The 142538-nt window shown below is 35.4% G+C and overlaps 13 protein-coding genes, 10 long non-coding RNA genes and 1 pseudogene across 32 annotated transcripts in view; 8 read left to right on the top strand and 16 right to left on the bottom strand.

Moving 5' to 3' along the window:
- The window catches only part of LOC124453940, a 14612-nt gene extending 8462 nt beyond the window's left edge, over positions 1 to 6150 (bottom strand). Inside the window, exons 1-14 of the mRNA XM_047004765.1 lie at positions 5622 to 6150; positions 5401 to 5532; positions 4867 to 4995; positions 4258 to 4276; positions 3509 to 3556; positions 3251 to 3298; positions 2823 to 2870; positions 2449 to 2496; positions 2045 to 2092; positions 1700 to 1747; positions 1356 to 1403; positions 955 to 1002; positions 610 to 657; positions 266 to 319 (exon numbers count right to left, since the gene is read on the bottom strand). Of these exons, the coding sequence (XP_046860721.1) occupies positions 266 to 319; positions 610 to 657; positions 955 to 1002; positions 1356 to 1403; positions 1700 to 1747; positions 2045 to 2092; positions 2449 to 2496; positions 2823 to 2870; positions 3251 to 3298; positions 3509 to 3556; positions 4258 to 4276; positions 4867 to 4995; positions 5401 to 5532; positions 5622 to 6150 (1295 nt within the window). The remainder of the gene's footprint in view (positions 1 to 265; positions 320 to 609; positions 658 to 954; positions 1003 to 1355; positions 1404 to 1699; positions 1748 to 2044; positions 2093 to 2448; positions 2497 to 2822; positions 2871 to 3250; positions 3299 to 3508; positions 3557 to 4257; positions 4277 to 4866; positions 4996 to 5400; positions 5533 to 5621) is intronic.
- Positions 6151 to 6701: 551 nt separating this feature from the next.
- Positions 6702 to 8263, bottom strand: LOC124453807. The gene is made up of 2 exons (XR_006951199.1): positions 7689 to 8263; positions 6702 to 7077 (listed from the first exon to the last, which is right to left on the bottom strand). It is a non-coding gene; the product is annotated as an uncharacterized LOC124453807 (long non-coding RNA).
- A 4342-nt stretch (positions 8264 to 12605) lies between these two features.
- On the bottom strand, positions 12606 to 14155 carry LOC124453808. 2 transcript variants are annotated; one of them, XR_006951201.1, is made up of 3 exons: positions 13769 to 14155; positions 13180 to 13242; positions 12606 to 12745 (listed from the first exon to the last, which is right to left on the bottom strand). It is a non-coding gene; the product is annotated as an uncharacterized LOC124453808 (long non-coding RNA). The 2 variants fall into 2 exon arrangements; XR_006951200.1 differs by lacking the exon at positions 12606 to 12745 and having other exon boundaries at positions 13179 to 13242.
- A 1913-nt stretch (positions 14156 to 16068) lies between these two features.
- Positions 16069 to 16857, bottom strand: LOC124453809. The gene is made up of 2 exons (XR_006951202.1): positions 16563 to 16857; positions 16069 to 16492 (listed from the first exon to the last, which is right to left on the bottom strand). It is a non-coding gene; the product is annotated as an uncharacterized LOC124453809 (long non-coding RNA).
- Positions 16858 to 20993: 4136 nt separating this feature from the next.
- On the top strand, positions 20994 to 22713 carry LOC124453871. Of its 2 annotated transcripts, XR_006951242.1 has the most exons (5): positions 20996 to 21168; positions 21295 to 21512; positions 21911 to 21998; positions 22377 to 22458; positions 22655 to 22713. It is a non-coding gene; the product is annotated as an uncharacterized LOC124453871 (long non-coding RNA). The 2 variants fall into 2 exon arrangements; XR_006951241.1 differs by lacking the exon at positions 22655 to 22713 and having other exon boundaries at positions 20994 to 21168; positions 22377 to 22591.
- On the bottom strand, positions 22485 to 28255 carry LOC124453872. Its single transcript, XR_006951243.1, has 3 exons — positions 28245 to 28255; positions 23113 to 23223; positions 22485 to 22996 (listed from the first exon to the last, which is right to left on the bottom strand). It is a non-coding gene; the product is annotated as an uncharacterized LOC124453872 (long non-coding RNA).
- Positions 26100 to 27967, top strand: LOC124453870 (WD repeat-containing protein 3-like). Its single transcript, XM_047004710.1, has 4 exons — positions 26100 to 26364; positions 26456 to 26532; positions 27085 to 27147; positions 27909 to 27967. The coding sequence occupies exons 1-4, from the start codon at positions 26188 to 26190 to the stop codon at positions 27925 to 27927; spliced, it is 336 nt and encodes a 111-aa protein (XP_046860666.1). The 5' UTR covers positions 26100 to 26187; the 3' UTR covers positions 27928 to 27967.
- Positions 28256 to 28875: 620 nt separating the features above from the next.
- LOC124453938 (probable C-mannosyltransferase DPY19L3) lies at positions 28876 to 33510 on the bottom strand. Its single transcript, XM_047004764.1, has 7 exons — positions 33374 to 33510; positions 32744 to 33097; positions 32511 to 32642; positions 31523 to 31689; positions 30454 to 30682; positions 29614 to 29670; positions 28876 to 28962 (listed from the first exon to the last, which is right to left on the bottom strand). Exons 4-7 carry the CDS (start codon positions 31666 to 31668, stop codon positions 28876 to 28878), a joined length of 519 nt encoding a protein of 172 aa, XP_046860720.1. The 5' UTR covers positions 31669 to 31689; positions 32511 to 32642; positions 32744 to 33097; positions 33374 to 33510.
- A 4573-nt stretch (positions 33511 to 38083) lies between these two features.
- Positions 38084 to 38500, bottom strand: LOC124453937. The gene has a single exon (XM_047004763.1). The coding sequence runs from the start codon at positions 38498 to 38500 to the stop codon at positions 38084 to 38086; it is 417 nt and encodes a 138-aa protein (XP_046860719.1).
- A 403-nt stretch (positions 38501 to 38903) lies between these two features.
- On the top strand, positions 38904 to 41470 carry LOC124453884 (zinc finger protein 665-like). Its single transcript, XM_047004721.1, is given in 3 exon segments — positions 38904 to 40219; positions 40221 to 40288; positions 41015 to 41470. Coding segments are annotated over 3 exon segments (1383 nt in total). The 5' UTR covers positions 38904 to 38909; the 3' UTR covers positions 41020 to 41470.
- A 154-nt stretch (positions 41471 to 41624) lies between these two features.
- LOC124453868 lies at positions 41625 to 43549 on the top strand. Its single transcript, XR_006951239.1, has 3 exons — positions 41625 to 41723; positions 42526 to 42614; positions 42960 to 43549. It is a non-coding gene; the product is annotated as an uncharacterized LOC124453868 (long non-coding RNA).
- Positions 43550 to 47577: 4028 nt separating this feature from the next.
- Positions 47578 to 49781, top strand: LOC124453936. The gene is given in 9 exon segments (XM_047004762.1): positions 47578 to 47613; positions 47695 to 47733; positions 47735 to 48059; positions 48119 to 48218; positions 48287 to 48484; positions 48714 to 48958; positions 49064 to 49071; positions 49133 to 49308; positions 49418 to 49781. Coding segments are annotated over 9 exon segments (1491 nt in total).
- A 3002-nt stretch (positions 49782 to 52783) lies between these two features.
- On the bottom strand, positions 52784 to 54391 carry LOC124453854 (sorting nexin-29-like). 5 transcript variants are annotated; one of them, XM_047004699.1, is made up of 4 exons: positions 54102 to 54391; positions 53948 to 53987; positions 53581 to 53644; positions 52784 to 53490 (listed from the first exon to the last, which is right to left on the bottom strand). In XM_047004699.1, the coding sequence occupies exons 1-4, from the start codon at positions 54120 to 54122 to the stop codon at positions 53256 to 53258; spliced, it is 360 nt and encodes a 119-aa protein (XP_046860655.1). In that variant the 5' UTR covers positions 54123 to 54391; the 3' UTR covers positions 52784 to 53255. The 5 variants fall into 5 exon arrangements, with proteins under 5 accessions (XP_046860655.1, XP_046860656.1, XP_046860654.1 ...); XM_047004700.1 differs by having other exon boundaries at positions 53581 to 53641; XM_047004698.1 differs by having other exon boundaries at positions 54119 to 54391.
- Positions 54392 to 54815: 424 nt separating this feature from the next.
- LOC124453856 lies at positions 54816 to 61341 on the bottom strand. Of its 3 annotated transcripts, none has more exons than XR_006951228.1 (3): positions 60962 to 61341; positions 60374 to 60436; positions 54816 to 54979 (listed from the first exon to the last, which is right to left on the bottom strand). It is a non-coding gene; the product is annotated as an uncharacterized LOC124453856 (long non-coding RNA). The 3 variants fall into 3 exon arrangements; XR_006951230.1 differs by lacking the exon at positions 54816 to 54979 and adding an exon at positions 59905 to 59942; XR_006951229.1 differs by lacking the exon at positions 54816 to 54979 and having other exon boundaries at positions 60373 to 60436.
- On the top strand, positions 57501 to 58620 carry LOC124453855 (THAP domain-containing protein 2-like). The gene is made up of 3 exons (XM_047004701.1): positions 57501 to 57782; positions 58027 to 58222; positions 58462 to 58620. Exons 1-3 carry the CDS (start codon positions 57625 to 57627, stop codon positions 58507 to 58509), a joined length of 402 nt encoding a protein of 133 aa, XP_046860657.1. The 5' UTR covers positions 57501 to 57624; the 3' UTR covers positions 58510 to 58620.
- Positions 61342 to 79416: 18075 nt separating the features above from the next.
- Positions 79417 to 83072, bottom strand: LOC124453857. The gene is made up of 2 exons (XR_006951231.1): positions 82603 to 83072; positions 79417 to 79524 (listed from the first exon to the last, which is right to left on the bottom strand). It is a non-coding gene; the product is annotated as an uncharacterized LOC124453857 (long non-coding RNA).
- Positions 83073 to 85410: 2338 nt separating this feature from the next.
- Positions 85411 to 85734, bottom strand: LOC124453867. The gene is made up of 2 exons (XR_006951238.1): positions 85705 to 85734; positions 85411 to 85481 (listed from the first exon to the last, which is right to left on the bottom strand). It is a non-coding gene; the product is annotated as an uncharacterized LOC124453867 (long non-coding RNA).
- A 5475-nt stretch (positions 85735 to 91209) lies between these two features.
- Positions 91210 to 94643, top strand: LOC124453858 (aldo-keto reductase family 1 member C18-like). 2 transcript variants are annotated; one of them, XM_047004703.1, is made up of 4 exons: positions 91210 to 91376; positions 92483 to 92590; positions 93692 to 93799; positions 94243 to 94643. In XM_047004703.1, exons 1-4 carry the CDS (start codon positions 91214 to 91216, stop codon positions 94314 to 94316), a joined length of 453 nt encoding a protein of 150 aa, XP_046860659.1. In that variant the 5' UTR covers positions 91210 to 91213; the 3' UTR covers positions 94317 to 94643. The 2 variants fall into 2 exon arrangements, with proteins under 2 accessions (XP_046860659.1, XP_046860660.1); XM_047004704.1 differs by having other exon boundaries at positions 94307 to 94641.
- A 973-nt stretch (positions 94644 to 95616) lies between these two features.
- Positions 95617 to 104990, bottom strand: LOC124453861 (zinc finger ZZ-type and EF-hand domain-containing protein 1-like). The gene is made up of 12 exons (XM_047004708.1): positions 104854 to 104990; positions 102304 to 102365; positions 100195 to 100266; positions 99978 to 100059; positions 99771 to 99842; positions 99641 to 99700; positions 99482 to 99569; positions 98207 to 98271; positions 97983 to 98106; positions 97710 to 97818; positions 96934 to 96998; positions 95617 to 96206 (listed from the first exon to the last, which is right to left on the bottom strand). The coding sequence occupies exons 5-12, from the start codon at positions 99810 to 99812 to the stop codon at positions 96196 to 96198; spliced, it is 564 nt and encodes a 187-aa protein (XP_046860664.1). The 5' UTR covers positions 99813 to 99842; positions 99978 to 100059; positions 100195 to 100266; positions 102304 to 102365; positions 104854 to 104990; the 3' UTR covers positions 95617 to 96195.
- Positions 98938 to 108942, top strand: LOC124453862. Its single transcript, XR_006951233.1, has 4 exons — positions 98938 to 98948; positions 102655 to 102660; positions 107350 to 107355; positions 108872 to 108942. It is a non-coding gene; the product is annotated as an uncharacterized LOC124453862 (long non-coding RNA).
- A 9976-nt stretch (positions 108943 to 118918) lies between these two features.
- On the bottom strand, positions 118919 to 119566 carry LOC124453935. The gene has a single exon (XM_047004761.1). The coding sequence runs from the start codon at positions 119564 to 119566 to the stop codon at positions 118919 to 118921; it is 648 nt and encodes a 215-aa protein (XP_046860717.1).
- A 9125-nt stretch (positions 119567 to 128691) lies between these two features.
- On the bottom strand, positions 128692 to 129575 carry LOC124453934. The gene is made up of 2 exons (XM_047004759.1): positions 129358 to 129575; positions 128692 to 129235 (listed from the first exon to the last, which is right to left on the bottom strand). Exons 1-2 carry the CDS (start codon positions 129363 to 129365, stop codon positions 128692 to 128694), a joined length of 552 nt encoding a protein of 183 aa, XP_046860715.1. The 5' UTR covers positions 129366 to 129575.
- Positions 129576 to 134768: 5193 nt separating this feature from the next.
- LOC124453933 lies at positions 134769 to 138992 on the bottom strand (annotated as a pseudogene).
- A 1912-nt stretch (positions 138993 to 140904) lies between these two features.
- On the bottom strand, positions 140905 to 142219 carry LOC124453889. The gene is made up of 3 exons (XM_047004722.1): positions 142126 to 142219; positions 141482 to 141847; positions 140905 to 141165 (listed from the first exon to the last, which is right to left on the bottom strand). The coding sequence occupies exons 1-3, from the start codon at positions 142160 to 142162 to the stop codon at positions 140966 to 140968; spliced, it is 603 nt and encodes a 200-aa protein (XP_046860678.1). The 5' UTR covers positions 142163 to 142219; the 3' UTR covers positions 140905 to 140965.
- Between the last annotated feature and the right edge of the window lie 319 nt (positions 142220 to 142538).

Genomic DNA, 142538 nt, shown 5'->3' with positions numbered 1-142538 from the left:
CAGGCAAAAGACAATAGATCACGAATTTTCATACAAAAGACTATAGTTCACGAATTTTCATGCAAAGACTATAGATCACGAATTTTCATGCAAAAGACTGTAGATCATGAACTTTCATGCAAAAGACTATAGTACACGAATTTTGTATCGAAAGGTTTGTATCTTATTGAGACGAAACTGGGATGCTTTATTGGGAAGTCTGACTCTTATTGAGACAAAACTGTTCTAATTTAAAGCCAATAAATATTTGAGGAAAAATACTAACAAAATCCTGCCTTGTTTTTCTTCCTCTTTAATCCATCCTCTTTCATTCCTAAAACTAAAACAAAAGTACACGAATTTTCTTTCAAGGGACTATACATCACGAATTTTCATGCAAAAGACTATAGTACACGAATTTTCATGCAAAAGACTATAGTACACGAATTTTCATGCAAAAGACTGTAGATTATGAACTTTCATGCAAAAGACTATAGTACACGAATTTTGAATCGAAAGGTTTGTATCTTATTGAGACGAAACTGGGATGCTTTATTGGGAAGTCTGACTCTTATTGAGACAAAACTGTTCTAATTTAAAGCCAATAAATATTTGAGGAAAAATACTAACAAAATCCTGCCTTGTTTTTCTTCCTCTTTAATCCATCCTCTTTCATTCCTAAAAAGTAAAACAAAAGTACACGAATTTTCTTTCAAGGGACTATACATCACGAATTTTCATGCAAAAGACTATAGTACACGAATTTTCATGCAAAAGACTATAGATCACGAATTTTCATGCAAAACACTGTAGATCATGAACTTTCATGCAAAAGACTATAGTACACGAATTTTGTATCGAAAGGTTTGTATCTTATTGAGACGAAACTGGGATGCTTTATTGGGAAGTCTGACTCTTATTGAGACAAAACTGTTCTAATTTATGGGTAATAAATATTTGAGGAATAATACTAACAAAATCCTGCCTTGTTTTTCTTCCTCTTTAATCCATCCTCTTTCATTCCTAAAAGTAAAACAAAAGTACACGAATTTTCTTTCAAGGGACTATACATCACGAATTTTCATGCAAAAGACTATAGTACACCAATTTTCATGCAAAGACTATAGATCACGAATTTTCATGCAAAGACTGTAGATCACGAATTTTCATGCAAAAGACTATAGTTCACGATTTTTTCATGCAAAAGACTGTAGATTACGAATTTTCATGCAAAAGACTATAATTCACGAATTTTGAATCAAGAGGTTTGAATCTTATTGAGACGAAACTGGGATGCTTTATTGGGAAGTCTGACTCTTATTGAGACAAAACTGTTCTAATTTATGGGTAATAAATATTTGAGGAAAAATACTAACAAAATCCTGCCTTGTTTTTCTTCCTCTTTAATCCTTCCTCTTTCATTCCTAAAAGTAAAACAAAAGTACACGAATTTTCTTTCAAGGGACTATACATCACGAATTTTCATGCAAAAGACTATAGTACACGAATTTTCATGCAAAAGACTATAGATCACGAATTTTCATGCAAAACACTGTAGATCATGAACTTTCATGCAAAAGACTATAGTACACGAATTTTGTATCGAAAGGTTTGTATCTTATTGAGACGAAACTGGGATGCTTTATTGGGAAGTCTGACTCTTATTGAGACAAAACTGTTCTAATTTAAAGCCAATAAATATTTGAGGAAAAATACTAACAAAATCCTGCCTTGTTTTTCTTCCTCTTTAATCCATCCTCTTTCATTCCTAAAAACTAAAACAAAAGTACACGAATTTTCTTTCAAGGGACTATACATCACGAATTTTCATGCAAAAGACTATAGTACACGAATTTTCATGCAAAAGACTATAGATCACGAATTTTCATGCAAAACACTGTAGATCATGAACTTTCATGCAAAAGACTATAGTACACGAATTTTGTATCGAAAGGTTTGTATCTTATTGAGACGAAACTGGGATGCTTTATTGGGAAGTCTGACTCTTATTGAGAGAAAACTGTTCTAATTTATGGGTAATAAATATTTGAGGAATAATACTAACAAAATCCTGCCTTGTTTTTCTTCCTCTTTAATCCATCCTCTTTCATTCCTAAAAAGTAAAACAAAAGTACACGAATTTTCTTTCAAGGGACTATACATCACGAATTTTCATGCAAAAGACTATAGTACACCAATTTTCATGCAAAAGACTATAGATCACGAATTTTCATGCAAAAGACTGTAGATCACGAATTTTCATGCAAAAGACTATAGTTCACGATTTTTTCATGCAAAAGACTGTAGATTACGAATTTTCATGCAAAAGACTATAATTCACGAATTTTGAATCAAGAGGTTTGAATCTTATTGAGACGAAACTGGGATGCTTTATTGGGAAGTCTGACTCTTATTGAGACAAAACTGTTCTAATTTATGCGTAATAAATATTTGAGGAAAAATACTAACAAAATCCTGCCTTGTTTTTCTTCCTCTTTAATCCTTCCTCTTTCATTCCTAAAAAGTAAAACAAAAGTACACGAATTTTCTTTCAAGGGACTATACATCACGAATTTTCATGCAAAAGACTATAGTACACGAATTTTCATGCAAAAGACTATAGTACACGAATTTTCATGCAAAAGACTATAGATCACGAATTTTCATGCAAAACACTGTAGATCATGAACTTTCATGCAAAAGACTATAGTACACGAATTTTGTATCGAAAGGTTTGTATCTTATTGAGACGAAACTGGGATGCTTTATTGGGAAGTCTGACTCTTATTGAGACAAAACTGTTCTAATTTATGCGTAATAAATATTTGAGGAAAAATACTAACAAAATCCTGCCTTGTTTTTCTTCCTCTTTAATCCTTCCTCTTTCATTCCTAAAAAGTAAAACAAAAGTACACGAATTTTCTTTCAAGGGACTATACATCACGAATTTTCATGCAAAGACTATAGTACACCAATTTTCATGCAAAAGACTATAGATCACGAATTTTCATGTAAAAGACTGTAGATCACGAATTTTCATGCAAAAGACTATAGACACGAATTTTCATGCAAAAGACTGTAGATCGCGAATTTCATGCAAAATACTATAGTATACGAATTTTCATGCAAAAGACTATAGTACACGAATTTTGAATCGAAAGGTTTGTATCTTATTGAGACGAACTGGGGTGCTTTATTGGGAAGTCTGACTCTTATTGAGACAAAACTGTTCTAATTTATGGGTAATAAATCTTTGAGGAAAAATACTAACAAAATCCTGCCTTGTTTTTCTCCTTCTTTAATCCATCCTCTTTCATTCCTAAAAAGTAAAACAAAAGTACACGAATTTTCTTTCAAGGGACTATACATCACGAATTTTCATGCAAAAGACTATAGTACACCAATTTTGAATCGAAAGGTTTGTATCTTATTGAGACGAAACTGGGATGCTTTATTGGGAAGTCCGACTCTTATTGAGACAAAACTGTTCTAAGTTAAAGCCAATAAATATTTGAGGAAAAATACTAACAAAATCCTGCCTTGTTTTTCTTCCTCTTTAATCCATCCTCTTTCATTCCTAAACAGTAAACAAAAGTACACGAATTTTCTTTCAAGGGAGTATACATCACGAATTTTCATGCAAAAGACTATAGTACACCAATTTTCATGCAAAAGACTATAGATGACGAATTTTCATGCAAAACACTGTAGATCGCGAATTTCTTGCAAAATACTATAGTACACGAATTTTCATGCAAAGACTATAGTACACGAATTTTCATGCAAAAGACTATAGATGACGAATTTTCATGCAAAAGACTGTAGATCGCGAATTTCATGCAAAATACTATAGTATACGAATTTTCATGCAAAAGACTATAGTACACGAATTTTCATGCAAAAGACTATAGTACACGAATTTTCATGCAAAAGACTATAGTACACGAATTTTCATGCAAAGACTATAGATCACGAATTTTCATGGAAAACACAATAGTACACGAATGTTCATTCAAGGGACTATTATACATCACGAATTTTCATGCAAAAGACTATAGTACACGAATTTTCATGGAAAAGACTATAGTACACGAATTTTCATTCAAAAGACTATAGATCACGAATTTTCATGCAAAAGACTATAGTATACGAATTTTGAATCGAGAGGTTTGTATCTTATTGAGACGAAACTGGGATGCTTTATTGGGAAGTCTGACTCTTATTGAGACAAAACTGTTCTAATTTATGCGTAATAAATATTTGAGGAAAAATACTAACAAAATCCTGCCTTGTTTTTCTTACTCTTTAATCCATCCTCTTTCATTCCTAAAAAGTAAAACAAAAGTACAAGAATTTTCTTTCAAGGGACTTGTTACTATCAAGTCGTCATACAACAAGAATAAGCCAATCACAAATTTATTAATTTCAAATTACTGTTTTCGAATTACTGTTCTCAAATTACTGGTTTAAATTACGTTAAGGACCGTTTGGTCCCACGTACAACATTCAACAACAACAATCTGTCTTTTACTCTTATTAAAACAACACCCTTTCAAACGTCACTTCCTGTTTTCCATTCCGTCCGTAGCGACAATCCATACGGTAGCCACACCAGCCCCTAAATGGAAATTGCAACGTAGGAATCCATTTAAACCATATCAAGCTACCGTTAAATCTGGTACATATCACAACAAGAACATAACTCTTAAATTCTAAATTATTTGGATATGTAAACTTCAATTGTCCATCTCAAGTAGACATAATTTAGTCACGGGACGGATCAAGGTTACCGTGTTCATCTTGTAATCTCCCTTTCGTTGATTTCGTTGATGTTTGGCTCTAGTCGATACTGTTGAACTAGGTTTACCTTCACTGTCCGAACATTACCGTCATTACTTGCTATTGCTTCTACAACGAGACCTAACGGCCATTGTCCCCTTGGGTAGTTTTCGTCAGCTACAAGTACTAGATCTCCCTTTTTAAGATTCCGTCTCGGTGTGTACCATTTCTTTCTCTCTATTTATGTTGGTAAGTATTCTTTGAGCCATCTACGCCAAAAAACATTTGCTAAGTATTGAGCCTGCTTCCAATTCTTCTTACAGCACAAATCCTTTTTGTCAAATAATCCTGGGGGTAAACTAGTACTTGCTCGTAAATGCAATAAGTGGTTTGGAGTTAGAGGATCGTCATCGTCAGGACTGTCACTGTTGCGCGTGAGAGGTCTTGAATTAAGGATTAGAACCACCTCTGCAATCACGGTTTGCAGGACTTCGTCTGAAACTACTTGTTCTTTGAGAATTGCTTTGAGGATTTGTCTAACAGATCGTATCATTCTCTCCCATACGCCTCCCATATGGCTCGCTGAAGGCGGGTTAAAGTGCCACTTAATTCTTCTTTGCGTACAAAATTTGTCCACTTTACCTTGATCCCATTCTTCAATTCCTTTGTTCAATTCCTTGTTAGCACTCACAAAATTTGTTCCTCTATCACTCCTGATTTGCTCGGGACATCCTCGCATGCTAATAAATCTCCTGAGAGCGTTGATCATCGAGTCTGTATCCAAGGAATGAGCTATTTCTATATGGATTGCTCGGTCCGTGAAACATGTGAAAAGGCAACCATATCTTTTCATAACGATCTACCTCTTTTCACCAGCATGGGTCCAAAATAATCGATTCCTACTATAGTAAAGGGAGGTTTTTGGGGTGTCACTCGGCTTTCTGGTAGATCTGACATTAGCTGCTCACCCAAACGAGCCTTTCTTCTTTGACAAGCTAGGCAACTTCGTACTACGCGTCGAACTGCTGTTCTTCCTTTAATTATCCAGAATTCCTTTCTTAGTGATGATAAGACGGATTCTTGACCCATATGACCTACTTCAGCATGATGTTGACGAATTATCATATCCGTGACGGGATGCTTGAAGGGTAGAATAATAGGATGTTTTGATTTCCCGTTGATTGGCGCATTACCAAGCCTGCCTCCAACCTTTAGTAAGCCGTTCACCATCATTGGATTTAATTGTCGGATGGAGATTCCTGATTTTCTGAGTAGTGCTTTGTCAAGCTCGTTACTATTTCCTAGAACTGCAAACAGTTTTAGTTCTTGAGAGAATGTGGTGTTCTGTACATGTGCGAAGATCTCCCTATCGGCGGCATCCAATTCTTCCATTGTTAGTCGTCCAACTTTAAATTCCGATTCCAAATGAGGACCAGAAATAACGGATGTCTGTCAAATAGGATGTCTGTCAAAAAACGATTCCAAATGAGGACCAGAAATTCCGATTCCAAATGAGGACCAGAAATAACGGATGTCTGTCAAATAGGATGTCTGTACAACAAGCATAACGATGAGCGGTATGAAATCTTTTTCAATATATTATTCTGTTTGATTATACCGTCAAAATTACATTATACTTTGCGTTAAATATGTAGCTATTAGATGTATTGAGTATTTCTTTAAACCAGTTAAATACATCTAATTATGTATATACACAATAACATATGTATATACACAATATCTGTTGAAACTAAGTAAAGATTGTTTCAGCAAGAAATCTCTTTACACATAGCGCGGGAAAGATCGCCAAAAAGTCATACGACGTATTGATCAAAATAGGTCACGTGTCAAGTGGTATAAACATTCACCAGCAAGAGCTGGGTGACGCGGTATGTGTAAATTGATCAAATCGTGCAGAGATAGCACAAAATTTAATAGCATAGTAGGTTTCGTGTGATGTATTTAAAATACGATTGCTTTCATTTCAAGTTAAATATTATGTTTTAACTTGTTAAAACCCAGTATGATGTACTATTATATAGTAGCAAATACTGGCAAATTATATCTGTATATAACACATACAATAAAGAGTCCTTGAAGTTGATGCATCAGTAAATTCTTCTACTTTGTAGACATATTATATTTACATATACTGAACTATACGTATGTTATATATATACAATAAAAGTTATACAATTTCCATGCTCTGTTTTTTTTGACAGACATCCTACAAGTTTTACCTTTTAACCATTATGTGTAGAAGGAACAGTTTGTTTTGTTGTTGTCGTCGTTGAAACAGATGATACCGTTGAAGTTTGCCTGTAAAATATTTGCTGAAAGTTTAGGGAAAAATTGATAAACTATTCATGAAATAATAGGTAGTAGCATTTTCTTTCTAAAACAAGCCTAAGTTTGAGTTCTTTGTGTTGTATTATTACGAAATAAAAGATTTTTACTGTGTTTGCACAGGCTTATGCAAACCGAGGAGACCTTTGGGAGAACACGAGAGCAGATCAGTGCAAGCCCGAAACCGAAGGTAGAGTGTTGCACATGCTCAAGATTTCTCACAAACATCTCCGAGGTTTGCATAAGGCAGTAAACAGAAAAATATCTTTTTAAAAAAATATCAATAATGCGAAATAGACAAATTTAAAACAAACGATTTAATTTTTCCTCTAAAATGTATTCATGATTGATTTGCGAATTCTCTTTGATTGATTTGATTTGTTGGGCTCAGATCGGTTTGCAGAAGCTAATGAAAACACAGTTATAGACCAATCAGGGCATGCGCTAGATTGCTTTATGTTCTTGTTTTGACTTTCAATTTTTCTGTCTATTCTTGCCTTACAAACATTAACACTAAAATATCGTTTAATATTCTGTATATTGAACAATAAATTACACTCAAACATGATCACGTGTTTACTCACATGAAAAATGGAAAGTATTTGAACAAAGAACTCTTGCAAGGATTTTCACCTAACTCTGGAACAGCACCCAGACTATAATTGATCAATTTTCTCAAGTAATTTTCCAATTGTTTCCGACGTTTTTCCACAAAATTTACGTCACGATTTCCAAGAATTTTTTTTGGGGAAACGTGAATTGTGCAACAGGTTTAAACTGCTTGCTTGTCTGTGCATAAAAAGGAAAAGGAAGGGATTGTACATTACGGCAAAACAATATGATTAAAAATATCGCCCTGATTGCAAAGATGTTGTCAAAGAATGATTTTTTTTCAAATCATTCGCAGTTTTAAACTCGTCTTTAAGATGCAGAACTTCCTGGCTTTTCTTTGTTAATCGAGCCACTTGTTCATCTGTTTCATTCTCCTTGTTCTCAACGTTGGATTTCGCCATTGTGGAAGAAGACTTGAATTCTCAGAATTTGAACAATAAGCCAACTGAGAGTTCTTTGGCACTTCAAGAAAATCGTCAGGCCTTTTAGTAAAAGCATGGTTACCACGAGCATGTACCTGAGAATCAGTATTACGTTGTAATATATCGTATGCCGCTCGGGTAAAACTCGTGGAACTATCGTGAGCAGTCGTATTCGTGGAAGAACTACCATGAGAACTGACAGTACAAGTTCCTTCTTCCGTCTCTGTGAATTCAACATTTTCAATTTGCGCAATGTTTGCTTTCTTTTTTTTACGTTTTGTCTTTTCTTTTCCTGAAACACAAAAGAAAGATAACAGTTACAACTTAATAAAGACGCGTGGGGATAAATGACTACGCATTGTTGAAGTATGATAAAGAATAAATGAGGATGCGCGGTTAAGGGATGATAAGGGATGAATAAAAAACAGGTATAGTTAAGGGATAAATGAAGACATGTAATAATGGGATAATAAAGGTTAAGGAGAGCACATGAATGGGGGATTACAAGGAATAAATGACATGTGTGGTTAAGGAATGATAAGATTAGCGATATATGAGATGAATGGTAGGGATAGTTAGGGATAAAAGCGATTATAGATTCATTTTGACTCTGAAGATGACTTCATATAGCACGTTTTAAGGGCATTATTTATACGTTGTATATTCAATCGGTTTCATAAATATGTATTTCCTAGGTGAAAGTGTGTCAAAAAGCGCTCAAATACTGGCATTTTGTCAATTCTATTATCTGAATCAGTAATAATCTCAAGGATGTCTGTTCCATCTTGCTTTTTGCAGTTTCCATATCTACCTTCAATGCTGCTTCGTAAAAGTAATCTTTTATAGGCAGCTGTGAACTGTTGGGCTGTTGGGTTATTGTTAAATCCTCCTGCTGATCGAATTGCCCCAAAAAATAGCTCTAAGTGATCTTGGCTGAACTTGTATGTTAGTATGTATTTCATTGGTGCATTTTTTCTTTCAACCAGGTCAGAGAAAATTTGCTTGATGTTTGTTATTGCCACCAAGAGTCCCACAAATCCTGTCTTTCGGCGAGTGTTGTACAGCAGATTACCAGATACATCTCGCAGATTTATAATGTAGTTATAAGCTTCTGCTAAAATGCCTCCCAAGTTTCTTTGTTGCTTTTTCGAAGAGCAGCCTTATAACCTTTGGCACATGGGTTTCGAGAGTTAAGAATGTCGAACAGATGATCTATGATGCGAATAAAGTAGACAGTGGCTTCCGATCCTTGAAATTGTGGAAGTTTAAGAGTGTTTGTGCAGTATTCTATTGCATCAGAAACACTGGAACTTAGTGTTTGGGCAGCCAAATTTACTTTCATTTTCTGCTGCCACCATTTTATATGTGCCTCCTTCAACTTGTTTCCAAGTCTCAAGCCTTCGTTATCTTGGAGCTTTTGTAATTCTGTAATATACTCCCAACATATTTTTTGACCATCACCATCAACTAATATTTTGCCATCTCCCAGCGTGTTCCTAACGAGCTTGATCATGTGGCAAATATTGAGGAACACATAAACTCTCCTGTTTTTATCTGAAGGATGGATGAAATATGGATGTAGTTGAGGTGGTGTCATACTTGCTCCAAGAGCTCGTAACATAGCGAAATGGCAGGATGGCCCATCACATACAAAAGAAATCACATCAACACCGATATCGTGAAGTTTCTTGATGCACAGCTCAACCAAATTTGCGCGCTCTTCACCGCTCTGTCCATCGATAAAGAAGTAGGCTACTGGAACTTTCCACGTTTGTTTCAAGCAAACTACCATATAAACTAGAGCGTCCTTTGCAACGGGAGAAGAATCATCAGCTTCATCGTCGTTTCCGAGATCAACATAGCCACGAAATTTCTTGCCATCCCATGATACATGTTTTTTAATAGCCATTTCATCGATCATTAAGGAACACTCTAACTTCTCTTGATTTCTTACTTTCAAGGCAAGTGCTTCAAATGATGGCTGTGTAAATCCTGCTTCAGCAGGGACCTTCGTATACCATTTACGAATTTGTGTTGGATGAGGTAAAGCTAAATTGAATGTTTTGCGCACAAAATCGTAAGCTTTCGACGAATAAAACTGAAGAGTTAACCCAAATGACTTAAGTTCTGGTGAGTACTTGCATCCTTGGTGTGTCTTTGACATCATTTTTTTGTACAGCTCTGTTGGAAGACCAGCTATATTTCTTTCGAGCATTTCTTCGCAAGACGAGGAAATCAGATTCTTTTCTTTTAGCTGCTTTATAACGGACGTCAGTGAGGTAACTTTTTTGTTAAGGCGTCTTGCTTTCTGTTGGGTAGACTTAAGTTTCTTTTTAAGTTTTGAAACCTTTTGCTGATGAATATTCTTCATTTCTTCTATTTCATGGTCGTCAAGCATTGTCTTCTTCTCAGGAGGATCGTCGTCATCGTCACTCTCGACAGTGGTAATTAGCGCTCGCTTTCTTGTCGTGGTGGTCTAACAGATTTAAATGTTTTCTGAATACGTTGGTGAAATTTTTGATCTTGCAGACAGTCAAACTGATCTTAATTGGTTTTATCATGTTGATGTACGATGCATGCATATCGTGTAGCAGGCAGAACTAATTTTAGCTACAGTGTGCAACTCAGTGTGAACAATTACATGTATATAGTTATGCAACTTTTATATAATCATTTTTTTCCAATCTTTGTTCCTATAAACTATTATACTAAATATTTCTTTAATTGTTGTTCACCTTTTTCATATGTTGTGGAAAGAGTTTAAAACGAGTTGGAACAGCATCTTTTTGTAACTTAACAACTTTTCCAGATCTGTCAAAACAGCTTTCCAGAAAGTGATCTGAACACAGCCTGCTCGTCGAGCTAGGTGTTCAACGTTCTCTGTGTATATTTTTAATCCATACCTTTCTTCTTTCAAGATCAGCAGGGAATCTTGTCAAAAGTAAAAAAATCGTGGCTATTTTTACCGTTTATCAAGTACAAATGTAGAAAAAAGTGCACTACATGCATAAACACCGTTGTAGGGAGGTGTGGGGACACCTCCCTCCCTCATTACAATTATTCTATATAAATTTGTGTGCATATAAGGTAATTAAGATCAGAAAGATAATTAAGTAATTGCCCTCCCAAAAATTACCTTTGTCAGTGCCTATTCTTGTGAACGTTAACGAGCTTACCGATGAAACGTCCGTGGAAACTGTCTTTTAATGGAGGTTTCGTCGTCAGATGGCCCTTCGCTACTGCTCCGATTGAGCTCATCGTCTTCCTCATTCACTTTTTTCTTGCGTTTTGTACAGCCGTATGCGCAGCATTGAGTGCCACGATTGTCTGGCATTTTTTAGATCATCCTTTAAGATCGATAATCCTTTTTTGAACTATATGCTATTAGCTTTGATATTTCTATTAGCTTTGATATTTCGCCCTGACGAGCAGGCTGTGTTCAGATCACTTTCTGGAAAGCTGTTTTGACAGATCTGGAAAAGTTGTTAAGTTACAAAAAGATGCTGTTCCAACTCGTTTTAAACTCTTTCCACAACATATGAAAACGGTGAACAACAATCAAAGAAATATTTAGTATAATAGTTTATAGGAACAAAGATTGGAAAAAAATGATTATATAAAAGTTGCATAAAGCTTGAAAGTAAGAAATCAAGAGAAGTTAGAGTGTTCCTTAATGATCGATGAAATGGCTATTAAAAAACATGTATCATGGGATGGCAAGAAATTTCGTGGCTATGTTGATCTCGGAAACGACGATGAAGCTGATGATTCTTCTCCCGTTGCAAAGGACGCTCTAGTTTTTATGGTAGTTTGCTTGAAACAAACGTGGAAAGTTCCAGTAGCCTACTTCTTTATCGATGGACAGAGCGGTGAAGAGCGCGCAAATTTGGTTGAGCTGTGCATCAAGAAACTTCACGATATCGGTGTTGATGTGATTTCTTTTGTATGTGATGGGCCATCCTGCCATTTCGCTATGTTACGAGCTCTTGGAGCAAGTATGACACCACCTCAACTACATCCATATTTCATCCATCCTTCAGATAAAAACAGGAGAGTTTATGTGTTCCTCGATATTTGCCACATGATCAAGCTCGTTAGGAACACCCTGGGAGATGGCAAAATATTAGTTGATGGTGATGGTCAAAAAATATGTTGGGAGTATTACAGAATTACAAAAGCTCCAAGATAACGAAGGCTTGAGACTTGGAAACAAGTTGAAGGAGGCACATATAAAATGGTGGCAGCAGAAAATGAAAGTAAATTTGGCTGCCCAAACACTAAGTTCCAGTGTTTCTGATGCAATAGAATACTGCACAAACACTCTTAAACTTCCACAATTTCAAGGATCGGAAGCCACTATCTACTTTATTCGCATCATAGATCATCTGTTCGACATTCTTAACTCTCGAAACCCAAGTGCCAAAGGTTATAAGGCTGCTCTTCGAAAAAGCAACAAAGAAACTTAAGAGGCATTTTTAGCAGAAGCTTATAACTACAATATAAATCTGCGAGATGTATCTGGTAATCTGCTGTACAACACTCGCCGAAAGACAGGATTTGTGGGACTCTTGGTGGCAATAACAAACATCAAGCAAATTTTCTCTGACCTGGTTGAAAGAAAAAATGCACCAATGAAATACATACTAACATGCAAGTTCAGCCAAGATCACTTAGAGCTATTTTTTGGGGCAATTCGATCAGCAGGAGGATTTAACAATAACCCAACAGCCCAACAGTTCACAGCTGCCTATAAAAGATTACTTTTACGAAGCAGCATTGAAGGTAGAAATGGAAACTGCAAAAAGCAAGATGGAACAGACATCCTTGAGATTATTACTGATTCAGATAATAGAATTGACAAAATGATAAATATAAATGATGTTGCACTCATTAGGAAATATGATCTGGAAAAAGTGTTTCTGAGTCAACAAGAAGAAAATTTCTCTAATGTGCCCAACATTCCTGTTGTCTCAGATTTTAAGACAGCTGCTATATCATATATAGCAGGCTTTGTTGTGAAGATGATTACAAGAAAAATTACCTGTTCTATTTGCTGTGGTGCACTTGGTTCAAGTCAACAATCTGCAGAATCTGATTTCCTGTCCTTGAAAGACAAAGGTGGTTTGATAAAACCAACAAAAAGTGTCATTGACATATGTATTGAAACTGAAAAATATTTTCAGCGAATGCTGTCTTCAACAGATGGGCATCTACCACAAAGCAGAGGCCTACCTAATGCTATCGCTACTTCGGTCTTAAGTAGCACAAATATGGCAACTTCTTTTGAGGAACTAAATGAACACATGTTTGATACAACTGTCACTGACAACCATACTCACAAACTCATTAAAGCCATCTCAACATGTTATAGCAAGATCCGATTTTACCACTTAGGGAAGTGTTATACAGAGAAGTTGTACAATAACAAAGTCAGGAAGAAACTAAGTAAGTTGGTATTATTTAAACATCAATGACATTTAAACTATCAATTGTGTATATACATAATTAGATGTATTTAACTGGTTTAAAGAAATACTCAATACATCTAATAGCTACATATTTAACGCAAAGTATAATGTAATTTTGACGGTATAATCAAACAGAATAATATATTGAAAAAGATTTCATACCGCTCATCGTTATGCTTGTTGTACATCAATCAGCACAATACATCCATAGATCGAGTATGATATCGCTGTATTTGCCACACGAACTAAGCCACACTATCGCAGATTGTGCTGTGATATGATATTTAGATGTGGAAATTCCAGTACCTTAAGCCTTCGTCGCTGCTGATGCTTTCAAATCGAGCTACACTTGAAATGAATTTTACGGCGATGTATTGGCGTATTCTGTTATCTTTTTCTTCAAAAACTATGGTCACATTGATTTTTTTCATTAATAGTGCAAAAAAGTTGATGCAACCTTCGCGATTTGCTAATAATTGCGAGATATTCACTTGGACCACATATTTTCTAATACAACGCCATATTGATTCTCACTACTTTGGGGCTCCGGAAGTAAATTTGCCCGGCTTCAACTTTTATGTCAGTTGCACTATCTAGTGTATTATTAGATCTGTGATGGTAACTCTTAGAATTTCAAATCAAAGATGATCGCGTGCTCGCATTGTTCGAAAAGTTGCTCTTCAAAAAACATTATAATTTTGTATCTCTAAGGAGAAAAGTTATTTTGTTAGTAATTCGGACCTTTCCTTTTGTTATTCCGATAATAATCAGAGTGAAAAATAATGGGGAATAGTCGAAATAGAAAGAGAAAAGCTGTTAGAACTCCGCCATCAAAAATGGCAAAGAAGTTAAAACATGGCGGAAACGATGACGCAAACCCTGGACCTTCTGGAAAGAAAATAAATCATCAAACAAGGAGCATTGGCGAAATTTTTAATAATATACACACTGCAAAAGAAGGCACCGTGTTTATGGACTTGTCTTTGCTGTTTGGTGTTTTTCATGAAATTTTAAAAGCCCTGATTGCGAAAGCAGTGTGGAATCCCATGTTGACTTGAGGAAAAGGAAAGGCTATGCACATTATATTGTTCTTCAATGTAAGAATAAAGAATGTGAGTGGAAGTATAGTTTCAACACATTTAACAGTTGTTGAACAACTGGCCAATGACAACATGCTCAGCAATGCTATGCATGTTAAAGAGGAGAATGGAGCACCAGAATGTGGAATATCTTTGGATGGTACATGGCAAAAGAGAGGGCATGATATAGGAAAGATGCCGAAGACCACATATGTTGAACAAGACACTGTTGCTCTTGCTACATACTTGGCTATACTTAAATTTAATGATAAAACAACTCCTAGAATGTTTCCAAGTAAAGGGACTCAAGATTGTGATCATCATCGGATAAAGTTGTCGGCAAAGAAGAGCTCAGAGAAGGTGAAGAAGCAAAGAAAAACATTAAGAAACATTAGAAAGAATTATATTAACAATGCTAAACATAAGGAAGGAGTTACTTATGAAGCTGGCAATTTTTAGGGCTTCCAGAGGTATAATATAGGTTATGTAAACTTTAAATGCTGTTTTCTCATTTTAGGTGATTTTAGCACTTAGGAAAACTTTGTGACATCATATTATCTTTGTTATTTGTCAGAGATGCCTGAAATTTTGTATATTGAAGGCTAGTAATATTATCTAGTGCTTGACATTTTTCAAATTTTGAAATTTTGCATTGTTGATGAAATATTTACTCGTTATGTCATAAAATATGTACCAAAAATGCAAAATTACTGAAGAAAATCAAATTTTGGAATATATTTTTGTTTATAAAGAATTAATAAAAAATTGAAAAGTGTCAAGCACTAGATTATGTTCTAAGCTTTTAAAAAAAACTTTACTCATTGAATTTGGATCATTGGTTCCCAAGGTATCATGTTCACAGCGAAGTTAATTTATTTGCTAATTAGTGGCCGCCATGTTGGATAATTAGTGTAATTAGTGATTTTCTAATTTTTTTTTCCCATTAGTTAATTCTCTTCATTAAAGTCTTTCAAATACTGATATTTTCTTATAACTATCTTTAAAAATGAAAAAAATTCAATTTTTTGTATATGACCACCGTACGTCCACACAACATCTGCGCTATGACAAATCTCATGCCAATTGGAAAGATGAAACGATCGGATGTTGAGCAAGGACAGCCACAAAAAAGCCCAAAATAATTTTTTGAAAAATTCAGAACGTTGATGGTGAAACCATAGTATCTAATTTTCAGGCTACCTGACAAACATCACCGCTTTTATGTCGACGACGGCAAGCACAGAAACAAGATTGGCCATTTCTTGCAACTGTGCATGTCGTCTACGGCATTAAATCGGAAATATCGACAGCCAGTCGGAAAATTAGGATTTTTAGGTTTTTTATTTTCATGTTAAAGAAATTCCATGTTTTTTATTACAAAAATTTTCAATTAAATAATGTTGAAATTTGGGCATTTGATAGCGGCGTGGTTTTCTCCATCATTGCGATTGATTGCCAGTCGTGATGTTAGCAGGAAAACTCCCAGGAAAATGTTTTAGAAAAGGTCATAATATTGACTTTTCCATGGAAACAGGCGTTAGGCTGATGGATGCATTGCTCCAGAAGAGTGTTTAGCGTTTGCATTCTTTGTAGAGATGGTCTTTAGGGCATTAGAAGTCACGTATTTTTCAATTTCATCAAAGTATATTGTTCATTCTTGATCATTATTCAGAAGATTCTCATTAAAGTATATTGTTCATCTTGATCATTCTTCAGAGGACTCGTTAAAGTACGCTGTTCATTCTTGATCATTGTTCAGAGGATTTCATTAAAGTATGCATATTGTCCATTCTTGATCAGAAGGTTTCTACAAAGGATAATTAAAGCCAATGTCAGTTCACACTATACTTCCATAAATGAAAACATTGATAACATACTTATATTGAACATTTTATTTACTCGTAACGTAGTTCAAGGGAAGAAGGAACTGGTCGACAACAGCCACAATTCTCTTCAACCGCTGTGAACAACAACCAGTTTCTGTAATTGTAGAGTCCACGATCATGGTAAATACACCAACATTTGTTTGTTGTTTCTCAATCTCATTTGATGACTAATTGTCGCTTAAGAGAAGAATGTCCATGTCTAAAATCAAGCATAGAGGAAACAAAAGTTACTAAGACGAAAACTTTATGGAAAGGCCACACTGCACTTTGCATTAATGAACATCACATGTAGTGTCCCAATTCAATGTTTACTCAATGCAAAAGAACATGAAACAAGACATTTACCTGAACATTTTTCAAAGCACTCCAAGAGATATTTCACCTTGGAATAATTTCGACTTCGGCTAACTGTTCTGCTGTTCTTCGTGCAACTACAGACTTTCACGCACAAATGGCACGTTCTTAGTCTTAGACTATGGCCCAAGTTTCACGAACGTGTTGTATTCTGATTGGTCAGTGACTAGGCGTGTTGAAAACGTGTTGTGTTCTGATTGGTCATTTACCAGGTGTGACGTCAATTGTACATTGTGAAATTTAGAATTTGCATGATTCATCACTTAGAAGTAATTAATCCCCATAGAGCGGTAAATGCAATTTAATACAATATAAATAAAACGTATACTTCAGCTACAGCAAATAGCAAATTCCAAACATTTAAGTCTCCTTGGGGAACAACTTCAGCTGAATCATGCAAATTCTAAAGGTCCACTGATGTCAAAAATGATTTGATAAACCATCTAGATTGTATCTTCATCTCATTTTCTTATTGTATTTGTTAGCATTAACATTTGATCTCTTTTATTTAGCATTCTACAGGGTGTACATAAAAACGACGTTTGGCAATTAAACTACTGTAAAATTTCGAAACCCAATCACTGTGCTAACCTCACTAGTGCATTACATTTTCAATGGAGGAAAATCTTTTGTGCTTGCATAAACGTAGCTAACAATGTTCCATGCACCTGTGGGCTTGGCGTAGTGACAGACATTGAAATTATATAAAGGTCTTCAATGGTAAATGAAGGCTGACCAACTAGTTTTGCACACATCAAAGGAATGAACAGGATAGAAAAATATTATTGCAATGTATTTTTTTAATTTTTTCATTCTACTTTCAGCCGGTATTATTTGTTGTCCCTTTTAAAGAATTTTCAATCTCCATGCGACAATGTGAAAGTGTGTAAAATGAAAGACTATAGTCTTTGGTGTGAAAGTGTGTGAAAATGCAAAGACTATAGTTTTTGATGTGAAAGTGTATAAAAATGCAAAGAGTATAGTCTGGCATGAAAGTTTGTAAAAGTATAGTCTTTGACATGAAAGTTTGTAAAACTATAGTCTTTGGCATGAAATTGTGTAAAACTGCCTGAAATATAGTCTTTGGCATGAAAATGTGTGAAAATGCAAAGACTGTAGTAGACGGCAATGTATGCAGTTGATTACTTTCATGAACTTACCTTTAGTTTTAGGGACTATTTATATGAGCCCGATAGCCGTGATTCCGCGAACGAACATGTAACATGTAACATGTTCTTACACAAACTTTCGGCAGTTATTTCAGTAAACAGTAAAGATACAAACGATGGACATAAAAGCAGCTAATATTGGAGGCAACAATTCGCCAAGAGAAACCCGACCTTGTGCAACGAAAATTTCCGCAATGCCATTCTGTAACGGTCGTCATTTCGTTAACGTCTTTTCTGACTTCTTGAACGACTTTTTCAAAGAGCTTAGCAAAAAATAATCATGTATTTAACGTAAAGATCTTTGATAAACCAGCAATTGTCAAACCTCTGGTAAAAAAAACCCACCATGTACAACAAAAACTTCGGCAATGCCATGTTTCTTCGTCAAATTCTTTTCTGACTTCTTGAAAGACTTTTCCCGACAGCTTTGAAAAATGAATGAGGAATGAAGTATAAAGTTTGACTGAGGAAGAAGCAGCTGATATTTTAGGGTAAAACTGATATAAGTTTTGTAAAAACGTAACTCTTCAACGGCCATCTTCGTTTTTTCGAGTTTGGAAACGACTTTTTGCAACAGCTTCAAAGAAAGAATCATGTATTCAACAGGTTTAACTTGTTGTGATGTTATAAAATATTGTGAAAATGGTTTGCAAGGCGGAAAGCGAATTCTTAGTTTAAATATAATTGCCCATCATAAAACTTTTAATATGGCCATGGGTATATAATTTTATCAACAATAACGTTTCGTCTTTAGCTGAAGACATCTTCATATTACAATAGATACATGTAGGAAGTAGTAAATCCTATTCTTAGAAATTTTGTACAATACTTACAATAACGACTCTATGCGTTACCCTTCTTTGAAATAAAAAGGTTATATTACTCAATGTAATACTTTGAAACTTATAAATGAAATATTTTACGTAATACTTACGATAAAGATTGTTTCAGCAAGAAATCTCTTTACACATAGCGCGGAAAGATCGCCAAAAGTCATACGACGTATTGATCAAAATAGGTCACGTGTCAAGTGGTATAAACATTCACCAGCAAGAGCTGGGTGACGCGGTATGTGTAAATTGATCAAATCGTGCAGAGATAGCACAAAATTTAATAGCATAGTAGGTTTCGTGTGATGTATTTAAAATACGATTGCTTTCATTTCAAGTTAAATATTATGTTTTAACTTGTTAAAACCCTGTATGATGTACTATTATATAGTAGCAAATACTGACAAATTATATCTGTATATAACACATACAATAAAGAGTCCTTGAAGTTGATGCATCAGTAAATTCTTCTACTTTGTAGACATATTATATTTACATATACTGAACTATACGTATGTTATATATATACAATAAAAGTTATACAATTTCCATGCTCTGTTTTTTTTGACAGACATCCTACAAGTTTTACCTTTTAACCATTATGTGTAGAAGGAACAGTTTGTTTTGTTGTTGTCGTCGTTGAAACAGATGATACCGTTGAAGTTTGCCTGTAAAATATTTGCTGAAAGTTTAGGGAAAAATTGATAAACTATTCATGAAATAATAGGTAGTAGCATTTTCTTTCTAAAACAAGCCTAAGTTTGAGTTCTTTGTGTTGTATTATTACGAAATAAAAGATTTTTACTGTGTTTGCACAGGCTTATGCAAACCGAGGAGACCTTTGGGAGAACACGAGAGCAGATCAGTGCAAGCCCGAAACCGAAGGTAGAGTGTTGCACATGCTCAAGATTTCTCACAAACATCTCCGAGGTTTGCATAAGGCAGTGCAAACAGGAAAAATATCTTTTTAAAGAAATATCAATAATGCAAATAGACAAATTTAAAACAAACGATTTAATTTTTCCTCTAAAATGTATTCATGATTGATTTGCGAATTCTCTTTGATTGATTTGATTTGTTGGGCTCAGATCGGTTTGCAGAAGCTAATGAAAACACAGTTATAGACCAATCAGGGCATGCGCTAGATTGCTTTATGTTCTTGTTTTGACTTTCAATTTTTTCTGTCTATTCTTGCCTTACAAACATTAACACTAAAATATCGTTTAATATTCTGTATATTGAACAATAAATTACACTCAAACATGATGTAATTTATTCTTATCAATTGGTCAATCAGACCATAGGCGTCTCAAAAAATCATTTAGCTAGCTAAATAGATTAAACAAAGACATTAAACTCTCCTCATTTCATCGTAACAGACCGTGCACCGCAAACTTCTGTTTCAATGTTACGGTCTGTTGCAATGAAATGGGAGAGAGTTATCGTTGATTTATACAATTTAGCTAGCTATGTGATTTTTTTGGGCCACCTATGATCAGACCATACCGATAAACAACTATTTTCTCTTTGCATTTTTCTCTGCTCTAGGAAGTATATGTATAGGGAGGGTAGCGAGTGGAAAAACAATGGAATTTTTGCCTTGTTGGATGAGAATTTCCTTTGTAAATAAGGAAAATCCTTATTTTCAAAATCGTTCAACATTCGTGTAACGTCCAAGCGGCCATTTTGTTAGGTTACTTTAAAAAACCGATGCTCAACAGAACCTTGAAATCAACATAACTTTTTTAATACGTTATTAATATCAACTGGTACGTATAAATTGTTATTCCTTTATAGTAAATTGTCATCCATTATATAAATTATTCTGAAGGTCGTATACTGATAGAATGTTTCAACAGGATTGATGGAAATGGGGAAAGACTTATCGAACAGTTTTCTGGTTATTTTACAATTTAATTGTGTTTAAGTCATTGAACTAAATAGAACTATTTAATTCAATGTTTAAAAAATGGTTAAATGGTTATTTATTTTATGGTATAAATTTATTAAATTATTTTAGCACGTCACGTGACCTAACTTTGGTGTTTTTCAAAATGGCGGTAAATTTTGAAGCTCTTTGTAGTCGAAGACATACAAACCTTATTTATGTGAAAATGTGAGCCTTTTCATTTAGCTTTCGAAATATCAGTGATAAATATTCGCGGTGTGGAAATTGCTTTTCCGTTTAAGCCTTACGATTGTCAAATAAAGTACATGGAGAAGGTCATTCAGTGTTTGCAAGAGGTAAAAGTTTGACAATGTCGTAATTACGTAATGAATGCTGATTTATTGGAAAAAACGATTTCTGAGAAAACATTGAGTCAACAACGACCAGACTTGCATGTATTCATTCAAATTCAATGATTTCAGGGTAAGAATGGCATTCTCGAATCTCCAACTGGTACTGGTAAAACACTGTGCTTGCTCTGTGCAACATTGACTTGGCGTGACACATACAAATCACATTTGCAACTCAGCAACTGAATACCAAAGTACAACAGAAAAAAGCAAATGGCAGGTTTTATGAAAACTTAAAGGAAAACTTAGGTCAAGCCGCTATTGGTCAGATGATGATGATGGAAACCCAGGTTGGTTTTTTAGTTTGTGTTATTTTTCTTACTCTCCCAGTTTGACATATTCGTATTAAGATCTTCATGTTAAATGACCATCTAGACTGGAAGGTTTGTATTGGCACATAGAATGTGCAACTTTGAGAAAATAGTTTTACGTGTGCAGATTTTCAATCTCAGGTGTGCGGTTTACAAACTTTCTGTCTGTATGACTTTGTAAAGTTTCCACTTTGACAAATGGCTGATTGCTGAAGTTCCTGTTGTCATATTACATTGATATGTAAATATGTGTGTGTGGTAAATTACAGCCTATACAAATGGGAATTTTTGGGATAAGGTGCCTAAATAACCTCAAAGTGACCATGTATTGTGTGTAATTTGACAATGTTTACAAATAACAATTCACCTGTTTTCAGACTACGAAGTGCCAAAAATCATATATACCTCAAGAACACATTCTCAGCTTACACAGGCAGTTAAAGAACTCAAAAACAACATTTATAAGTGAGTATCAATTTTCCTGCATGCATTCTTGTCAGGCATCATATCTGAACTTCCAAATCTTGGTGCTGTTTGTTTTATTTTTAAACTATAGAATGATTCAGTCTAACTGTTGAGTTTATAAAGTAAATGGTTCGAACCCGGGAGTATTGTTACATGTTTGTAGATGTAGATCGTCCATGTTGGTAAGAAGCAGATAACAAATACGGCTAACCTGGCGTTTACTCTACATTTCACTCTGAAGATGACTACCGCAAAGGTTGTCGAAACGTCAGTCAACACCAACAAAAATAGTCTTTGTAAGGATTATACTAACCTGGATGATCTACATTTACAAACATGTTTAGTTTATGAAATGTTCATTAGTTGTTGCTTTTCTAGACCTAAAGTTTGTGTCTTGGGATCTAGATAACAACTTTGCATTCATCCACAAGTTGTACAACAAGAAACCCATTCTGCTAAGGTTAGTTAAAAGTCATTAGTCCAAGGTTGGTTATTAATTTCAGTTTACTCTCAATACTGCCATGGACATTTAATTAGCATTTATGTCTCAATTAAGATACTGTGGCCATCTGACCATTTTTTTATCAAGACACTCTGCCTGTATCCAAGAATTATGCTTAAATGTGCAACTCTCTGTATCTCTTCAAACTTTTCAGATGCAGTTGTGTCGTGCTAAAGTTGAAATCAAGAAATGCCACTACTATAATAATTTAGAAAAAGGTAAAAAGATTAAAAGAAACTATGAAAGAGTTTTTGGCTAAAAGAAACTATGTTGAACTGTGTTTTAAAATATCATCATAGTCCACAGTTGATCTTCTAGTTCAGTTGGTAGAACCATGAAGACAATGATTATCTTGTTATTATACCTGAGTACATCACAACAACGTTATGTTATTAACTATGATATTAAGGTATGAAAGAAACTAGAACTGTACTGTCTTCTTAAGTCCAGTGTGCGAATTAACGGTGTGCAATGTGCAATTTGCACATCGTTTTAGCTAAAATGAAAACAATTGCACATCACTTTTTCAAACGATTTGCAAAAAACGTCTTTATTTATTACTACCATATAAATTGAAAAAAATTTTCAAGCTTAATCTTTACTGATCTTTACTTTATGAGTGTGCTGCACGACATTAAAATCCATGTTGGCACAATGTCATCAAATTCAAAGACGTTGTCACTTTGAGACTTGGAGGTCTGTCAACAGTCAACATACATGGTGCTTATTGAGCTAAATACAACTGGAACGCTACCTTTTTATGAAGCCAAAAACTGCGGGAAATCACCTCTGCGGTGTAATGTAAGAGTAAATAAGATAACGTTCCAGTGAGGGATTTTAAACTCATTTGTCATTCCTTTAATGAAGCTCCCTACAGTTCAACTGAGATTCGGGTGTTTCGGGTAGCCTTCACTTACAACATTATTTTGATCAAACACACTCAAATTTGGAAATATGAACTTTGCAGGATAAGAATGACAGTAAAGTCTAAAGATGCTTGAATAGGATAACTGTTTGCGTTGTTGTGGCAACCATGTCTCATTTTCTTTTACACTTTTATCGTCTTGGTTTTTGGAATTCACGGTATCGCTTTTTCGGTTCAGTCAATATTTCTGATTTTTTGCTTGACGATTGTTATTATTCAAGAAGCATTTTGTTTAACAACAAAGTAATTCTTTCTATTTGAATCTATTTGAATTTCGTTTGCTCACGTGGTATGTAGGAGTGGGAACTGTTCATGATGTTGTTGAAGATATGTAAAAATAACTACATGAATCTTTCCTTTACAACGACGGAATCTGATTTCGAAAGTGAAGAGGAAGCAATCACCACAAGAGATTTGCAAGAAAATTCAAAGTGCACTCTGCCAAATTTGTATATATAGATGGAGTATTGTGAGAAGAGTACTCTAAGGATAGCTATTGACGAGGAATAGTACAAGGACCAACAGAGAATGTGGTTGATTCATCGTGAGATTGTGGAAAAGTGTGCTGTCTAATTGCAAAATTACCCGAGAAGAGAAGTTATTTTCTAGATTGGATCATAAAAATATTGTAAGGCAAGAAGAAGTTTATCTTCCAAAATTAATCAAAATTATATGACATAATGGTTCAAAGCGAGGTTCAATTTAGACGATACAAATTTCTTGGCTTATTAAATGTTATCTGTGTAGAAACTTGTAAGAAAGTAGATAATCCCTTTCTTTCATGAAGCCCATGGATACTTTTCTTCATTATGGGAGAGTCATATTGTATAAAGAGGCTCTCGTTCATCACGAGAGAGTTTGAGGAAGTTACATTGTAAAAGGTAACAAGTAAAAAATGTATAAACATGCTTAGAGTCGGTTTACGTTATGAATCAAAAAGGCAGAAATTGTTTGAAAATTTGCAATATCTTTGGATGTTCTAGTTTCCTTTTTGAGAAGAATTATGTTAAAGAAAAAAGATAAATTTTGAAAAAATGAAAATCCCGTTTTTGTTCTGTGCCTCCCGTTGCCCCGAGATATTTGAGCACTGGAATGTCTCATGTTAATTAAGGGAACCAGATAATCCTGTCAGTCTTGTAGCCCATGGATGGTTTGCACGTGATACGCGAGAAACAGTAAATGAGAGAGTTAAATCAGAAAGATATAAACCAATAAAAATTGTATAAAACATGTTTAAGGTTGTCTTAAATTATAAGTGCAAGAAAAAGGCACAGTGTCAGAAGAAGTTATTGAAACATTACTTGGTTTATTTTATGAACATTGGTTTATTTTGTAAACAAAAACATAAATTGAAAAGCAAAAAGACCTGTTTTCGGTCCATGCTTCCCGATACCCTCTTAAGCGTAAGGCACTAGAACGCCGCATGTTAACGTTTTGGTAGGAGATTTCGGCCCCTCCACGCTGTCCTACTTGGGAGATGCAATAGCAAGCTTCCGCCCATCAAACCACGAGATCACCTGCGATAGGCTTTGCTTGGGGTACGCAGGGAGAGTGCGGTCGTGACCGAAGTCTGGGCCCTAAGCCACTGCATACTATATCGCACCCAGCTTCCACTGCTAGTTAACATCTAGCGCATGCCCAGATGATTTCTCTATTATATTGTTACTAAGCGTGCAATTTACTTCAAAAGTGGTGCTAGTAGATGTAGTTGGTCGTTGCCATGACCATGAACTTTGGTGAATGGTAAAGTTGACTGCGCATGCTCATTGAGATCACGCATGCGCTGATGATTTATCTAAAAATTTATGTTAGATGGAGCTAATTACTCCATAATCGGTACTAGTACATACAGTTGGTCGTTGCCATCACCATGAACATGAAGTGTTGGTGCAGTAGACTACGCATGCTAAGATTAATTCTCAATTAATTTGGACCGAGCAAGCTCTGAAATTGTTGCTTATGAATTTGCTTAGCAATTTTCAATAAAAATTTTTTGGCACGCTGTTTGTCTTCTTAAGATTGTTTTAACAATTGCATATCAAACACATAAACACTTTGTTACGCCACTCGTAATATCTGTGACAATGTTAGAGATTTTTTTTTCTCCAAAACTTTGTATCTCCATATTTTGTGGATAAAAATCCTCTAACATTTATGACAGATTTTATAATTCAAAGATTGAAGTAGAAGAAATACTTGAAAATGAAACTTCCAACAGTGAAACAAAATCAAGAGTGACAGAGACGAAACGACGGCGCCAGCTTAAAGATAGCTTGATGAAATTGAACGTATTGAAGCACATAGTCTACGCTCGAGAGTTTTGGATGAGAACACGTTCACCTATGAAAACACCAATGATTCCAAGCATGTTGACGACGATAAAAACTCTAACGAGGAACATGCTCCAATACAAAAACAATCCGTTAATAACACAAAGTCTACTGAAGATTTGTTCAAAAGAAATATCGATGAATCACATATACAGTTTGGAAGCTCGTTGGCTCACGTGTTATATAGTAGTAAGAATTGTTCATGATGTTGTTGAAAATGTGTAAAAATAACTACCATGCTAGCGTCTGTGGGACAATACATGCACCATCGCCCCCACTGTGGGACGATACCATTGGACAACTCCCCCCCTTTCTCCTCCTGGTCTGTATTGGCGGAAATCTGACGCCATAAATCCCAACGTGGAAATCGTGACAATTTGTAGTATCTCAAGATGAATTTCCACTATTTAGGACTCTTCTTTTTCCTTTAAAATGGTCTTAACAAAATCTTATCTGCGTTACGTCGAAGCTGGAATCTTTGGCGTAGTGGGAAGTGCTAGAGCTAATGTGTGTCTTGTTCAAAGTGGCGAGAAAAGACGTGAAATTTGCCGCGCGATTGTTCCCGCACTAGAAAATGTATATATTTGGGACGCTAGACTTGGCGAAAAAGTATTAGAAGAGAATTGTTGAAACCTTAAAACAATGTTAGATTTTCCACTATTAAAATGTGTTTTTATGATATGCTTATCTAAATGTCTAGGTGAATGTCTTACAAGGTAACAAGAGCGAAGTTACATGTCTCTGCCTCAGTCCTAACTCTGAACATCTTGCTGTTGGGTGAGTAAAACAACTTATCTAATTAAATAATATAACATTTCATTATGTCTGGTAAATGATGCCGAATATTTACTTCATTGTGGCTAATCAACACTTTTAACAGTAAAAGGTATGGTTGTAAGAAACACAAGGTCAGGCAGGGGAAGGGGCTCAACCCCCCTGCTTATAAAAGCCAAATCCTGGACCTCCTAACTTATAAAAGCCAGATCTTACCCTTCACCCCTGTATTCTGAAAGATCTTGATATCCAGGAAAAAAATGTCAGTCAACCAGTACAGTATGTAATGTTAACAAAAATGAAAATCATTGGTGTACATTCCCCACAAGTCCCAAACTATTTTAATTTCTACATTTTTGTTAGACTAGATAAATTACATCCCTTTGACAACAGGTAATAAAATTTGCCAATATAAAATAATTTTCTTTGCTTTTGAAAACTGAACAGCTTTTGATCTTAATGTATGTAATAAATTTGCAGCTGCTTACAGGGGAAGAATGTAAAGCTTAACCTGCATCTATGCACCTCCACCTGCAGTTTATTTTTAAATTTTAGGTATGGCGATGGTGTCATCAGAATTTGGAATATAAATAATGGTACATCCTCAGTGACATTTAGGTACATTTCCTGTCATGGAATATATTTTTCAATTTGGTCTATGCTCAACCATTTGTTTACCATCTGTACTTCTGATTTCCAATTACTAAACGGTCCAGAACTCATTTCAAAAATTTTTCAGTAAACAAACAGTTAATATAACTCATATGACAAAAAAAAATATTTAAAATTTATTTTCTTGTAAGGTTTATCGTACAGTTGCTGCAATTGTTCAGCACGTTTTTGACTGGTAGGTTTGCTTCCCTACACTGCTTGGCAACATGGCCCAATCTTTTGCATATGTAGCAACGTCTTCCTGTTAAATATTCATAAGGAAGTTGTAGTTCATAACACTTTTTATTTGTTTGTGTCATTAGCTTATTTCTGTTAACAATAATGCATGCAACTTGAAGTTTTCAACCATCTAATCACGCTGATGTTTTATCACTAGGTCAATCAAACTTCTTCTCATACCATTAAACTCTATACAAAAAAAAAGTATATAATTGTCAATTACAATGGTCATGAAAGAAATGTTATTTCATTTTTTGTCATTACTTTTCTCGCATTCATTCATTTTGTGGCCTTTGTGGCCACAATTATAGCATCTTCCTTCATTGAAAAAAACAATGGCAATTATCAGCCTGGCATCAAAGGCAATTAGTACATGTATATACTATACCATGCCTTTAAATGAATTTTTTGCTTTGACATTGCTTTCTACATAAACAAATCGTTTGTTAGGTGCTGTTTGATTTGTTATGTGTATGATTAAATTTCAGGTTAAAAGACTCATGGTGAAAAGACTCATGGTGAAAAGATTCAGGTGAAAAGATTCAGGTGAAAAGGCTCAGGTGAAAAGACAAAAGTATCATGAGAAAGCTGATGGGCATATATCATATATGAATGAGAACAGTATTGTATACAAAGCACTGTTTACCTTCTTTATTTTTTTGGTTTTCAGAATTGGAGCCACCTCAAATAGTAGCAGATTTTTAGCACATTTTGATGCATTGATGTATTGTGTAATAATGCAAAAAACAATCATTAAACAGTATAACCATTTTTGGCTAAATATACACTTGCATTTTCGTTATCTTTCTCTTCAGTTTCCTGACCTGTTTTGAATGCAATTGAACTATTTGAGTGATTTTCAGTTTTCAAAACAAAAACAAATTTTATACACATTTGATACCAGTGTCCATTGCTTTTTCCTCATCTGTGTAATCTAGCATCTGGTGTTTTTGTATGCAAAAAACGATAAAGTGTAAATAGATATTTTGCAAGAAGGGATTTAAACCATGTAAATGAAATAATTTCATGAATAGAACTTTCATTTCAGGCAAAAAGATCGAAGACTTCTGGGGACCTTCCAAGACGATTCTTGGTGACATGAGCTTCCTAAAAAGTCTACACACTTACGATAAGGTGATCTCACTTTTTTCTAATGATGTTATCTTTGCTTACTCTTTCTGAGAGATTTCAAACCCGAAAATATCCCATAGGATAACATTGCACCAAGCATTGTGAAAACCATCCGTCAGAAGTACACCTCGAATCCGGAATTCGATCCCGATAAGATCAAGACTGCGTCCACTGCTGCCGAAGGCTTGTGTCAATGGTCATTGCGATGGATCAATATGATAAGTAAATGAAGTATTTACTTGTTATTCAATGTTCATTATAAAATAAAATCAATGCAACGCATGCGCTGATTGCATAAGCGTGTGAGCTCCGTTCGATCTGAGCTCAATCAATCAAATCAATCAAAGAGAATTTTGCAAATGGACCATGAATTTTCAAATCTTTTAATTCGTTCAACACTCCTTCCATTCTCTATATAGTAATCACATACATCACATTATTTAACTCAAGGCCGGATTTAAGGTGCGTGGAGGTCTGGTTGTTAGCCTTCTCAGGATATGTACGTCAATTGGAGGTGGGGCAATATATTAATATATTCAGCTATACTTGGCTATTATCTTTTGAAAACAATTTCAGTTTCAAAAGAAACCAGCCTGGCATAGCTGAATATATAAATATGGTCCTCTCTATTAACGTTCGATAACCCTGTGAACATAATTACTTAACATGTGATTTAAGACTTTTAACGAGTATACTAATAAATATCAACAAATACTGCATACACTAGAGTCTATTATAAAATAGCCCATTAAAAACCTGTGCTCCGATTGGTTGAATTCTCCTCAAATTCATGGTTTGTCGGATTTCATTTGACAGATAACGGAAATGTCTCATTTTCTACAGTTCTACTTAAGAATTTATATTTCGATTTCGAGTTTGTGGCGTGTGTTTGGCAGTGAATGGGAAAAATTCTACGTTTCAAGGGAAGGTGGGAAACATGTCAGGGGAAAAGCGATCCTAGGAGACGTGCCCACCTCCCCGCGCCTCCCCTTAAAATCTCGCCTTGATTAAAATATAAAATAACTTCAGCAGAAACTGTTAATATTTAAGATCACATCGTACCTGATACAACACCAAAACAATCAAAATTATCGGAACCAAGGAACTTCCAATTTTAGCCTGTGAAAAAGAGCAAATTTACGATGATTCCATGATAAAGATACTTGGTCACATATAACTTTAAATGAGTATCTTCTGAGACAGTCTCATCTCATCGTAAAACAATGACGAAAAATCACTATTAGTTCAAAAATAAAACGAACATCTAGCAGTAAAAAATTATGTCTCTTACAATGTATCTCCATGGATCTTTTTAATGTATCTTTAATTTCAAAATGTATCCTAATGTATGTTAAAGTTCTTACACAATGTATGCTGATGTATGTTAATGTATCTTACATAATGCATGTTAATGTCTCAATGTATCTAAATGAATTTTATAAATTATCATAGCGTATTTCAAAATTGCTTTTAGTTGTATCTTTATGGATCGTTAAACGATCTAGTGTTTAACATGTACCTTGATGTATTTACCTTAAAGTTGCTCATAAAATGCACAACCGAGTTGTGATTTGAGTTTCTGTAATTCATTTCATATTAAAGTAAATGGTTTGAACCCGGGAGTATCGTTACATGTTTGTAAATGTAGATCGTCCAGGTTGGTATAGTCCTGAGAAGGACTGTTTTTGTTGTTGTAGACTGACGTTTCGACAACCTTAGCGGTAGTCATCTTCGGAGTCAAAAGTCAGAGTCAAATTCATTTTGACTCTGAAGATGACTACCGCTAAGGTTGTCGAAACTTCAGTCAACAACAACGAAAACAGTCCTTCTCAGGACTTTACCAACCTGGACGATCTACATTTACAAACAAGCCATTTCATATTAAATAATATAATCTCATACCTTTGCACATGTCAGGTAAATTTTCGACAAGAGAAAGCTCCACAAATCCTGCAAACAAATTATTCCTGCGGCGACAATGCAAATATGTGGCATCCATAAAAACTTAAATCTCAACGTAGTTACGGCCATAAAGGTAAAGAAGAATGTTTGTACATGATGATAAACGACTTCAGGACGTCTTTTCAACGAAGTATGAACATTTTTCCACCATGAAATAAAATCATTACCACTAAAAAAGAAATGTAGTATGTTGTTTTTTTTTTTCAAGTGAGAAAAATTATCGGTATTTAACCCTCACTATAGCCCTTTCTATCCCTACAAGTACAGTCTATATGTTTTGTATAGTACCAGCATTAAAGGCAGTCGATATGAACAAGGTGATAACTAGTGATATACTGACATCGATATCTGCGTACCGTCTCCAAAACAGAATAACGCCATTGGTATTTTTCGTTCTCATTGCTCATAATACCGACATTTAAACATTGCATCGAAATAGAAATACAATTGAAATTAATCATAGTTTAACAATACTAAATATATATTACCTTAACAATTTTTGTTAAATTAATACTACTTTAAACTTTTTAGTTCCACATGATATCAATTTCCATTGACAATTGGGTTGTGTTGTGAAATATGGCTGCAGTGTAAATAACCGCTTTGAATTTTATATTTTTTTATGAAATGAACAGTCAATGGTGAGCATAAATTGGCATACTTTATGATGCTTAAGTTTTGTAAAATGGCATAAAATATCGGTATTGGCACAATATCGGCATTTAAATATCTGCTAATTGTTATAACGCTAAATATGTATATTGGTGCATCACTAGTGATAACACTTTAACATTTCTCTGAACCCAAGAATACCAGCCATGGACAATACCAACAAGTCATTATGTACTTGTAATCAAAGCTCCAGGTACTGAAACATAAATTCCCTCTTTGTTTTACAAATCAATGTTCAAAATTGCAAATGATCAACGATAAATTTCAAATGTTAAAATCATGATCATGTTTTAATCGAGTAAGAACTAGTCAGAATGTAACAAAAATACAGGTATACCTCCATTCTTCAAGAACACAAACAGCCAGTAATGTAAAACCAAAGACCACAGCAAATACATAACAAGGAAAGACCACATCCTCAGTCAAATGCCAGTATGTGTCCACAGGTAGCATACGAAATGACATCTTACATAAGTACAGCATAGCATCAAAATCTCTTTACAACTGACAAAAAACACAGTTGGTTAAGATGGTTGTATATGATACAAACAAGGTTTGCTGGACACATTTTTTTAGCAATCAAGCCAACTTTGTCTCTCATTATCTAAACACAAGTAGAGATGGATTTACTATCAAAGTTGCAGTAGGGTCATACCCATCTTATCAATAGCAACACACTCAAAGTTGCTTTCAAAATCAAATCTAAACCAAAGCATGCCCTATACAAATTCCTCTTGGATCAACCTCTGGCTTATACATCCAGGAGTCAATATCATTTAGTCATATTTTAAAACCCTCCTTAAGGTTTCTCAAAACAATGATAAAGTCATAAAAACCAATGAAATGAAACATTTGCAAGTTGTAAATATACAATAATGTAACAGAATGCAATAACAGTGCCTGCCATAACTCAATGTAAATTTTAAGTAGATTTTTCTTTGTCTTTGGTGACCCAATTTACAATTCAGCATTTGCATGACATTGCCAAAATTATGAACACTTTCAAAAGTACCATGTTTTTGGCTATGTGCATGTGTGCAACCAGGCAATGATTCAACAAAAAAAATATCTAACAAATTGAAAAATATAAGTCAATTGATTTCATCAACTTTTGGTTCAAAATGTATTTGTGCTGAAGCTAACAATCAACAAAATTGAGGAAATTTTTTAAGCATATTAATAATAAGTAATTGCATCGTTTTGAAAACATGGACTTCTAAGTTCTTCTCATCCTTCAGACTCATGCTGTTTTGATTTGATAGTTAAAAACACAAGAAACCATGCTATTACCTACGTGCAAATTTATTCATCATTTTAACTCATACCTTGCTAACTTTTGAAATAACCAATTATGATGCAACTGTTAACACCAATCATTTAATGATCATGTCATTCATGAACTGGAGAACAAAGACAAACAACAGGGAACCAATGATTACAAAGGACATATTTCATAACTAAAATGAAAGTATTCACATCATTTTGTTGATAAGATAAATGCTGATAATCATGATATATGTTTATGTTTCAAAACACATTTATGAATGGCGAGTAATACCTTCTTCAACTTATGAAGTAACCATCCTTGCTCTAAATTGCTTTTGTTAAAGCATTCACCCCCTCCTGACTCTGTCATAAAATAACCACCCCTCCTACCAGGTGCTTCTGTAAAAGTTTTCTTTCCATGAAATCTTTTCAATTTTTTGCCACTTCAGCAATGCATTTTTGTAACGTTTGTTTCTTCTGCAATTTGTCAGCTGCATGTTTCACAATGAAAACTAGATGCGAACTTTTACTGTCAAGCAGATGAATTTTTATGATATTTCAAAGAAACCAACAACAAGTTCACTGTCAAAATTTGAAATTATGTTGAAATCAAGTAATTTCCATTTGCAGCCATCATCTTTTTAATCTGTATGCAAATCAAATGAAATCTCCATTTGAATTTAATGACAACACAACAATGAACAAATGGTCAAATTATTAACAAGCATTTGTTAACTCAATACACATTGTTTAATGTATCAATGCTCATATGTAATTCATAGCTTTAATGGAAAGTCATGTACATTTAGAAATCTCGACGAATCGGTCAATTTGACAGTTTCCTCAACTCAATGCTCAACTCCATCCTCTCTGTCATTAAAATTAAACCAAGAACAAGTACACCCCCCCCCCTCTCCCTCACCTGAATATGATAAAGTATGAGATACTTTGTGTCGTTCTTCTTGCATACTAACTAATCATGACACAGTCTTGATTGTCATTCAACTCAATAAATGTTGAAAAACACAGTGCAAGAGTGTGTAAAGACGACATTTAAATGTAAAAAAGATCTCCCGATCATGATACGGGGATTTCCGGCTGCTAGACTAGGCCTACCACGCATGCGCCATATTTCCGCCAAAACTTGAAATGTGATACAAAACATTCAAAACCTACGGTGAACGTTGAATATTTACTTGGCACTTGGTGTGTATGATTTTAAAGAGCAATAAACGTCTGAATTCAAGTTTAAAAAATTGAAACATTTGGAAACGTTCTACATCAAACAAAGTTTTATCGACAATTTCAAGTTGCTTCGTCTCTGGATTGAAGTAGGTTGCAATGATGAAACGTATTTAATTTGAACGATGGAACTTTACTTTTTAATTATATTAGTTCAATGTTGTTATCTTCATTAAATTTTTTTTACATGATGTACTTTAACTGTATTTGAGTGATTTCACTACATATCAGATTATGAAATATAATTGAAACCTTTAGATATTCTCCATCATTTATAAGGAATCAAATATGTAGAAACATGATACATTAGAAGTTTTTAAAGGTTATTATGACATCATCTATGCACAGCTTATTTACTGTGAATGCTCGTTTTAACGCTGCGGCTCTTATTAGTTCCCTTATGTTCGCCGTCCATAAGCGGCGGTAAAACAAACACTGTACTAAAAAAATATAAAAGCTCATATTGTGTGACAATTTATGCGGGTTGGGGCAAGATTGATAATTGAAGGAGAAGGTATTTATATATTGGTATGTTTTAATCTTTTGTTTAATCCATACCCACAATTGATTTCAATAGAAGCTACTAAGGTAGGACATGCATATATGAGTATTGTTAGATTTAGAGGTTTTACCGAACATCAGATAGAATCATAAAGGAGTTTGACAACATAACGATTGACAATATATTTTAACATAACATGTGCTCTCTTCTATATGGCAGAACAACAACGATATTACGTAACAGTAGTCACGTGGACTCGTAATATACATAAATGATTATTATAAATATGTTTCCCTTCTAACACTCCCACTTAATAATCATAGTATATTTAACAAATTTAACTAATAGTGTTCATAGATAACATAGTTCTCAAACTTCCATAAGTCCCAGTTTGCTTCTACATTTTTCAAAATTAACTTTTGTTAATCCTTTAGTCATTACATCCGCTAACATATCTTCAGTTCTACAATACTTGATAGTAATGTTCTTTTTCTCAACTTGCTCTCTGACGTAATGATACGATATATCGATATGCTTTGTTCTATTATGAAATTTTGGATTCTTAGTTAATTCAATCGTTCCTTGATTATCTTCATATAGGATGGTGGGGCAATCTTGTTTCTTTGAAATATTTTCCAGCAATCTTCTTAACCAAATCCCTTCCTGGCTAGTAGTACTCAGAGCAATGTACTCCGCCTCCGTTGTCGATCTTGCTACACATCCTTGACGTTTACTACACCAACTTACTGTGTTACCTTGTACTTGAAAACGTATCCTGTTGTTGAACGTCGAGTTGTAATGTCTCCTCCCAATCTGCATCCGAATATCCTGTCAAAATCGTGCTTGCATTTTTAGCAGTATAAACCAAGCCATAATTCAAAGTTCCTTTAATGTAACGAAATACTCGCTTCACTCCTTTCCAATGCTGTATACTAGGATTAGACATAAACTGAGACAGTATGCTGACGGCTGTGGACAAATCTGGTCTACTGATTGTTGCTGCGTACGTTAAACAACCAATTGCCTTTTGATAGGTTCGTCTATCAAATGATTCATTTTCATCTGACAATTTTTCATACTTCTTTCCTGTTTCCAAGGGTGTTGAAACAGACTTACAATTCTCCATCTCAAACTTCTTGAGCACACCTTCTAAATAATTTGTTTGAGTAATAGACATTGTTCGAGATCCTCGATTTCTTAAAATTGTCATTCCAAGGATGTGGTGCAGCTCTCCTAAATCTTCAATTTGAAATTTCATTGCCATCGCTTTCTTTTCTTGTTGCAACATCTTAACATCATTTGAAAAGAACATCATATCATCAACATATATCGCTACAATTACGAACTTAATTGTACGATCTTTAGACTTCACTGATTTGATGTAGATGCAGGGATCAGCGGTGCATTTCGTATAATCATTGGATAACAGATAAGTGTTAATCGCGTTATTCCAACATCTCGCTGCTTGTTTTAGCCCATATATGCTTTTCTTTAATCTACAAACGTAATCTGGTCGTTCTTTATCAACAAATCCATTGGGTTGTTTCATATAAATCTCCTCTTCCAGATTTCCTTGTAAGAATGCAGTTTTAACATCGACTTGGTGGACTTCCCAGTCACAAATGGTGGCAACTGCAAGTAACGATCTTATCGAACTATATCTTACAACAGGTGCGAACACTTCTTCATAATCTATACCTGGTGATTGAGTGTAGCCTTGTGCTACCAGTCTACCTTTAAATCTTTGGACTGTTCCATCAGATTTTCTTTTGACTTTAAACACCCACTTACTACCAATCACATTTTTCTTTTCGGGTGGTGGTACAAGATCCCACGTATCATTCTCGATTAATGATTTGTATTCCAACTCTGTAGCTTTCTTCCATTCGTTACTGTTCTTTCCATTCCATGCTTCAGCGATAGCACTTGGCTCATAAATATCTGCGGTTAAATCTTCTCTGCAACTATATAATTCCTCATCAAATCTTTGTGGTGGTCGCCTTTCACGTCGTGGATTGATATTTTCCACATCTCTTAGAAAGTTATCTTCATACGTGGCTCCCACTGGACGATTACATGGTATTGGCACATTGTCTTCAGGATGATCCACTTCATTTGCAATTTCTCCCGTATGGTTTTCTGTATTGATAATTGCCTCGATTTCAGTAGTCTTATTAGTTGTGAGAGGAACATCTTTAACAAACTTATGGAATACACTCTCACGAAAGACGACATCCCGACTTCGGATAAACTTTTGACTGAGCACATCAAACAATTTGTAGCCTTTCGTCCCTTCAGGATATCCGATGAAGATACACTTCTTTGATTTCTCTGAAAATTTCTTTCGTTGACTTGCAGGCACGTGGGCGTAAACTAGGCATCCAAATACTCTCAGATTAGAAACATCTGGTTTCTTATTGAACAAGCATTCAAACGGTGTAACTCCATTAAGTGATACCGTCGGACTTCGATTTCTCAGATAGACAGCTGTATTCACTGCTTCTGCCCAAAATTGTAACGGCATATTACTGTGTGATAACATTGATCTGGCTGATTCAACAAGTGTCCGATTCATTCGTTCCGATACACCATTCTGTGCGGGATTATACGGCACAGTAAGTTGATGTGTAATTCCTTTCTGCTTAAGAAATTCTTTAAATTCTTTGGAACAATATTCCCCACCATTGTCTGTCCGTAAAACTTTAACTGAACAACCAGTGATGTTTAAAACCATTGCATTAAATACTTTAAACTTCTCCAATACTTCATGTTTGTTCTTAATGAAATAAACATAAGTGTACCTTGAAAAATCATCAATAAAAAGAACAAAATACTTTGAACCACCAAGTGAATTTGTTGACATCGGTCCACAAACGTCACTGTGCACCAATTCAAACGGTTTAATTGCACGCTTTGCTTCCTTTTGGGATACTTGGATTTATGATGCTTACCCATAATGCATCCCTCACATGGAGATTCTTCCTTAGGCGTAGTATCCATGCCAATAACCATATTATCATTCAGCAGTTTTGAAACATTGTTCATTCCAAGGTGACCAAAACGATAATGCCATAACATTAATTTATCATCTATTGCAACATTCACATAGTTACCTTCAATGATTTTCAATACATACAGTTTTTCCAGCATTATACCACTTGCCAACAACTTTTTACCTCTAAAGATTTCACATTGATCATCTTTGAAAGTAACACACGCTCCAAGCTTTATCATGGCTCTTACAGAAAGCAAATTCCTACCTAGATCTGGTACATACAACACATCTCGCAAACTTATCTTCTGAGGTCTTTCATTTGCATCAGCAATAATACGGCAAACCCCTTTACCATATGCAAGAATACTTCTATTATCTCCAAGATTAACAATTGATGGATTTGAAAATTGAACATATTCAATCAAATTGCTCTTATTATAGGTCATGTGCTGTGTGGCACCTGAGTCGATAATCCAGCTGTTATTATTCCATGAACTTGAGGTATACAATGCTTCGTCTTCCACCATATTATCATCATCTTCTTTCTCTACACACAGATTCACCTTTCTTTCTTTCATTACTTTTCTTGTTCTTGTCGTCGAGGACCTTTTTCTTTGGACAGTCACGAGCAAAATGCCCTCTTTCATGACAGTTGTGACACTTCCCTTTAAATACATATTGTTGCTTTCCTTTTCTCATATTTCTTCCAGCAGCAAATGCTCCTTCAGGATCCTTTCCGTCTTGTCGTCGATCAACATCATTTAACAACATGTTTTTCACTTTGTCGTAAGATAAGGAGTCATCACCTATTGCATCCAGGGCTGTAATCAAGGGTTTGAACTCTTCAGGCAAACTCGCTAAGAGTGTCATTGCCAGTTCTTTGTCATCAACTTCTACCCCATTTCTTTTAGCTGGTCATGCAATGTTCTTAAGTGACTAATATGCTCCAACATGCTTTCTCCTGAACGATAACGGCAAGCGTAGTATTGTTGTCTCAATCTCACTTTCTGTAACAGAGATTCTCTAGCAAATTGCTTCTTTAGAGCGTCCCATGCTTCTTTTGCAGTTGTGGTATGGCGTACATGAATTTGATATTCTGGTTCGATAGCCAGACAGATGTGAGTCCATGCCTTCTTCGCATTACGCGCAAAACTCTGACGAACTTCGGCACTTTCCGACGTAAGTTGAGCAGTACCCTCAGCATGTTCAAACAGATCAAGGCTTTCTAAGTATAAACGCATGTTAAAAGACCAGGTCCGATAGTTCGACCCATTTAACTTCGCAAATTTGAACGAATTCAATTCAGCCATATTGACTTTATATTCGACCGCAAAATACTTATAGAAATATTTTATAAAATCGTCGACTTGTTCGATTCACATGTAGACCATAGCATTCTGGGCCCATAACCTGTTAGATTTAGAGGTTTTACCGAACATCAGATAGAATCATAAAGGAGTTTGACAACATAACGATTGACAATATATTTTAACATAACATGTGCTCTCTTCTATATGGCAGAACAACAACGATATTACGTAACAGTAGTCACGTGGACTCGTAATATACATAAATGATTATTATAAATATGTTTCCCTTCTAACAAGTATTTGCCCCCCCCCCCCCAAAAAGAGAAGTAATTGTGATTCAGTTCTTTATCCTGTGATGTAATTCTAACTTTTCTTTTTAGTTGGAGGTCACAGCTGTAGACACTGTCCAATGCTTGTTTGTACGAATCCTTGGGAATGTCCACGTTGTGGTCGAAAGTACAGTAGTGAAGACTATCTAAATGTTCACATGAAAAATGAATGCGGAAAAAATCCACCATTAAAACGACATGTGAGGGTTCAGACAGGAGAGAAACCTTATCATTGCAAACATTGTGGTAAAACATTTTGACAGCTTTCTAAATTGAATAAACATGTTAGGATACATACTGGAGACAAACCTTACCAATGTGAAAATTGTGGTAAAAGATTTACACAGCTTGGTACCTTAAAATGTCATTGTATGATACATACAGGAGAGAAACCTTATAAATGTGAACATTGTGGTAAAAGATTTACACAGCTTGGTAACTTAAAACGTCATGGTATGATACATACAGGAGAGAAACCTTATAAATGTGAACATTGTGGTAAAACATTTTCACAGAATTGTGATTTGAATAAACACCTTAGGATACATACAGGAGAGAAACCTTATAAATGTGAACATTGTGGTAAAACATTTACCCACAATAGTGCCTTGAATAAACACCTTAGGATACATACAGGAGAGAAACCTTATCAATGTGAACATTGTGGTAAAACATTTACCCACAATAGTGCCTTGAATAGACACGTTAGGATACATACAGGAGAGAAACCTTATGAATGTGAAGATTGTGGTAAAACATTTTCACAGAATTGTGATTTGAATAAACACCTTAGGATACATACAGGAGAGAAACCTTATAAATGTGAACATTGTGGTAAAACATTTACCCACAATAGTGCCTTGAATAAACACCTTAGGATACATACAGGAGAGAAACCTTATAAATGTGAACATTGTGGTAAAAGATTTACACAGCTTGGTAACTTAAAACGTCATGGTATGATACATACAGGAGAGAAACCTTATAAATGTGAACATTGTGGTAAAACATTTTCACAGAATTGTGATTTGAATAAACACCTTAGGATACATACAGGAGAGAAACCTTATAAATGTGAACATTGTGGTAAAACATTTACCCACAATAGTGCCTTGAATAAACACCTTAGGATACATACAGGAGAGAAACCTTATCAATGTGAACATTGTGGTAAAACATTTACCCACAATAGTGCCTTGAATAGACACGTTAGGATACATACAGGAGAGAAACCTTATCAATGTCAACACTGTGGTAAAACATTTACACAGCTTTGTAACTTAAAAAGTCACGTAATGATACATACTGGAGAGAAACCTTATCAATGTGAACATTGTGGTAAAAGATTTAATAAGTCTAATAGTTTTAAAAGACACATGAGGATACACACAAGAAAAACCTTATCAATGTGAACATTTTGGTAAAACGCTTAATAAGAAGAGTAACTTGAAACAACACGGTAAGATCTATGCTCGTAAGTAACATTTATGATATTAATACTGTGGCAAGGGATTTACAAAGGATTGATTGAGAGTAAGGCTGACAAGAAGGAGGCCTTGGCCCTTCTAATCTTGTGAAGGACTGCCATCATGAAAAAATGAAATCCTTAGAGAAATTATGATGGAGGTAATCAGTGACGAAATTAGCCTGATCTTTTACTCCCACAATTCAAATATTTCGATGTCTTTACAAAATTGGTTCATTTTATTGTCTTCCGGTGATTGAACACAAAAATATTTACATTGTAGCAGTGAAAACGTGCTGGCTTTGCTATTGGGGTCACGTTTTCATCCCACCATGTAATTTAATATTATATAAATAACTATTTTATATAAATCCCTCATTACTTGTAATTTACTACTGTCTGGTGAAACCTTGAGAGTCAAGACGAAACGTTACGCTAATGAATAAATATTTCTTTTTTATACATTATTTTTGTATTGAATGGCTCTTTTAAGAGCACTTTGCTGTGCGAAGCTCGTTGTTCATGGGATTTTGAATTGCCCGATATCATAAATAAACGCTAGGATGATTGGTATTCGGGACTTCCACCGCATGAACAACTGTTTCTGCCGTTCCCTTTCATGCCTTTGGCCATGCAAGCAAAGTTGAGGTCAGCAGCAGTATATTCAGTTGTTGAGCAGGAGAATGAAATAACCGAACGATTGGTATGTGCAATATCCAGGTTGACAAAACGGGATCTGTCAATACCTCGCTTGGAATTGGTTGCTGTACACATGGCCGTTAACTTGCTATCGAATGTAAAGTGTGCCATTAGTGAAGGAGTCGTAACCTCTGTCCATTGCTGGTTGGATTCCACAGTAAAACTTTACTGGATCAACCGTTGTGGGAAGTATCGCCAATTTACAATTGTAAAACTGTTAATGTACCATGTACGCCCCATGTAAAATTAAAGGTAGAGCAGGAGATAAAGCCTAAGAAAAGTGTACACGTAGTGGCTGCAGAAGTTCAACTGACCGTCTTTATGAAAGTTGGAATGAGTTACCCGAGAAAGAGGCTAGTTATGCATCCTTATAATTTGTGCACAGCGATTTTCTGTTTTGTTATGTAGAGATTTCTATGTTACGTCAATCTTTTTTCCCTGTAGTAAACCGCGTTTTAAGTAACTGTAAATTTTATATAATCACTTTCATTTTTTCTTTTAAACCCTATTTTATTAAAAATTCCTTTTAGAATAGTTCTGGCTCCGAATCTCAATCGGAAAAATGACGATAACAACGAAATCTAACTCGACCGTTGCGCTAAAACGAGCTGTCCCATTTGGTTTTCCTTACGGGGTATCTATAACACACTGACTGTAAAGCAGAAGATTGATATCTGGACTGTGTTAAATGTTGTCAAAGAAAATATTGAGAGAAGCTTCCGTTAAACAGGTGCGTAAAATTTAGGGAAGTGTGTTCGTTTATCTCAATAACGTTTGCATAATTTTTTAGTGTGTTAATTTTTCGTTTGAAAATTCGCACCCATCTTGCATTCTCTCTAGATCAGGCTAGGAGAGGTTTGCACTTCTCCCTTATTCCTTTCCTGTTTATTGTCCTTATCATGCATACAAACTAAGTAAAAAGACGAGGTTAGGAAAGGTGTGCACTTCTCCAAAACCCGTCCCTATTGGTTGTCCTTACAATGCATACAAACTAAATAAAAAGACGAGGCTAGGAAAGGTGTGCACTTCTCTCCTAAACTCGTCCCTAAGTGTTGTCCTTGCCATGCATACAAACTAAGTAAAAAGACGAGGCTTGGAGAGGTTTGCACTTCTCTCCTAAACCCGTCCCTATGTGTTGTCCTTGCCATACATACAAACTAAATAAAAGACGAGGTTAGGAAAGGTGCACTTCTCTCCTAAACTCTTCCCTGTGTGTTGTCCTTACCATGCATACAAACTAAGTAAAAAGACGAGGGTAGGAAAGGTGTGCAGTTCCTTCCTAAACCCGTCCCTGTGTGTTGTCCTTACCATGCATACAAACTAAGTAAAAAGACGAGGTTAGGAGAGATGTGCACTTCTCAAAGTAAAGATTTTTTCATGTTTCATATGTATTAAAAGAATTGCATAAAATCATTAAAAATATGCACACCATATTGTTTTGTTATTATATTACTATGATTACACAGCTGAAAGTTTCAAGCAGTTATGAAAAAAATAGCTGTCTTATACTTATTTACCATATTGTTATTTAGATATTACATGAAGCAGATTTAGATGGAGACGATCAACTATCTTTTGCCGAATTCGAAAACGTCATGTCTAAAGCTTTAGATTTTCTTAGGTGAGTTTATTGATTTTACATCCACTTTAACTTGTGTTATACACTAGCTGCTCATTTCTGTAAAATTTTCCATGCAATAGTCATTTAATTATTTTAATATTAGTAATTGTAGTATAGATAGCTATACTACGTTGTTTGACTATACTTATCTTCATTTGATATGATTCAATGATTTCAATTGGATGTGAAATGTAGCAAGCCAGTCTATTCTTTTACTGTTTGTAAGTTGAAAATAATTTTATTCCCCAAATAAGCATCCAAATGAATAGAAGTGAATAATTTTGCAAGTTTAAAGCATTTCCATAGTCTAATACTCATTTCGGACTTGTAAATTCTCTTTTTTAGAGTATTTCGTATTCGATTGTAATTTCAGCAGAATCATGGATGTTTAAAAACATTGAATATGGTTGATTCAAAAGGTGCTTTACAGTACAATGTATCATATAATAACTTCTACTTTGAACATTTTAGCATGATCTAATTAATGGCTAATGGAAACAGCAAAGCATAATTATTTAACATTTATAAAATATTACTCGTACATAACTGTATTACTGTTGCAGGTAGCGAACCTGCAACAGTAACCTGCAACGCGTGTTTATATAACTCTACAGAATATTGGAAATGTTTTTCTATTTCTTAAATGTAACATATTCATTCAACAAGAACATTTCAAACTGTTTTAATCTTTGCTACTAGCTTGCTAGTCTGATGTTATAACAAAAGGTGCTAAACTACTCATATCAATTTTTCACCGCCAGCAATATAAGTTTATATGAGACCCAGAATGTAGCGTTATATGAACTGAGACATTGTCTTGTGCACATTGAATTATCATTTAATACTTTATAACGCTATTATTCCTATGAAGAAGTAGTTCTCAAATTCTTATATTATCATTCTAATGATATACATCAATAAAACTGCAACGCAAATCCGCGCAAATAATTTTTATTTATCTACAAAGTTAGCCTTGAGTAATCACTTCTTCACTTTTTGAGCAGTACCAATATTACAATTGTTTACCTTAAAATAAAACAAACAAAGCTACATATTGAAGAATGAAACGAAAGGTTGATGAAATTAAAAATAAAATATCAACGTCAAGCTGAAAAGCAAACTGCAATACTACATGAACGTGAGAGTGAAGAAGTCTTATTATTGGTCACATGGTGTAAGGATGGTCACATGGTGTAAGGTTGGTCACATGGTGTAAGGTTGTTCATATGGTGTAAGATTGGTCATATGGTGTAAGGTTGGTCATATTGTGTAAGGTTGGTAATATGGTGTAAGGTTGGTCACATGGTGTTAAGGTTGGTCATATGGTATAAAGTTGGTCATATGGTGTAAGGTTGGAAAAAAAAAACATCACAAACCACTCAAGAAACCACTCAAGTAACGATAATAATAATTAATAATAAAACGTTTATAATAATAAACGTTTAAATAATAAACGTTTATAAATAATAATAAACGTTTATATATAAATAAACGTTTATATAAATAAACGTTTATATATAAATAAACGTTTAAATAATAAACGTTTATAAATAATAATAAACGTTTATATATAAATAAACGTTTTTTTTGTTTTGAAGCACTCAAACACAGCTCTCTGAGTTAAACATTTTGCGTACTTTAGAATAATACATTTGCGCATTTCAACAGGGTTTTGTTTTCCTTTTATAAAATGTCCAAATCGTGCGAATTGGAACGTTTCTTTTCAACTTTATATCTAACATGGTCGACATGCACATTTTTCGCCACTGGAATTGTGTATGATTCTTTGCCTCCACAAAGAAAAACAACTTTCATTTCTTTTTTTTTTACTTGACAGCATGTACAGGTTGTTTTGAAATCTGACCATTTTATTCTTGGTGACGAATGTGATGGACAATATCCACTACATCCTTTTGATATAACTCTTTGCAATCCACAGTTCCTTGTTCGGATTTCACCGGCTATAGGTCGAGTTGAACATGACTGATGTCCATTTGCAAGACGGTTACAGATGAATAAAGAAAAAAACAACCAACTGAAATCTCCTAATGCTCAACATTGCTTCTCTTCAAATTTTCTATATAGAAAGACAAAAATAGGTAATTGTTACTATAATTTAAAGAAGCTAGCATGAAATATATATACTTTGTACTAAAATACTTCTTTCCCCGTTGAAGTAAATATATGTGGAACGCTAACTCCTATAATTTTGTCCCGTGATTGACGGAAGCCAAAATACATCTAAAATTTGTCAAACTTCCCTTGAAATAATGCGTGATTTTTCGGCGGCCAATATTTGTTTTGCTTCTTGGCGTTAGAAAAACGTGAAAAAATGATTTGGTGTCGAGTTTTTCTCACATTTTGTGTTTTAAAATTGCATCTGACAGAATTAGTTCATGCCACAGCAAGATATTTTCGAGGAGAAACATATTCAGCAAGAATTTTTTCATATAACAACATCAAAAACACAATAACAATAAGGTTATTGATTTATCACAGTGAACCTTAAACCTTTTAATTTTAAAGCAAAAAGCCTTCGTGCAGAAAAAAGATTTCGCTACGACACAGTGTTGGGTGTTTTTAAGTTGTTTTTTTAAAATCTGACCATGTTAGTTCAGTGAAAATAACAAAGGTATATTATAAGTCTATGCGATATTTCCCGTTAATTAAGCCTAACTTAAAATATACGTCCCATGTCCTTTAATGATTGTGTACACATAACTATAAAATTTCTCAAATTGTCTAGTTACACTCAGACAAGAGTTTGCGCACCGAATTGAAGTTCAATAAGCTTTGATTATTCAATCTGGAATTTGTTGAGATTTACGTCATTTTTATGCTTCAGTCAACGCCGTAACTATGGGTATTTTTTCTGTCTAAATCATTGTCTAAACCCAAAAAGCTTGAAAAAAGTTTTAGTACAAGAAAATATTGGACTTAAATTGGACAAAATATGATAAATCGACAGTTGTTTTAAAACTCCGAAATTTGATGAAGCAACATTCCAAGTTGCGAGGCACAAACTCTAAAACAGTTTTAGTACAATTTGCATTATAGTGCCAAAGTAATCAGATCACTGGAGCCAATTAGTCTTTTAGTAAGTGGATTTTAAGGAATATATGCACGGATCATCTTTTCAGAAAGATGTGCAGTACATAGAATACCCAAGACTAATGTTTACTTGTTTTCATCTGGTCTTTTGTTTTGGTCGTGACAAAATAGTTTTAGTCATTTGATCATGTTGTTGATGGTAATTTGAGGTAATCATGAGCTCTTTAAGAAAATAAATTTCACGGCACCGTTATATAAATCTTGTTTGCATTTCCAAAGCTGAACGTTCAGTGAATTCACTTTAACTTGATAATCTGGGACAATACGGCTATTGGAAAAAACAATTGTTGATGCAATGTATTGGCAACTTGTAAATACATCACACGATACGACAAAATTTAAAATACTAGTCCAAAATCCGTAAAACCAAGATTGCTAATGTTTACATCAAAATCTTACAGAAAGGCTGAAAAGTATTACACGAAAACACACATCATCGGGGATCAGCATTCTATAAATCAACTACCTTCACAGCCATTCCAAATGTGTATGCAGAACTGGTTTCATAACTTTTATTCACTCTTTTCCTTTAAAGTATATTTAAATGAGACCACTGAATCAGACCATGCAGGAAAGCACGTGCCGCAGACGCACAGAAGTGAAACGTGCTGCGTGCATCTGCCCCATTGAGTTCTATATGACCTGGAGTGGAGGGGAAAAGGGGCCTGGACCATTGAGTTCTATAATAACTGGAGGGGCTAACTTTACTGGGGTCGGCGTTAGATCATAGGTGAGATATGCACATATACGAAACTGCGCTTAATTGCGGTCAGCAGTAACAATCCACCCAGAACTCTTTAAGATTGCGCGCTTTCACCGCGAATTTTTAAAAACAACAATGGACTCGTGCTGTTCTTCGATTAAAATGTTTTCATGGCAGAAAGACATATGGGAAAATTTTGAGGAATACAAAAAAGACACGCGCTCGGGATGGAGATGTGTGAGTTCAAATGCACTTTTCGGTAAGTATGTAATCATTGTAATGTCTACAATAATCACATAACTTCACGTCAGAATTCATACAATATATTATATTTAATCGTGCCGTCCGAGATTTCGATTGTTGCGATTATATAAAGCATGAATGAACAAATGATACACTTTTCATTGCTAATTATTATTGTTGTTTATTATCAATAATTCTGCAATTTGAGAGATTAATACTGATCAAAGGGCTCATATTTTCAAGGCAAAACCATTAAAGAGGTGATGAATTCTGGAAAGTCTTTGTCAAGGGTGCAATGGAGCCTTTCCAATCCAGATGGAATTTCATACGCCTTTGATGGAATTCCATTTATTTGTATTGGAACATTGAATTATCATTGTCATCAAGGTGAAGATATTGATAAAAGTACGAAAATAAAAGAGCAAAGGAAACAGATGAAAATGAGGTACTTACAACTCTATATCGTCACTTTTACTACACACATTTTCACAAATTTACCAGTGACAGCCCTGGTTCTTTGTTCTAACATATTTTTGTCGTTTGTTTTTTTAGGGTCACGATCACACGTTTAGAAAACGGAAAAAACATTTTCAACCTACCAAAAAAATTGGATGTCCGAGCAAAGTATATATGTCACGGATTTTAAATTCCCACAGTACAAGGTAAGATAAAATTCGGTTCATATACTTAAGTCAAACTGATGTCTAGTTTTCAACAGCAAACTTAAAATTTCTGAAGTATTAAATCCCACGTTCTTTAATGTAATATGACAATTTAGGTTGAGGTTTCCTCTGGTGCTATAAAACCACGAAGAAAAATGCAAGAAAGAACATCCTTACTGAAAACGCGTTGAAATCGTGGGAAAATCTGATTATTGAAGATACGTTTCTCTTGAAGCTTCCAAGTATGGATAGTCATAAATATCATGTGACGGAAGGAGAGGTAAAATCTTCACTAATTAAGATAAAAAAAACGGCTACATTTTTAGTAAACAAAATATACCCAAATTTCCAATAAACACAGGTAGCAGGTTTGAGAGAGCCAATAGATGCACAAGTAGTGCAAAAAAATAAAAGAAATGCAAGTCATAGGTGTCCGCAGTGTTGCCGAAGTACGTCGGCATTTGGAAAAGTTTGTAAATGGGCATTTATTCAATAGTAAAGATTTGCCAGCTGAGTCAAGCCGCCGTTATTATCCAACAGACGTCGATATAAGGAACATCTTAAATGCAACCCGATCTGGAAAACAAAGATCTCCAGATGACCAATTAAATTTGGAGACAAAATTATCTGAGTGGCATGAGTTACATCCCGAAGACTTTATCTTTTACAGGGTAATGTATCATTGTCTACCTTGCGCTAACAAAACTTGCCATATTAACTCCAGTTGTATAATTTTTACTTATTTAACAGCCATTGACGGCGGAAGATGAAAAACACGTAAAAAGCACTTTTTTTATTTGTGTATCAAGCGAAGTGGATGAAGCGCCTATTATTATTGTACGGGCAGGAGATGTGTCTCATGGATGCTACATACAGAACATGCAGGTAAAGAGATGTGATGCAAATACTATTCAAGCAGGAAAAAACTGTGAACACATTTTCCATTGTGATAGGTACGCCTTGCCACTCTTCTTTTTATGCGTCAGATCAAATGTTGGATACATTGTCGTCGCAGTTTTTATTCCAGAAAATGAAGACACTGGCTCAATATCCGAGGTACTCCGAATATTGAGCAGGGAAATCCAGTGGAACCCCAGAAACATGATGGTGGACTTCTCACTGGCAGAAATTTCCGCGATTGAAGTGTTTTCCTAGTAAGAAAGAATAGCCATATATATGACAAAACACAATCATTGGTGGACATAAGGAACTCATTCAAATAAAAACACTTACTGCCATGTTAATGAATTCGTTGTACTCATGAAAGAGCGACGTGTGATTGTGTAGTTATCTAAAATAAAATAATTTTGCACTGTCAATCATAAAATGTTACCCCCCTAGTTTTACAAATTTTTAAAAACATTTTCTTTCTAATTGTTAAGAAACGCATGTCCACGTGTGCGATTTTCACCGCGAAAAAGCCTGGGGTGAATGGTTATCTAAAAGTAGTAATGGTGTGAGTATGTATAAAGATGAAGTGTTGAGGCACTTGCGAAACATCGCCCAGAGTGAAAACCAAGCCACTCTTGATGAGAACATCCAGGCACTCAAAAAAAGCAGGCCATGGAAGGAATCAGTCCAACTACAAAACTATTTTTTTAGACTTTTGGGGTTTATACTTAGAGGTAAGACTCACAATACCAAGAAGGAACAATAAATTATGCTCCCAGGAAAACACACATGCTTATATGCCCTTCAGACGTACATTGTCTATTATGTTATAAATATAGTTATGAATGTATTTACCACCATACTTAAATTAAAGTATTTGTTGCATTATTACTGACTTTATGCTTTAGAAATGGGTTCGCTTTTTTCGAGATGAACATCTTCGTATTGCAATTTATACAAACAATGGTATCGAAAGACAAAATAACTGGCTCAAGCACTCATATCTCGAAAGTAGACGAAATAACTCGGTGTCTGATCTGGTTGACGTAATAATCAACCATTTTTTACCTGATAGTTACAAGAAGTAAGTGATGGTACAATATCCGCTCCTTGAGAATTTGTACAACTTGATTATGATCGTCTTCTTTAAAATTTTGTAAGTTTTCTCATGTACGTATGGTAATTTTACATAGATACAAAGAGCAAAACATTCGATGTACGTCATCATATCGAGGCTACGATGATCGTGTTCCAAAGTATCTCCACGACCGACCCAGAGGTGTTGTTCAACATATCATCAGTAGAATCGACTCTGGCATCCAGATTTCAAACATTAAAAAAGAGACTCCAAAGCTTTTCATCGTACAAGGAGCAGAATGCGCATACCAAGTAAGGCTTGGCTCAGACGAAGAGTTACCATCGTGTCAGTGTCTCGACTTTCGAACAAAGAAACTTCTCTGCAAGCACATATGCGCAGTTGTTCAACAGCCAGACATAGGGTGGGAATCATTGGGCAGAAAATTCGACAAGTACCCCTGTTTACTTTGGATAAAGTGATAACTCAACGGTCTTCCTCTTCCGCTACAAAACCATCGTCAAATTCAGAATACACACCTGAGCAACACATAATAGAGAAAAGGATAGTGATCAGGTAATACATGTCAGCAAATCAAATAATAGAAACCTTTCTTACCGGAGAAAGTCTAACATACGTAAGCAATGCATCCAATCATTGAAGAGTCTTCAAGATGAACTGTATGTGGTTACAGATAGGAACGTTCTGAGTAAAGCCCTGGTTATGCTTGACGAAATAATTGCGTACACAAGGAAGAATCATCCTAATGAAGAGGGTGTATCGTTGAAAGACAAGTCTTTGTCACCTAAAAAAAAACAGGTGATAAAAAAACACAGGCTCCAAAAGCAGACAAAAACTCGCCAGTTAAAGCAGAGAGCGAAAAAAAAAATTAGTAAAAGAGTTGGTGCAGTTGCTGAAGCTAGGAGCAAAACAATTCTAATAGATGATGATGGTGGAATAAAAGAGGAAAGAAAGAGGAATATACACAGTGAGTTATCACATGGAAAAAAAGTAAAAAAACAAAGAAGGGATTTTTCAGAAGAAACAATCAATCCTCATGACTGCTGGGTAAAGATCAACGGCATTGGATTGACGTATCGGCAAAAGAAATATTGGCGAGTAATTGCGGATGGCTAACTGACGACCATGTTGATGCTGCACAACATCTCATCAAAAACATGGAAACAAATGTTGGTGGCCTTAATTCCATTGTGACAATGACTTACTCCAGTAGATTCGCGCTCCCCCATGAGCAAAATCAAACCATTCAATGCCATAATACTGGTTTACACTGGGTCACGTCAAGCTCCATCACAGGAAAAGTCATTGTCTATGAAAGTCTAAACACCAGCTTGAATGCTTCTTTGAGACGGCAAATCATTAATTTGTACAAAGGACTTTGTCTTGACGATGGCTCACTTGACGTTACGGTGGTACTTCAACAGCGTCAGAAGGGAGGATCTGACTGTGGCCTATTTAGCATAGCAAATGCAGTCGCACTTGCTCAGGGGATAGACCCTTGCAAGATTTCGTGGTTACAGCAAGATATGCGTACCCATTTGATGAAATGTTTCAAGCAAAAGAAATTGGAAATGTTTCCACATCGTGTGAATTCTGCAGTTTGTACACTAAGTCATTACGTCATCAGTGTATACTGTGTTTGTTTTCGCATATCCCTGGAGCTGAAATGGTTTACTGCAATAACTGTAAGAATTGGTATCATCATCAACCTCCTTACAATTGCATCAAACTTTCTGTAAAGCAAAGTACAGCATTAGTAACAGATAAACCATTCTTATGTTCATATTGTGAAGTATCTTGCTAAATTTTCTAAAGAGGAGCTCTTCCTTTTCTTTCTGAATTGTTTCACAACAGTTTATTAAATCTTAAGAATTACAAATTTTTATAAGTAATGCAGTATGTGACTATCTGTAAATTTCATTAAGATCCCTGTTCAAGGAGATGCTTAGCTGTGTAAATATTGTGCACATATAAAATAATTTGACAAGTTCAGCTCTTTCTTCTAATATATGTATGGAACAAGTTAAATAATCATGTAGGTTAGTAACTATTAAAGAACATTTTTTAACACATATTAGCAAAATGACATCATAAACAGTAACATCTCATAAGAAATCGTGCATCTAAGTTTCCCAGATTCCTGACTTTAGACATATCTTTGAACTGCAAAGGTGTAATAGGCTGTGTAGCCAAATACATGAACAAATTGAAAACAGTTTGCGGGATTAGGTGAAAACTAAGGTGTTTGCAATTTGCAATATATACCATACAGTTCATCAAGATTACAATCTTTTTCACTATGGACAACTTGTTAGTTTGATAACTAGTGTTTATGCAAAAATAACTCAAATTTCTGTTTTTTTATTACCATCTGTTGCACAGAAGGGTTAATGATTAATGATGTACTGCTCCTTTGAAAATATTAATATATATTAATATAAATATCATAATCTCATGTATATTGGTGTCATACAATTAATATAAACGTCATAACTTCATAAGGAATTTCCTAACAAATTTGTAATTTTAAAAATTAACAAATTATATAACCTGTTAGAGCTAAACCATTGTTGTTTGGTTTATGTAATATCATGATTCTTACATGCCAGTTTATACTTTTGGAAAACCTCTTAAAACTTTATATCAAATGATCATAGCAAGCCTCTTGTAAACAATCCAAAATTAATGAACAGAGGAAGTTAAGAAGTTTGATGCATAATTTAGAAAAACATGGCACTAGAATAACTAAAATTTAATATAACAAACATTTTGAAATCAGCAAATCGTGAGAATAATGATTGCAATGAAAAATGTTTCATTGCAAAATAAGGTTTATTTCCATATGTGGGTTGAAATTATCTCGATTCCCAATGTTATTCAACCATACTTTTGTCTTTCAGATAGATGTTATTGTAAACAAGATAAAATTTCGTAAACCAACCTTGTAGTTCAAGAACAATCTTTGAATTCGATCATGGTTTAAATTTGTGTTGCGACATATATATATATGTACGAGAAAACCAATAAATATAATACAATATACAAAACGGTACAAAAAACCGAATAATCCACGGACGCATAACGCTTATTCGCGATTTACATGGAAAGAGTCACTGTGGAATACCGCAGACCGCAATTAAGCGCAGTTTCGTATATGTGCATATCTCACCTATGATCTAACGCCGACCAGAGCCCAGGGTTGCCAGTTTGGCCTTTTATCGGCCAAATAACTGAAATTTGGCCTTTTTGAAACCTTTTTGGCCGGGAAAAATAAAGCTAGCCGGCCAAATCGATTTTGGCCTATTTTGGCCTTTTCAAATTTTGATGTCATGAAATTTTATTATTAATTATATTACTCGTAATTGACTGAGAATGACGTATCAGATGAGTACTGTTGTGGTTGTACCCAGTTCTTATGCTCTTCCTCGGCCTGATTTGTTATTCAATATTCAGCTCTGTTGCATTTTCACATGAAAATATGTTTAATTGTGTTGCATGATACACTCATAGTTTTCTAATTAATGTTTAATGTCATTCTTGCGCAAAATAACTTGTTTCCTATTTCACGAAACACGCCAGAATAAAGCAAGAGTTAAGAATTCATATCAGCCTTTTCGCGTTATATTCTTTCGCGGACCGTTGGGCTTTAGGGGAAATTTTAGCTCAAATACAACCCAAATTTTCCCAGCAATTAATATCATAACTTTAATTAACAGAAAATTTGCATCTCTACTCTAGGGCAGCTCTTGGTTCTTCTCTTCACAAAGTTCTTACACTTCTGTCTCTAATATGTGTTTCCTTCTTATTATCGTAATTCTCAATCGGTAGTTCTGCTGTTCAATAGTTCAATGTTCGATGCTAGTTAATGGGGTATCACGTGCTAATTCACGTGCAGTATTCGTGAAACATATCAATATATCATATTTCAAGAACCATCAAGCCGTTACAAACCGAGCAGGGCGGGGCGGGGCGGGCGGGGCGCCGGGGGCGGGCGGCGGCGCCCTCCGCGGGGCGGAGTTGGGCGTCAGTGGTGTTGACGGCCGTTTCAAGCCGTTAAGAGCGACGCAATTTTCTTCATCTTTCGACGACATAGCTCTTTTTAAATCTTCTAATTGAAGACGAAGAGAAGCTGACTTCATCATCTCTTTTTCCAAATGTTGTTGTAACGATCTACAGGAAAGATGACCGAAGGAAAAATCAGGGCAAAATAGTGTATATTCGAATGGAATGTTAATATTAAACGAAGGACGATAATACAACCTGTTACGTTCTTCAACTTCATCTTTTCTTAACATCATCGATACAATCGCCTGTTTTAATTCCTCTTCAACAATAAAAAATCACGTATTTATTGATATTCATGAAATTATAATTATTCACACTTACAATGATTCAGTTCACATGATGAAATTTGACCGATGCCTCCAAACAAGCAAAGCAACTACGATACAAATAGTAAAATCCAATTGCACTAAATATTTCTATATTTAAAACTAACTCTACCTGCTAATAGCCCATTTATAGTTTGAGAACCTGAGGCAAAGTGCCTCTCCCGTTCTAAAACATTTTTCCAAAAGATATAAGAAATAAAAACATTTAAATACGTGAATAGAAAAAACACACAAACCTGAAGTCATTTCTTTGCCTGATGGATATTCCTCTGATGGCTAAAGAACGAAAACATACCAAATATAACGAACTAAATATAACAAAGATATTTACAGATGGCTTTCTACCCTACCCTCCCTAAAAAAGATAAAAGCATTTCATAATTAACTAACATTCATACAACCATCACCCATGGTTCTGACCAATGAAGATCCTGAGTAATCATTAATTTCTATGCTACCATCACGTGTGGCACATATCGCTGCAACAGTTGCCTCTATTGCTAAACTTGCATCATTCTCGACGTCTTCATCAGTGTAAATACTGAAAACAACATAAATTACCACCTCAGTTAAAATGGTCAACTCGTTAGAAATTCTTGTCGATAAAATAATGAAGTATCTTCTAAATGTCGCGACGTCTCAGGTGCAACAGTAAATCGCTCATTTTCATCTGACATAGCTAGACCCTAACTCCTTTATCGTCATCGGGGCAAACAACGGGAATTAGAGATACACCGCTGTTCATATCAACAAGGGCTCAAACACTTCCTCCGACAAGAGCGATGAGTCAGTGTAACGCCCTGATTGCAAAGATGTTGTCAAAGAATGATTTTTCAAATCATTCGCAGTTTTAAACTCGTCTTTAAGATGCAGAACTTCCTGGCTTTTCTTTGTTAATCGAGCCACTTGTTCATCTGTTTCATTCTCCTTGTTCTCAACGTTGGATTTCGCCATTGTGGAAGAAAGACTTGAATTCTCAGAATTTGAACAATAAGCCAACTGAGAGTTCTTTGGCACTTCAAGAAAATCGTCAGGCCTTTTAGTAAAAGCATGGTTACCACGAGCATGTACCTGAGAATCAGTATTACGTTGTAATATATCGTATGCCGCTCGGGTAAAACTCGTGGAACTATCGTGAGCAGTCGTATTCGTGGAAGAACTACCATGAGAACTGACAGTACAAGTTCCTTCTTCCGTCTCTGTGAATTCAACATTTTCAATTTGCGCAATGTTTGCTTTCTTTTTTTTACGTTTTGTCTTTTCTTTTCCTGAAACACAAAAGAAAGATAACAGTTACAACTTAATAAAGACGCGTGGGGATAAATGACTACGCATTGTTGAAGTATGATAAAGAATAAATGAGGATGCGCGGTTAAGGGATGATAAGGGATGAATAAAAAACAGGTATAGTTAAGGGATAAATGAAGACATGTAATAATGGGATAATAAAGGTTAAGGAGAACACATGGTTGGGGGATTACAAGGAATAAATGACATGTGTGGTTAAGGAATGATAAGATTAGCGATATATGAGATGAATGGTAGGGATAGTTAGGGATAAAAGCGATTATAGATTCATTTTGACTCTGAAGATGACTTCATATAGCACGTTTTAAGGGCATTATTTATACGTTGTATATTCAATCGGTTTCATAAATATGTATTTCCTAGGTGAAAGTGTGTCAAAAAGCGCTCAAATACTGGCATTTTGTCAATTCTATTATCTGAATCAGTAATAATCTCAAGGATGTCTGTTCCATCTTGCTTTTTGCAGTTTCCATTTCTACCTTCAATGCTGCTTCGTAAAAGTAATCTTATATAGGCAGCTGTGAACTGTTGGGCTGTTGGGTTATTGTTAAATCCTCCTGCTGATCGAATTGCCCCAAAAAATAGCTCTAAGTGATCTTGGCTGAACTTGTATGTTAGTATGTATTTCATTGGTGCATTTTTTCTTTCAACCAGGTCAGAGAAAATTTGCTTGATGTTTGTTATTGCCACCAAAGTCCCACAAATCCTGTCTTTCGGCGAGTGTTGTACAGCAGATTACCAGATACATCTCAGATTTATAATGTAGTTATAAGCTTCTGCTAAAAATGCCTCCCAAGTTTCTTTGTTGCTTTTCGAAGAGCAGCCTTATAACCTTTGGCACATGGGTTTCGAGAGTTAAGAATGTCGAACAGATGATCTATGATGCGAATAAAGTAGACAGTGGCTTCCGATCCTTGAAATTGTGGAAGTTTAAGAGTGTTTGTGCAGTATTCTATTGCATCAGAAACACTGGAACTTAGTGTTTGGGCAGCCAAATTTACTTTCATTTTCTGCTGCCACCATTTTATATGTGCCTCCTTCAACTTGTTTCCAAGTCTCAAGCCTTCGTTATCTTGGAGCTTTGTAATTCTGTAATATACTCCCAACATATTTTTGACCATCACCATCAACTAATATTTTGCCATCTCCCAGGGTGTTCCTAACGAGCTTGATCATGTGGCAAATATCGAGGAACACATAAACTCTCCTGTTTTATCTGAAGGATGGATGAAATATGGATGTAGTTGAGGTGGTGTCATACTTGCTCCAAGAGCTCGTAACATAGCGAAATGGCAGGATGGCCCATCACATACAAAGAAATCACATCAACACCGATATCGTGAAGTTTCTTGATGCACAGCTCAACCAAATTTGCGCGCTCTTCACCGCTCTGTCCATCGATAAAGAAGTAGGCTACTGGAACTTTCCACGTTTGTTTCAAGCAAACTACCATAAAAACTAGAGCGTCCTTTGCAACGGGAGAAGAATCATCAGCTTCATCGTCGTTTCCGAGATCAACATAGCCACGAAATTTCTTGCCATCCCATGATACATGTTTTTTAATAGCCATTTCATCGATCATTAAGGAACACTCTAACTTCTCTTGATTTCTTACTTTCAAGGCAAGTGCTTCAAATGATGGCTGTGTAAATCCTGCTTCAGTAGGGACCTTCGTATACCATTTACGAATTTGTGTTGGATGAGGTAAAGCTAAATTGAATGTTTTGCCCACAAAATCGTAAGCTTTCGACGAATAAAACTGAAGAGTTAATGCAAATGACTTAAGTTCTGGTGAGTACTTGCATCCTTGGTGTGTCTTTGACATCATTTTTTTGTACAGCTCTGTTGGAAGACCAGCTATATTTCTTTCGAGCATTTCTTCGCAAGACGAGGAAATCAGATTCTTTTCTTTTAGCTGCTTTATAACTGACGTCAGTGAGGTAACTTTTTTGTTAAGGCGTCTTGCTTTCTGTTGGGTAGACTTAAGTTTCTTTTTAAGTTTTGAAACCTTTTGCTGATGAATATTCTTCATTTCTTCTATTTCATGGTCGTCAAGCATTGTCTTCTTCTCAGGAGGATCGTCGTCATCGTCACTCTCGACAGTGGTAATTAGCGCTCGCTTTCTTGTCGTGGTGGTCTAACAGATTTAAATGTTTTCTGAATACGTTGGTGAAATTTTTTGATCTTGCAGACAGTCAAACTGATCTTAATTGGTTTTATCATGTTGATGTACGATGCATGCATATCGTGTAGCAGGCAGAACTAATTTTAGCTACAGTGTGCAACTCAGTGTGAACAATTACATGTATATAGTTATGCAACTTTTATATAATCATTTTTTTCCAAACTTTGTTCCTATAAACTATTATACTAAATATTTCTTTAGTTGTTGTTCACCTTTTTCATATGTTGTGGAAAGAGTTTAAAACGAGTTGGAACAGCATCTCTTTGTAACTTAACAACTTTTCCAGATCTGTCAAAACAGCTTTCCAGAAAGTGATCTGAACACAGCCTGCTCGTCGAAATATCAAAGCTAATAGAAATATCAAAGCTAATAGCATATAGTTCAAAAAAGGATTATCGATCTTAAAGGATTATCTAAAAAATGCCAGACAATCGTGGCACTCAATGCTGCGCATACGGCTGTACAAAACGCAAGAAAAAAGTGAATGAGGAAGACGATGAGCTCAATCGGAGCAGTAGCGAAGGGCCATCTGACGACGAAACCTCCATTAAAAGACAGTTTCCACGGACGTTTCATCGGTAAGCTCTTTAACGTTCACAAGAATAGCACTGACAAAGTTAATTTTTGGGAGGGCAATTACTTAATTATCTTTCTGATCTTAATTACCTTATATGCACACAAATTTACATAGAATAATTGTAATGAGGGAGGGAGGTGTCCCCACACCTCCCTACAACGGTGTTTATGCATGTAGTGCACTTTTTTCTACATTTGTACTTGATAAACGGTAAAAATAGCCACGATTTTTTTACTTTTGACAAGATTCCCTGCTGATCTTGAAAGAAGAAAGGTATGGATTAAAAATATACACAGAGAACGTTGGACACCTAGCTCGACGAGCAGGCTGTGTTCAGATCACTTTCTGGAAAGCTGTTTTGACAGATCTGGAAAAGTTGTTAAGTTACAAAGAGATGCTGTTCCAACTCGTTTTAAACTCTTTCCACAACATATGAAAAAGGTGAACAACAACTAAAGAAATATTTAGTATAATAGTTTATAGGAACAAAGTTTGGAAAAAAATGATTATATAAAAGTTGCATAACTATATACATGTAATTGTTCACACTGAGTTGCACACTGTAGCTAAAATTAGTTCTGCCTGCTACACGATATGCATGCATCGTACATCAACATGATAAAACCAATTAAGATCAGTTTGACTGTCTGCAAGATCAAAAATTTCACCAACGTATTCAGAAAACATTTAAATCTGTTAGACCACCACGACAAGAAAGCGAGCGCTAATTACCACTGTCGAGAGTGACGATGACGACGATCCTCCTGAGAAGAAGACAATGCTTGACGACCATGAAATAGAAGAAATGAAGAATATTCATCAGCAAAAGGTTTCAAAACTTAAAAGAAACTTAAGTCTACCCAACAGAAAGCAAGACGCCTTAACAAAAGTTACCTCACTGACGTCCGTTATAAAGCAGCTAAAGAAAAGAATCTGATTTCCTCGTCTTGCGAAGAAATGCTCGAAAGAAATATAGCTGGTCTTCCAACAGAGCTGTACAAAAATGATGTCAAAGAACACCAAGGATGCAAGTACTCACCAGAACTTAAGTCATTTGCATTAACTCTTCAGTTTTATTCGTCGAAAGCTTACGATTTTGTGCGCAAAACATTCAATTTAGCTTTACCTCATCCAACACAAATTCGTAAATGGTATACGAAGGTCCCTGCTGAAGCAGGATTTACAAGCCATCATTTGAAGCACTTGCCTTGAAAGTAAGAAATCAAGAGAAGTTAGAGTGTTCCTTAATGATCGATGAAATGGCTATTAAAAAACATGTATCATGGGATGGCAAGAAATTTCGTGGCTATGTTGATCTCGGAAACGACGATGAAGCTGATGATTCTTCTCCCGTTGCAAAGGACGCTCTAGTTTTATGGTAGTTTGCTTGAAACAAACGTGGAAAGTTCCAGTAGCCTACTTCTTTATCGATGGACAGAGCGGTGAAGAGCGCGCAAATTTGGTTGAGCTGTGCATCAAGAAACTTCACCATATCGGTGTTGATGTGATTTCTTTTGTATGTGATGGGCCATCCTGCCATTTCGCTATGTTACGAGCTCTTGGAGCAAGTATGACACCACCTCAACTACATCCATATTTCATCCATCCTTCAGATAAAAACAGGAGAGTTTATGTGTTCCTCGATATTTGCCACATGATCAAGCTCGTTAGGACACGCTGGGAGATGGCAAAATATTAGTTGATGGTGAAAAATATGTTGGGATATTACAGAATTACAAAGCTCCAAGATAACGAAGGCTTGAGACTTGGAAACAAGTTGAAGGAGGCACATATAAAATGGTGGCAGCAGAAAATGAAAGTAAATTTGGCTGCCCAAACACTAAGTTCCAGTGTTTCTGATGCAATAGAATACTGCACAAACACTCTTAAACTTCCACAATTTCAAGGATCGGAAGCCACTGTCTACTTTATTCGCATCATAGATCATCTGTTCGACATTCTTAACTCTCGAAACCCATGTGCCAAAGGTTATAAGGCTGCTCTTGAAAAAGCAACAAAGAAACTTGGGAGGCATTTTTAGCAGAAGCTTATAACTACATTATAAATCTGCGAGATGTATCTGGTAATCTGCTGTACAACGAAAGACAGGATTTGTGGGACTTTGGTGGCAATAACAAACATCAAGCAAATTTTCTCTGACCTGGTTGAAAGAAAAAATGCACCAATGAAATACATACTAACATACAAGTTCAGCCAAGATCACTTAGAGCTATTTTTGGGGCAATTCGATCAGCAGGAGGATTTAACAATAACCCAACAGCCCAACAGTTCACAGCTGCCTATAAAAGATTACTTTTCTGAAGCAGCATTGAAGGTAGAAATGGAAACTGCAAAAGCAAGATGGAACAGACATCCTTGAGATTATTACTGATTCAGATAATAGAATTGACAAAATGATAAATATAAATGATGTTGCACTCATTAGGAAATATGATCTGGAAAAAGTGTTTCTGAGTCAACAAGAAGAAAATTTCTCTAATGTGCCCAACATTCCTGTTGTCTCAGAATTTAAGACAGCTGCTATATCATATATAGCAGGCTTTGTTGTGAAGATGATTACAAGAAAATTACCTGTTCTATTTGCTGTGGTGCACTTGGTTCAAGTCAACAATCTGCAGAATCTGATTTCCTGTCCTTGAAAGACAAAGGTGGTTTGATAAAACCAACAAAAGTGTCATTGACATATGTATTGAAACTGAAAATATTTTCAGCAATGCTGTCTTCAACAGATGGGCATCTACCACAAAGCAGAGGCTCTACCTAATGCTATCGCATACTTCGGTCTTAAGTAGCACAAATATGGCAACTTCTTTTGAGGAACTAAATGAACACATGTTTGATACAACTGTCACTGACAACCATACTCACAAACTCATTAAAGCCATCTCAACATGTTATAGCAAGATCCGATTTTACCACTTAAGGAAGTGTTATACAGAGAAGTTGTACAATAACAAAGTCAGGAAGAAACTAAGTAAGTTGGTATTATTTAAACATCAATGACATTTAAACTATCAATTTTGTATATACATAATTAGATGTATTTAACTGGTTTAAAGAAATACTCAATACATCTAATAGCTACATATTTAACGCAAAGTATAATGTAATTTTGACGGTATAATCAAACAGAATAATATATTGAAAAAGATTTCATACCGCTCATCGTTATGCTTGTTGTACATCAATCAGCACAATACATCCATAGATCGAGTATGATATCGCTGTATTTGCCACACGAACTAAGCCACACTATCGCAGATTGTGCTGTGATATGATATTTAGATGTGGAAATTCCAGTACCTTAAGCCTTCGTCGCTGCTGATGCTTTCAAATCGAGCTACACTTGAAATGAATTTTACGGCGATGTATTGGCGTATTCTGTTATCGTTTTCTTCAAAAACTATGGTCACATTGATTTTTTTCATTAATAGTGCAAAAAAGTTGATGCAACCTTCGCGATTTGCTAATAATTGCGAGATATTCACTTGGACCACATATTTTCTAATACAACGCCATATTGATTCTCACTACTTTGGGGCTCCGGAAGTAAATTTGCCCGCTTCAACTTTTATGTCAGTTGCACTATCTAGTGTATTATTAGATCTGTGATGGTAACTCTTAGAATTTCAAATCAAAGATGATCGCGTGCTCGCATTGTTCGAAAAGTTGCTCTTCAAAAACATTATAATTTTGTATCTCTAAGGAGAAAGTTATTTTGTTAGTATTTCGGACCTTTCCTTTGTTATTCCGATAATAATCAGAGTGAAAATAATGGGGAATAGTCGAAATAGAAAGAGAAAAGCTGTTAGAACTCCGCCATCAAAATGGCAAAGAAGTTAAAACATGGCGGAAACGATGACGCAAACCCTGGACCTTCTGGAAAGAAAATAAATCATCAAACAAGGAGCATGGCGAAATTTTAATAATATACACACTGCAAAAGAAGGCACCGTGTTTATGGACTTGTCTTTGCTGGTTTGTTTTCATGAAATTTTAAAAGCCCTGATTGCGAAAGCAGTGTTTTGACTTGAGGAAAGGAAAGGCTATGCACATTATATTGTTCTTCAATGTAAGAATAAAGAATGTGAGTGGAAGTATAGTTTCAACACATTTAACAGTTGTTGAACAACTCAATGACAACATGCTCAGCAATGCTATGCATAAAGAGGAGAATGGAGCACCAGAATGTGGAATATCTTTGGATGGTACATGGCAAAAGAGGGGCATGATATAGGAAAGATGCCGAAGACCACATATGTTGAACAAGACACTGTTGCTCTTGCTACATACTTGGCTATACTTAAATTTAATGATAAAACAACTCCTGGAATGTTTCCAAGTAAAGGGGCTCAAGATTGTGATCATCATCGGATAAAGTTGTCGGCAAAGAAGAGCTCAGAGAAGGTGAAGAAGCAAAAAACATTAAGAAACATTAGAAAGAATTATATTAACAATGCTAAACATAAGGAAGGAGTTACTTATGAAACTGGCAATTTTAGGGCTTCAAGAGGTATAATATAGGTTATGTAAACTTTAAATGCTGTTTTCTCATTTTAGGTGATTTTAGCACTTAGGAAAACTTTGTGACATCATATTATCTTTGTTATTTGTCAGAGATGCCTGAAATTTTGTATATTGAAGGCTAGTAATATTATCTAGTGCTTGACATTTTCAAATTTTGAAATTTTGCATTGTTGATGAAATATTTACTGTTATGTCATAAAATATGTACCAAAAATGCAAAATTACTCAAGAAAATCAAATTTTGGAATATATTTTTGTTTATAAAGAATTAATAAAAAATTGAAAAGTGTCAAGCACTAGATTATGTTCTAAGCTTTTAAAAAAACTTTACTCATTGAATTTGGATCATTGGTTCCCAAGGTATCATGTTCACAGCGAAGTTAATTTATTGGCTAATTAGTGGCCGCCATGTTGGATAATTAGTGTAATTAGCGATTTTCTAATTTTTTTTTCCATTAGTTAATTCTCTTCATTAAAGTCTTTCAAATACTGATATTTTCTTATAATTATCTTTAAAAATGAAAAAAATTCAATTTTTTGTATATGACCACCGTACGTCCACACAACATCTGCGCTATGACAAATCTCATGCCAATTGGAAAGATGAAACGATCGGATGTTGAGCAAGGACAGCCACAAAAAAGCCCAAAATAATAGTATCTAATTTTCAGGCTACCTGACAAACATCACCGCTTTTATGTCGACGACGGCAAGCACAGAAACAAGATTGGCCATTTCTTGCAACTGTGCATGTCGTCTACGGCATTAAATCGGAAATATCGACAGCCAGTCGGAAAATTAGGATTTTTAGGTTTTTTATTTTCATGTTAAAGAAATTCCATGTTTTATTACAAAATTTTCAATTAAATAATGTTGAAATTTGGGCATTTGATAGGCGTGGTTTTCTCCATCATTGCGATTGATTGCCAGTCGTGATGTTAGCAGGAAAACTCCCAGGAAAATGTTTTAGAAAAGGTCATAATATTGACTTTTCCATGGAAACAGGCGTTAGGCTGATGGATGCATTGCTCCAGAAGAGTGTTTAGCGTTTGCATTCTTTGTAGAGATGGTCTTTAGGGCATTAGAAGTCACGTATTTTTCAATTTCATCAAAGTATATTGTTCATTCTTGATCATTATTCAGAAGATTCTCATTAAAGTATATTGTTCATCTTGATCATTCTTCAGAGGACTCGTTAAAGTACGCTGTTCATTCTTGATCATTGTTCAGAGGATTTCATTAAAGTACGTATATTGTCCATTCTTGATCAGAAGGTTTCTACAAAGGATAATTAAAGCCAATGTCAGTTCACACTATACTTCCATAAATGAAAAACATTGATAACATACTTTCATTGAACATTTTATTTACTCGTAATGTAGTTCAAGGGAAGAAGGAACTGGTCGACAACAGCCACAATTCTCTTCAACCGCTGTGAACAACAACCAGTTTCTGTAATTGTAGAGTCCACGATCATGGTAAATACACCAACATTTGTTTGTTGTTTCTCAATCTCATTTGATGACTAATTGTCGCTTAAGAGAAGAATGTCCATGTCTAAAATCAAGCATAGAGGAAACAAAAGTTACTAAGACGAAAACTTTATGGAAAGGCCACACTGCACTTTGCATTAATGAACATCACATGTAGTGTCCCAATTCAATGTTTACTCAATGCAAAAGAACATGAAACAAGACATTTACCTGAACATTTTTCAAAGCACTCCAGAGATATTTCACCTTGGAATAATTTCGACTTCGGCTAACTGTTCTGCTGTTCTTCGTGCAACTACAGACTTTCACGCACAAATGGCACGTTCTTAGTCTTAGACTATGGCCCAAGTTTCACGAACGTGTTGTATTCTGATTGGTCAGTGACTAGGCGTGTTGAAAACGTGTTGTGTTCTGATTGGTCATTGACCAGGTATGACGTCAATTGTACATTGTGAAATTTAGAATTTGCATGATTCATCACTTAGAAGTAATTAATCCCCATAGAGCGGTAAATGCAATTTAATACAATATAAATAAAAACGTATACTTCAGCTACAGCAAATAGCAAATTCCAAACATTTAAGTCTCCTTGGGAACAACTTCAGCTGAATCATGCAAATTCTAAAGGTCCACTGATGTCAAAATGATTTGATAAACCATCTAGATTATCTTCATCTCATTTTCTTATTGTATTTGTTAGCATTAACATTTGATCTCTTTTATTTAGCATTCTACAGGGTGTACATAAAAACGACGTTTGGCAATTAAACTACTGTAAAATTTCGAAACCCAATCACTGTGCTAACCTCACTAGTGCATTACATTTTCAATGGAGGAAAATCTTTTGTGCTTGCATAAACGTAGCTAACAATGTTCCATGCACCTGTGGGCTTGGCGTAGTGACAGACATTGAAATTATATAAAGGTCTTCAATGGTAAATGAAGGCTGACCAACTAGTTTTGCACACATCAAAGGAATGAACAGGATAGAAAAATATTATTGCAATGTATTTTTTTAATTTTTTCATTCTACTTTCAGCCGGTATTATTTGTTGTCCCTTTTAAAGAATTTTCAATCTCCATGCGACAATGTGAAAGTGTGTAAAATGAAAGACTATAGTCTTTGGTGTGAAAGTGTGTGAAAGTGTGTGAAAATGCAAAGACTATAGTTTTTGATGTGAAAGTGTATAAAAATGCAAAGAGTATAGTCTGGCATGAAAGTTTGTAAAACTATAGTCTTTGGCATGAAAGTTTGTAAAAGTATAGTCTTTGACATGAAAGTTTGTAAAACTATAGTCTTTGGCATGAAATTGTGTAAAACTGCCTGAAATATAGTCTTTGGCATGAAAATGTGTAAAAAATGCAAAGACTATAGTAGACGGCAATGTATGCAGTTGATTACTTTCATGAACTTACCTTTAGTTTTAGGGACTATTTATATGAGCCCGATAGCCGTGATTCAGCGAACGAACATGTAACATGTAACATGTTCTTACACAAACTTTCGGCAGTTATTTCAGTAAACAGTAAAGATACAAACGATGGACATAAAAGCAGCTAATATTGGAGGCAACAATTCGCCAAGAGAAACCCGACCTTGTGCAACGAAAATTTCCGCAATGCCATTCTGTAACGGTCGTCATTTCGTTAACGTCTTTTCTGACTTCTTGAACGACTTTTTCAAAGAGCTTAGCAAAAAATAATCATGTATTTAACGTAAAGATAGTTGAATTTGCAGATATTATATCGTATATAAACCACTATATATAACAAATCACTATTATGACCGTTATATCGTTTAGAGATATAACGCATATCTGCATTCATAGATGTGTAGCCGACATATAGCTCTTTCGTCGATAGTTATAAATACATCCTCGTAGGAGCCGATAACTGGAAAGCTAGATTGACTCGCTGTTACGAATTGTAGGTTTTTATCGTGATTTTCATCAAAAAATTGCTTGACGAATCCCAAATACACACATACATTTTCTTCACTCTTTCCTCAGGAGGGAGTGGGAAATTGTGAAATTTTCCGAAAAGCGGTCAATTTCGGTAAATCTCAGCGGCAGCGGACGAAATCCGCCATTTTTTTGGCGTCATCAGATATCAGAGGCCGCGCTTGAGATAGCCGCTCCAGTTATCATAGAACCAGTGAACTCCATATATATATATCTGGAATGATAACGACAATACATTTTATAGATATAAAATTGAAGCCAAAGTCCTAGTCTCTTGCGCGGTTTGTACGTCAGTTCCAGTCCCTTCAAAGTCGAATATTCACGCGGTTTGTACGTCAGTTTCATTCCCTGAGTGCCAAACATACGGCAATATAAATTGAATACAAAATTGCATAAGCATAAACATATAAACATCACGACAAACAACACAGAGGACAACTCTTCTAAAAGTTATTTTTACAGCTGAAACTTTACTACAGTGAGTTCGTTGTAACTTACAACTTGTAACGAGGAAAAGCCAACTGAAAATTACACTGTATGCTAAAAAACAATACAATAGAAAATATGACGAGAAAATATTCAAGCATAAACTTTTCTTTCGTAGGAAGGTAAATTGTCAAACGGTGTCAGACAGTGTTTGTCTTTTTTTGCCATTTCAGTGGACTCAAAGATCCGAAGAAAAAAGAAACTTGAATATCCAGTTTCACAAAAAATATTGAGTCTATAACTCGCATTTTTACTTTTTACAGAGCGATTGTATTTTTCATCGATTTTTATTGTGCTTGAAATACTACATGGTTGTCATCTCGATACCAATAATTGAATATCCTTAGGACTATACCAACCTGGACGATCTACATTTACAAACATGTAACGATACTCCCGGGTTCAAACCATTTACCTTAAACACTTTGATATGTTTTAAAGGAAAACCGCAGCGTAAGAGCAGATCGACTAAGTTCACCTCACCTTGCTTCTCAATTTATCACTTTGATTCACTTTCCGTGAACCTTTTCATTCCAAAAATTTCGTTATTTTTACGCTCTGATCAAGATCCGAACTCTACCATTACCAAGGGACAAATGATTAAAAAAAATTAAAATAAACACGCGAGAGACTAGAGCCTGACGTGTAATGACGAATGATGACGACAAATATTTTTTTGGCTTCAATTTTTGGCTACGGTTATCATTCCAGTTATTCAAATGTCGAGTTCACTGCATAGAACTCAATGGTAAAAACACGATATTCGATGGCCATTGCTAAAACACCGTGAGATTGTTTAAAGGACATTGGCAACGAAAATTTTTATGGCATATTTTTGAACCTTTGTGATGTCTAACAACTAAAATAGAAAAATTTTTTCTCAAAAATATTTTGTTGCTGAGATATTTGCAGCAAAAGTTGTATAAATTGCGCCATTTTGGATAAAATTTTCTCGAGCGGTAGTGACGTCATTGGCTGGTGAGCAGTCAAAACAACAATACAATATACTTTGTGATTGACTGCGTTACAACACATTTAAAGCGTATTTTACGGGATTTTTTTGCTGTAATGGATGACATACACGAAAATCAACCGGGTGAGGTTCTGCACTATCAATATGAACCTGAAGTGAAGGCCGAAACTAGTGAAGAAAGCGGTTCCGAACATGAGAGTGAGCAGAGCGACTTGTCCTCGTCGGAGGATGAAATACATGCTGAATTTGAGAAAGCAAATGCTTGGCGCCTGCAAACTCTTAGTTGGTGTAAGTGTGGACATTGTACTTTGTCAAAAAAGGCAATCGAGTATTTTTGTTGCCACGAAAAAGCACTTGAATACGATGAATATGAGGCTTTGCTAGGCCAAACAGAAACTCAAAGAGTAAATTGCTTGACAACACACCAAGAATTTAGGGACAATATGCTCTCAGAAAGTGTGTTAAAGATAGACGTGTGTCTGCATCGTGAAGAAAACTGGCCCCTGTCTGATGAAGATCTAGAGAGAATACACAAGCTGTATCGATTAGTTGCCTATCAAAGATGTTCTAGGTGAATTTTTCTAGGTGGATTCTTGTGTTTATGCTAGGATACGAAAACGCTTCGCGTCACCAGACGGACTTTATACACATTTTAAATACGCATGTTATCACGAAAGACCGTAAATTTAGTCTTGGACAGACGCTCTTTGATGTTCTTTGTTATGATCTGCAATTGCGATGCCATATCATTGTCAAAGGATTGTCACGAACTGCGCAAAAGCAAAATGCATGAGTGATCCACCCAAAACTTGTATTCATTCATAAGTTATAAAGTTAATCGAAAAGTGTACTTGTACATTGTGCACGCAAACATGCACGTAAAACATTACGGGTAAACGAAACTTTACAGTCAAGAACAAAACATAGCGGCTTAGAGCTTATCACCTATATAAAACTACATAATCTTTTAAAGACTCTTATGTATACAAATAATAAATTACACGTATAACTCATTTGTTGGTCACAGGTTTGTAATATGGGAAAATGAAATATTTCTATTGCACGAAATGTTCAATGTATAAAACTAGCGCTTGTTGTTGTCTGGCTTACACTTGGTATGTCGGAAAAACCTAGTTGTAAGATCTGCTAAAATAAACGTTTCTACGTCTTATAACGACTAAATATTGGAAAAGTATATAAGCGTGATAAACTACACAACTTTTGTTAATCTTAACAACCGCCGACTGTTGTTTTTCTTTTCAAATTCCAATGAACAAATGTGCTATATATTATTATAATACTATTATTTTATATTGTGTCATTCAGTGGATACCAGCCAATGACGTCAGTAATATATTTCAGCATAATTTAGCATAAGGCTTTTTTTCCAAAATGGCGGATAAGGATTCAACTTTATGTCAAATTTTCTCAACAGCAAAATTCAAAACAGACACGAAAACACGAAATTAAGTATTCCATAGCTATCTATGATAAACGCATGAAAAAAAAATTTTCGTTGCCAATGTCCTTTAACTCATTTGAACATTGAGAGTCTGATCCATTGTAGCTATTGCTCATCGTCGACGTGCTTTCTGTATCAGACCATACAGCGCTATCCTCAAAATGTTCAATTTCACATTACGTCGTCTGTGTGCCGTGGTTTTTTGTTGAAATGAACTCAACCTCCGTACCTAAGCATAAAATTATCGTATTGCTGGATTTTTCACAAAAATCAAAACGGCCGAAATGGAAAGTCTATACCTCTACTTATCATATTTGGCACTTTTGTTTGAGTGCTTCTTGACCTTACGTGTTTTTGCGGACGGATTGTTAAGGCTGCTTGGCATTTCACATTGCGCTTCTAAGGTACGTTAAGGAATTTTCTATGAGTTAAAATAACACAGAAAAGATCAAACGACATTAGTCTGAATTAGTTACCACTGTATATGTTTGTGTTTTGCTGTCTACATGTATTTTGACTTCTTTTATCTTAGACAAACTTCCTTTGAGGTAAAACGCACAAACATTTCGAGCCGATGTCGACACATCGTGGTCGTCGTCTACAAGAAAGTCGTCATGTTCTGCAAGAACGTCGTCAATAATCTAAAATTATAAAATTGCCTTCAATTTGGTAATGCTATATAGCTTAATTTTTGATAAATGTAAACAAATATTGCTAACTATAACTATAATATTCACCTCTTGCCTTCGTCTCTTCTCAAATGCAGTTCTAACATTTGTTGGCTGCTTCCTTTTAGATGCTACACAGAGTATTCAAAAATTGTGGTACAGCATCCTTCTTAAGGCGAAGCTGTCCTGCTGTCCATCCTACTGATTGCATCGCTTCAAAATTTTGCACGAAGTACGAACACTCGAAATGTTGCGAGCACAATTTTGAGCTCTTTGTTGGCTTCCAATTTTTGCGTCGGATTTTTTCAATCCAAATATCTCGCATGCGCTTGTTTTCGGGAAACGAGAAAAGAAACCTTTTGCTACGTTTCGTGGCTCTTAGAAGAACCGTTTTTACAATTAAAAGCGGCACAATAAACCATATTTTCAATGCTAAATTGTCGTGTTGTTAAGAAGATAGATTTTGAACGAAGCGCGCAATTGACCGCGTTTTGCTAATGTCAACCTTTACGTCACAACGACCTTTTTCCAATCGGTAGCCGTCGTTAGCTCGTCGAGCATTTTCAATACGTTATCAGTAAAGCATCAACTTTAAACCTCCATATCTTCAAAAATATTTATCCTTTGAGTCTCAAACTTTGGTGAAGTATTAGTTGGAGCTATAGCTTTATGTAAAGTACAAAAATAACAATCCGAATTTTATGTTGCATGTGTCCTTTAATACTAGCTATGACGATTGTTTAATTGTCTTTTCGAACTTCTGGAAGTTCTTTGGCATACCAATACTTTATGACAATGAAGTTTAACGATCGTAAACCGGGGCTATTGATGTTTGGAGTATCGAATATTTTTAATAGTTTCAAACTAAAGTTAGTGAAACTGCTATCGCAAGTCAAACAAACTATAAAATTGGATGATCAACTGCAGGTTAGGGTTGGTGGTAAACAATGTACTTTGCATTCATTGGAGAAAACATCTGCAAATCAGTTTAGCGATGTTTTATATTGTGCTGGAGTTGATGCCAACATGATTTGAACATGAGATTTGTTTATAGTTTGTTTAAATGTCCATTTAATTGAAGCTGTCTTCACAATAAATGCTATAGATAAAAAATGAATGAAAATTTTAATTGATAGGAAGGATATATCTTAAAAATAATTTGTCCTATACATGAATTACATTAGAAAACAGGCACTATTTCTATTCAAATTTGCTTTGATTTGATATTTCTTCAGAGATATCTCTGCTTTAGCATAGTTGCGATGATGTTTTTGGTGCAACACAGAATGGTGCAGTAATATTTTTCGAGAATGCTGTCATAAAGTACAACATAACTTAGATCATCAAAACCATGTCAACTGTAGGTATGCACACATACAAAATGTTTAAGTAAGCTTCAATCTACCTTGTTGTTTATGAAAATATTTGATGTTGATGACTGTGGGGACTGATGGGCTTATGTCCGGACTATGGCGTGTTCAGCGTGCAGAAAAATAAATAGTATGCCAAATCAAAACAGCTGGAAACCATCGGAAAATGAATCTTGTTCTGGTGCGTCCATTTCTACACCAGCCTCAGTACCATTTGAACGTGCTAGGCTGTTTAATCCTCGACATTCAACATTGAGACGAAAAGCATCTCAGCGTTCTAGTAGTGTTCTGCCTGGTTAATCTCCAGCAAAACAATATTCCGAATGCAGATGTTAAGCAGATTTTACTGATGAAGTGGCCAACGGTGAGACTCCAGGCTCCTCACAGCTTAAAGAATGGGGTGGGTTTGAGCTTTTGCAGTGTCAATTAAACTGTCGACAACTAGCCATCAGTAGCTGCCGTTGGGCTGTAAAAGACCTGAAAGCCAATATCGTCACGCAGTCGAAAATATATGCCAGGCCTATTCAAGCAAACCTCTCCACAAAGCCAATTAAGGCGGAAAAGAAAGTTCAAGTGACAGAAACTTGCAACAGGCGCCATCAAGAATTCCGCATGAATCAGTTACGGAGCCATTTTAAACACACGTATAGCAGGAAGATTAGATTCAAGTTTCGACTCCGACTTGAATGGTGACAGCTTTTTGCAACAAAATGCTGTTCATTGTGCTACTCCATTATCTCACGAAACTAATGAAGATCCATCCGTCGCCATTGCAGCAAATGATGAGCAACACAATGTTGATGAAGTCATTTTAACAGATACTACTTCCCTATTCACTTCAGCTAACATTGCCACAGACACACTACTACAAAATGCCCCTGTGGTTGTGATGACCGAAAGCAACACTCCTAAAGTTCTTGAAATTGACAGAATTACTGAACCTCTAAGAGCAGTGACTCAAACTCAAGAAGAAACTGACATCAATTCAATTATTGAGAACAATTTTGAATACTACAAGGAACATGCTATTTCTACTACTTAAGAAGTTGTGCGTCTAATACAGTCAAAAATTGTTAGAATGAGAAACCTGGAAATTGAACAAGGGGACTCATGTCTAGAGGGTGCAGCAAAATACATTTTAGTCGACCGTTGCAAACATTCTCAGAACAGGTATGGATGAAATTAATGGTATTGAAGATATGTTTCTTACACTTGATGTCAAGTTTTATGGAGAGGTAATCTCATATTATGTGTCATTATTCAAATAGATTTTTCTGTAAAAGCATACTGTCAAAAAGATGATACTGGGGACAAAAGATTCATGTTTTGCCTTTCAGGGCTGAGTATATTACAGAATGGAAAGCTGCCGCAAATATTGTCGGAGGATGTCATCCATGAAATGTTTGTAAATGAAAATATAGGAGAATGTTTCAAAAACCTTATTAGACGATTAGAGAAACTTGGTATATTTTTGCAATAAAATATATTTCCTTGTGAGTTATTAAAACAAAATTAAGACTCTACGACATGTTTTTATCCTAGATGTGTTGCAAAATTTCATCATTGCGGGAGATTTTCAGGTCAAATCCTTTTACTGTCATGACACTGAGAAAACTAAGTTCACTTCTTGTGCCGGATTTTCCTCTTATGGACTACAATCAACGAAGCTACGAAGCAAATGTTTGTGCTCTTTATTGCAGATATATGAGAGAAGTTGCTGGTAGGTTCTTTGATTGTGCGCATTTTTTATTAGATTTATAAATAACTATTGACACTGCCCTTTCTTTCTTGCAGCTGGTCGCCGTGGAGATGTAAAACTTGAAAGCAAATTGCAGTTTGCAACTGCGACAGATGAAGAACCTTTATTGGGTTTTAAGTTGTCTTCTAAAATACGATTTTGTGAAGTTACCAACTCATTTTTGCCGGTTGCAAACACATGTATCAATGTAATGACACTTCACTATGCTTCAAACAGTTCTAAGCGATTGCCAGCTGATGATGTCTTGTTTGGTTTATACGATGAAGCTTTTTCGTGTGAACATTTTGGAAATATTTAGATTTTCAAAACAAACCCTGCATTATAAGTGAAGGAACTGCAAAAGATACATATCGGTTGTGGGAGGCATTATCAAGTTTTTATATTATAAGTTATAATCATAACTGTTTACATTAGAGAGTGATAAAATTATTTGCTTAGTTTTCCGAATTTCTTTCGATAACTTCCAAATTAAGTTTATACTGTTCAATTCCATAGTTCTCAGCATTTCATGGGACTTTCTGAAGTTCAACAAGGTCTACAGTAAGGTCTAATGTTGGTGGAGAAAAAATAGGCCTACCCTCTTCATTTTCATCATCATTAGTACCATCAATTTCTCCTTCAGTGCCGTATTGTTGCACATCATCAAGCAGTATATCAAGGCCTGTTGGATTTTGCACTTAACCGGCCATCCATAAGCTTCGTGGACTTGTCTTCGTGGTTCTCATGTGATGGTTAGACCTTTCTCAAATTTTAAGTTTTTTATTTATGTTATTCATGTATGTGTGGTGCAATGCAACGATGTGTTTCAGTGTTTGCTGTTTAGTAGATCACGGAGACCTTGATCCTCCATAAAATAAAACAAATAGTAGAAAAATCTAAGAACTCCCTGAAACACATCTCTCCAAGGTCACTCGATCCCTTGGTTATGTGTACTTCGACCTGTAATTACATTTCCTCTATTGCTTCCTCTTTTCAATCACGTGGTCTGCAATTCTGACATTTTCTAGACCCTACAAAGTTTCATACAATGAAGTTTGCACATCACGAAATTCTATATAATGAAGTTTGGACAGCATATAATGAAGTTTCGACAACATATAATGACGTTTGGACCGCATATAATTTGGTTTCATACAACAGAAAGGAGGAAACTGATCCTTGGATACCATTGATAAAAGAGGCAAGAAACAAAGTAATGTCGATTTTGATGAAATGATAGAAAGCTTTTTGAACAGGGGTCTAGATGAGCAGTCAGCTGAAGATCAAGCATATTCTATCATTCTACTAAAACTTAAAAAAAAATGGAAAATGTTTATATTCAACGTCGTATGTGAATAAATTATAACAAGCTCAACGGTTAAAAGAGGAAGACCATGCAAAACTTAATACTTGAATAAGTACTTGGTATTTGGAGTCAGATATTCTTACCTATTGTCGAAGTTGTACGAAGAGTCTAAGAGAAAGATCATCATGTGATGGAATAATTTATTATATCTAGCACGAATATAATTAAACAATAGGTGCGCGTTGCATTGTGGTTGGCAATGATTCTTTAATTTCGTAAGAGCACAATAGTCATTACACATTCAAAATACACGACAAATTTATTTAGAGAAAACATGTCTTGGCATACTTATGCCATCTTCAGTGCGAAGTGAATCAATATAGGAAGTTAACACGATAATAAGTATATAGTGATAAAGCGGAAGTATCAAATAGTTATGAATAATTATTTACAGTTGATTAAGATGTTATATAATGTTTGTGTTAGGTTTTATAAAAGAAAAGAAAAAACCTATATAGAAAATAGACAAAAATGATAAGTCATAATTGCTATTTACAGGTCGCAGATAGTGTTAAGATGTTGTATTTGTTTGTTGAGGTAAAGTTTAAATATCAAAGATCATACAAAGGCAATTATAATGAATAAATCACTTATCGTTGTTCATTTTCTATAAAAAAAATAACACAAAAGAATCTTAAGTCTCATTCAAATTTGGTGAACATAAAAAGTTGAACGCTAGAACTTACTTTGCTTTAAATAACAATAAAAGATGACAGAAAAAATGGTGACAAGAAAAACCACGCCCACAACAGTGCCAGTAATAAAACCGATGCTTGTTGTATAATCATATCTTTTTGAACTTTTGGTATTTAGTGAGGCACCTTCAAGAAACAGGTGTCAAATTATGTTTTAAAGAACAGTTTTTGGTAGCTCCACTACATTTAAAGAAGAAATAATTCGAATACCAGACCAACAAATAATGTAAAACAATTGAACTCAAAATAAAACATTTCTAATATGTAAAAAATATACTTTGTTCTGCTCTAGATTAAAGAAGCAACTTTGGAAATTTATTAATGCTTTGTCTGCCATTGTTTTTAACACAAGTAGATAAAGTATACACAAAAAAACGTAAGTACACTGTCCTAGCATTTCTATTAGGCTAGTCGTACAAGTGCCTCTAAAATCACTTGAACGTCAAAATTTAATGAATTAATTTTGGTTCTGCAATATTTTTATAACCATGCTATACTCCAAACATCTTTTATGAACTCATTGACAAGCTCTTCACCCTTCAACTTTATTTAAAATAACAGTAATATTCAATTCAAGCACAACTGGAAACTAAAACAACAGCAACTCGATCAACAGTTCTTTTTTCTTCGCAATATGTTTTTAGCATTATGAACATAGATAGTATACTTTGGTAGCTATACTTTAAACTATGGGCTGAACATTGGCAAAACGCAAAAAAGTAAACTTGAAAAACTTAGTTACCGTTTGTAGAGGCAAACACACTTGATTGCGGAATAGTTGACAATGTTGTCGGTGAGAGGGCCTCAATGGAACCTAGTATAAAAAATTTGCTTGCATAATATTCATTCTAGAATTATTCTAATTCAGGGGCTGGTTTACAAAGCCTGCATAGCGTTATTCAATGGATAGCAAAATATTTCAAACTTGTAGAAATGGTGTTTATATATTTGTTGCGACAAAAAAATTTAGTAATCTTCGAAACAATATTTTATTTCAGTGATTGAACATTTAAAATCGTATAATTTTCTTTCATAAGAGATTTTTTGAAAGTTTAAAAATATTTGCTATCTAATGCAAAGCTATTCGGCCTTTGTGCAACCGGCCTCTGTTGTTTGCATAATACATCTTGATTGCCTTCAAATGAACATCATATTTTTGTTAACTTTAACTTATTAAAAATTTAAATTAGCTTATGCTCTCCTCTTTTAGATTGAAATAATTTATTTTTAATAAGCAACTTTTACAACATTATCATGTAATGTAGCTACATTTTAATGCCAATGTTGCCGAAAAAAAAAATCTTTTGAAATGTTCTAGAAAACTTTTTAACTTACGGACTTATAATTACTTTAAACAATAATTTTCACTGCAAGTAGCAAGGAAAAAAGAATGCACACTACAATTAGACACTGCAAAATGGAATAATTCAAAGAATTGATAAAGATACCGTTTTTAGTAGAAGATATGTTGAATGGCATATCGGTTGAAAACGTTGTTGAAAACCTTGATAAACATGATGTGGGAACTAAAACAAAAGCGTAGGTAAACATAATAAGATTTATTTTTGCAATTCTTTTTGCCTTGGGACTTTATGCTTACTTTTTAAAATTGTTTCCTCTAATTATTTTTAATATAAAAATACATCCTGTTGCCATCACATGCAAGGACAAAAAATTGAGTTTTGTGACAGTACTCACAATGACACGATACTTCAAGCTAGCTCAGGAAACTAATCAATTAAAATTCATAGTAGTTGTGAATTTTATATTGAAGAATTAAGCAAATTTGACATTATAATTTTATCATTTGTTTTTGGTGCTTAAAATTAATGAGCTGGTGATATTCGCATATTTTATTTTAAGAAAAGTTCTTAAAACAATGTTTAAGAAAACCTTTTTTCACGAACTTTATTAACTAAAACAATCGTATAAAAGCATGCACAAACAAAAAACGCACAGTTTAACGATGAAAAACACTGAAAAAAAAACATTAGGAAGTTACTATTTCTAGAAGTAGAATTTCTGGATAGCTTTAAAGTTGAAAGTTCTGTCGGCATTAAACGTGATCAAAAGCAAAAGCAAAAATTCTTTTTAATTCGCAATATCTTTGTATCGTTTTGAGGATGCCATACTTTAAACCATGGGTCTGAACAATTAATCTGATCATATCTTGCAAAAAGTTGTTTTGTTGAGATTTTAATAAACTAACTCAACCATTTTACCAAATGAGAACAACATGCGCTAATCAAATTTATTATTTGATGCATCATAACTTTTTGCCATAATAATTTACATTTAAAGATAGCGTCTATGCATGAAGAAGTAAAAAGCCACAAAACAATGAACCTAATGAATAAAATCAAAGCTTACCAGCGATATACACATTGACATTCCTCGAATAGCGTCTCGTTATGGTAAAAATGTTTAGTGTTTATTTTCCATTATATAAGCTGTCCCATACACGTGAGCGAATTTTATATTATTATCATCATCAAACCCATCTGAAAATTCACGTTTATATATCGATATATAAACGTGAATTTTCAGATAGGTTTGATGATGATAATATAAAATTCCGCTGTTATCATATATTTCTGCAAGTTCTCTACGGGAAGAGGAGCCTTGGTGAGTGAACAGCCACACCCGATGTGTTATTGGGGACGAAACTTTAAACTTCCACGTTATGTTTATAGAAGTTCCACGTCGAAAGAAAAATGTGTTGTCCTTATTTTGAACTACTATCTTTCCTATAAATAGAAGAGTATTTTTTGCATCAGAAGTCATTGAAGATTCAAGAAAATTAAAATTATATGAGATATAATACCTTTGCAAAGAGAAATAAAAATTGTAAAAAAAAACAATTCCAGATGCAGCTTTCATTGTTCTTCCTAAAACGATGTAGTTTTTGCTAAAAATTATATGTAGCATTTTAAGTATCTTTTGAAAACAAGCCTCTTGCATAAAAATCAAACCAAACTAGGTAAATCAAATATTGCCATGATCGAAGGCTCTAACGGTCTATATTGCTTGAACGGTCTAGTGTTAATAATCTTATTTGATTTGAATAATCCTGGACATAATTGCAATCATTTCTATTATTACTCATTAGCTACAATACCATTGTTTTTTTTTCGAGTGTAGACATTTTACAAGAGGTTTTTTTTGCCTACAATCTTAACTACTAGGTTTAAGCCACATATGAGTTCATCTAATCAAAAACAATTTAGATTTTCCTTAGTCTGTTTATTGGGATCCAGATAAGTGGGGTTATCTTTATGAATTGGAAGAAGGTCAGCAAGTATATATCCTGCACAGCATGCGTTTATCTTTCCCAAACTGCACACTTTGAAACTGTTGCCTCGTCACCTCTAAAATTCTTACACTTCTTAATTAATTTACTTTTGCCAAAGCTTTGGAATTATAAGCACTCTATATTTTAATTTTAGATTATTTCTCACCAATATTGCGCGTTTTCATAGTTTATTACATTAGAGTCCCGAGTGTTTCAAACATTCCTTGGATGTAAAATATACAATTAAACTTATATATTATGAAAAGTATAACATTCTTCTGATAAACTAAGAAACTACAAACAGATATAGCGATTTAACCGTGCAAAGTGCTTACAGAAAATATGTTGGAAATAATATTGGTTTAGTACTCTTTTGTCGAGTTTTTTTTGTAAATATTTGGCTGCGAGAAATGTTAAAATAATGTATCAATGAAAAGCAGTTACTTGCCTGGTTTGTGAATTTATGAATTGGTTCTAATAATCTCCTCTTATAATGTGGTAAAAGTTTACTGAGAATTGATTATTCTTCAATAGGGAAATCTATAGTGACATAAGCAAACAACTCTTGATGTTTTATAGTTAGCTTCTTCAAGCAAACTTTCGCGGAATTTAATTTATATTGGCATTGCATTATTCGTATTTTGAAAAGCATTGTCCGTTTTACAACTATCACATAGAAAGTTTTCTTTTCAAAGATATGATACTAAAAGAAATGCATATGGTGATAGACTTTAACGCTGCTTAAAAATAACTTTTTGAAAACGATCTGAAATCGACGTTGTGCATAGCACATATATCAGGAAATATTTATATTCAGAAAAAATTTAATTGTAAATCTACAGCAACTTTATGTCATGCCTTGATCATTATAACAGGAATTGTGATATGTGTGTGCTTTTTCTTTTATTCTAGAAACAGATAAAATGCTTGCAGTAATGCTGGTATGGACAAAAATACCTTGTACTGTGTTACGTGAAATGAGTAAAAATGCGGTTGACAAATGTTTTTGCAATTGCTGACCTTTCACCTTTTTGAATACAAGTACATGTAATGCTGTGAATGTCACCCAAATGACGTATGCTCAAATTTCATAGCAAGAACTTCCCGTAAAAATGTGCACAAAATACAACTCAAACTCTGACTCTTTCTCTTAGCGGCTAGCACTCGGTATACATCAGTATTCTATAGTTGTAATACAACGAAAGTTTTCGGTGAACTTCGTCACTTTATCTGCTGTTTGTTTAAGATTTGTATGTTTTGCCGTATATACAAGCTGTGCATCTAAAATTTATGTGGGCAGACAAAAGTAGTTGCAAATTTAAATTATAAGTAACTATGCAAACTAGGCTTTAATAACAGTATTAACACTAAACGCACAGAAAAAACAAAAGATCAACAAACGTTTTGGCGGCAACAACAAAACTACAATTTCAAGGTTGTAAAACTAACTGCAGAAATTAAACGACTGTTTTGATAGATTCAGAAAATAATTCGACAAGTCAAGGCCAACTGAACAACTATATCGTATCAAAGATAGTTTGATAAAGACTATTCAGCTCAAACTAAGCAAAAACGCGACAAAATTGATAAAACATGTTTTAATTAAAATACAAAGAAAAAGAGACCTTACTTTCTACTTTCGGTAACTCCTCCAAGATCTTGTTTCCAAATAATGGCAACATGTACAAGTACTGATAAATTATGAAAGTCAATATTTACTTTACACTTGATACTTCATTTTGTGAGACAGGGAGTTGAAGTTTCAGACGTTTTCGTGACTTTTATAGAATATTTCTTCTTTAATGGCAATAAACGTTTTTCGCTTTGACAAACAAACATGCAGGAGTTGTCGACAGCATAAAGATAAAACTTAACATATATACAAGTTAATTCACCCAAACAGATAACAAATGTTGACAACTGACTAGTTGTTTGCCTAAATGCAAATTTCTAAAACAGTTCTTTTCCGAACTCTCGATGTTTTCTTCGTTTCTCTGTTTAGTTTTTCTCGGTTTTATCTAGGGTTTCGTGGTTTTATTTGGTTTCAGTCCATTCATAGCAATTGCTCTCTTTAAGGCGATATTCAAATTTGTCACCACGACAAAGTCCTGTTTACAGATTGGGATGATGTGTTGCCTAAGACCGTGAAAGAGAGTTGGGAGATTGGCAGAGAAATGACATTGCCTGAGTAGAGGAAAACCCTGCAGATTTTGGGTAAGGAGGAGTGTTGGTAAAGAGTTGAAAAATAATATATTATGGTGGTCAAGACCATCTTGGTTGCGTGCGTAGTAGTCCCGAATATTATCCTATTGCAGTTATCCTATAGAATAGTTTTGGTGTTGTTTGTAGTATTTTTGTCCTTTTTCTTTAGTTGTGAGTATATGATGGGTATGTCGATATGTCTATTTATTGTGTCGTTGTCTTTACTGTACCAAGCTTCTTTAAATTTGCATGCGTGTTTAGTCTGTGCGCGTCCGAGTACTTTAGTTTCTGTTCAGTCGAATGTGTGGTTGTTTCAGTGGGTATGTTCTGCCGGTAGTGAGTTCGGATCTCGTCGTTTTATGGCGTTTTTGTGTTCTGTGAGTCTTGTTTCGATTTTCTTTGATGTTTGTCCTATGTATTGCTTTGAACAGTCTTTACATGGTATCATGTAGATCGCGTCAGTTGTATCATGAATTGTTGTTTTGTCTTTATGTTTGGTGAAACATGATTTGAGTTGATGTCTGATGGTGTGAGGTTGAATTTTGACTAATGGATACAGGATGTTATAAAGATATTTTGAAAGTTCATACGTAGGTGATCCTGAAAGTGATACGATAGGTCGAAGTCGGTTGTTTTCTTTGTGGAATTTTGGTAGTCCGTAGAATTTGGCGGTGGATGCGTCATTAGGTCGGATTCTTCTGTAATCGTTTTCGGTCAGTTTCTTTTTGTCTTTTGTTGTTTCAGTTTCTGGTTGATGCGGTTGGTGGTCGTTTTTGCTGGGGTCCGCGTGGAGAAGTTCGTAGGTGGTGGTGTCTTGTAGGAGGATTTTGGCTTTGTCGATGTATTCTGATATGTCCATGATAACTGTTTTGCGTCCTTTGTCAGCTCGTAATATGATTATTTCGTCGTCGTTTTGTAGGTATTTAAGTGCTCGTAGTTCTTTGTTGTTTTGGTCTGTTAAGTTGGTGTACTTTAAAGCTGATTCCAGGTCGGCAACGTAGTCAAGTTTCATGTTTGTAAATGATGATCGTCCAGGTTAATAAAGTCCTGAGAAGGACTGTTTTTGTTGTTGTTGACTGACGTTTCGACAACCTTAGCGGTAGTCATCTTCAGAGTCTACCGCTAAGGTTGTTGAAAGGTCAGTCAACAACAACAAAAACAGTCCTTCTCAGGACTATACCAACCTGGGCGATGTACATTTACAAACATGTAACGATACTCACGGGTTCGAGCCATTTACTTTGGTAGTCAAGTTTGTTCGCGTCTTTGAAGTTGTAATGTAATCCTTTGTTTAAAATTTTAGTTTGCTGTGAAGTTAGTGGTTTGCTCGAGATGTTTGTGACAAATTCGTTTGTGTTAGGATGGAGTTGTTTGTAAGATCTGGATTCTTGTAATTTTCGATGAACATATTTATGTGTATTTTATGTGTATTTTATTTATGTATCTTATACATATTTATGTATTTTAAAATTGCCATTACCATGAACTAAAGGAATGTCTCTCATGTTAATTAAAAATCATTTTGCCTCCAGAATGATATACAATACAGTAAAAAAAAAAGGGAGGGTTCATTCCTTGTGACACATAAGAGCAAAAAGACTGTTTATGCTTGAATCAGTAATAAAGAACTGCTTTTTAATCAATGAACGTAATGCGACAAATCGATAACAAAATTTGGCTAAATAAACTACCAAAATTCAATTAAGCCTGAGACTGTCCTAGGAACAGAATTACTGCCCTCGTTAACATATAAATATTGAATTATTTTGTCATCCAAATATTGTAAAAACAACCTATTTCACCGTCTTTTTACTCTTATTCCTTTTCTTATGAATCTGCACTTGTATACTTCGTGTGACATACAATTAAAACGTATGTACTTCGCAAGTATTCTATCCAAACTTTAAATTGGCCGGAAGTTTGTCTTGTGCATGGTGTATATTCAAAGTTATCACAATTAACTTCATCCGACGGAAAACCAATTTGGGTACATGGAAGTCATAACGTTGAACTCGAAATTCATACATCATATCATCATAGTGAATAAAACCGAACGGCTTATTTAACGCTTTGTCTTTGTCGAAGCGTTTAAACTAAAAATGTTTACTTTATACGGAGTGTCAGTTGTCTTATGTTTCAGCATCGTTTCTTACTTTTGATGAAAAAATATGACTTGTACAAACAAAATTTGCCTTTATGGAAATATTATTCTTGTGACATCCTTTTACGCAGAATTTTAATGTATATAAAGATTCACTTTAATATCGTAAAAAATTATCATCGATTTCCGCTCAATGTACTACCTTTCTTCTTAGGTACTTTATTTTCAAAAGCACAAACAAAAGCATTTTAACTGAAGAAATGCTCAATGATTTTTCTCACAATTTGAAATTCAAAATCGCCATAATTTTCGTACTGCGAATTCAATGCACGGCGTGATGGCGTCTTCCAAGTGGTATGAATATTTACGCCAACACCTTACAGCAAAACAATCTTTTTTCTTAAGACTTACAACAGCAAGTACACATGTGCATTAACAATAAAACGAAATACGAAATGTAACTTACCCAGATATTTTGGCTTGTTTCTTTGGCTTGTTTCTTGTTTCTTGTCTCTTGTATTTAATACGTCGACAATGTCGTGAACACAATGAAAATGCCCTTATTTAATATTTAATTTTCTAGATATTGAGACGACAGCTAAAGTGTGATCTTCTGAAGTGCTCGATCGGTCTTTTAGCAACTAAACCACCAAACTGAACATTCAACAGCTCAACTAAGTAAGAAACATGTTCACTTTCGAATGTTCGATTGCTGTTGCTAAGCAGTTTGCACTATAGAGTTTATTTTAAGGTCATGTGACAGTATCAAATTCAAAAACAAATTCTGATATTCATAGGTAAATATGCATAAAAGGCTCCTCCCAAAGTGGGCAGGGCGTAATCTAATTCTTAATTGAATACCATAAAGTTCATATGGAAATAAGTACTTGAAGGAAAATTAATTGCAAATCACATGAATACATTTTAAAATGTTTGTTTTACATTTGTCTGTTTGCATTATTGCTATTTTCTAAAGAAATAAAAGATGATTGTGTTTGCACTGGCTTAGGTAAATCGAGGAGACGTTTATGAGAAGTATCAAGCGGGTAAAAGGTGCAACCATCGACAACTCGACCTTCGGTCTCAAGCTTTCACTGATTTTCTCTCAAGTTCTCCTAAGTCTCCTCAGTTTGTATAAGCCTTTAAATAAAAACATAAATAAGTCAGAAAACTATGTAGAGACAGGCAGACTGAGGTCAAGTCAAGATTTCCAAAAAAGTATTCCTAAAATGAAAATGTTGTGTATTGAAATGTTCAAAAGATGAAAGGTCTATTTCTTTGACCATCCTGTGCAAACATATATTTTATATATTTTTGAAAAACAAGCTGAGAAGAACTATGACTTGTGTAATGGTAACAATACCATTATCCAGACAGGACACAGTAGTTAGTGGAACTGAGGAAGGTGGGACAAACCTGATAAGGAACTGTTTAGTTACACAACGTGACTGGGCAGATAAAGCAAATGTTTCCGGATCTCGTGGTGTGTGGATAATTTCTTTGTTGACTGTGGCAACAGATTAATCATAAGACCACAAGAGATTTTTGTTAAGGACTGAATTTAAATTTTGTGTATAGGTGTAACACAGGTGTAACATAATAACGTTCATTATCTGTAATACTTCATTAAAAGAAAATTTAAGCAAATCGCTCTTTTATAGCAAACTTTAGCTCTAACCACACAATGCAATTAACATCTCGAGCTTCGCTTTAGAGTTAATGGAAATGTTTAATTCAATTTATCCAATGCTCAATCAAAATGCTCCAATCTTGTTATCATATGTATTTTAGTATTTCTATAATTTCGTAAAAGCACTATTGCCAATGCACATTTAATATAAACGACAACTTTTTTGAAAATAGACATGTTTCGACATCTCATGATGCCATCTTCAGTGTGAGTGAAATAATAGGTGATACAAGGTTTATATAAAAGTAATATGATACATAAATTACAACAATAAAAAGGAAATAAGATAAATTAATGAGGAGCGTCTGAGCGTATTATAAACTAAATATTGTATTGAATTTAAAAACTTGAACATTGAGGTCAGGGTTAGTTTTGTTAATGTGGAGTGCTTCTTTGATTTTAAGGGTGAATGAGGTGTCGGGCTGTCTGCAGTGTCGATGATTTTGAAACAAGAGGGTGAATAGTTGGTTTTGCATGAGTGAGATTTAAGAAAGTGTCGGTAGAAATGACAGTTTTTCTCTGTTGTGGTATGTTCCCTGATTCTGGTGGATAAATGGCGCGAAGTTTCGCCAATGTATCGGGAATTACATCCCGCGCAATTGAAATCATATACCACCATAGATTTAAGTGAACCAGGGATTGGGTCTTTGAATGAGAAAAGGTTTTTGATTTTGAATGATGTGAAAATTAGTCGAATGTCAATATCTGTACAGAAGCGTTTCATAATGTTTGTAAGTCTGCGTTGTGTGTGTTGTGAGTAATGTCCGATGTATGGTAGTTTGAAGTATAGAGTTGTAATGTTGGGTATATACCTTCTAATGAATACTCAATACTCTTTTTGGTGCTATAATCTGCATGTATTTTTTCTTCAGCATAATTCATTGTATTTGTTCATCGATATCCCCCACCTATTGCTTGATGGCTACGGTTGGATATTGTGCTGCTCATGTGATGCAAATGAAAACAATTGTTGAAGCCCTACCTAATAATATACAATTAGATCCTCAAAAGGTATGTAAAATAGATGTTATACTGAAATAAATTATTAAAACAGGCCAAACAACATTTTGTACTTGTCAGATATAGCATATCCCAGTTGCATACACATGTGCAATGGAAAAATATCTGGTTGTATATGATAGAAAGTTTGGTATTGAAGCCAATTTTATTGAAAAAGTAAGTGTTGTGTGAACATTACTCTTTCAGGATATAAGGTGTCTGAACAGCTTCACACAAATTTTGACTTACACTTACATACTATTTGTTTGAAGACCCTCCAAGATCTGAGAACTTGTTACATATTAATCTGACATTGCATAAAGTGAATGTCTCAAATTTGTATTTGGCTTATTTTTTCAATGTAAAGTTCTTCATGTGGTATGGGAGGAAATGTCTTTATCCTTAAATATCAGTTTATTGTACATTTCAAACCCTTGTGAAGTCATCCTTCTGTGTTTTTACAAGACCCTTGTTTGACATTGTTCTTATTACATGTGGACGTTAACCAGCACAGCTTTACAAGCAAAAATATTGTTAAAACTTGTGAATGATTATTTATACAATATATTTATCTCATCCAATTTCTTTTATGAATGCAGAATCCACATCCATGATGCAGTCTGTTTTCAGTGATCATTCCTACCATGAGATGCAACCTGAAGAGTATGTTTTGTTATGTAGAAATAACTTTTTGTACAAATACATTATAGTTTCTCAACCTTCTAATAACCACAATTTTTAACATACATCCTGTGCCTAAGTTCAGGAGCTTCTATAAAGCTATTATGGTGATAACCAGCTCAGGGCAAAATTGAATTTATTTATGACTATTGAGGTATACACATTCATACTCACATACATACATAGCCACATACTTACAGTACATACATTAAGTAGTATAAACTAAATGTATGATAAAAATAATAAGAGTCATATTCACCATTTGCTACGTGCCTGATATATATTAAGCACTTTCCTGGGATTTGTGAGTCATAATTAATCATAATTGATGAATCTGCATACACATACACACACACACATACACATACATACACATGCATACACGCACATACATACACATACTTACATACCTGCATACATACGGACACAAACATACATGCATTACATACACACACATACATGCCTGCACATACATACACAGACACATACACGCACATACATACGCACACATGCATACACACACACATGCAGAAGCACACATACATACACATAATACCGCAATAAGGATAAATGAGTTTACATATTTTGGGACTTTGTTTTAGTCTGGCAATATGCAGGAGTTCAATGGATTGTTATGGAAACCAGTCAAGATAGTCCATGGGGGTTTGCAATATTTGCATATTCCAAAGTAACAAAAAGTTCCATTTCCAGAATAACCATCGTTGCAATTACATAAATAAGATCCCTCTCTATTAACACAGATTGAGTTTTGATGACAATTGTGGATAGAAAGAGAACATTCATCAATATCTATAACAAAAAATATGTGTATTTGCGATTCGTATGTAATTCAAAGGACTAATTTGAAAATCATACTTTACATGACAGACCTTCACAAAAACTTCCATTTCCAGAATAACCAGCGTTGCAATTACATAAATAAGATCCATTGGTGTTAACACCGGTTGAGTTTTGATAACAATTGTCGATAGAAAGAGAACATTCATCAATATCTATAATAAAAAATACGTGTATTTGCGAATCGTATGTAATTCAATTGACTAATTTGAAAATGTTACGTTACAAGACTGACCTTCACAAAAAGTTCCATTCCCAGAATAACCAGCGTTGCAATTACATAAATAAGATCCTTTTGTGTTGAAACAGATTGAGTTTTGATGACAATTTTCGATAGACAGGGAACATTCATCGACATCTAACAATAATAAACAATTCAATTTAAAATTTTGTTAAAAATTAAATCTTAGTTGATAAAACGAACCTTCGCAAGTTTTTCCATTTCCAGAATAACCAACAATGCAGTTAAATAAGATCAATTGGTGTTAACACAGATTGAGTTTTGATAACAATTGTCGATAGAAAGAGAACATTCATCAATATCTATAACAAAAATTATGTGTATTTGCGAATCGTATGTAATTCAATTGACTAATTTGAAAATGTTACGTTACATGACTGACCTTTACTAAAAGTTCCATTTCCAGAATAACCAGCGTTGCAATCACATAAATAAGATCCCTCTCTATTAAGATTGGGGTGGTGTACACCAGCACACCAATAATTTCATTGTGCCCTCCGGAGATCTTGTCAAAGAATGGCATACTTTCCAGACTTGCATGTATTCATTCAAATTCAATGATTTCAGGGTAAGAATGGCATTCTCGAGTCGCCAACTGGTACTGGTAAAACACTGTAGCACTCTGTGCAACATTGACTTGAGCATGCTACAAATCACATTTACAACTCAGCAACTGAATACCAAGAAATACTGACAGAAAAAAGCAAATGGCGGTTTTATGAAAACTTAGGAAAACTTAGGAGTCAGCCAGCTATTGGTTGGTCAGATGATGATGATGGAAACCCAGGTTGGTTTTAGTTTGTGTTATTTTCTTACTCTCAGTTTGACATATTCGTATTAAGATCTTCATGTTGAATGACCATCTAGACTGGAAGGTTTGTATTGGCGCATAGAATGTGCAACTTTGAGAAAATAGTTTTACGTGTGCAGATTTTCAATCTCAGGTGTGCGGTTTACAAACTTTCTGTCTGTATGACTGTAAGGTTTACAAACTTTCTGTCTGTATGACTTTGTAAAGTTTCAACTTTGACAAATGGCTGATTGCTGAAGTTCCTGTTGTTATATTACATTGATATGTAAATATTTGTGTGTGGTAAATTACAGCCTATACAAATGGGAATTTTTGGGACTGTGGCCATCTGACCATTTTTTTATCAAGACACTCTGCCTGTATCCAAGAATTATGCTTAAATGTGCAACTCTCTGTATCTCTTCAAACTTTTCAGATGCAGTTGTGTCGTGCTAAAGTTGAAATCAAGAAATGTCACTACTATAATAATTTAGAAAAAAGGTAAAAAGATTAAAAGAAACTGTAAGAAGAGTTTTTGGCTAAAAACAAACTATGTTGAACTGTGTTTTAAAATATCATCATAGTCACAGTTGATCTTCTAGTTCAGTTGAGTAAGGCATGAACAATGATTATCTTGTTATTATACCTGAGTACATCACAACAACGTTATGTTTATTAACATGATATTAAGGTGAAAGAGAAACTAGAACTGTACTGTCTTCTTAAGTCCAGTGTGCGAATTAACGGTGTGCAATGTTACCGAATTTGCACATCGTTTTAGCTAAATGAAAACAATTGCACATCACTTTTTTAGACATTTGCAAAAACGTCTTTATTTATTACTACCATATAAATTGAAAAAAATTTTCAAGCTTAATCTTTACTGATCTTTACTTTATAAACGAGTGCGCTGCACGACATTAAAATCCTTGTTTTGACAATGTCATCAAATTCAAAGACGTTGTCACTGAGACTGGGAAGTCTGTCAACAGCCTACATACATGGTGCTTATATGCTAATGACAATAGGGATGTAATACATCATTAATGTCAATTTTTGCATTTGCGTTGTTTTATAAACCGTTACGTACTGTTTTTGGCATCATAGCTACTTTGAGTATTTTCAGTAAAATCAGGAAACATTTTGATTTTGATTCTTAGAAGACGACAGAAAAACTTAATAAATAGAATTTGAAAAAAATAAACTAAAGGAATTTTGATAACGTGAGAAGAAATAGAATTTGATTATGCCTCTAAAAGAAACACTTTTGTCAAAAAATTGCACATCGTTTTTCTCAACTAATTCGCTCACTGTTCTTAACGCATAATTTTGATTTTCTGTAGAAATCCTAGCAAACAATATCTTTCAGATATATTGGACATTGAAGATTTAGTTAGTCTAGGCAAAAAACAAAGTGTACATGTCATTAAACTCTCTTTTAGTTCGACTTTACCATTTCTTATTATTACTGTCTTTAAAACTTTATTCAACATGTCTTGACAGTTGCTGTCACGTATTTATCTCGTCAACAGAAGAAATCTGCTGATATAATATTTATGTATAATTGCTAATTGATAGCAAGGTTGGTTTTAACTTTGAACAAATGTGTTATTTTTTTCATCATTGTAAATCATTTGTAAACTGTTGACACTGAACTATATACATGTGTGACGTCAACCTCAGCCCTCGTACACCTAATCAGGCGTTAGGTGTTTGTTAGTGGAAATTTTCCAGATTATTTCAGTCCTGAGAAGGACTGTTGAATTGATGATGGTGACTGATGTTTTGGCAACCTTAGCGGTAGTCATGAGTTGAGTGAGGAGTAAATGTATGGTTAGACAACAAATACGGCTAACCTGACGTTTTGCTTCTCCTTGACTCTGCTAGATGACTACCGCTAAGATTTATTGAACGTCAGTCAACATCTACATAACCAGTCTTTCTAAAGACTCGACCTTGGACGATCTACAGCAACAAACATGTAATAACAGTATTCGGGCTCAAACCATTCACTTTACTAATCGGGCGTCTTGGTGCGCAAAGATAATGAAATTTAGCAAGATGATGTCATTTTCATCATCTAATGAAATCTTCTGAGTAGGTTGCATGTTTTGGCTTCCACATTGTGATCTGAAGTTGATTTCGTTGTATATAATTCAGTGGATAGTTGAAGATGTAACTTCACGAGATGATCACTAAAGTTAGCTAAAAGCTTGTTTACGTTAAGAGTTGTACACTCTTGTTTATCCTCGGGTTCATGAGGAACAGAAATACTTAAATGACGTAGCCAGCCGTTTATTTAGTCGCGCTGTGCATATTATTCGCTCACCCTTCGAGAATAGAGAACAGCAGCATTTTTAATGAAATCAAAAGTAATAATGTTCTGAGATTGATAACGTCCTGGTTAGAATTAGGGGTATATATGGTACCAGTGGGGATTGTAATGGATTGAATTTCATACTTTGATTCTTTCATTCAGGCTAGAAACATGAACAGTACATCAGAATATCCAAAGAGCATTATTTTATTTGACGAAGCTCACAATATAGTAAGACGTTTTTCTTCCTTACATACATCATCCACACATATACATATGTCTGTCACGGCTTTGTTTCTCTTTCAAAACTTCAATTAGTTTAGATTGTAAATTTTGACAAACCTTTAATACGAAATCATAACCACCGCAGAATTATTCAAATGTAAGGATTAAGTCAAAATAGTCTAGCTTTGCTTAGATTAGAACTAAATCTACCTTTCCGACGGTTGACACACGGGTCAAAATACGAGATCAAATCACAAAATTCCGGACATAGTATTGTTTATGTAGAATAGTGGCAATGAAATGGTTAGGAGAGGCTTTTGAGTTTTTGGGGTATCTGTGAATTTTGAAAGAAAGGCATAACAGTAAATATGAACTATTTTGCGTTAAATAGGTATCAAAGGAAAGCTTGAATACTGGTATGTTGTCGTGCAAATGTTTTTTGTAAGGATTATTACGAACTTTAGGCCTGACTTAAATGCAGTAAAATCGGATCTGGGTATTCTTGGAATGAATTGCACATACTACATGCACGTACGTGATAAATTAGACAGCTGTCTCTATGACATAAGGGTTCAACTTAGACGATACAAATGGCATGTAAAAACTATTATAAAAAAGTAGATAATCCTTTTTTTCCACGAAGCCCATGGAAAAATAGTTCATATTTACTGTTATGCCTTCTTTCAAAATTCACAGATACCCCAAAACTCAAAAGCATCTCCTAAGCATTTCATTGCCACTATTCTACATAAACAATACTATGAACTATTGATAAAAACTATTATAAAAAAGTACATAATACTTTTTTTCCACGAAGCCCATGGATGCTTTCGTTCATGATGGGAGGCTCTCGTTCATACGAGAAGTTACATTGTAAAAGGTAACAATTAAAAACATATAAACAACACGCAGAAGTTGTTCGAACCTTTGCAGTATCCTCGGATGTTTTAGTTTCTTTTATGAGAAGAACTCTTGTAAACGAAAAGATATAATTCGAAAAAAGACAAAAGTTTTCTACAGGGAGTAGACCCTCTGTTGTAAAGTTTTCTACAGGGAGTAGACCCTCTGATGAAGAGTACTCTAACTTTAACATTTTTCTTTTCTTTAGTAAACTTTGCTCAGGTTGTCCCTGATGGAATGTTGGTGTTTTTTCCATCCTATACCTCGCTTGAGGTCGCTGTTCAAAACTGGAAGGTCCTGGATATCGCTTTTCATAAATCATGAAAACAAAATTTGATCTTAAATAACATGAAAATAAGATCAGTAGAGTAAAATAATGGTCGTTGAAATTGATAAGAGAATTATAGTTTTTATTTCATTGTGTATTATAGACACTGCTTCTGCCTACAAGAATGAAGAAGACATCGGAAAAAGCTTGAAAACATTGTTACCAAAATATGGTCTTAAAAGATCTGACATATTCATAACTAGCAAGCTTGGTGAGTGTCGAAAATATTGTCAATGATCGAAATATTCTCTCTCCATTGGGAAGAAATGTACCCTGACGCGCTGGTCGCTTGTAGCACTGTGATGTACATATTGCTGTCGGTGTGGCGATCTGAGAGACTGAGAATATTAAAACATTCAGAAATCAACCGAAAAATAGGTGTATAATGTTTGTAAGTATTAGGACTATATAATGCGTTATTACTGTGGAGGTACGGAATACAATCTCAGTATAATGGCTAACTCAGACCGCCACACCGGACCAGTTTGAGATATTTTTCACCTTCACATTTTGTTGGTCTGTCTAGGACAATTTGTGATGTCGTGTTTTTTCGTGATACAAAAATTTTTCAGCAAGGCTTTTCATTTTGCGAGCGGATGCAGATGTATGAAGTTTTGATATAGCGAATCAGTTGAATTATTTTTCTCCTATAGGCAATTTTCAATTTGCATGTTATGTCATAGCAAAACCGCTCTGCATTAAGTCTGTTTTTTGCAGTAATTGGTGAAGAGAGGACACGTATTCCTTAATAGACAAGACAGTAAGCGTAAATAATTGCAAAGGATCTAGCTACAACAATAACTGTAAAACGGGAAGACGGTTTTTACTTCTGTACGGTAACTGCTCGATGGAAATTCCAATCTGAAGACAGTTTGTTGTAACCATATTTTATATTTGTTTAAAGCTCTAAATGATCAAGGTCTTGATACTGCGTACAGTGCGTGTTTACGAGCAATAGAAAACATCGGATACGAATATTTAGATTTATATCTGATTCATTGGCCTGGAGCAGCGCAACTTAAACGCGAGGATCAATGTTGTAATCAATTAGAAGAATGGTGAAGTGAATATAAAATTTATTCGACCAAATTATCCAGCAAGATCCTGTGCATACGTACATGGCCAAGAAAGAATAATGCATGCATTGTACCTATTGTAAATGTTTTCTGCATCATAATTGCGCCTGTCAAATAAACTGAGAAAGAATTTACATACTTCACAAGGATTACACCAAAATGATTGAAAATAAGTAGAGTAAAATAATGGTCGTTGAAATTGATAAGAGAATTATAGTTTTTATTTCATTGTGTATTATAGACACTGCTTCTGCCTACAAGAATGAAGAAGACATCGGAAAAAGCTTGAAAACATTGTTACCAAAATATGGTCTTAAAAGATCTGACATATTCATAACTAGCAAGCTTGGTGAGTGTCGAAAATATTGTCAATGATCGAAATATTTCTCTCTCCATTGGGAAAGAAATGTACCCTGACGCTGGTCGCTTGTAGCACTTGTGATGTACATATTGCTGTCGGTGTGGCGATCTGAGAGACTGAGAATATTAAAACATTCAGAAATCAACCGAAAAATAGGTGTATAATGTTTGTAAGTATTAGGACTATATAATGCGTTATTACTTGGAGTGTACGGAATACAATCTCAGTATAATGGCTAACTCAGACCGCCACACCCGGACCAGTTTGAGATATTTTTCAGCTTCACATTTTGTTGGTCTGTCTAGGACAATTTGTGATGTCGTGTTTTTCGTGATACAAAATTTTTCAGCAAGGCTTTTTCATTTTGCGAGCGGATGCAGATGTATGAAGTTTTGATATAGCGAATCAGTTGAATTATTTTTCTCCTATAGGCAATTTTCAATTTGCATGTTATGTCATAGCAAAACCGCTCTGCATTAAGTCTGTTTTTTGCAGTAATTGGTGAAGAGAGGACACGTATTCCTTAATAGACAAGACAGTAAGCGTAAATAATTGCAAGGATCTAGCTACAACAATAACTGTAAAACGGGAAGACGGTTTTACTTCTGTACGGTAACTGCTCGATGGAAATTCCAATCTGAAGACAGTTTGTTGTAACCATATTTTTATATTTGTTTAAAGCTCTAAATGATCAAGGTCTTGATACTGCGTACAGTGCGTGTTTACGAGCAATAGAAAACATCGGATACGAATATTTAGATTTATATCTGATTCATTGGCCTGGAGCAGCGCAACTTAAACGCGAGGATCAATGTTGTAATCAATTAGAAGAATGGTGAAGTGAATATAAAATTTATTCGACCAAATTATCCAGCAAGATCCTGTGCATACGTACACCAAGAAAGAATAATGCATGCATTGTACCTATTGTAAATGTTTTCTGCATCATAATTGCGCCTGTCAAATAAACTGAGAAAATTTACATACTTCACAAGGATTACACCAAAATGATTGAAAATAAGTAGAGTAAAATAATGGTCGTTGAAATTGATAAGAGAATTATAGTTTTTATTTCATTGTGTATTATAGACACTGCTTCTGCCTACAAGAATGAAGAAGACATCGGAAAAAGCTTGAAAACATTGTTACCAAAATATGGTCTTAAAAGATCTGACATATTCATAACTAGCAAGCTTGGTGAGTGTCGAAAATATTGTCAATGATCGAAATATTTCTCTCTCCATTGGGAAAGAAATGTACAAGCCCTGGTCGCTTGTAGCACTTGTGATGTACATATTGCTATCGGTGTGGCGATCTGAGAGACTGAGAATATTAAAACATTCAGAAATCAACCGAAAAAATAGGTGTATAATGTTTGTAAGTATTAGGACTATATAATTCGTTATTACTGTGGAGTGTACGGAATGCAATCTCAGTATAATGGCTAACTCAGACCGCCACACCCGGACCAGTTTGAGATATTTTTTCACCTTCACATTTTGTTGGTCTGTTTAGGACAATTTGTGATGTCGTGTTTTTCGTGATACAAATTTTTCAGCAAGGCTTTTTCATTTTGCGAGCGGATGCAGATGTATGAAGTTTTGATATAGCGAATCAGTTGAATTATTTTTCTCCTATAGGCAATTTTCAATTTGCATGTTATGTCATAGCAAAACCGCTCTGCATTAAGTCTGTTTTTTGCAGTAATTGGTGAAGAGAGGACACGTATTCCTTAATAGACAAGACGGTAAGCGTAAATAATTGCAAGGATCTAGCTACAACAATAACTGTAAAACGGGAAGACGGTTTTTTACTTCTGTACGGTAACTGCTCGATGGAAATTCCAATCTGAAGACAGTTTGTTGTAACCATATTTTTATATTTGTTTAAAGCTCTAAATGTCATTTGTCTAAAAGTGTGTTAAAATGCAAAGACTATAGTCTCTAGCATAAAAAAGTGCAAAAATGGAAGGACTATAGTCGTTCATGTGAAAGTGTGTAAAAATGCAAAGACTATAGTCTTTTGTAAAAGTGTGTAAAATTGCAAAGACTATAGTCTTTTGCGTAAAAGTGTGTAAAAATGCAAAGACTATAGTCTTTTGTGTAAAAGTGTGTAAAAAAGCAAAAATATAGTCTTTAGCATAAAAAAGTGTAAAAATGGAAGGACTGTAGTCTTTCATGTGAAAGTGTGTAAAAATGCAAAGACTATAGTCTTTTATGTAAAGGTGTGTAAAAATGCAAAGACTATAGTCTTTTGTAGTGAAAATGAAATAAGATCTTTTTGCGTAAAAGTAAAATGCAAAGACTATAGTCTTTTGCGTAAAAGTGTGTAAAAATGCAAAGACTATAGTCTTTTGTGTAAAAGTGTGTAAAAATGCAAAAATATAGTCTTTAGCAAAAAAAAGTGTAAAAATGGAAGGACTATAGTCTTTCATGTGAAAGTGTGTAAAAATGCAAAGACTATAGTCTTTTGTGTAAAAGTGTGTAAAATTGCAAAGACTATAGTCTTTTGCGTAAAAGTGTGTAAAATTGCAAAGACTATAGTCTTTTGTGTAAAAGTGTGTTAAAATGCAAAGACTATAGTCTTTGCGTGTAATAATAGACTATAGTCTTTTTGCTAAAGTAAAATGCAAAGAATATAGTCATTTGTCTAAAAGTGTGTTAAAATGCAAAGACTATAGTCTTTAGCATAAAAAAAAATGGAAGGACTATAGTCTTTCATGTGAAAGTGTGTAAAAATGCAAAGACTATAGTCTTTTGTGTAAAAGTGTAAAATTACAAAGATCTATAGTCTTTTCTTGAGTATTAAAAATGCAAAGACTATAGTCTTTTGTGTAAAAGTGTGTAAAAATGCAAAAATATAGTCTTTAGCAAAAAGAATGTAAAAATGGAAGGACTATAGTCTTTCATGTGAAAGTGTGTAAAAATGCAAAGACTATAGTCTTTTGTGTAAAAGTGTGTAAAATTGCAAAGACTATAGTCTTTTGCGTAAAAGTTTGGAAAAATGCAAAGACTATAGTCTTTTGCGTAAAAGTGTGTAAAAATGCAAAGAATATAGTCATTTGTCTAAAAGTGTGTTAGAATGCAAAGACTATAGTCTTTAGCATAAAAAAGTGCAAAAATGGAAGGACTGTAGTCTTTCATTTGAAATTCTGTTTTCTTCGTGTTGATGATAACGCCAAAGGATTTGGTAGCAGCCTCGAAGCTATCCATAATGCGCTGAAGGGATTCCTCCGAGTTGGCAACAAAAGCGCAATCATCTGCATATTGAAATTCTCTCATCAGTGTCCGCGTGCATTTGGTGCTGGATTGGAGGCGACGAAGGTTGTAGAGCGAGCCATCCATCCTGGATCGTATGTATATGCCTTCTTCAGGTATGTTTTCAAAGGCATATGTGAAGAGAGCAGTCGCAAAGAAGGAGAAGAGGGTGGGAGCAAGTATACAACCTAGCTTCACTCTATTGTTGTATTGAATGTCACGAGTCAACTCGCCGCCTACCGAGATCTTGACGCACATGTTGATATGTAATAACTTTAAGATATTGACAAATTTTTGCTACATTGATGGAAAGCTCTTTTACAACAACATTTGATCTCATTCGTAATCTAAAGTCAACAGAACGAAAGGTCAAATTTTAAATTAAATTTAGTAATTAAGAAATAAAAGATGTTTACTGTGTTTGCACGGGACTTATGCAAACCGACCTTTGGGAGAACTCGAGAGCAGATCACTGTAAGCCCGAGATCACTGTAAGGTCGAAGGTTGCACATGCTCGAGAGTTCTCACAAACGTCTCCGAGGTTTGCACAAAACAGATAAAATGCAGATAAATTCAAAACAAACGCTTGAAATTTTCCTCTAACATTATTCATGATTTACTTGCAAATTCTCTTCACTTGATTGAGCGGATATTAATTTCCACAGACTAATACAAATTCGGCTATAGACAAATCATCGCACTTGTTTTTTTATATTATAAATGAAACAGAGACTTTGTCGTGGTGACAAACTTAAAGATGGATTTCAAAATAGCAAATACCATGATGAATGGTGATAATAACAATGTAATAGTTCTTATAGTTCTTTTAGTTCTTCCATAGTTCTTTTAGTTTTAACCAGAACACTAGCCCAACAATTCAAAGGAACCGTTACTTACAGTGTCTCTTTCGGTTCTGGTTAAAACTAAAAGAACTATGGAAGAACTAAAAGAACTATAAGAACTATTACATTGTTATTATCACCATTCATCATGGTATTTGCTATTTTGAAATCCATCTTTAAATATATTATAAATATAAAATGAAAAAAAGTAGTTTCACATTGTTATGTTTACCTAATCCAGTGTGATCTAGCTGTCCATCAGATTGCCAGTAGGTATTACTATCTCCATTCGTTAACCTATAAAATAGACGGATATATTGACTTTACCTTACAATGTCATGTGACATTATATTTGTGCTCTTTATGCTATAAGATTATTGATGCACATGCGCAAATGAAGGCCAATACTATCCTCCACTATCCTCGTTCATCATACATTATACATGCTTGTCATGTCACAGAATGTTTTTTGTTTCATAAAAAAACAAATAATTAAGGCACATAAGACATTAAAAGCATCAATATTCTCTTTGTAATTGCAAAAAATAAGTTCAAATTGCAGAGATTTCGAGCTCAAAAGTTTGACTGTCATTCATAGCTCGCGCAATTGTCAACGGGCACGCGAGGGACAACTTGCGTAAATCGCTCGCATCCCCTATTCAAAGCTCTGTAATGAAAATTATGATCTCCAATACCATTTATCCATGCATATCTACACAAGCTGACGAAGACTAGCGTACTTTACATCCTTGTAAGTCATAGATCAATGTCCCCTATTCGCCATAAACGTCAACACTTATCCATACATGTCAACCCATTCACATACATGAATGTCCCTATTTGTCATAAACGTCAACACTTATCCATACATGTCAACCTGCACCATTCACAAACATGAATGTCCCCTATTCGTCATAAACGTCAACACTTATCCATACATGTCAACTTGCACTATTCATATAGATATATTAATACATTTATAAAACATTTCCTAAGACAAAAGGTCACCTGAAAACATCAGCTTTGTTGCTGGATGTTTCTGTTGAACTAAAACATTTGGTCAAAGGACGAAGATACTCCCCCGCTTCACACGATGGTTCATTTTTCTTCAACTCAGCTAGAACAATAAACAACAGAATTTCAAACCTCAACAGCAACCAACATTAAATAATTGTTACATACAATGATTTTTAAATTCTGAGAAAAGGTATGTTCAGGTAAAGAGTAACTGCTACTGAATATAAACATGGAAAGTTGAATCATACGTTGTGTAAATTGTACCTTTAACCTTTATAACCTTCAAATGAGAATTTAAAACTTTTAATCTCATTTCTGTTGTGTTGCAAAATCCTTCAATTACAGGTGTCTGAATGGATGGACTTGGAGCTCGATTGCGTAGAATCACCTAGAAAAAACCAACATTTATTCCATGTTCATCAAAGCAAACCGAATATCAAAGCTTCAAGCTATGAAGAGTTTTATAACAATGGCAGCATTTTAAATACCTTTAAAAGGCGTTTGCCATGGTCAGAAATTGAATGTTTATTTGCAACAAATGCATCAATTATTCCTGAGGAAAAAACATTGAAAATTTTCCAGGTCATGTCCATAATATGAGTACATCATACTAGAGCAGTGTAATTAACCAAAAATCTGTTTTTTCAGTCCTATTTTAAACACCAAAAACTTTAAAGGCCAAAGAACCGATGTTTCAGTTTCATTTTTCCATGTTCATCAAAGCAAACCGAATATCAAAGCTTCAAGCTATGAAGAGTTTTATAACAATGGCAGCATTTTAAATACCTTTAAAAGGCGTTTGCTATGGTCAGAAATTGAATGTTTATTTGCAACAAATGCATCAATTATTCCTGAGGAAAAAACATTGAAAATTTTCCAGGTCATGTCCATAACATGAGTACATCATACTAGAGCAGTGTGATTAACCAAAAATCTGTTTTTTCAGTCCTATTTTAAACACCAAAAACTTTAAAGGCCAAAGAACCGATGTTTCAGTTTCATTTTTCTGTTCAACTACCGAAAAAGGGCCATCTTATTTCAGGAGTAATCGTTCCAAAACTAATAAAATGTCGGGAAAACAAAATAGTTCAGTTTTTTCCCATTCAAAACCGCACGAAAAGCGTCTCATATGGAAGTATTTCAAAAAAGTAAACAAGAAACAAGTTTGCAGTCTGTGTAGAAAACATATCTTATCAAACATTTTAAAAATCAAATTGTATATCAACGCAGGTTTTTGTCGTACATAAACATCGTCCGTTTGGAAACGCCGTAAAAGCTAAGTTGATGGTCAACACAGTCACGAAATTAATTAATAACTGTTTTACAAAGAGACAAACGTACTCAACAAAAGACTCGAAAATTAACGCTCCCCTAATAGCTAAATGTAATCTCCAAAAACCCCTTTCTCACGTAATTTTAACCCTTTGTCACACGAGCTATCTTTTGATATAAGTTCCATTATTTTTGCATTGTAGATACTATGGTCACAACGCACAATAAAGGTTTTACCAACCAATTATTAACTCTATGATTACGTAATTCAACTCGTCCCAGTTCCCCAACATCATTTAACATGGCAGAGTCAAGAATTTTGTGGACTGGGTGCTAGGTTATTGACATTGATAAACATTGATAAACATTGATAAGCATTTAACATTTGAATTGCTCCTCCTTTGTGTGAAAGAACTGAAACCAAACTTCAAAAACAAGACAGTGAAACCAAGATAAAGGTTCCGCACAGCTCTACATCAAACATTTCTCACCTGGACATATTGAACATGCTTTCAATGTCTTCAGAGATGAACTTAATTCTCCTTTCTGTGCATGCATCGTCCCAGATGTTACAAGAGCCTTAAGTGAAATGAAGAGTTATTTTAAACACGAGAATTGATGACTAAAGTTCCATTAAAGTTCATACTAACATTATGTAAAAAATCAGGATCAAGAACGCCATCTCCTTCTACGTCAAACTGATTGAACAACTAAAAAAATCCCAAGGAAAACATCACAAAGATTATCTAAAAAGGACTTGCCTATGAGCTTGGCACTCACTTCCGTTGCATCATCTTTGCTTACACTTCGATCACTCAACATATCAATAAATTGTGTCAAAGTAATTGTTTCCTAAAATGTTTCATCAACATTGTGTTTAACAAATAGTGATTTTCTACAGATATTGCACAACATGATATGATATGAAAGGAATTCTATTTAAAATAAGCAGAGAATTGTATTTCTTGTGTTTGTGTGTCCGCTTACTTCATGTCTGGATCGTCTTTCTTCAACCCAGCGTTATAGCTGACTATGATGCTGCTGAAGTGTTGAAACTGTGGGCTCCTCTCTAGAAATGTTTTAAATAAAACTATGATTTTACCATCTTTACTTCCATACATAGATGTGAGATGTGTTTGATCAATAGAATGAAAAGGAAAGGATCTTTGAGGATCTGAATGAAAAGCATCAATCATGTGATCACCATTTCCTTGATCCATTAACATCATTGTGATCTTCTTTTGAAATGGCCATGATTGTAGCGCATCGTAATCACCTAGAAATAATAAAAAAACTATTAAAACAAATAATATACAAACAAAAACTAATTAAACGACTTGTCTTCGTAAATTAAGTAAGTTCAGATGGCATTTTCGAACACCAACGTTACTAGACACAAAAGTTTGCATAGTTCCCGAAGTTTTGGATAAATTATAGTTTAGATAGCAGGTAGGGATGACGCAATTGCACAAACAAATTTCCAAAAAGTTATTAAACCGTTTTATCGGTATTAATAAGTAATGTCACTTGCTTATACAATTCAAATCTTGAGTTTAAAAGACGATGTTTTTTTGAGTGATATTTTGTATTTTTTTTTATAAGTTAAACAATACGTAAAGACCAATGTCAATTTTAACTCGCGAATTAATGTTAAAAGTTTAGAAGATTAAGAATTTTATCAAGATAATCGTCTTTCATGATCAAGGAGTTTTATACTAGAAACACTGATATTCCACCAGAATGAACATGACAAAAGTGTACTGGGCAGATTTTCAGTTAAGATATATGAGGTTGTTTGGTTCATTGATATGTCTAAGAAGTTTCTCGTCGCCGATAAAAAAGATGCAAAGAGTAGTTCAAATTAAATGACTTGAGGCTTTGAACATTTGACGCAAGTTACAATCAAGGACCATAAGCATTTTACTATTGACAACTGTTCCCTCAAATGCATGTGTTTTGAGGAGATTAATGTAGAGTTTATATGAAATGCAGGATTTTTCTTGGAAAAGTTACGTTATTTTTAAGCCTTTACTGGCTAAGCTGGGTTCTATCGCCAGTTTGGTTTGAGATCATTTCGTGAATGTTGTCATATAACAATGACGGAAGAGAAAGGATTTAAAAAGTAACAAACTGTTTTATCAGAAAATCGATTCCACATACAGAGTTAATGATCAGGTTTTACAACAATGTTAAATTGAAATAACCGAAAAATTTCGTCCAAATTATTCTCCACATCCTTCAATAGTTGCGATAAGAAAAAAGGTCCGATCAAAAAAAGCGTCAAAACTTTAATTCTGTAATACAAATCTATAGAAAAGTGGGTCCCCAACTTCGATTCGGGCAGATTTACTTCCGGCTTCAATTTTTACTAGAAATTTTGAAAAATCATGTTGAGTGAGACCTCTGTGTGATTTCTATTATGGCTAGCTGATCCAGGGTAAGAAAAATAAATTATGGGCGGTAATTTTAAATTGAAAATATCTCTAAAACAATGCCATTGGTTATGAAGTCGCTACTGGAAATTGAATCATTAGCAGAAAGAACTGAATAGCTTATTGTGCAAGTAAAACGAAAATTGTGTTATCATTTTATATTTTCATTGTATTTTTATTTTCATTTTAACTGTAATAAATTCGAAATATCACTATATCTTATTTTGTGCTTTCTTTGATCGCAAATTATGAGCTAAAGATGGAAATTATTTTCGGAATTTGTTTCGTGTTACGTATATAATTTTTAAAACGACAGTGGACGTTTTAAAACAATTCATTTACACAAACAGGGACGTTATATTGCATAACAGTCGTTGCAAATTTATAAATATCCTTCCTTTTTGTGACAACTTTTGAAAGAAATACTAATGGAGTATTTTATATAATTAACACTTTACAACGAGTGAAGCTCAGTCCATTTGATGTAACTTATCAGCAAATAATTCTGATTATTCCATATCTCATTATGCAATGTGACGTTACTAGTTGTGTAATACGGTCATTTCAAAACTTCGACATCTTAAGAAATACGAAGTCTACTGTCATGTTCTCTTCAATGAAAATGTTCTCTTCAATAAAAAATGTCAATTTAAATAAGCAAAAGTCTCGTTTTACTAGAACTTTGAAATACAACTATGATCAAAATGACATTGTCATGAGTGTAGTGAGCCACAAATACGATTTCTTTTAATCTCTTTACGCAAATCTCAGTCTGTTAAACACTCTATAACCTAATTGAATTTTGGTCGTATGTTTCCACTTGTTTGATATAATTTTGTTTTACTCTGTTTTCTAACATAATATTTTAATGCTATACTAACCTTTGAGAAAGTCTTAATCTGTTGCCAAACATTTAAACTTTAGACTTTCGCTTCATTGGAATCTGCAAATGAAAACCAGTAACTGTAGCAATACTACCGTAGAGTCAGCATGCTACTTTCGAAATAAGTGGCTTCATAGAGTGGCTACTAACAGGGAGCGCTTAGCTTCGAGTTGTTGTCTTTAGCATCGGTTGACTCTAAATCCACGCTTTATAAAACGATATTTTTTTGATTTGTTTGAATATGTAAAGTTGCCATAGTTGACACAAATGCACACATAAACAATTTCACCGTCAGCTACTTTGCATCGTAAAATATAATTCTTAGTTTAAATAGAAAGTTTGAAAGTAGTGTACAGTACTCCTTCTTCCATCTAACAATAAGCGTTACTAGCTCTACTAAATGCTTCCATTATTGCGCCTGATATTTTCAAAAAAAAATCTCAACTAAAAAGTAGCACAAAAAATAAACCTCCACCCTCTATCCTCCCCTTTCAGTAAAATGAAAAAATTACGGGTCAATCCCGCGATGAAATCAACAAATGCTAATTAAGATTTATTTTTTGTTACAAGCATTTACTCGTATACAATTTACGACTAAATGATCACTTGATTAATATTGAAATTTCAGACAAAATTAACGTCATGTTTAAACTATCACCACAGAATAATGATTATACAGAAGGGTCACTCAGGTGTACAACGTGTCCTCGTGTCGGCCATTATTCCAGCCAGATGATTAGGATTTCTCACTGGTTTCCAACCGTTAAAATTAAAAGACGTCAATACTTAATAATGAATTCAAGAATATTTTGACTTAAGAAATGACTTCGGATCATTTTGAAGGTTGGGAAACAGTCAAAACCCCTAATCATCTGGCTGGAATAATGGCGGCCACCATGCGCGGCACGACATGCGCGAGGACAAAAACGTCAAAGGTTCCGACACGAGTGACTCTTCTGTATATTCTTATTCTGTGCTATCATGTTTAAATTATTATGAAGCATGTGTCGCGCGTAATTTAGTATGCGCGAGAAATTTTACGTGAAAGTTTGTTATAGACTAGCCTCTTTTTGGACATTCTCCGTTCCAATACTCCCAGAGTTTAAAGGTAGTAAAAAAACCGGGGGAGCTAAATAGAGAAAATACGTCCAGGTGGCTAAATACGGTAACTAAAACCTGTATGATGTTGCTCTGATCGTGAAAACACCGTACTCTGAGTTTACATAATCTAAAATTGGTGACTTTCAAAACAACAGATAAAAACATTAAAAAAGTTTTTCCTATTTTTTTTTGGCAATAAATTTGCTATGCATTAAATCTTTATGATCCATCTTGTCAGAGGGGTGCTAAAGCTCACCCCACCACCCCCGGTCAGTTGACATCCCTACACTCATTTGGTTCACCCTTGATGTCAAGTTCAACTTTGCTAAATTTGTTAAACATATAATGCTCATATTTTAGACACATTTTTCATTAACATGTTTACCATAGAAATCAAATATATTTTAAACTCAATAATTCATTCATATGTAACATTAAAAAATCAACTGCTGTATTCTGACAATTACTGCTGTCCTTCAAATTGAGTGCAAAGAAGTCAGTTATACTAAATGGATCAACTATGACGGTATTTGCCACTCTCAATCAAATTAACTGCAAATTTACTAGCAAATCAAAATATGAAACAATGTCCATCCATATTTAGATGTAAAACTGTAAATTACACATTTTATTGTCAAGTATATAACCAATAGATATTTTGCAAAATTCTCATTGTTTGATTTTAAAAATCACAGTTGAGAGCAGAACATGAGAGTATATCAGAGCAAAATGTTTAGCAAAGCCTCAGCAACATGTCTTAAAAATAAAGTCTAATTCTTCACTAAAAATTTCACTCTAGCTCAGAGAGAAAACAAAGAAAATCTCAATGGGAATTTAAAGGGAAATATAGTTCCACCTCAAACTAAATTATCATCATATTGCAATAAGTTTTGATAGTTAAAATGCACTGGACTTCAATATCATTTAAAAAAAATGCCATGAAGCACAACATTAGTCATGTTACCTTACCAAAACGACTTATGTATTGTGTAAGGGCAAATAAGGCTATTTCAGTTGAAATTGGGATAATTAAATGGTTTCGTATGTCTGAGAAGTAAAAACCATAACAGCAAATGTTTTCGTATAAAATTATCCTAAGACCCATAAAATATCACATTCTTTATAAGATTTTGATTACCGACAATGTTTGAACACAGAAATAAGAACAGAAGTTAAGTCTAAATGTCCAAATGTGACGCAAGATTTAGAACTAATATGGCCTTAAATATGTTTTGTTTGTAGCATGAGAAATACAACATCTTTAGTAAAAGATTCGTCAGGTTAGTAGCAGTTTTCACCTTGATTTGTCAAAACTCACTCTAGCATCTCACTTATGAAAGTATCCCAACTGCGTGCAATTAAAGTTAGGATAAACACACCGGACCTACACGAGGCTAATTGAGAACAAAGACATTTACTTGTTTAACGGATTTTTATTTTTACTTACTTTCTATTCCCCAAGAAAAAACATGTCATATGTTTAATATAACAGGGATAAATAAATGAAAGACAAGAAGTCTATCCTGACAATAGGATCCACTGAAAATGTTCAACTTTCCAACTGTAAATTTTTTCAATTCCTCATTTTATAAAAATTAAGCGTAAGCAAAATTTTAGAATACTTAAAGCCATTGAACTGTAATAACAACTGGAGCGAGAAGTCAGGGGGGGATTGAAACCAGATGACGGCTGCCATACAGTCGCTCCAGTCCTTTTGTAAATAGAAATTTTATATTTATAAAATTTTAAAAGTAAACTTTGCGTTACTTTTTCTAAATACTATTTAATTTGAAGAATACTGGTCAAGACTAAGCCCTAATCTTTCGCGCGGTTTCTACGTCAAAACGCCACAAAAGATAATTTTTTAAATGCAAAAGCACAAACCCAGTGATCAGGGGCATAACTAGACTTGAAGTAATGGGGGGGTGTGGAGAAAATTTGCCGTGCAAAAGGGCGTTGCCCACAAAAACAAGGAAATGCATTACAATTTCTTGAGTAAACACTATTTCTAAGGACAACGTTTCAGTGACAGTTTTTTTGCAGTGGTAAACATTCTCAGCCAATATGTTTAATTCAGCTACGCAAGTTTCTCATGACAGGTAAGATTTCTCTCTCTCTCTTCTTGTTCGTTAACAGATTCTTCTTCATCAACCTAAAAAACACCAAAATATAATTACTTTAGAAATAACATTTTAAAAAATTAATTTAATTATTTTAATGTCATACTCAGATATGACAAACCACATCCGTATTTTCCTCTTCCTCTGAATCAACTTCATTTATCTTGTTATCTATTTCAAATATTTCCTGGCATACATTGTGTATTTTTAATGCCACTTCAAGGTTTTCCTTCAAGGTAGCATTTTTAAACAGTATTTAACAGTATTTAACAGTATCACAAAGACTATCAAAGAATGTGCCATGGAAACAGCTGGAAGAGATGAAAGACGACAAGAGGAAAAGCTCAAGCCTGAAACAAAACAACTGTTGAAAGAGAGAAGAGAAATGGCAAAGAGAGATCTGAATGACCAGGAGAGAAGAGAGTACAATAAACTTTGTAAGACCATCAGGAAGAGAATGAGAGAAGACCTCAGAGAGCACAACACCATGCGAGTGAAGGAAGCAATTGAGAGTGGGAAAGGATTGAAGAGAGCTAAAGAGAAAGAAGGCTGCAAGATTCTTATACCAACTTTAGAGGAACAAGATGGAACCGTCATCAATAACAGGGAGAGAATTCTGGAGAGGTGCGCAGAATTTTATGAAAACTTATACCAAGATGCAGCCCAGAACATCAGAAAAGAAGAGACAAAGGATTTACCACCGACCCTTGACAGTGAAATTGAGCACGCAATGAAAAGTATGAAGAACAACAAAGCACCAGGAGAAGATCAGGTTGTGATTGAAATGCTAAAAGCGGGAGGCGAAGTGGTCAGATCGAAGCTGAGGACGCTTTTCAATAGAGTGATGACTGAAGAAATAGTGCCAAATGGGTGGAAAAATGCCATCATCACACTCATATTTAAGAAGGGAAATAAGAAAGATCTCGCAAACTACAGACCAATCAGCTTACTCTCCCAAGTCTACAAACTCTTCATGAAGATCTTGAAAAAATAGATTAAACAACACCCTTAGTGACCACCAACCACCAGAACAAGCAGCCTACAGAAGAGGTTCTTCCACCATCGACCATCTGCAGTCAGTTGTGCAAATACTCGAGAAAACCAATGAGTATAAAATACCCATCCACATGGCATTTGTAGACTATGAAAAAGCCTTTGACTCCATCCAGCATAAGGCTGTCTTTGAGGCGTTAAAACAGCACAGCGTACAGGAAAAGTACATCAACATCCTAAAAGAAACATATAATGGAAGCACAGCTCAGATTCGAACTGAATCAACTAGCCGAAAAATCAAGATCATGAAGGGAGTGAGGCAAGGAGACACCTTGTCACCAGTGATGTTTACAGCAGCGCTGGAAGAAATATTCAGTAGAATGGAAGTTGAAGTGGGAATTAACATCAATGGAGAGAGGATGAACAACCTGAGATTTGCAGATGATATCATCTTATTTGCTGAAAAGGAAGAACACCTCAGCAAATTTTGAACGATCTGAACGAAGAAGGGAGGAAAGATGGAATGAAAATGAACAAAAAGAAGACAAAGATCATGTGCAATAGATCTTTAATTATTAATATTAAATAATTAATTTTATTTTAGAGTTTTATCAGCTTTTTGGCCATTCTTGCCATTACTGGAGTTGTAATTATTTGTGCACGGAAACGAGATTCTTCAACTGTGACTGATAAGAAGGCATACTGGGTGCTTCCAAGTGCTGTCAAGGCTGTGCCATACCCTAAAGTACAGAATATCAATTTTAGTAAATTTAATAAGAAGTGAAGCGACGTGAGAGCAGCTTTCACCTATTCCTGCCATACAATCGCAGTGCGCTGTTAATACTTTGCCGTTCTTTTCGCAAACAACCCAAGGAGTAAGTTGCTTCTCCGACATTCTTTGAGAGTGATTAACCTGGTGTAGTGAAAAAAGAAACAAGGAGTTCAGTCTCATTAGAGCACAAGTGCAGCCAATGTGCAATGTTTTTAGTGACAACTGAGAAGCCTGTCTTACCTTAGCAATAAGTGTTTTATAATTTAGGATATTTCATTTATATTTTTTTTATTGCATGCCAGATTTTATAAGTTCCCATGCAGAGTTTTATGTGTGCCAAAATTATAATTAAAAATTAGGGTGTATATACTTAACACTTCCTAAGTATTTTCTCTCTTAATTAATTCATGTTGTAGTAGTACGTAAGTCACGAAATGTAAACATATAAATAGACTCAAATTTGTAATAGTCGGAGAGATTGTGTAGATTGTTCATTGCTAATAAACTCCATAAAACAAACCGAATCAGAGTGCAGATCAATTTTCTGGACGAACTCAGTGAATTCTGCGACAATAAGCAAGCAATGATCGTCATATTTTTTCACCTACACTTCACGCACCCATCCATTAACAAAATTTTGATAACTATCAAGACCCTTAAAGCTTTTTAACTGCTTTTTCGTGTACGGACTGACCGAAAACAATAAATACATGCCAACATCAATGTAGCTGACAGCAGGCCACAGATCGATATCGTCGAGCCATTGATTGTTTGGTATTTCGTAACGCGCTTTACTAACCTTACACTGAATATTTTCTATATATCCAGGGAAAAAACCTTTTTTTAACCTAGAAAGCGCTGAATTTATGTTACTAGCCATATTAACATATAAAGCGTGCACATGTGCTTGTCCTCCAGATGCTCCCCCAGCAACAGTTGCTAAAGAGTGCGTGACGTCACTGCAAAGGGTCTATAACGGAAAAAGAAATAGAAGCAAGGGAAATAGATCAATCAGTAATAAAGGGAAAAGTAATAGAAGAAAGCGGACACAGAGCATGGTTAATGAAGATTTGATAAATGACTGGGCTCTTTCAAGCGAAGACTGTTCTATTGCTGTCGACGTTGCTCATCGTGAAAAAACCAAAAGGAAATGCAGGTGTGTTGAAGATGCCGGAAAGTAAGACAGAGAATAAAGTTTTGAATGTTTCAAGTTAAAAAAAATTGAAATTTAATGAACTCAAAAACAAAAATTTTAAAACAGTTAGGTAGTTGTGTACATTTTTGTTTCACTATGTGAGCAACAAGAGGTAAAAATACATGCATTATAAGAAATTGTATTTAGCTGCAATAAAATTATGTTTCAATGTGATCTGATAATTTTGTTTTTCCATTCTTTGTTGTGCTAGAGAAATTAGTTGTATTTGTTACTTTGCTCTCAGATAATTGACAAATGCCATTGTACATTGTACATTGCACAAGATGTTCTAAAATAATAATCTATATTAACTAGTTATAAGTTAGTGCATAATATATTGAAAGAACAAAAAGTGAAAATAGCTAAGATGTTGCGCGTATTTTAGTTCTTCCTTATCATATATCCATTCTACACCGCTTCCTTTAGTAGTAATTTAACACCTTTTTGTAAATATAATATCAAGTGTGTGAGTGCATGGTTAAAAGTTAAAAGAACTATTAATAAAGTTAAAAAGGATGTTTAAGAAAAAGCACAAAATAGAAGGCTCATAGAATTATTATCAAAGAGGGTGGGTAAATCGTATATTTGCTATTGTGATCCCTGTGGTAACTCTTCTGACACCCCTAGCTACAAAAGGGATTGATATGCCATGCTTTCACAGTTTATATTCATACTGAAAATCAAAATCAAGTGCGATTTTACCATTTTATTCTACGTGAGATTCCGCTCTCTACGTGGGATTTCCGCTCTCAATTAGGACACTTGCATTATCATCTGACAGCCGTGCCGCCTCAGCCAAACTCACAACCTGACAGTGTCTTCGGCTCAGATTGGACCGGCAGAAGAGCGATCTTAATTTAGAAAGTGTGCTTGATGTCCAGCTCCGCTTCACCGAATAAGTAAAAAAACCATAAGAGTAGTGATATTTTACTGATGAATTTTCCTTCCACTTTTCTACACCTCTAATGTTTTTTCACAGAGTCAGACTAGAGTCAATCTCAACATGGATTTCTCTTTTGAAACTGGAAAGACGTTTTTACTCAAAAAAATTATCCAAAAACCTGTGTTTGACTATATTTCCAGTATATAGCCTCGTTTTCGTTCAAAAATATAGTCTTTAGTTCATTGTGATGCTTAAAAAATTAAACTGAAAACAAACTTGAAAGGCTTGTTATAGACTTACAAATTTTGTTTTACTATGGATTCACCATATCCTAATAAAAGATAAAGTACTTACCCGCTATAATATTATTCGTTTTCAAAATGGCGGCCATGCTTAAAAAGAGTTGGAATACATGAATAAATTATGAGTAATTTGAAGTGTATTATACACTACAAACATCTTGATACTACAAATGAAATAATTACTGGAGTGAATGAAGATACTTATAAAAAATTAAAAGAAAGTAAAGGTGCTCGGCTTTCTTTGGGTGGTGAATATATTCACAAAGAACAAATTGAGAATTTGCCAAGTTCATTTAATGCTGAAACGCAAGGTTTCCATCGCCAGTGTTATCAGAAGTTTACGACTGCTGTTTCCGTTTTAAAACGAAAAAGTTTCGATGCCCCAGATAAGAGGCAACGGCGGTCTGGTCAACTTCCAGCTACTTTAATTCCAGACATTTGCATGAAATGCAAGTCTTCGAAGCCAATAACTGTCAAGGGTAAGAAGTATTTTCCAAAGAATATCCTAACGATTTCTGCATGCGATTCTATAAAACGCTGCTAAACTCCACAACGATGAGGACTTACTTGTACTTGTTGCCGACGACGACCTCATTGCCAGGGAGTTCAAAATGCACGAGAAGTGTTACAGAGATTACACACGCATATGTACGAAACAGAACACTAATGTTGAAAGTAATTGTACATCGACCAATGATGAAAACGACGACAGCAAAAACGATTTGAATACCTATGCCAGTTTGTGCAAAATCGCATTATTGACGGAGAGCAATCACTATCGATTAAACTTCTAACTGAGGTATATGGGCTCGATGAAGAAAACTGTAGAATGAGGGGCAAAGTAAAGCAAATGCTTATGAAACATTTTGAAGGTGAACTTCTGTTTGTTACCATTGCTACTAACGAGGCTCAAGTTGTTCTTAGCAAGAATGTTCTAACCAATACAAAGAAGGTTAGTGTTTTGAAGCAGAATAAGGATTTTGTTTTGAAAGAAGCCGCGAAAGTTATCAAAGATGATATCGACTTGCTAATTCAGACTGCTCCAGAGTTACCATGGCCACCCACTGTAGAGTCGCTGCAGTAGGAAGACAGACAACCTCCAGAAAGCTTGCGAATGTTTCTTACAACTTTACTATATTCAACAGACCACAATCCTAGGGAGGAAGTCATCCGATACGTTGACTCGTTTGCTCAGGACATTCTTTACGCTGTGTCCAAAAGAAAGTTTCTTACCCGAAAGCACATATTACTTGGAAATTTATTGCACAGCATCACTGGCTTGAAATCATGTTTCACCAAATTGAAATCAAATCATGTTTCACCAAACATAAAGACAAAACAACAATTCATGATACAACTGACGCGATCTACATGATACCATGTAAAGACTGTTCAAAGCAATACATAGGACAAACATCTAAGAAAATTGAAACAAGACTCACAGAACACAAAAACGCCATAAAACGACGAGATCCGAACTCACTACCGGCAGAACATACCCACGGAAACAACCACACATTCGACTGGACAGAAACTAAAGTACTCGGACGTGCACAGACTAAACACGCACGCGAATTTAAAGAAGCTTGGCAAAAGATGGTATACAATTAAAATAAAACATTAAGAAGAGGAGAAGTCCGTTTAATGCATTTAGGATTTTTTGAATCATTAGTGGTCAAGTAGAGCGTGACTGTCAGTTGAAGAAATTGTTTTAAACTTTTTTGCTTGTTCTCTTTCAGGTGTTGAGAATGAAAATGACTTCAACTGGCTAGCACAACTTAGATAGTACATTGGGGTAAGAGATGACATAAGAATTTAATCTACGATAGCTTTGTAAGACACGACTTTAGCTGGTTAGAACAACTTCGATACTACATCGAGGTTAGAGACAACATAAAAGTGTGATCCTGCCATAGCAAAGTAAGACATGACTTTAACTGGCTAGCAAAACTGCGAGACTACATTGAGGTAAGAGATGACACAAAAAATGAGTAGATAATAGCATTATAAGGCATGTTCAGTGTTTGTGGACAGAAACGTCAATTTAGTGAAATTTCTAAGATTTTCCCCCTAAAAATGTTTCTCCTACTGAATGTTTTCTACTCTTCAATTGAACCAACCAAGACTTCACTCAAGTTGGTTAAAAAGTGTTGGCTAAATCTGGTCGTGGATTGGCCGATGAATTTAACATATACCACTGGCCGATTGCTAAATGATTTATCCGTAGCGTCCTCTTCACGGAATGATGTAGATATTTTTGATTTAAATTACCGAACGTTACCCCATGATCACATCTCACATCTCACATGTAGGAAGGCAATATGACCACTTGTATGATCAGTGCTCAGCTTCATTATGGTTACGAATATCTTGGTAACTCTGGACGTCTTGTCATCACGCCGCTGACCGACAGGTGTTACCGTACCCTCTTTGGAGCGTTGCAGATGCATCTGGGTGGGGCTCCGGAGGGTCTTGCGGGTAATGGTAAAACCGAAACCACGAAGAATCTGGCAAAGGCTGTCGCGAAACAATGCGTCGTGTTTAACTGTTCCGATGGCTTGGATTATATTGCATTGGGAAGGTTCTTTAAGGTGTGTTCTGCTCATTGATGACAGGAACCTTTAATTTGAGAAGGTTTCATGAAAGCATTATTCAGCGTTGATTGTACAAGTGCTTGTGGGCTCAAAAATCTTTCTTTTCTAAAGCATCGCTCTCTTGTAGAGCTCGAGGCCTGAATGCCTAGGTATCTCTTAATAAGGAGGATGCGCTCAAATTTTTTTTGTTTTTGCTACTGTACAGAAGCTAAAAATCAGTTTTTCAACCCCGCCTTCTCCACGGTATCCATCAATATACCCATGCATATTCTGTCTCCGACTTGTGACGCAACGTATTTTTTTAACTTTGTGTATCAGGATTTGTACAGACCTTGAATGTCCTTGAAAGTCCTTAAATTTATAAAGACGTGCTTAAGAAATCTTGAATTTTAATTTTTTTGAACAAATTTTTGTGAGCATTAGTTTCTTTTCCTGAAGTAGAGGTGAAATTTTAATCTTTGTGTTGAACCTTTGAAGCAACCAACCAACATGGCGGGCTTCGCGTTCCATGGACAGGCAATATTCGTTCACGATTTGTTAAACAAGTTTTAGTTATTATTTTCAGAAACGTGTTCGATAATTTCTAGCGTTCGTGATGTTTTGCATGAAATTCAAATTTAGATTTTCTAAAACTTCACTTGAAAGTCCTTGAAAATATCATAATTTCATTACTCTTACATTGTGCAAACCTTGGTAGAGTTGAAAGCCAGCGCAGATGATTTAAATTTACCTCTCTTCTACAAGGGATAAGGCTAAGAAAATGACTAAGAGTTGATCATAGCGGTGATGGTGGTGATGAAACTATCTAGCTCAACGCACGCTCGCCGAAGACGATGTGTGATGTTTGTGGTGACTCCACGGACTTTCTTATTTCAAAGCGCGCATGCGTGTCACTCTTGATGTTTGTGGGGGTGATTTTTGGTACCACGATTTTTTCAATTGAAAAATACTTGGAAATCAACGGTCTCAATGTCAATTGATTTTTAACCATCATAAATTGTCAAGGAGCGCTTGGGAAATCGAATGTTTTAACAACAGGGGCATAGCATCGTGGGGCTTGATGAAAATATTCAATAAATTTGTTCGCCTTGTTCCAGGGTTTAGCATCATGTGGAGCTTGGTCTTGTTTTGATGAATTCAACCGCATCGATCTTGAAGTTTTATCTATCGTTGCTCAACAGATACTCACAATTCAGATGGGTAAGATAACAGTCGAACATTTGTAGCTAGCTATCTGGCCGCTGAACAATTGTATGTATTTATTTTACAGCTATGTTTTAACTAGCTATAACCGTTATAGTATGTGTCGATTGTATCACATGAGCAAATTAATGTTCATACACATTTCATGTTGTTTGTAGGTATCGACTCTGGCAATGACACGCTGTTGTTCGAAGGAACTGAGATCAAGTTGGATCCATCTTGCGCTGTCTTTATCACTATGAATCCTGGTTATGTAACTTTTATGTTGGAAGATCTGAACTTCCTGATAACTTAAAGGTACGTGTCAAATAGTTTTTTGTGTGCAGTTCTGTCTAGTTTTGTTACCTCTTCTTCTATATTGGTACCTCTACTGCTACATTGTTACCTCTTCTTCTATATTGTTACCTATACTTCTGCATTGTTACCTCTTCCTATATATTTATATTTTCTTCTATTGTTACCTATACTTCTATATTGTTACCTATACTTCTATATTGTTACCTATACTATATATTACTTCTATATTGTTATATACTTCTATATTGTTATATACTTCTATATTGTTACCTATACTCTATATTGTTACCTATCCTTCTATATTGTTACCTATACTTCTATATTGTTACCTATACTTCTATATTGTTACCTATACTTCTATATTGTTATATTACTTCTATATTGTTATCTATATCTTATGTTACCTTCTTCTATTGTTTCTATATTTCTATATATTTCTATATTGTTACTATATTCTTTGTTACCTATATTTCTATATTGTTACCTATACTTCTATATTATTTACCTATCTTCTATATTGTTACCTATACTTCTATATTGTTACCTATCCTTCTATATTGTTACCTATACTTCTATATTGTTACCTATACTTCTATATTGTTACCTATGCTTCTATATTGTTACCTATCCTTCTATATTGTTACCTATCCTTCTATATTGTTACCTATACTTCTATATTGTTACTTATACTTCTATATTGTTACCTATATACTTCTATATTGTTACCTATGCTTCTATATTGTTACCTATCTATATATTATTTTTACCTATACTTCTATATTGTTACCCTATTACTTCTATATTGTTCTATATATTCCTATATTTATTTCCTTGTTACCTATACTTCTATATTATTACCTATGTTCTATGTTCCTATTATTCCTTCTATATTGTTATATTCATATTGTTACTATACTTCTATATTGTTACCTATACTTCTATATTGTTACCTATCCTTCTATATTATACTTCTATATTATTTACCTATACTTCTATATTGTTTACCTATATTCTATTGTTACCTATACTTCTATATTGTTACTTTCTATATTGTTCTATATTGTTTTATATATTCTATATATTATTTTTATTTATTTTTATATTCTATATTTCCTATTTTATTTATATTATTCCTATATTTCCTATATTCCTATTTTATTCTTCTATATTATTTACCTATATTTCTATATTTACCTATTCTTCTATTCCTTCTTCTATATTATTACCTATATTTCTATATTTTTACCTATATTTCTATATTGTTACCTATTCTTCTATTTATATTCTTCTATATTATTTATTCTTCTATATTATTCTTCCTATATTGTTACCTATTCTTCTATATTGTTACCTATATTTCTATATTGTTACCTATATACTTCTATATTGTTACCTATATACTTCTATATTGTTACCTATTCTTCTATATTGTTACCTATTCTTCTATATTGTTACCTATTTAGCGTTATATATAAGTCTTTCGTATGAGCTCTGAACGTGAGTTCAATGTACTAGAACGCTATTAAGTTTTGTGATTATTTTATTCACTAGCGAAGAAGTTATTTACAACAGTCGTGAGAGTTCTATCTGTTAGAATTTATTTACAGGCTTTTTATACATTTGGTTAAAGAAGGTGCAGTTATTACACAGTGGATAATGTACTTGAAATTTGAGTAGTTTTACGTAATTATAAAGTTAAGTGCGTAAGTTTAAGTAGCGCGTTTGAGTAAGTGTAAGATTGGCTATTTCCTCTATTGCTAATACATGAATCTAGATGAGTGATGTACGCACGTTATGTACGTCACTACAGGAGCCCCCGGCTAGTGTCAAAATTAATGAAATTAATGAGAAACGATGGAAATATAGCGTTGAGGTAAACTGACACAGCGACCAGAGCGGGTTTGTTTTATTTGTGGTGCTGTAGTTTGACAGTTCTCTCTTTCTTGGCAGCTTCTTCCGTATGGGTGTGTCCAGGGCACTGGGCGTAGGAGGAGCGAGATGTGCAGGCTTGAGACGATCTATGGATACGTTATCGGTGCGATTTCCGAGATCAACTTTAAAATGTTTGTCTGAGCGGGAGAGAATTTTGAATGGACCGTCGTACGGTGGCTGTAAAGGTTTTCGGACTGCATCGCGCCGGACAAACACGTGTGTTGTGGTGTGAAGATCGATCGGAATGTGATAAGGTCTTGTTGGGTGACGATCTGGAGGTGGTTATAAATCACGGAGAGTGCGTTTAAGACGATCAACGTAGGAGGTAGGATGGAGGTGTGAGGTACGAGAATTATGGTGGAAAATTCACCTGGTAAACAAAGAGGTGTGCCGTATACGCGTTCAGCAATACTGTGTCCAAGATCAGTTTTTAGAGCGGTGCGAATGCCCAGGAGGACAAGAGGTAGACGTTCACTCCAGTGGTTAGGATCATTGGTGGCTTTCAATGAAGCTTTGAGTTGACGATGAAAGCGTTCAACCAGACCATTAGCGATGGGGTGATAAGCGGTGGTGCGTATACGTGTTGACCCAAGAAAAGACGTGAGAGAAGAGAACAGTTGGCTTTCAAATTGTGCACCTCGATCGGTGGTGATAATTTTAGGAACACCAAAACGGGAGATCCAGTGGGTGACAAAAGCTGTGGCGACCGTGGTGGCGGTGATGTCAGAAATGGGAATGGCTTCAGGCCAACGAGTGAAACGGTCAATGCATGTAAGTAGATAAGTAAAACCATTTGATGGCGGCAGGGGACCAACTATGTCGAGATGAACATGGGAAAAACGGTCAGTAGGTATTGCAAAAGTGGAAAGTGGGGCACAGGTGTGCCGATGGATCTTGCTGCGTTGACAAGACAGACAAGTTCGGGTCATTTGTCGTACATCACGGTTCATGTTGGGCCAGAAATACCGATCGGTGATCAAACGTTGAGTGGCTTTTATTCCTGGATGAGAAAGGTTGTGAAGGGCATTAAATATGGTTTGTCGGAACGGCGAAGGAATGAAAGGGCGTGGCCTGCCAGTGGAAACTTCGCAAATGATAGTCTTGTCGGAAGCGGGTATCGAACAAATTTCGAACACCAACGAAGAAGAAGTTTTGCTTCGATACTGTATAAGCTCAGCATCGTCTTGTTGAGCCAGGGCGATATCTTCTATGTTGATCTGGTCAGAAGAAATGACAGAGGAAACGCGGGAAAGGGCATCGGCCACCGGATTCTGCTCACCTTGGACATGACGGAGGTCTGTGGTAAATTGGGAGATGAAATCGAGGTGACGAATTTCTCTGGGAGAGTGGCGTTTGGTATTGTTATGCAAGGCATAGCACAGAGGTTTGTGGTCAGTGAGAACATAAAAAGTTCGTCCTTCAAGGTGGTGACAAAAATGGCGTATGGCAAGATAGATGGCAAGAAGCTCTCGACCAAAAGCACTGTAGCGAGTCTCTGCTGGTTGTAAGCGTTTAGAAAAGAAACCGAGTGGTTGCCACATGTTGTTCACTTTTTGTTGTAGAACAGCTCCTACAGCGACGTCTGAAGCATCGGTCATAAGGCAAAGTGCGGCGTTGGGTTGTGGATGAGCCAAGAGTGCCGTATCTGCCAATGCTGTTTTGATTTTCTTGAATGCTGATGTAGCAGAATCAGACCAGTCAAGCTTGGAAGGTTGAGATTTCTTATGAGAATCCGATGTGCCCAGCATATCGGTGAGAGGCTGAACAATACCAGAGCAGTGCGGAATAAAACGTCGGTAGAAATTTACGAGACCTAGAAATTCGCGGAGCTTGCGGAGAGAATCCGGTTGAGGATAATTGCGGATAGCTTCGACTTTTGAGGGAAGAGGTTGGATGCCGTTAGCATTGACCATGTGACCAAGAAAGTCAAGAGATGTTGCTCCAAAACAGATTTTGAGGATTGATGATAACACCATACTGACGAAGACGAGTAAAGAGAAGGCGGAGGTGTTTTCGTGTTCGGAGGTGTTAGAGCTAGCAATTAGTATGTCATCAATGTAAACAAATACAAAGTCAAGGCCACGAGTGACTTCGTCCATGAAACGTTGAAATGTTTGAGCTGCATTACGGAGACCAAAAGGCATATGGGTAAATTCGAAAAGACCAAATGGTGTCGTGACAGCTGTTTTGCAGATGTCTTCTTGTGCGACCGGAATTTGATGGTAAGCACGGACTAAATCAATCTTAGAAAAAAGAGTCATACCGTGGAGATTGGCAGAGAAATCCTGAAGATGTGGAACGGGATACTGATCGGGTACAGTCATTCGGTTAAGCGCACGGTAGTCACCACAGGGTCGCCAGTCACCGGGTTGTGGCTTGGTAACCATGTGGAGAGGAGAGGCATACTGACTGCTGGAAGGACGAATGATTCCAAGATCAAGCATTTGTCGGAATTCTTTTTTCGCAATGTATAAACGATCAGGTGGGAGACGGCGTGGACGTGCAGAGCATGGGGGACCTTTGGTGGTGGGTTGAGTGATCTCTGGGAAGTCTTGTAATACTGATGCAAAAGGTGTGGAGGATTGTGTAGCATGAACAAGAGAAAGAGAAGGCATTGATGTGGCGATTCCATTGACTCGAATGTGTGTTTCTGCATCAATGAGACTTCCTGAGCGAAGGTCGACGAGGAGGTTGAAATGGCGTAAAAAATCAGCTCCAATGATGGCCTGGCGGACGTCAGCAATGGTGAAGATCCATTGAAAATGGCGTCGGCGGAGTCCAAAGTTGAGGGTGATTGACCTCTTGCCGTAGGTAGCAATTGTAGAGGAATTGGCTGCCTGGAGGTCATAAGCTTGGCGTTGTCGTCGATCTGCGGAAAGTGGTGGGATGACGCTAACTTCGGCACCTGTATCGATGAGAAATCGTCGTTTGGTGGTCTGATCGGTAATGAAGAATAAGCGGCTTTGTGTTGAAGCGCCAGACGATGTTGCCGCGTCTATTGTCTGGCGTTGTAGTTTGACGGTAGCGATGTGTGGAAAGTACAAGGTTGAACACATTTGCGGGCAGTGGCGCCGAATTTGGCGTGATACCAGCAATAACCATTATTAGATGATCTGTGAGTGGGATCAGTCGGTTGCGGATTACGAGGGCGAGGTGGACGGTTATTGACATCTGACGATGAAGGGAAACGAAGATTCAGAGCCTGTACTGACGCAGCAAGATCAGAAACTGTCTTGCGAAGTTGATGAAGCTCCCAGATTTGGCAGATGTGTCAACAATAGGTTCTGTTGCCACGGTCGAAAGGGTGATGTGGGTTGTTGAATGTTGTTGACCTCTCTAATTTTATCGGCCAACTTGGCAAGGTTGTTGAGGTCAAGAGTGTCCTGTGTAGGTGCCAGAATAGCCTGAACATTGGTAGGGAGACGTTGTATAAATAATTGTTTCATGATGGAGGGGGGCAATGTCTGGGTACCAAGTAGTTGTTCCATCTTGCGAAGGAGTTGGGAAGGCTTCCGATCTCCTAGTTCTTCGCCTGTGAGCAGTTGGTGAAGTCGCTGTTGCTCAGATGTTGAGGTACGGTGGATTAACTCGCGTCGCAGGATGTCATATGGATCACGAGCTGGGGGATGAAGGATGATATCGCGAACCTCCTGAGCAATTTCGGGTTGAAGGGAACCAACAACGTAAGCGTATTTCGTTTTTTGTGAGGTGATATTGCGCGTCGTAAATTGAGCGTCAATTTGAGAAAACCAAAGTTCTTGATCGTTAGGCCAGTATGGTGGAAGTTTGATGCTGATCATAGAAGCGGTTGGTGTGACAGATGAAGAATCTGTCGTTGAAGAAGTGTTGAGTTCATCAGTTGTAGCCATTTCGCCAGTAAAGAATATCTTTCGGGGTCACCAATTTAGCGTTATATATAAGTCTTTCGTATGAGCTCTGAACGTGAGTTCAATGTACTAGAACGCTATTAAATTATGTGATTATTTTTATTCACTAGCGAAGAAGTTATTTACAACAGTCGTGAGAGTTCTATATGTTAGAATTTATTTACAGGCTTTTTATACATTTGGTTAAAGAAGGTGCAGTTATTACACAGCGGATAATGTACTTGAAACTTGAGTAGTTTTACGTAATTATAAAGTTAAGTGCGTAAGTTTAAGTAGCGCGTTTGAGTAAGTGTAGGATTGGCTATTTCCTCTATTGCTAATACACGAATCTAGATGAGTGATGTACGCACGTTATGTACGTCACTACACCTATACTTCTATATTGTTACCTATTCTTCTATATTGTTACCTATTCTTCTATATTGTTACCTATATTTCTATATTGTTACCTATATTTCTATATTGTTACCTATATTACCTATCCCTTCTATATTGTTATATTTCTATATTGTTCTATATTCTTCTATATTACTACCTATTGTTACCTATACTTCTATATTGTTACCTATATTTCTATATACCTTCTATATTGTTACCTTCTATATTGTTACCTACTTCTATATTGTTACCTATACTTCTATATTGTTACCCTATACTTCTATATTGTTACCTATACTTCTATTGTTACCTATATACTTCTATATTGTTACCTATACTTCTATATTGTTACCTATATTTCTATATTGTTACCTATACTTCTATATTGATATTACCTATACTTCTATATTGTTACCTATATTTCTATATTTATATACCTATACTTCTATATTGTTACCTATACTTCTATATTGTTACCTATACTTCTATATTGTTACCTATTCTTCTATATTGTTATTCTTCTATATTTATTCTTTCTATATTGTTACCTATATTTCTATTCCTATATTCTTTATATTGTTACCTATTCTTCTATATTTTACCTATTTCTATATTGTTACCTATTCTTCTATATTGTTTATTCTTCTATTATTTCTATATGTTACCTATTCTTCTATAATGTTACCTATACTTCTATATTGTTACCTATATTTCTATATTGTTACCTATATTTCTATATTGTTACCTATTCTTCTATATTGTTACCTATCCTTCTATATTGTTACCTATACTTCTATATTGTTACCTATACTTCTATATTGTTACCTATCCTTCTATATTGTTACCAATATTTCTATATTGTTACCTATATACCTCTATATTGTTACCTATACTTCTATATTGTTACCTATACTTCTATATTGTTACCTATATACTTCTATATTGTTACCTATACTTCTATATTGTTACCTATACTTCTACATTGTTACCTATACTTCTATATTGTTACCTATACTTCTATATTGTTACCTATATTTCTATATTGTCATGCAAGTTTCGTTTGAGGTTTAGGTATATGTGCATCTATTAAACCACACTGTTGAAAACGGCCCTTCAAGACAGCAGCTATAGAGTGCAAACTTCAAATATAATTTTTATATCAACTAGCTACAATAACTTACCTATAGCATAAACTTTACCATCAGCACCACACACACCAAATCCATTTCGGCTTGAGAGCATGGGTTCAGATTGCACCCAAACGTCATTGTATGGATCGTACCTTTCAACTGTATCAAACCGTGACGAGTCATCGCTACCACCGCAAATATACAGATAAGGTCCTACTGAACCCATACTTGCTCCCCAGCGACAGATACTCATGGAGCCTACAGTAAGGACAAATACGATTAAAACGTCATAAAAAGGGAACTTTTTGCCTTACAGAAGTTAGGGATTTGGCCTTTGAGGCAGTGCAATTGTTGTGTAAAACGCATTCCCAACTACAGCTTACAACTCCACGTACATTCACAGCCGTTCACATCGTTATTTATGCGTACATATGCACTACACCATGAATAGCGCAATAAACCAACTAGTATACGTAGTAAAACTTGTTAAAAACAACTAATATTTCAAGCAAATTTACTGTGAAAGCTAGAAAAAAAGTATGATTACAGGTTGCCACGAAATTCACGAATGCTTACAAATTGGTGTCCATTTTCCTTCTTTAGGATCAAATTTTTCACTTCTCTTTTACTCATTCCTCCAACAGAATGCAAGACTTGATGATCTGACGTTGGTCGACGTTGTTTTGAAACAGGCGTCTTGTTCATTACGTTGCGTAGGCCAGTCAATAGATAACCTTAACGGGTAAATGTATAATACACGGATGGAGTAAGGTATGCATGTGTAAATGTAGATACACAGGAGGAGTAAGGTGTGCGTAGGTCGATCAAAGCTGACCGTGCTATCATGAGCTCGAGTGAAGCTTCTTATATCGTTTTTTAAAGCATGAGCTGTTTTTCCAATGGCCTGAGATTTGTATATTTCATTTCAAACTGAATTGAACTGCTTTTTACGAATGACATGGAAAAGTCTCAAGAGAGCCCATGAGAAAACTATTGTTATGAAATTCATATCCATCAATGAATTGTTATTTTGTAAAAGCACTACTGTAAATTCTTTACATTATGATAGATGATAAAGAATTATTTGAAGTGAATTTGCTACGTATGACTTTCATCGAAATATATGCAGTTACTGCATGATTTTGTCTTATGGACAAGTCGATCATTTGCCAATAACACTGGAAGAGATTTATTAACATTTCCTGTTACCAGCTATTTCCATGACTTTTATTTTATGTCGATAGGAAAAATTGGCACATTCCGAGATGGAGGAATTACTAACCAGGAATAAACAACTGGAGGTAAAAAGATATGTCCGATCACAAAGACTACGTAATCGTCCGCCAGAGGGACCGCAGTGACGTGCACATCACACGCTGCATGCGTGGAGCCGACTGTTGGTCTGATCACCGCCTGCTACGGAGCAAGATGAACATCCAGCTCGCCAGAAAGAACAAATCAGCAAGAGAGAAGCCACTGAGGAAGTTGAATGTAGCTCGCATTCCACCCAACAAAGAAGAGCTGCAAGAGAAGCTAGAGGTAGCCCTGGGAAACATTAACATCACGGGCGAGGTATAGAGGAAGACTGGAGCATTTTCAAAGAAACCGTCTACAACTCTGCAGCGAGTGTCCTTGGATACGTTGAGCGAAAACATCGAGACTGGTTTGACGAGAATGACGCTGAGATCAACAGGCTTATTGACAGGCTCCATAAGGCTCACAGCGACCTTATAGGTGACAAAGATTGCGAGAAGAAGAAGCAAGACTACCAGCAAGTGAGGCAGCATGTGCAACACAAGCTGCGGGAAAAGAAGAACGCCCGGTGGGAAAAGAAAGCCGAAGAAATCCAAGTGGCAGCTGATGCTCACGACTCAAAAAAGCTCTACGATGGGTTTCGCGCGGTGTACAGTCCAAAATCGTCAGGCTCTACCCCCATCAGCTCTGTAGACCGAGCGAAACTGCTAACAGACAAAGCTGACATACTTTCACGCTGGGCTGAACACTTTAACAAGCTGCTGAATAAAGAGTCACAGATGAACGAAGAAGCCATTGAGTCCCTCCCCCAGCTGCCAATCAAAGTGGAAAATTGCCGACCCACCCACCAGAGACGAGGTTGCGAAAGCCCTCAAGCAGACAGTGTCTGGAAAGGCTCCTGGGGCTGATGGCATTCCAGCTGACGTCTACAAGAACGGTGGCCAGGCACTCCTGGACAAACTGACATCCCTGTTCCAGGAAGTTTGGAAAGTCGTCAAGGTCCCCCTGGACTTCAAAGATGCTGCCGTTGTGCACATCTATAAGAGGAAAGGCGATAATACCTTATGTGACAACCATCGAGGCATATCCCTCCTCTTCATCGCAGGCAAGGTTTTGGCCCGAGTAGTCTTAAACAGGCTAATCACAAATGTTGCCGAGGCCATCGTCCCTGAATCTCAGTGTGGTTTCCCGACAGGCAGGGGAACTCCTGACATGGTTTTTGCTATTCGCCAGTTACAGGAAAAGTGCCGTGAGCAAAACAAGGAACTCCACATGGTCTTCGTAGACCTAAGGCATTCGATACCGTTAATCGGGAAGGCCTTTGGAAGAAACTGAGAAAATTCGGGTGTCCAAAGAAGCTAGTCTCTTGTAGCCTCCTTTCACGATGGTATGCAGGCAAGAGTCCAGAAAAGTGGGGAGACATCGGACCCGTTTCCTGTGAAGAACGGTGTGAAGCAAGGTTGTGTCCTTGCCCCCTCTCTTCTCCATCCTGCTCGCAGCGATGCTGCTCGACGCCTTCCGTGACTTCGACAATTCAGTTCCGCACTGATGGAAAGCTCTTCAACCTCAGAAGACTTCAGGCCAAGACCAAAGTCTACGAGGCACTCCTGCGTGAATTCTCTTCGCAGACGACTGTGCACTAGCCGTCCACTCCCATGAAGACATCCAGTGCATAACAGACCGCTTCGCAACTGCATGTGATCACTTTGGGCTGACCATCAGCCTGCGCAAGACTGAGACCCTGGTCCAGCTTCCACCATCCCAGACTCGTGACACCTCACCACCACCTCCTGTCATCATTAACCACACCAACATCAAGACTGTTGACAAGTTCTGCTACCTTGGCAGCACCATAAGCAACATTGGTTCCCTGGACGCATAGGTAACGCTGCGTATTGCAAAGCCCAGTGCTGCTTTCGGCAGACTAAAGAGAAGACTCTGGCAGGAACACGGCATCAAGATCGTCACCAAAATTGCTGTGTACAGGGCTGTGGTCCTGAGTGTTCTGCTGTACTGCTGTGAAACCTGGACCACTTATTGCAGGCACATACAAAGCTGGAGCAGTTCCACCAGCGTTGCCTGAGAAAAATCCTCCGCATCAAGTGGCAGGACAAAGTGTCCAACCTTGAAGTCCTTGAAAGGTGTGGACTCTCCAACATTGAGAGCTTGATCATCAAAGCTCAACTTCGATGGACAGGCCATGTCGTAAGGATGGATGACAGCAGAAACCCAAAGATGCTGCTGTATGGTCAACTACAAGACTGGATTCGTGTACAAGGAAGACCGCTGAAGAGATACAAAGACACCCTTAAAGCCAACATCAAGAGCTGCAACATAGACCCAAACACATTGGAGGAGTTCGCGGGAGACAGACTGCAGTGGAGGCATCTATGCTCCCAGGGCGTTCAGAACTTCGAAGCCGGTAGAGCAGTCGCCATCAAGGAGAAGAGGGCCCGAAGGAAGCAATGCTCTGCCCCTCTTGTCTCCTACCCCTGCAGCGTTTGCGGACGTTCGTGTGCATCACAAATTGGCCTCCATTCACACATGAGGTCCCACTCTCGCAGATAGACCTGCATGCCTACTCATCTGTCGCCCCGACAGGAGAGTCCATAGTACTTCGCAACTTTAGTTCACAACTTCAGTACTCAAGTACACAACTTGTGAACTTGTGAATATTCCATATTTGGAAAGGTAATTGGCAACATTATAAAGTAACTTGGCAACCGCCTTTGAAAAGTTAACTGAAATCGACAATAAAAGTCGAAGTTAATTATAAAATTGAGATTTTTATTTTACTTTTCACATCGTTTTCCATCATCCGAGCTGTGCTTTCGTCTTAATTTAGAAAAAAAATTGCCATGAAATTTGAAAGCAATTTTCAATGTTTCATTTTTTGTTTCCAGCAAGAAGCCATGTAAGTACTTTGACACTGGTAAAGGAAGTTGCCCTTTTGGATCAAGCTGTTTCTATAAGCACGGTTTGTAACTGTACGTCATTGTTTTTGAGCCGACTGATGGCTGGTTCATGTCAATACGGTTTAATCTTAATGTGTTTCACATCTTCCTTTAGCCAATCCTGATAGTTCTATAGCTAAAGTGAACTTACGCCGTTACAACAACAGTAAAGGAGAAAGTTTGATTGGGAACTCGTCGAGGTAAAGTTATTATTTCAAATAATACACAGTTGCATCATGGGATAAGATGGTATCATGTATTTGTTGACGAATTTCACGTAATGCATATTTTTGTTCCTTGTTTTCAGTCTTTGGGAATTCATCGAAGCAAGAGATGGTGTAAGTTTGGAGGAATTACTTGAGAGTCTGTTTGAATAGAAACAATCAAATCAACGTCTTTCAAGCGTTTTTGCATGCGATGCAAAATTATTCGGCACTATGATCGACACCAAGGAAATTTAATCATCAATTGTATATTCTTCTTCGAGAACATTTGCGTGTCATGTGAAGAACGTTACACCGTTAGTTCGAAGAAAGGTGTTGATGTAATAGCTGTCCTTCGCCTTTCGCTGTACACGTGTGACTCATTTCCGGTGAAGAAATGTGCGACAACCTGGCCACGACTAAATATTACATCGACAAATATGACGTAACTTGACAGAAATGTGTGGCTTAGGGTCATATGATACCCTATACGACGCATTTCTTATCAAGGATAGTCTACTTCAGAGAAATAAGATTGACACAGATAACAGTGAAAGTTTAACACTTCGGGTGCTCTCTTCAATTGTCTTAAAACGCTTAGTGGATTATGTTGTATTAGCTGCGTGACTTGCAGGGGCCGGTTGCACAAAGCCTGGATATCGTTATCCACTGGATAGCAAATTTTTCTGAACGATCTTTATAAGAGAAAATGTACGATTTGAACTGAACGAAATTTTTCTGAACGATCTTTATAAGAGAAAAATGTACGATTTGAACAGTGCAATCGCTGAAATAAAATATTGTTTCGAAGATTACAAAATTTCTTGGTCGTGAGAAAAAATAAACACCTTTTTTAAGAGTTTGAAAATTTTAGCTATCCAATGGATAACGCTATCCTCAGGAATTTAATCATGAATTTGTGGTTAAAATCGTTAAAATGTTTAACTTAACCGAAATTAGTTATTAAAGATTTATTCTCCTCATGTCATACTGTTGCATAATGAATTATAGAGTTGTACCTTCATTGAAAGGATAGATTAGTAGATGTTTATATTTTTAAAACGTTCTTGTCTTCTTCTAAAATGAAATTCTCACGTGACGATACAAAGAATATTGAGACCTTGTCGGTTTGATAGATGAAATCTAGTGTTCAATATCGGAATAACACAAGTGCACGTGTTCAATGATTCCAGAATGAATGTTGACGACAGGGAAATCCAGATTTCTTTTGTACACGGAAATGGTTTTATGTTTGGCATATATGCAAAGCGATGTTGGCGATGTAGAACTTATACTGCACCGAAAGGGATGAAATATTTTACGGTGGAAATAGCTGTCGGATTATATTGGTTTATAGGGACCTTACGATGCGACAACGGCAACTGCGACGGCAACCTCAATCTACTCTGAAGGGACTGGATCGACTAGTTGCCGTTGCCGTTCTCGTTGTAGCTATGTTGTCCTTACGATAAGGCGACGTTCGTAAAAGCGCGGGAAATCTTTATGTTGATAAAAGTTTTCGCTAAACAGCTAGCTTCCATATTTATATATTTTCCATGATGCCGTGCATCAGAGACGCTCTGTTACTTTCTCATGGAGATGGTTTTCTTGGTGTAGATGACTGCATGTTGCTATACGAAATATATAAACCAAAAAACCCGAATATGTGTTACAGAAAGAACGACAAGTTTTCCATTTACAAGTTTTCTGACGATGAGTGCAAAAACAATTTTCGATTTTATCGCAACGATATGTACCACCTACGCGACGTAATGCAGCTACCTCTAGAGGTAACTTGTTATAATGGTGTTCAAGTCGACGGCATTGAGGCGCTTTGTATATTTTTGATGAGGTTTGCTTATCCTTGCCGCTTTGCAGATCTGGTGCCAACATTTGGAAGACCCATTCCACAGCTATGCATGATAACAAACGAAGTTATCAACTTCACATATGAGCGATGGGGACATTTGTTCTTCTTTAAATCAACCCTGGCTTTCTCCTCCAATTTACAAATATTTGCTGATGCAGTACACAGCCAAGGTGCTCCATTGGCAAACTGCTGGGGGTTCATAGATGGTACAGTCAGACCTGTGACTAGACCAGGAAAAAATCAACGTGTACTTTACAACGGTCATAAACGAGTACACGCCATAAAGTTTCAGTCTATAGCAGCCCCTAATGGACTAATTGCTAATTTGTATGGCCCAGTCGAAGGAAAACGACATGACAGTGCCATGCTGGCAATGTCTGGTATCTTGAATCAAATGCAGCAATACTCAATGAATCCTGAAGGAGATATACTTTGTGTGTATGGGGATCCAGCTTACCCTCTTAGACCACATCTTCAAGCTCCATACAAAGGGCTGGGCTAACAGCAGACCAACTTGCATGGAACAAATCTATGAGCTCTGTCAGGGCGGCAGTAGAGTGGGTGTTTGGTGATGTTGTTAACTATTTTAAATTTGTAGACTTTAAGAAAAATCTTGAAGTTCACTTGAGTGCAGTGGGAAAATGTATGTTTGTTCTGCCTTAATTCATAATGCACGCACTTGCCTATATCAGTCAACAACCTCCACTTATTTTCAGCTTGATCCACCTGCTTTAGATGAATATTTTTGACAATGAATGAAAAGAGGTATTATAAATGCTGTATTGTGCTGCAATGTTTACATAAACGTTTGACATGTTTTAACAGAGTACAGAATGAATAGACCAAAACAATAACTAAAACAACAATATTTAATACAAACAATACAAATAACAATGTAAGTTAGACCAAAAAATTAGTCCTAATCCTTCATTATTCTTATTTATGTTTATGTTTAGAAATATTAAATGTCTTATAAACACTTTCTTTCAACAGAACAATGATATGCAAACAAAAAATCAAATAAAACACAATGATTGTTACGGTTTTTAGTTGAATTTTGTTGCAAACTTTTCAAATATAGCTACAAAAGAAGCACTTTGCTGCTGCTGCTGTAACATCATACCTTAAGTCACTTCAAATAGCTGTTTCATCTGTTGTTGTTGCATCATTTGGGAATTAGTTAACTGCATAACTTGTTGCTCATTCTGCTCATTTTGGCGTTCAGCTTCAAGCCTTCTAATGCGTAGTTCTTCCTGCATAAGTTCGTAATGTCGTTCACTTTCCGTTCTTCTCAGCTCGACTTCATCAGCTTTCATTTTTATATCAATTTCGCCTTTTTCTCGCAGGTATCGCATGACATCCGATCCACTGGTCCTTTTCTTTTAGCAGATGGCTCGTTATTTTCTTCCTCGCCATTCCTCTTTTTCGTTTCTTTGAACGTTTCCATTGAGCAGCGACGCATTTCTACAGCCTTTTCAACTTCTGCCTGAGCTCTCTGTTTTTTCTTGAACGTGAGTTGTTCATTTAAATGATCAGCTTCCTCAAACTGAGCTATGATGTCCTCCATAGCCTCGTCAAGTTCACTCTCTTCGGGTGAAATACCACTGGCTCTTTCTTCTTCTGATTGTTTTCTTTTGTAGTTCTTTTCGAGCAGTTGATATCGATCGCGAACAGATCTCTGAGATACATGGAATTTTGGCATTTCCAAAGCATTGAGCGATTTAGCAATGTTTTCCCAAATTTGGCCTCTTTCAGTTGATCCTCTTATGTGAATCCATGGTCTAAATAGCAAGATTTGTCGTGATAAAGCTATATCATGGCTTGAGGACCATTTCATAGATGCACGTGAAGCAACAGTAGTGCTACAAAGAGATATTCAGAAAAATATGTAAGCATTTTAAGCCATAAGTAGCCATTTAAGCATAAAGTCTGAGTCAACCATAACCTCATTTACATATATTAAGCCAAAGATAACAAAACTCACCTCGCCATTTGACAATCGAATGATTTTTGCAAGATTTTTGATTTTTTTTCTCTGCCGTTCTGAAGCGACGCCAAAGTTGTTGTTTTCACGTCGGTTCCGTCTTTTCAAAACGTGTAAACAACGTACAGATGGTGCGTGCGCATGCTCAGTTAAAAAAAGGGATCAAACTCCGGTGCCGTCGCAGTTGCCGTTGTCGCATCGTAAGGTCCCTTATGGCAATGTACGACGCGACTAGCAAGTATATGCTGGTGTTTCTATTGTAGACTCATAAGTTTGCACAAACAATTGGAAGAGATGGGAAATATTGCCTCCGTGGAGAGCCGTTAACGTCAAGAAATAGAAGGTTAGAATTTGTTTGATGTACGTCAGACGAAACTATTGTAGTAATCGCTCTTCACAATTTAGGGTTTTTTAGTGCTTTTTTTGCAATAGCTTTGTCGATTGTTTTGCATTTGTTTGACTTGAACTGTGCAATTAATTATTCAAAACATTGGATTACAATAGGGTGACATATGGTAGTTGTTAAAAGGTGTTTAATTTTGTACACCATGACTCGAGGAAGTTTCCTCTCAAACTCACGTACTGTGTTGGCCTTGTGTTAAAATACATGGCGAGTCTGAAACATCTCGATTTTTCGTGACAGTGAACGCGTTCAATGTCATAACGACTTCCTATAACCGGCGGTCAATAAATGCTGAATCATTTTAGCATAAATTATACGTCCTCTTTGTTCTGGAAAAGTTGAAATTTGAAAATAGCATTCTTGCCTTGATGTCATTTCTATTTTAGTTTATTGTGAATCACGACAGGTCCAGATTCAGTCACCCATGCATTCAATGATTTATCTTAAAAGGAAGAAAAAGCCGCCAAGTCGACAACTTTGTCGGCTTACATGTTGCAATATTTTTTTTCATTGTACTTGAAAGCACTATATTAGGAGTCTGGCTTAGTTTTCTGCTTGCTCCATAGAATGCGGGTTTTTTTTTGTCCCACAGGCTCTTGAAATTCCTCGGAATTTCAATACTGGAAATTGTGTGAAGTTTTGAAGGTTTCGCTTGTTGATAAAAATACTGTAGAGAAAACAGCAGGTTTCCTTTGGAAATAACAACTCGTATAGTCTCGTGACAAGAAAGTTTAAAGTTTTCGCATTATCACTTTAAAGTGGTTATATCACGAATTTTAGCCCCCCTTTTTTATGAGCTTAATTGAAAATTTGGATTATTTGAAGAACTATGACATGTCGCTGGACTTAAAAAGATTAATATAAGTTGCTTAATTTTGCCTCCAAAGTCGGGTACTATTTGCGAATTTTTTACGACGCCATATTGATACTTGTGACGTAGATAGTTGAACACGTCTGTTTCCGTCAATATAATATTATATTATAGAAGGTGATTTTGTTGTCGTTTTTCTTGTCTTAAAAACAAATAATGACAGTATTTTCAATAAAATATTAAAAAACAAGTTGTCCGGAAAGTATGACTTAAAATCAGTGGTCAGATAATTCGAATTCGATGTCTGAATGCGTATCTGATTCGAGCTCGGAATCCGTGGGTTATCCGTCGAGCATTTAAACGACTTCGCATATGACGATGAACCGCTCGCAGGAGATGGTGATGAAGTGCATACTCCAGATGATCCCGATGGAATTCTCCCTGCGACATTAGAACAACGAAGTGATGGCGTAATTCCACTCGGTGAATGGTAAGTTGTTCTTTTCTCCTGTTTGTAATAAACATAAAATTACTTTATAAACCACAATGCTCCCACGTTTCAGGTGTAATTGTCAATGCTGTCATACCGATTTGTTAGAAGGCGCATTAGAGTACAGATGCTGTAAGGAAATAGGGCCAGCTTTGCAGAAAATGACATTCGATGGCAGCATTGAGAAAATATCATGCATAACACAGCATGCCAAATTTGGGCCTTTAGTTCATGAGGCTGTCCTTGAAACCATCGGGCCACTATTGAGAGATAGGAATGGACGTGCTTATCGCCGCCAAGCATCACAATCATTAAATATGTAAGATTGTAAATTGTATGAGAAACAATGTTATAATCAACATTGTTTCATCAACAATAATTAGTCCAACCTTTTTATTTACTTCAGGTACTTGAGAGCTGTGGCATACAGATGGTTGATGCGATGGTTTTGTGGGTCTATGGGATGGGAGAATACTCGGCCTTTACCTGCTTGTGTTTACCACTTTATTCGGAAAGCATATCCAAGTGGTAACACAAAAGGTTACATACCATCAGAGGGGCAATGATGGAAAGGTCTTTTAACTTGTGCACTGTAGAGACTGTTGGCCTTCTTTGCTGAGTTTAGAACGGTCAGGAAATATGCCTAGATGAAAACCAAATAGGAGATACATGGATGCACTATATGGTAAAGAAAATCTTTTCTTCAATGTCAGTCTGGGAAAAAAGACAAAATAAAAATTATATGGAATTAAATCATAGCATAAATGTAAAAATGGAAAATAGCAAGCCACATGAACTTATCTTATAAGGTCTTCACACTTGAAAGCACTGCATCCGCAAAAGGCATGTTGAGCATTAAACTACAATAAAAAAAATTATTCATGAAAATTAATTAGTCGCACAATCGAGTGAGATAGTCATCTTCAATCTGAGAGGTATACATATCATTCAATGTTATATTAATACTGTAATCATCAGGAAAGGTGTGTATATCAGTGCCCAGATAGGGAGGCTAGAGGGTACTATCACTTGCCTAATGTGAACACTCCGGCTGGTGGTGGGAACGAGGTGCCTTACTTCTCCATTCCAGACAGGCTCCAAGCAATGTCTGACCACTGCCCTACCGTCTACCAACTTCAATATTTTCTTTTTCAGTGGAGCATTGACCTCGAGGATGTCCTTTCATTGGAGCTTTGCATTTAGTACATTTGCGAGTACTTTTATTCCCAGCGCTATTTAATATTTGATCCGCATCATCTGTTGGGTCTTGTAACTGCTGTCTTTGCTGTTCCACTAAGGAAAAAATGCAGATCATTACATCCTAAAATAATTGTAAACAATACCATTATCCCATACTTACAGCACGGATAAAGTGCATGACTGACATGCTTGTTCCTCGCAACATATTTTTTATTGCTTCAGCCTTGGATCGTTTGTTGGGAAACTGGCTGCACAAAGGTTCGGGTGCTTTTCTTCTATATCTATCCGTTATAGTTGAAAGTTCTTGTTTATTAGACATGAAAAGAACATTCTTTACTTGTTCATTTTGCAACTTCTGGGCCTTTTTCTTCAAAGATGCTTTTGTCTTTTTATACCAGCTTAAAGTCTTTTGTAAAGATGTAAGTTTTTTCTTAAGACGATGGCACGATTTATATGGAGACTTGGATTCACAAATATCTTCACCAACGGCATGTAGTTCTTCTTTAAATAGCGAATCGTTTGCTGCCCCAGTGCATACTTCAACATGCTCAGCTCCATCACTAGTAGATGGTAATTCCTCATCGAGAGAGCATGTTTCCTTCAGCGATGGCTTATGGAGGGTATGTCGAATAATCTACAAAACTTATATCGAATTTATATGACAAAAGAAAAATTATCATAAACAAGCGTAAACTTACTTGTCTGCGCTTTTGATCGGTTATTTCGTCCTGTAATGGTTCAGGAATCCCAGCCACGTCAATGGTTGGAATAGCATCTTTCTTCAACCTTCTTTTGAGCTTGACTTGCACGCTCAAATTAAGGTCAAAACAAGAATCTTCAAAATGTGCAGAACACAGACACGAGATCGAGGAAGCCTCAAAACCCGGTCTATGTTTACGCACAAAATTTACCCATTTTCTATGTCTTTGCGGCTCTGTTTCTTTTTTAGGAAACAGATGCATCGACATTCCTTCTGTTTTTGAATCATTGGCGCAACCAATTTGATTAGGTCTGCCAGCAACACAGCGTTTTCCTCCGCGTTTCTTATTAAGATTACAAGTAGAATATGTCATGTTGATATATGTGTTCAACTTTCTACGTCACAACTCATAAGCATACCGATCAAAAAGCTCGCAAAAAAAAATGCTGAAAATCGTGACTTTGAACGTCCGTAAAATCACTTTCACCAATCCAATTTCAATTTCAATTGTAGATTTAAAATCACTGAAACAAGGTCTTTCAATTAAAATACCAAACACAACTAAATACACAACTAAAATATACAATTTTTATACACAACTAAAATTGTTGAAGATCAAACATAGCTACGTAATGTTACAGTTTTACTTGTACGCGTAAATGAATATCGAGGATGGCAGCTGAAAACAACGCAATTGGACATTTTAGTCTTCCTGCATTTAGGCATTTGGTTACATTTTGGCAGTGGCGTCGCAAGGATTTTGCGAGCAGGGGGGGGAGGGCGCACAAAATTTGTACCACGTCTGTCGATAGCGAAATCGCCCTAAAATAGCTTCTGCACTGGGAAATTTTGAAATATTTATCACAACATGAATAGTTTCAATTTTTTAACTTCCCATTTTAACCTTGGCGGATTTGTACATTTGTCGTGTTATTACGTTACGTAGATTGATTATTGATTTTAATGAAATGTTTTCATATTATAATACTCCCAGAATTTCAGTATTTTCAAAAACCTTACTCTAAGTCATTGCTATATTTGTATTTTTGTGTGTAAAAGTTTGACAACATCTGAAAGTATTTTCTGAATGTAACAGTTATTCCTTTCAACCAATAAGAAAGAAGGAAGTTCATGTGTTATTGAAGGCAGTGATGTTGCTCTTATAATATTAAACCCTCTGATGAATGGTTCATCGATTCCGCTGCAACAAAACATATGACACACAACAAGGATTTTTTAGTGGACTATGTTGAATATCAAGCACCAACCAAAATATATTTAGGAGACAACATAGTGACACATGCTCTTGGTGAAAGTCTGGTAAAGTTATTATACAATGTTGAGTTGCACAAAGTGTTGTTTGTGCCAAAGCCGGCAAAAATCTTCTCTCCGTACCAGCAATGATTGCCATGGAAACCAAAGTCCAATTTGATGGAAATGATTGTATTGTATCAAAGAATAATAAAGATTATGTTATTGGCGTGATAACAGATGGTATGTTACATACCGTGAAGGATCTTGAATATCCTCAATCTTCAATTGATACATCTCCTGAAATATGGCATCAAAGGTTAGGCCATCTCAATGATGATTACATAAAGAAAATGATGAAAAAATATGGTGAAAGGAATAGATAATGGAAGAAACGAGAAAGCTGCAAACAATTGTGAAGGATGAATCCACGGAAAGATGCACAGGAATCCTTCCGAATGGCAGAGAGATGTTGGGTGCTGCATCATCATCTATTTCGAATCGCTCGACGAATCCGCTGTTGAAGAGTTCGCGCCATGTAAGACTAGACTCGAATTTATCGCACGTGAGTATCACAATAAACGAAACAATTTTCCAAAGTTGAACGCAAAAATACCACTACTTTTTTTTCTTCACCAACTAAAATGTTCCTGGCAGCAAGATCTCGATGAATACACTATAAAATTATTGCTGGTGTAAGGATAAATCATCACACTAATGCTTGTGCCTATGCAGTGATATAGTTCAATCTAAAGCTACCTTTCTTCCTGACAAGTATTCCATTCCACGAGCAATTTGATAACTAAAGGAGGTGAAATCCCTCAAACACAACTTTTCTACTCCTTCTATCTGCATGGTGTCTCCGTTTCGGTCAGGTCTTCTTTCACGAAGATATTGTCGTAAGCTACCGAATGCTGCGAATTCAAGGACTATCAATGGCGGTCCTGTAAATCAACGAGTTAGATGGCTTATTGCTAGATGACGATGTACTGCTTTGAAGTTACCATGAACGTTTTATATACATTCAAGCACTCGTTAACTTTAGGTACTCCATAATTTTTATAAGATTTTTAAAAGTTTGCTCGGCTGCTATAACTTTACTTATGATAGATTCGTGTCGTCAGAGCAAATGATGGCTTCTTCTTATATCGTATGATCTCACTTTCTTTAGAAAGTTAAATTCAGACCAATTCAACAAATTATGTTGCAAAATTGTACCAACTCACCGTTTTGAGTGCAACATCCAATCAAGTGTATGATATTTTTATGAAGACCAATAAACTTCATCACTTCCGCTTCAGAGATGAGATCCATCAACTCTCTCTCGGTAGCCTCATATAATGGATAGAAATTATAATTACATCCATCAATTATGAAAGTATAACTACGTCGCAATAACTGTATATTCTCTGAATCTTCCCATCATGTCCTAACATTTGCCATGATATTTAAGCAATGGAGAGGAATGTTGAAATGTTGAAAACAAAAGATTACCACGAAATTGGACTTTACCAATGGTTGTACGAAATTTAGGTGTAGTGTGAAAAAGTAGTTTATTAGCAAGAAAGGTGTTATTTGTTGTTGTTAGATATGTTGGAAAGGACTATCTATAAAAAGTCCGAAATGCAACAGAGCAACGGTTAGAAAGAGCTGCCCTCTCACCAGAATAGCTTGTTGTTTTCTTGGTCGAGCTACAAGCTACACCAAGTCGTTTGTATAGCTGATAAAGTCTTTAAAGTCAAACCTTTAAAAGTCTTCACGGCTACGATAGTCTTTCCTGAGTTCTGTTTCACCACATCAAACGCCTCCGCTTTTAGCACTTTACCAAAAGCACCTTCGCCTATCGCGTGCAGAAGATTCTAATTTTCTCGATCAATTTCCCACTCTGGATCTAGATGTATCATCATTTCACTGATCTAATGCAACTGAAATACGAGACGTGTTATGGCATCCTAGAGTCATAATGATTGTGCCCAACTGTCATATAGCAATCTCAATAGTTTGAGGAGCTGGTATTCATTTAAGTACTTGTTTTGCCATGCTAAGTTCTAATTGTTTCTTCTGGATTAAAACATGCATTAATTTTTACTTCATTGTTGGCCAAGGTTTCTTAGATCTTAAATATATAGAAACACAAAACAGCTCAGCAATATAAATAGCTTGTGCACCAACTTTCATTGATGCTTTCAACATGCCTAATTTTGCAGTGAGACTAAAAGTGGAATACCAAGCTTGTAAGTTGTGATCCTGCTCCATAAATTTTAGAGCATCATTTCATTTCTATTGAGATCTATTTTTTTAACAGTAAATGACAACATAGGAGTCAACATAACTGGACTTAAGACGTGGGGTGAATTCACCAGTGATTTTTATGGAAATTTTCTGTATGAATGCAGCATATGCACTGTGTAAAGAATAGATTTCAAAAGAAATGGATACTGATAAGGTTTGGAAATTTACATTGCAAGAGTAAAACTTGCAAGCTTGTTATGCTATGCTACCTCTGCTAACATTTGATTTGATGGTTATCAGTGCCATCCTGGACATTAATGAGGGGGGGGTTGCTGATTTATTCATACATTCACTTGTGTCCAAGTGGTTTCTTTGAAAGCAATTCATTTATAGCAGGGGTCTCCAAACGTTACAGCCATAGGGCCAAATGAACTTTCATCCAGCATGTTGAGGGCCGACGAACCGTATATCGCTGGTCAAAGAGCGAATATTTTAGTAAAACGAAGTACTTTCTGCATAAAGTTTATTTTGTTTAATAATATTATTATTTTTTCCTAAGTGTCTCTGCGGGCCGGATTGAGAGGCCAGACGAGCCGCATCTGCCCCGCGGGCCGTAGTTTGGAGACCCCTGATTTATAGAATTAAGCATTTTACTGTAAAAAAAACGTTCAGGCACAACTGAACTTATGAATAGTACACATTACAACCAATTTGCATTGTTGAGACAACTCTGATGATTGCAATTTTGGGAAATATGCATCTGTGAGTCATTGTATTTGAAAATTAATCAGCATGTTAATTTCAGTAAAGAACAAAGTAAAACAGTATATGGTAGTTTCCTCGATGTTTGAACAATTTCATGCACAATTGACTTTTTCATCTAAGGTGTGTATAAAAAAGGGGATTTGCAATTTGCAGTAGCATCACTATATAAGTATGTATTATTGTATTGACTTTCAGGCTTTTGAGAATCAGCTACTGCTGAATCATACAAATTCTAAGTGTCAGCTGATTATAAAAATAAGCAGTTTTTTTATACACCCTATATATACCCATTGCTTTCATTCAAATATGCATGAATCTAATTTTTTAGGTAAAGAACTGATATTTAAGAATTATGTTAAAACTAAAGGAAATTGAAATGATGACCTGTTGTTGTAGTTAAGAAATTAAAAGCAATTACTTTGTTCAACAACTCAACAAGAAAACATATAAATTAGTTAGTACAATGCAGGGAATACTTTTTAATAGGTAAGACTCAACGACACACATATAATTAATGTTCTTGTGCTATTCTGCCCCCTCATCGTTATCATCAAGCAAACTTTTATCATATATCAAACGTCTATGAAGCGTACACTGTGTATTAAAACTGTGTTTTGAATTGTTGCTTTTATTGTGTTTAAATTGTGTTTGTAATTGTATGCGTGTTGCTGAAACTGGAGATTAAAAATACACAGTTTTCTTGCACTTAAAGGTTACGTAAATATGTGATTAGTTTCATGTTTGTAGATGTAGATCGTCCAGGTCAGTAGGGTTATGAGAAGGACTGTTTTGTTGTTGTTGACTGACGTTTCGACAACCTTAGAGATAGTCATCTTCAGTCCTTCTAAGGTTGACTCTGAAGATGATGACTGCTAAGTTTGTCGAAACGTAAGTCAACAACAACAAAAACAGTCCTCAAACCATTTACTTTATTACGATGATTAGTTTCCGTGGTTAAGGAATCACACAACTTGTTACTGCTTGTCTTGTATCTTCACGTTTGTAGTATTACTTTTTGTATTATTCGTGTAGAAATGCAATTGTTGCTTTCTATGAAATACATCCAATTGCCTGAAAGGTTTGTACAGTAATTTTCTGGAAAAAATAATTTTTACTTAATTGGTGGTGCACTTCTATGTTATAGAGGACTAGACTTTTTTAGACAAATTCTCGAAAGAAAATATGTAGTAATTGCTCTACTGCGGTGGGCAATTCATGTAAGCGATGTTCCAACTGTGGACAGCTCATTCCAAAAAGGCCCTCTTCCGTCTCAATACCACAATATTCGACCACGACAAGACAGAAAATGCTGCTGATGAAAAGGGTTAGATTTGGGTTCTTTAATGTATCTTAGGGTATTGGAGCAGATGCTAAAATATCAATGTATAATTTGATTAGTTTCGGAATTGGACTTTTTTGTAGGCTCAAACTCTTCATCAGAACCACGGTTATCACGTGCTGTTAATGTATCACCCATCAACCACTGGAGGTCCAACCGTCTGGGATTATGCTATAACTCCTGGCTTGGCGACAGGTTTTATTAGCAGCAGTGGTGTTATTGGAAAATCAGCCAGAAACATTTTTCAAACCGGGATGAAGAAGTTATGGCAAGATAGAAATGAAGATAGTTAATCTACAGATCTTTCGTCTACAAGTACTATCCCCCTCTACCTCCCTTCCGTGTCGTTTTCTGTTTCCCTTCTATTTCAGCATCTTCATCTGTAACACTTTGTAGCTCTGTTACAACCTCTCTTCCAGTTAGTAGCGCTGTTTCAACATTCATTCCTATACGCAAAGATCTTCATTTTGATACGATTTCCGCGACTTTCGAATCTTCCTTCCTCTCTGCTGCTACAAATACCAATACAAATGTCGTCACTGATTCTTTTAGCACTAATCCCACTCTGGCCTCTTCCAGTGGATGTACCTCGATCGGCAATTTTTCTTCTGTTTCAACCTCTTCTTCCTCTTCTTCAAGCTCCTTCGTCGCTACAACATCTGTTTCTACCATATCTAAAACGACTGCTTCATCTGTCCCTACAGCAACTTTTAACACAGGTCAGGAATAGTGTACATAGGTGTTAGCATTAGAATGGTTGATTTTTTAGGTTCTTAGAAGTTTTTAGGTTGTCGCAAAACAAGTTCGATATTTTGTTGATTAATTTTGTCATCAACATGGAACACATTTCACAACAATAAGCATGTCCAAACATGACTACTTTCAGCTTTAAAATGTTAAAACTTGATTTGGTTCTTTGGCAGCTACGTACATGCCGATGATGCGTAGCAATATTTCTTCTGTTATAAATAGTGATCAACGAAGCAAATGGCTATGTCTTGAATTTAAATTGTTTCATGTACACTTGGGAACTGTTGTAGCATTGGCCAACGAGAATGGTGTAGTGTGTGGTTTTGGATGTGTCTCAGGAATGTTGAAGGTGCATAATCGGCCGTGACTCCCGGCGACCTATCTGTCTTTTTTACTAGTGTGGTACCGGGGAAAACAGTTGCTCCACCATTTCCTGGTCCATTCGACGAAGATGTCGTAAGACCTGGTGAGTCTTACATTTGGCCAGTTGACAGAATGTTTGTTGCTGGAACAGATGATTTTACTCACAATATATAACTACGTAAATCTTCCGCATTTTTTTTCTTTATGGATTCTATTGTTTTCGTAAAGAAACTTCCTTGAATATGTATATTATAGTAAATTTTCTATTTTTCTGCCTGATCTTCAAGTGGAAATATTTTTGTTTGATATCATTGTATTATAAAAAGAACAGATTTTATATTATGCGCGTCATATCACGTAAGAAGTCCAAATAAAAAATTTCTGAGTCGTGAAATAAGACATTTATAACTAAAATATAGACATTTATACTTGCAAGTGTATGTGCATACATTTTACTTACAAAAAGAGCAACATGCAAAAATTTTCTATTTATAAAAAGTGCACATAAAAATAATGATAGCACAGCTTTCAGCAACAAAATACTACGAATTATATGCATCTTCTTCTTCAACATCTTCATGAAAGTCATCTTCATGAACGTCATCTTCATCGCTACAGTCTGATTCATTGTCACAATCATATTCGTTGACTATGGACTGTTCTAAGTCGTGAAAGTATTGAAAACCTTTTTTCAACTGCACTCTGGCAAATGCAATTCCGCAGTTTGTGATGGCGAGATGACCATGCAGAGTCTTCATTGTGTCTTTTCGCACACAATAGCGATGTATATATTCATCTAGAAGAAAGCTCTATAAAACAAACGTAATCATGTCAATAAGTATGTTCGTATTTTAAAAGATTGGTGTCATTTTCACTACTTATCTGACCTCTGTTCCAAAGAAAGAATAGTCATCAGATTCATCAAAATTATTTGTAAATACTAAAAAAATAATTGCAAAATATGTTAAACGCATGTACATTACATTCCACAGTATATAAATACGCAACCTTTAAGCTTGTTTTAACATAATACGAACATTTATCTGTATACCTATCGTATCTTTAATCTTCTCTTTTCTTTCACAAAGGAGAGGCAAAACGTTTTCCAAATAATAAATCACATAATTTTTCATCTCCATGTTCAGAAGTGCTTTTTCCTCTTCCAATCTTTTAACTAACATGTACTTATCGACAATTTGTGCCTTGAAACGCACAAGTATATCTAAATATTGTGAAGTAAAATAGTTGAAACTAAAAGCGAGCATGGACGTCACAATATACATAGAACTATATTTGCTTTTCTTTTACACACCATGTGAAGTCGTACTATCTATGTCACACTGGTTAAACGACCAAACAAAATCTCCAGACATGACTTCTTCCGCACTTGTCGTAGGAAGACCACACAGACTTGAGAGGCAATTTAACTCTTCTACGGTGGATGTTATTTCGGACTTCTCTTTAGCGCATTTTTTTCTCATGGAAGATCTTCGTTTGCTAGAATCTACAGTACGTACATGTATAATATAGGTAACAGCGACAAATCGCAATTTTACCGTAATTTGGCAAAATGCTTTGAAATAATTCGGCACAAAATAAGTGTAGGTGGCCCATAAATATAAGTCTACATATTTCTACGAGAATGGTGTAGATGGTATTTACCCGTTTACTTTTAGATAAAGCACAATTTATCTCGAATAAAACTGTTCCATATTTTGCATTTTGTGTCGCCTACATCTAAAATCTAACTCACTTAGATTTTGCAACGAACTTTAAAATAATGCTTACAGTTACTCATAAAAAATCCCAACAAAACTCACCAGCAAGAGAAGTTATTTCTTTTGTGCGTCTAGTGACTGAAAAATACAATATTTCTAATCTCTTCTGCAGCTTTGCTACAGTGATTTTTGCCAGCTGCGACTTTCCTTGCTCAAGAAGCTGCTCCTCTGTCACATGTCCATCTAAAAGCTGTCTTTTCAATTCCAGCAATCTTGTTGCATTTCGTTCAAGTTGTTTCACTTTGTTTTGAGCGTCATGAACGAAACGCCTATCACCCAAGAATGTCTGCGTTTGATCATCATTGGCTCTTACAAATTTTTCCAAATGTTGAGCATTTTCAACAGTTTGATGCAAAAGGAAGAACTCTTCGGCGGCACCTTTCAACGAAGAAACTCCAATTTGTTGTTCTAGAATCTAGACAGACAACAAAAAGTATTAATCTATCTACGTAATTACTAAGCACTCCATACAATACTGTATAGCTATATATTTTCCGGGGGTAAAATGAATTGTTAAAAATAGCAATTGCCAAACATAAAAATTTGAGCCAGGCCAAGAATTATTTCATATAGTTTCGTTTTAAATGATGTTTGAACAAAAATCAACCATAAGTACAGAACTGTTCAATACTAAACCATGTTTCTAAAAATATTTGAAAGTAAACAATGTTATAACAGAGGTATACCTCTCGCAAATTGTTGAACTTCTTCTTTCCACTGCATTATCGAGTCGTCCAAGTCTGAATCCTGGACATTACGTTCGCTTCTTAACTTTACAAAATCGTCCCTTGCAGATGAAAGTTACCTTTCTGTCTTCGAAACACAAGTACACATAATGAAAAACAGTGAAAAATGATCATATTAGCGCAGTAAACGTATTGGGTTCAAACAAGACCTATAAACAACTATGAACTGTAAATTCATTTCATATTATACACGTACGTAGCACACATTAGAATCATGGACTCACACTAGTATAATTTTGAAAATTATCTGAAGACATATACAAAGTGTAACCTTTTCATTCGAATAACAAGTGATTTTGCCAAATTTAAAATTTTTCGCTTGTTCCAACTCAGAAGATGTTCAGTAGTGCATT

The sequence above is a fragment of the Xenia sp. Carnegie-2017 genome, unplaced genomic scaffold (genome assembly GCF_021976095.1).
Source record: "Xenia sp. Carnegie-2017 unplaced genomic scaffold, XeniaSp_v1 HiC_scaffold_26, whole genome shotgun sequence".
NCBI classification, from domain to species: domain Eukaryota; kingdom Metazoa; phylum Cnidaria; class Anthozoa; order Malacalcyonacea; family Xeniidae; genus Xenia; species Xenia sp. Carnegie-2017.
This window is presented reverse-complemented; position numbering and strand designations above follow the sequence as displayed.

What these genes read in the sequence shown, in the direction of transcription:
- LOC124453870 (XM_047004710.1), top strand. Translation starts at nt 26,188, where the DNA reads ATGGTCTTAACAAAATCTTATCTGCGTTACGTCGAAGCTGGAATCTTT. An exon ending in ACGCTAGACTTGGCGAAAAA is followed by an intron (nt 26,365 to 26,455) that starts GTATTAGAAGAG and finishes CTAAATGTCTAG; the next exon opens with GTGAATGTCTTACAAGGTAA. An exon ending in TCTGAACATCTTGCTGTTGG is followed by an intron (nt 26,533 to 27,084) that starts GTGAGTAAAACA and finishes TTTAAATTTTAG; the next exon opens with GTATGGCGATGGTGTCATCA.
- LOC124453938 (XM_047004764.1), bottom strand. Translation starts at nt 31,668, where the DNA reads ATGCTGTACTTATGTAAGATGTCATTTCGTATGCTACCTGTGGACACA. An exon ending in TGTGTTCTTGAAGAATGGAG is followed by an intron (nt 30,683 to 31,522) that starts GTATACCTGTAT and finishes TTTCTTTTTTAG; the next exon opens with TGGTAATGATTTTATTTCAT. An exon ending in TTTACCTGACATGTGCAAAG is followed by an intron (nt 29,671 to 30,453) that starts GTATGAGATTAT and finishes TCTTTTTCACAG; the next exon opens with GCTAAAATTGGAAGTTCCTT.
- LOC124453937 (XM_047004763.1), bottom strand. Translation starts at nt 38,500, where the DNA reads ATGGCTGAATTGAATTCGTTCAAATTTGCGAAGTTAAATGGGTCGAAC.
- LOC124453854 (XM_047004695.1), bottom strand. Translation starts at nt 54,154, where the DNA reads ATGATTACTCAGGATCTTCATTGGTCAGAACCATGG. An exon ending in TTCATTGGTCAGAACCATGG is followed by an intron (nt 53,988 to 54,118) that starts GTGATGGTTGTA and finishes TTCGTTCTTTAG; the next exon opens with CCATCAGAGGAATATCCATC. An exon ending in AGGCAAAGAAATGACTTCAG is followed by an intron (nt 53,645 to 53,947) that starts GTTTGTGTGTTT and finishes TTATTGTTGAAG; the next exon opens with AGGAATTAAAACAGGCGATT.
- LOC124453855 (XM_047004701.1), top strand. Translation starts at nt 57,625, where the DNA reads ATGCCAGACAATCGTGGCACTCAATGCTGCGCATACGGCTGTACAAAA. An exon ending in TTTCCACGGACGTTTCATCG is followed by an intron (nt 57,783 to 58,026) that starts GTAAGCTCTTTA and finishes ACTTTTGACAAG; the next exon opens with ATTCCCTGCTGATCTTGAAA. An exon ending in TTCCACAACATATGAAAAAG is followed by an intron (nt 58,223 to 58,461) that starts GTGAACAACAAC and finishes CAACGTATTCAG; the next exon opens with AAAACATTTAAATCTGTTAG.
- LOC124453858 (XM_047004703.1), top strand. Translation starts at nt 91,214, where the DNA reads ATGGTCGTTGAAATTGATAAGAGAATTATAGTTTTTATTTCATTGTGT. An exon ending in ATTCATAACTAGCAAGCTTG is followed by an intron (nt 91,377 to 92,482) that starts GTGAGTGTCGAA and finishes TGTGTATTATAG; the next exon opens with ACACTGCTTCTGCCTACAAG. An exon ending in ATTCATAACTAGCAAGCTTG is followed by an intron (nt 93,800 to 94,242) that starts GTGAGTGTCGAA and finishes TTTCTCCTATAG; the next exon opens with GCAATTTTCAATTTGCATGT.
- LOC124453861 (XM_047004708.1), bottom strand. Translation starts at nt 99,812, where the DNA reads ATGTTGAGTGATCGAAGTGTAAGCAAAGATGATGCAACGGAA. An exon ending in ATGGCAAACGCCTTTTAAAG is followed by an intron (nt 98,107 to 98,206) that starts GTATTTAAAATG and finishes GGTTTTTTCTAG; the next exon opens with GTGATTCTACGCAATCGAGC. An exon ending in GAAGGTTATAAAGGTTAAAG is followed by an intron (nt 97,819 to 97,982) that starts GTACAATTTACA and finishes TTATTGTTCTAG; the next exon opens with CTGAGTTGAAGAAAAATGAA.
- LOC124453935 (XM_047004761.1), bottom strand. Translation starts at nt 119,566, where the DNA reads ATGGCTACAACTGATGAACTCAACACTTCTTCAACGACAGATTCTTCA.
- LOC124453889 (XM_047004722.1), bottom strand. Translation starts at nt 142,162, where the DNA reads ATGCAGTGGAAAGAAGAAGTTCAACAATTTGCGAGAG. An exon ending in AGTTCAACAATTTGCGAGAG is followed by an intron (nt 141,848 to 142,125) that starts GTATACCTCTGT and finishes TCTAGATTCTAG; the next exon opens with AACAACAAATTGGAGTTTCT. An exon ending in AGAAATAACTTCTCTTGCTG is followed by an intron (nt 141,166 to 141,481) that starts GTGAGTTTTGTT and finishes TACGTACTGTAG; the next exon opens with ATTCTAGCAAACGAAGATCT.